The sequence below is a fragment of the Leptosomus discolor genome, chromosome 15 (assembly GCF_034619465.1).
Source record: "Leptosomus discolor isolate bLepDis1 chromosome 15, bLepDis1.hap2, whole genome shotgun sequence".
In the NCBI taxonomy this organism is placed as follows: domain Eukaryota; kingdom Metazoa; phylum Chordata; class Aves; order Leptosomiformes; family Leptosomidae; genus Leptosomus; species Leptosomus discolor.
The window spans coordinates 2,699,382-2,837,085 of NC_141405.1; the positions used below are offsets into that span (position 1 = coordinate 2,699,382).

Genomic DNA, 137,704 nt, shown 5'->3' on the forward strand with positions numbered 1-137,704 from the left:
GCAGCCCCGCGGGGGGGGCGGCAGGGGGCGCTCGCGGGCCGCGCAGCCGGAGCGGTGCTGCCGGGGGGGGGGGGGGGTGTCCCACGCGTGGGGCGGATCGCGGGGGGTCCCACGCGTGAGGGGGGGGTGGGGTCGGATCGCGGAGGGGTCCCACCGAGGCCCCATCCTCCCTGCGGGGGCAACGGGAGGTGCGGTTTGATGGCGGCGGCCTCCCAAGTCGGTGCTTGTCGGGTCCCCTCCAGGGGCAGCCCGGAGCCCACCCTGCAGTGGTCCCTGGAGGGTGGGGGGAGGTGAGGGGACGCCCGTGGGGACCGTTTGCCTAAATCAGACCCTGGCCCGTGACATGGGGCATGTTCGTGGTCTCGGTCCCGGGGTGTGATGGGGGTCCAGCCACCCGCAGGGGTCGGGCCGGCGGCCCCTGTCCCCCTGCCCGATCGGTGTGCGCTGCCACGGGCCCTGGCACGACAGAGAACACGGGGGACGGAGGGCGGGCAGCCCCGCAAGCCGCCACCCAACGTTTTCTTCCCCCCCCCCCGTTCCGTCGCTGTGCTGCTGGCACCCTCCGCAGAGCCCCCCGGCTGCTCCCTGCCCCACCGGCACAGCTGGTCCCGGTGGCACAGGAGAGCTGGAAGAGCTCGGCCCTACGGCACGTGGGGCGGCACCACCAGCTTCCCAGTAAGGTCACCCACTGCCCTGCGGAAACCAGTGCTCACGACTGTCGGTAGCACATCCTCAAAGCTCCGGCATCGCCCGCTCCCACGGCCTCCAGGAGACAAAGGTGTCCGGCAGCAGAGCGTTACCGTCGGGATGCTCTGGGCAGGTTTCTGGGCACCCTTCTCCCTGGGAGCCTTGTGCCTGGCTGGACGTGTGCCTGTCCCGTGGGGGGGGGCAGACCCGCGGGCCCTGGGAGCGGGTACCTGCCCCTCGCCGGCGTGAGCTCTGCCTGGGCACCATCGCCTCGCGCTTGCGACGGGGTTACGACACCGGTGATGTGCATCAGTCAGGCTCGGTTTTGAACTTCCTTGAAGGATGAATTTCACAAGCCCCTCGTTGGTCTGTGTTTCAGCCGTTGCTGTAGATACTGTAGCTTCTGTCTGTGCGTGTTTTCTTGTTTTTCTCATCTTTCTACCCTCTTAACAGACGTAAAAACTGAAGGAGCACAGAAGTTCAGCATTTCCAAAGGAAACTGTGGTCTGAGACATGCAAAGAAATGTCAGTGGTAGAGAGTTATACTTGTGGTTAGTAACTGTTTATTTGTTTTGCTAAGTAGAAGCAGGTGTTACAGAAGAGTCGGGGTGTTTGGGGAAAGAGGCAGAAGGGTTGCGTTGCTCACATGGGTTGGGGGTTGAAAAACCTTCTGGCCAGTATTAACCGTGTCGTTTTTAAATGCAAGAAGCAGGATGCAGTGGGGAGAGAGAAGGATTTTGCTTTAGTCTTTCCAACATTAAGGTTAAAATCTTTCAGCTTTCTTACTTCATTTTCACTTAATGTGTTACGTCTTGAAGACTTCACTATCAGGGCGTGCATGAAGACGATAGCGAAACAGTGGCAGGAACCCAAATGTGTTCACCAAAACCCCTACAAGTGTTCAAGGAGATCCACGAGTGGTTATTAAAAAGCCTTGATGTGCGGCAGGACTAAAGCATATAAGCAGGGTGTGCAGCATATGCAGAACAGCCCGTGCATTTAAAGGGTTACTCTCTGTCATTTACTATGGACTATTTTTACATTGACTGTCTGACAAGAAACTACCAGTGCACTAAAAATTCTTCACTGAAAAGCTAATGTTTGTATCATCTCTTGGCTGATGCTGGTTGCTAACGTGATGCTACAGTATTTGGTCTCTGCTGATGCTACGTGTATCCAGGAACGTTTGTCTTCATCACCCTTGAACACTTCTTTTCTGAATGGGGTCTGGGGTGTGCTGTAGCCCCCACAGCTGCACGCGACTTGTGCGGTTTAATTCTGTGTATTTTGTAAGACTAATAATAAAACTGCAGGAATGAGAGTCCCTGTGTTGAAGTAAAAGGATATTTGCAGGTGAAAGGGGCAACGATGAATAAACAGCGGGGTTTTGGGGTACCAGCACTACGTAGAGAGAGACAGTCTGTGAGCACGCGATGTGTGCTGTCCCGCAAGAGAGCCTCCAGGTTCCAGGATCTGTCCTGGTGGGTTGCAAGGAGAGGAGCAGGAGTCTGGTTGCACCTAAAAGTTTGCATGAAGATCAAGAGAAGATGCCTTGAACTTTAATCCAGGTTATTTACATAGTTTCTCTCTTTTTTTTTTTTTTATTTTTTTCTTTTCCCAGTCAGGTTCGCAGATTTAATTGGCACTTTGTGGGGGAGGTTTAATTTCCTGTGTCAGGATGTTATTTTTAATTACTGTGACCAGGATTTGGTTAGGCTTCTGTTTTTCTTTACATCACCCAGGTAGGATGCTTCCTCCTCTAGGCTGGACTCCCTCGTACCAGGGCCCCAAATCAGGCTGATGGGGGGGGAAGTTCCCACTGTGCACAATTTTCGGGATTAATTTTTGCTCCCTGCTTCACAAGTCTGCTTCTGTGCTCCCTTCCTGGGCTTACACACTGTGAGCAATTAAATTCTCTGAAGTGTGTGAATTATCTGCTATTAAAAGTACACACCAAAGTGCATCTGTATATATTTTAAAATTACTCTTTTGAAATAGACTTACTTCTATGTTTTGATATTTATTGCTGCTGTTTCCATGCTTATTAAAATTGCATTTGACATAAATATATCGTTTCTGTCCAGTTACCACTTTACACACTGTTAGCTGACCTGTTTGGTCCCCTCTGCTGCCTTAAAAGTGCTTATAAGCAAAGAGGAATCCAACACGTAGGTCAGGCTGCAAGGTCAGCATCTAGTCCTTGCAGACAAACACTGAGCTTGAAATTCTTGTCTTAAAGTTGTGCAAAAGAGATTGAATAAAAATCTTGGAGATGCGAAGATGCCAGTGTAGATCCGGGAAGGATCGGGGTTGTCTCAGTGAAAACATTTTGTGAACGAACGCTTGAATGTGGTTTTTTTTATTTAAATATTTGGGTGATCTGTTTGCGTCAGGATTTGCTGTAACTGCTGTTGAGGGAGTGGGTTTCCACCTTCTCTTCTCTGAGTGCTCTTGACTGTGATATTGGAAGAAGCTGTGAAGGGCTTTGACCCCCTCACCGGGGAGGGAGGAGGAGAACAGCCAGCAAAAGGGAGAAGAAACAGAAAAACTGCCTTTATGCCTGCAGACTCCTCTCCAGGTACAGTTTATTTATGTATTTTTCTTCTGGCAGCGCAGGGGGAATTGCATGAGTTGCCGAAGGAGGGAAAGTCTGGCCAGGCTGGTGGGTTTCTGTGCAGGCGAGGGTGGATGTGAGTGATGCTGAAGGTGCGGTTCGGGGTTTTCAAGCTGCGATGGTGCGAGGGCAGGGACGAAACCTCTCGCTGGGTTACGTGCAGCTGATGTTTGAGCCGAAAAGGACTGTGTTTTGCGAGCAGCAAGCGAACGACGGCGCGTCTGTCGTGCAAGGGCGCGCTGGAGGCCAGGGAGCAGATTCCTATGGTGGTACCGAGTGGATGGGGTGGGATGTGCCCACGGGGGGATCGCTGGGGGACCCTTTGCTGCGGGGCCACCTCGCCTGGTCTCCTCAGCCCGCGCTCCTCCCCTCGGCGTGGACGTGGACGGGGAGGAGCAGGGTTCCTGCGGTCACGCCGCGGCCGGGATGACTGAAACACGGTAGGCGGCTCTGTGCCGTGAGTGCACGGGCTTTTGCTTCACGTTTTTCTGACTGTATCGGGGATGGGGGGCACCCAGCTTCACCCTGGCTTTCCCCCGGGGGCGCCGAATCGCTGGCATCCTTGGCCTGGTGCGACCAGTTGGCAGGAGGCCACCTCAGTGGTGTGGGAGGCCTGCGGCACCCGATAGCGCCTGGGGGTGCCCTGCAGCGGGGCGCGGGGGCCAGGCTGCGGGTGGCCGGTGCTGATAAGCCGTCGTTGTTGCTGCAGCCCCGGGTGTGGGGGGGAGGAAGGTACAGGTGCACGGGATGTTTGGTGGCTGTTGTTTGGTACGGTGAGGGTGAACTCGGAGCTTGGCACCGGAGGCCTGGGGCTGCAGCAGGGGAAGGGAGTGATGCCACGGCAGGCAAGGAGCCCTGCGGTGTGTGGGAAGGAGCCGGCTGTTCTGGGGGGTTCAGCTGCAAGCAGGGCGCAGGCTGTTGCTCCACGTGTGTTTTCCAATTTCAAGTTTCCCGGTGTGTACGCTGCAATATTTGGCAAAGGCTGGCTTGTCCCCCAGCGCTGCTTTCGGAGGAGACCCAAGGCACACCCTGTCCTGCATCCCCAGGGATGCGCCTCATCCCGCGGTGAGGCTGGTCTCTCATGCCGGGAGGCGAAGGGTACTCTGTCCTGGTCTTCTTCCCCCCTCTGTGCAAAGCAGAACCTGCTTCCACATCTGGTACGAGTTCTCTGGGAAAATGCAATGTGGGAACGTCAACGTGTTGTAATTGCTGGGCCAGCTCCTAAAGACGCTTGAGTAGAGGTGGCCGTGCGTGTCGAGGTGTCCTCAAGTCACCGCTGTGCTCCGGCTGCCAGGGCCGGCTCCAGCCGGGACACACGCAGCTGCTGCGTGGTCAGAGAGAAGCAGGGATGCAAACCTCCAAGGGGGAGGGTTTGAGTAACTTTGGTCAAGTGCCGCACCCGGGAGCGGATAAAAGCCTTCGGCGGCAGCTTTGTCCAAGTGGCAGTGTCAGAATCAGACCTTGTCACGTACCTGCCTGTCCCTCAGGACATCTCTGCATCCGTCGCTGCGTTATTTAGTCGCTAATCTACAGTCGGTTTATACCCCCCGTAGGAAACCTTCCCTACCATCACAGACGGCGTGGAGGTGGAGCGGGGGCCACGTGTACGGGCTGCAGAGATGGGGGTTAGGGGACTGCGAGGGGCCCTGGCCCTGTTCGTTCAGTGCCCAGGGTGGGGGTTAGGAGGTTCCTTGGCTTAGGCAGGAGCGTCACCCTGTTACTGGGCAGCAGTGGGAATGGAAAGCCCCCCCTGGCAATGCTGGTGCTGGCTGCCCTCTGCCCCCCTGTGTCTGTCTCCCGCCATCCTCAAGCCCCATGTATAACTTCACAAATGGCCTTCGCTCTTCAGTGGCAATTTTGGGTCTTTGTCTTATTTCACAACATCTGAAAAAAAAACCCAAACAAACCCAAACAACCCAAAAACCAGCCACATCAACAGCAAAATGCAAAAGCCTCAATGTGTTTGAAGTGCTTAAAATGCCTAATTTTGGTAACTTCCCATAGCACAAGCGCAAGCTGGTGGAGATTGAAGCAAATTAAGGGAGCAGAGAGGCAGGACACAAGGTACCAGTGTCACTGGGGAGAGCAGGTCGCTGAAGCAGGAGCACGGGGTGATGCTCAGCAGCCCGGTTTGCCATCGCCCAACTCGGTCTCGCTGCTGCTCCGGCTGGTTTGGGCCGTTCCTCTGCCAGGCTGACTGCAGCAAGCAGCCGGCAGCGGGTGAAGTAGCAAAAGACGTTCACGATGTTAATGAAAGCTTTGACAAAAAGGAAGCGAGGGAAACTATTGTCTCCTCGGCCTTATTCTCATAATGTCTGTGTGTAATAAGTCTTTCGGTTATGCTTGTGGCTTCTGTGACAAAGCAGTGATTTAGGGGGCTGTCTTTACAGAGGCAGAGCTGCTCACACAGGCCAAAGTGCTGGTGAGTAATATTTTACCACAAATTGTTGTAACTGGAGCTTGACAACTGCAGTAGGAAGGAGGGTGGGGGATTGCATTTGATTTATTAGACGACTCGCCGCAATTTGCAAGAGCAAGCTTTATGCTAGCGCAGCCACGAGTTTGCAAATCCTGCAAGTAAAAGTCCGTGTGAGTGAAACCGGGGAGGGGAAAACGCCGGTTTTGGTGCCAGGATGCCCAGAGGTCCCCTGGATTGGCAGGAGGCACGCACACATCGCGGCTGCGAACCGGCTTCTCCAACCGATAGCGTCTTGGGACGCCCGGGAGCCTTTCCCACGCATTGCCGGTGCAGTATGCCGGTGGGAACTGTCTTTTGGTGAGGACATCAAGTATAAAATAATTCCTCTGGGCAGCAGTGCTTTCTCTCTCAGCCTTCAAACCAAGCTAGAAGTTACTGGGATGTTTTCCTAAACCCAACCTGTGAAGCATCTTAAAGATGAGCTTTAAAGAAGGAGGGATGAAGGGAGGAAGGCTGCTGCTGGGGCTGCCATCACTGTGAAAATTCAGGTCATGTTTACTACAGGCAGCTGGAAAATGATGATCTCAGATGCTAACAAGTAACATCTGAAGGGAAGCGTTAAAGCACTCCAGTTGTTTTGTAAGCACCTACTTTATTTTTTCCAAAACCAGTTTAGCTATTTTTAAAGATTCATTTGTCCCCTTAAGTACCTGATGTTGGCTTATCTAAAGTAAGTGAAAAAGAACAAGAGGTTGCCCTTCCTTTTAATTTCAAATGGAAAAATGGTTTTGTCGGGCTTTTTTTTTAAAAAAAAGACCCCAAAACAACAAACAAACCCACTGTACAGCTTCCTTTCTGCTTCAGAAAGGACAGATACCTATGGTCTGAGGGCTTTTTGTCCTTCTGCAAGCTGACCTTGTGCAATTTCCTTTATTTACATTTGGCTGGCACTGGCCTCATTGACTACAAGAGTTTATACAACCGCTTTTGAGAGGAATACCGAGGCTTACTGCCTCGAGTTCTGCCCCTCCTTGTCCTTTAGGTGCTTCTACACAATGCTACTGAACAAAAATAAGTGTTCTTATCCTATTTTGTTCTAGCCTTAATGCCTTTGTACCAGGATAACAGAGCAGGTCGTGGGCAATTAACTCAAACCAGGTGGGAAAAATTACCCAAAATTGTTTCTATGCAGGGAGACAACTGATAGCGTTAAGAGTTTTATGTGCCTTTATTCATGTGAACAGTGTGCAGCCTTTGTAATGCTTTTTTTGGAGGGGGGGGGGTGTTTTTGAGGAAGCTATTGCAAATAATGTTTGTTCACTGCTGTAATTGAGCCAGTCAAAATTTGGAGAAAGATTAGCTTCCCAGGACTTTGGTATTTGCGTTGAGTCTGCGCTGGTTCTATGCGCAATCAGCTCTGTTCTAGGACTTCTGCAACCGGAATGAAAACAAATTGCACTTAATATGTATCAGTGGCGTGATGATTCCTTCAACAAGTAGTTCATTTGCAAGTCTAATACATAACTGGTATTTGAAATGAAGCGGCGTGGCAGCATTACTCCTTGCAGGGTTTGGTGATGCTGGGAGCGATGGGCTAAGCAGGCAAGGGCCTGTCTCAGCTGGTGTAAAAAGAAATAAGGTTTGAGGGAGAGAAAATTGCTCTTTAGTGCGATTACCCTGCTATTTAGTAGCTTGATTTCTGATACATGAGCCGCCTTGCCTGGCATGCAGAAAGTATTCTGCAATTCAGAGATGATAAAATAATTACATGATTGCATGCTTCTTGAAGACACGAGGAGAATGTTCCCAAGTGCCACCAATTCAGTTACCAATCAGAAGAAAAGGCTCCTTCTAATCAGGCCTCCCCGGGTAAGGGTTTACAAGAGCACCCTTGAGGTCACCACTGATCTACCAGCTTCCAAGCAGCTCCGTTGAAAGAACGCAGGATTGCCCAATTTGCAGGGTAAACACGCTACTTCAGGCTGAGGAAGCGGCATGTGACAGCCACGCTGCCAGAGCCCTTCGGGGAGGGGAAGCAGCGGCCGGACCCTGCAACAACCTCACGGGGCGAAGGCTGACCCAGCCTCACCCCAGGGATGGAGAAGAGGGAGAGAAGGAAAGTTTCTTCATTTTATTTTTAAAAAAAAAAGGAAAAAAGTTATTGCAAAACAGTGTTTTAGAGTATTTCCAGAGTCCACTAGGTACGTTACAAACAAATCAGTAAATCCCGCTCTGAACGCATTAAAGCCTGCTTCTGGGTCTTCTGCGCCCGCACACACACATACTCACTCGCTCCCCTGCTCGTGCCGCTACACAGACAGGAACAGAAATGTACTGTGAGGTCAGTGACGAACATATTATTTGATCTGGAAATCATTGTAAAAAAAAAAAATTACAGTAGAACCTCGCAAATCTGCAGAACAGGGAGCTTCCACACACACGCAAAACCTGGAGGCCTTATTCCACTTCCAAGCAGAGTTGTAATAGCAAAGTGCTGTAGTGAGGTCTCGTATCACAAAGACTTCAATAATCTTACAATTACAGTCTACAGAACATTTACCAAAATGCTTGAAGTATCATAAATTAACAATAAATAAAAAGTACATCTTAATGCAACATCGTTAACTTGTTCATTTACTCACTGATTCACAAAACACTAGTTCTCTGTAAGGGGTCTTCCAGTCCTGGGTGCAACGCAGCGAGGTTCTGCTGGCCGTGATAAAGTGCTGAGGCAGAGGAAAGACGCGAGACCGCAGGTCTCGGGCAGTGAGGATGAATTGCTCGAGCCACTTGGTTACAAGAGTGCCTGTTTCTTTTCTTTTTTTTTTTTTTTCTTTTTTTTTTTTTTTTTGGACATCTAAGACAGAAAAAAAAAACAAATCAAGCACCTTCCCAAAAAGAGGGGTTTCTTTAACAGATTGTCCCACATTTCTATGGCTGGTAAAATACAGAGAGGTCAGCGTAGCTGTTAATGCATGCTGCCACTTAAAATACACAGAAATGTTGGTTTGGGGTTTTTTTTTCCAAACCAAAACAGACTTCTTTTATTTGTCCCCCTGAGTTGCCTAGAGGCGTTAAGATGCATATAGGTGGGGTAAGCAAGCTTGTGTCACCGTGAGTAGGAATCTCTCCCATTAAGACTAAATGAACAGCTCGTATGTTGTCTTTTATCATTCCCTTCACGCCTTCAGTGTGCACAGGCTCCAGTTCATTTCTCACTGAAGTCAGCAGCAAAAAAAAAAAAAAAAAAAAAAAAAGCCTCTTGCTGACTTTGGGGGAGCAGGGAGAGCCAGGGAAGGGGGTATAGCTCCAACCAGCTGCCCCGTGCCCCCCAGCGTTGGCAGATACAGGGAGCAGACTGCAAGGGGCTGGGGGGGCTTCCACATTCGTTCGGTGATGCGGCAAAGATTTCCTTGTGCACCTGTAAGCAAAGGTTTCGGGTACATTAAGACATACTGGGCCAAATCCTCCCTGCGGGGTGGGCTGGTTACAGCAGCAGAGCTAGGTCCATTGACACCAGCTGAGGCCTTATGGAAAGAGATGCTGGATCTGTAGTTTATTTTTTCTTTTTCCTTTCTAAGTAACAATTGGGTTACCTAAGACCTACCTATTAAAAACAGCTACACTCTATGCTGTAAGATTAAGTTTCCCAACAATTTCACAAGCTAGCAATACAAGATAGGTATTGAAGAGATTGATGTAAAGACAGCTTTCCATTATGCAAAAGATGATTTTTCTTCTCCAGTTATTTAAGCTAACCTCCTTTAACAATCTTAGAATAAATTAATAAATACTAGTTAAATTAGAAACAGTACATCAGATCTGACTATCAATAGAAAACAATTCTACAGATACCAATGGGGAGAAGAAAAATGATCTTATGAAAAATGTGCAATAATAACTGGCCATAAAGACATACGGAGCCACCAATTTCCCAGCATTTGTGACATTCAAGTTAATTAGAAGAACATTAGCAATGGTTTAAGTCAGCTATCTAGCCTAGCCTCCTCCTCAAATCTGAGTCCATGTTCTTCCAGAAGATCCCGTTGGCTACTGGAGACATATGAAATGCTCGTGCCCAGTTCATATCATCTGTTCCTTGGCTGTGTGGAATTTGCAGTAGGGGATGGGTGAGGACAGTTAGAGGCTGAGCTGCTTCTGCTGTTGCTGTTCTCAGTTCTTCTGGGACCAGTCGAACCTTTACCTATGCTTGTTATCAGGAAAGCAGGAGTGTGCATCACACCTTCATGCTAGACAGAAGTTATTCTTATGTGGCTATCCGTATTTTCTATGGAGCTTTCCATTGTTGGTTAAAAAAGTTCTTTCTAATAATAAAAAAAAAGTTGTTGGTAGCAACTGTTCACATTTAAAATTTCACATTCCCTTTAGAATGTAGTTTTAAAACGTGGAGCAGAGCTGACATTTTCCCCAGTCTTACGCCGCGTACACTGGATGGAGAAGGAACAGGGTTTTTTTATGGCACGCTGTCACAGCCTTTTCCTGAATTTTCTGCTTTTCCAATATCCATTTCAATAAAGTCATCTGGGAAGTCTACTACAACCTCCATCGCGCTCTCCTCTGTGCGCTGCTGCTGGCGGCGGCACAGCCCAGCCTTGCACGGCCTCACCAGGGACAGAAACACGGCACCCAGGACCATGCCAGCAGCACAGGAGTAAAAGGCTGAGCTGTAGTTCTGTGTCGTATCCACTAAGACACCTACAGAAAACACATTTACAGCAGTTAGCCACAACCGACTCTCTCCCTTGCCCATCCATCCCTCTTATAGGATTTTTAATCCGGGTACCACTGCATCATTTTATTTGCAATCAAAAAATATGCAATGACACACAGATGCTACCTTAAAAAGAGTGAAAACCAGTGTGTTCAGGGGTACGTAGTGTCATCTCCAGGCAAGTCAGAAGCCTCAGGGCACTGCAGGGATGCTAAGCCTGAGATGCATCAGGCGCCTTTGTCATGATAGAGACTTCACCTTTCTGCAGTGTACGGCAGAAACACACGCACGGCGAAAGCGATTCGTTTCTGCCGTTCGCTAGAGCCTGAAGTGGTGCCAGTTTTAGGTTTCTAACAGGATCAGGGCAGCACTGCAGTATTTTCCTTTACTCCAAGGTTCCTCAGTGGAGACTGCCTCATCTGTGGGACTCTGCAGAGCTGCATTGCAGCAGTCTTCTGCTCTAAGAGCCTCCTAACACTAGTTGCAGGGCTTTCAGGATAGTACTACGATTAGCGATGCCAGAACACCTCCTAGACAGAGATCAGCACCAATAACTGTCAAACATACCAAAACAACCAACCCCAAAGATGAAAGTTTTGGCGTTACCTGCGAGGGGTGGTCCGGCCAACCCAGCTAAGCTTTGAATGAAGACGTAGACTCCAGCCGCAGAAGACATCTTTGCGATGCCAACCACGTCATCTTCTGCCAGGAGGGGAATATGCGTGCCCGCTACCGTTCCGAGCATGAACCCAAAAAATATGCTACATGTCATCAAGCCCCAGAATTCAGAGGCAAAAGGGAAGGCAAACAGCGCTACAGACAGCAGAACGACACAGATGAGTTCGATGTAGATCTTGCGGATCGGCTCCTTGTTGAGAACCCAGCCAGCTGAAATCCTTCCAAAGACCTCTGCGATCGCCATGGCCGACAGTATGTATGCAGAGTGGTCTTTGCTGATGCCAAGGCTAAGACTCAGTGGAATGATGTAGAGGGAAGGAGCCAAGAAGCCCAGGGTAGCAAACAGGCCAAAGAATGCATAACAGATAAAGCTATAGTCTCTCATCACTGAAAAGTCCAGTAGTTTGGTTTTTGGTTGCAGAGGGGTGCTGTCATGTTCAGTAAGTATCTGTACGTGTTCCTTTGGTTCTTCACTTTTCGGCTCTGCTTTGGTGTTTCCAGGCACATTGCTGGGTGAGGTAGTTACTTCTACTCCTGAGTCTATGGACTCTATTGAGGTGCGTGTTTGCTCGTTTTCAAGCATGTACTTTGTCTCCGCGGGCTCTTCTGGAGGCTGCGCTTTCACTTCTTCTTGCTCTTTGATGATAATGGGTCGCAGCAGCAATCCGCAGGCGACGATGCTTAGCTGTAGTACCCCGACAGAAAGGAGACTGTATCTCCAGCCAATCTGCTCCTTCAAAGCAGTAATTGCTGAGGGAAGAGGGCAGAAGAAGAAGAAAGTATAACTAGAAAAGCCTGTAGCTACACCAAGGAGCTATTTGAAATCACAGCTTGGGAACTAACAGCAGCTTCATCACTGGAGGGTCCCAAGCACCTCAGCTCTCGCAGGGGCTAAGCAGGGGTCCCTCCTGCTCCATCCTGCCCAGGGCCACCCAGGGGTCTGGCACGCATATTCCTCCCATCACCTGCAGCAGCCAAGAGCCAGAAGTCGCATTTAACATCTGGCCAGCAGAAGCTATCCTCTAGGTAGCCACTTTTGAGGTCCCAGCCAGTTTGGGATGCGAGAGGACGAAGGTGTTGTTATTTTTAGTGAATGAGAGCAAACTCAACCTTCGAGTTTCCTCTCTCAGCTGACCCCACCCTGAAACCAGCTGCTAGAGGAAGTCTCCTTGCTCTACTCAAAGGTGCATGCCACTGCTGAATTACAAGCCTCCAGTTGCGATCAAAGCAGCTTTGCCACTGGTATTAGCTGAAAGCAAGTGTGCGCAGCAGAAGACCCCCTGAACTGCAGAGGACAGGCGGTGACAGGGCACTGACAGGAACATGCTGCCTGGGGACTGGTCCTCAAAAGGCTGGAGCAGTTCAGCAGCCCGTGCTAAGCACGAGCCCACTAACCTTTAGGAGCAGTTGTGTGTACTGCGTGTGTTTTAAATAGCTGAAGTTTCCCAGTCTTATTTTTAGCCCGCTAGATCTATATAGGGAACCCGGCGGGCTGCGTATCAGCGAGGCACGTCCTGCACTGGCAGGCGATGCTGGGGAGAGCTCAGGCATCGTTAGACCAGTCTCTAGGATTACTCGTAACCCTGCCTGCAGGGCACGAGTGCCGCGGACATGCGAGCAACCACCTGTGGGCTTCAGCAGCTCAAGGGAAGGTCCACGAGCACCAGCTCTGCCTTTGGCTCCCATTTCCTTGGGAAAAGGATCGGAGCAACGTTGTGCTTTAGGCATGCACGTATGAATTCAACAGCATTTGGGGACTGTACCTGGTGCAAAGGAGAAAACAGCAAAACATTCCCCTGTGGATGCCACTGCTGTGACCAGCGAACGTCTTTTGTCAAAATACTGTGATAAAATGGTGACAGTCGGGAGGAAACAGAGGCAGTATCCAAGGCCTGTGAATAAATGCCAAAAATTGCCATAACAACAAGTAAGGGAGAGGGAAACACCGATGCAAGAACACGTTAAGTCAGTTTCCCGGTGGTGAGATTACAGTATCATTTCGGCCAACTCAGCAAGTCACCCTCGAAGAAAATCATTGGGGAAACTAGAATGTTATTTTTTTTTTAAATTGGAGGGGGGGGAAAGAAAAAAATAAACAAAAAAACCCCACTAAAGAAACCCAAACCCAAAACAAGTGACCCAACCTCCCAAACCTGCTAGATAATGCCTTCTGTTCCCAAACAGCCAGCGGGGTCCACTTTGAGGACCTCATCTGCTTAACGAGTTTGAGCCTGTAGCAATTGCTCTCCTAAGCGAGGCAAGCTCCTGGCCATGGATGTGAGCACAACACCCAGGCCAGGTTGGGGGGGGGCAGTATCAGAAGGAAAAAAAAAGAAAAAAGGAGATAGAGGGACAGGTTAGAGGATTCGACCCCATGAAGAGCTTTCATCTCCCCAGCAGTCCCAGTCAACCAGAAGCAGTCAGTACAGCGGCACTAGCGCAGTGGTCTGTGGGACCAAGTCCTGAGGTGGTCCCCAGGGTGAGACAGGGCAGAAAGCCAAGCCCTGAGCCCAGGTCACCACCTCTACCAGGAGGGTGACATCAGCCAAGAAGGGGCAGCAGCGTTTCTCAAGCACTCCCTGACTCGGGGGGGAGTAAAACCCCCTGACCAGAGCCACGCTTGGAGGAAGCCGTAGGAGAGTGAAGCGTTTGGCAGGTATGGGAAGAGGACGACTCACCAGAGATGATGCCAATGGTGACATACATGTCCACAACAGTGCAGGCGAAGGAGGCAGTGACCATGCCCGTGCTGACCAGCACCCCTCCAACCATCACCACGAAGCGGTGACCAAAGCGATTGCTGAGGACTGTCGACAAAGGAGCTGGATGGGCGGGAGAGGAAGAGAGCTGTGGTCAACAGCCAAGTCAGCAACTTCACCAGCTACCATCTCCTTCAGAGGCTCTTGTACCCCTGCCCAGGTCCCCGTGACATGCCACCTCCCCTGCCAGTTGGCCTCAGGCAGCAGAGCATCACCCCAGAGCCATCCCTGGAGCACTGCACAGCTCACGGCATTTAGGATGTGCTAAAAAAAAAAAAAAAACCACCTGAAGAGACTAAGGCGGGTGCGTGGCAGCCTGGGACAATCCTGCAGCAGCATCCACGGACACCAGTGGATTTTGCTGAGGCTCAAGTTATTTCTGATCCTTTTCACTACAGAGTTAGGTTTCAAAACTCGTATTTTCACCCCTTGCTGATGGGAGCTGAACAGCCAGGCCAGGCTCAGCAATACGGACCATGTCCCTGTACCATGCAGAAGGACAGGAGCTGGGGCTCAAAGGGACTGTCAAGCCAAGACAGGCATTTCTTGTTATTTCAGGAGCACACAGCCTCAGGGCTTTACGGCTGTTCTTTATGATGGAGCCATCAGAGGCATGAATGGCAGACGAGGACCTGGTACCCGTGCCAAGTCACCAGTGCAACTGCCCCTTGCCTTCCCACCAAACGCACCCTACTCTTACCTGTGAAGGTCTGCACAAACACGCATATGGATATTATCCAGGAGATCCTGCTGTTTGTTTCATCAAAGCTTTCCATCAGGTCATTAAAGAAGAGTCCAAACGATTTTATTATGCCGTACGTTAGAGCTTCCACAAAGAAGAAAGCAAAAGCAATTGTCCAACCCCATCCTCCGTCAGGCACTTTAGTATAAACATTTGGAGCGGTGCACGGCATTTTTACAGCTTTGACAGTCATTTTTGATCTGGGAGAGAGGGGGAGAAAGAACCAGGCATCAGTTTAAGACGTTTTTTGCTGAAAGAGGCACGGCCTGGCAGCTGTAACCACCCCCACCCCCCCAAGCTAGCCGGTCCCTGTGCTGCCGAGGGATTTAACCCAGGAGTTGGGCTGAAGTTTCTGCCTTTGTCACCCCACGGGACGCTTGTTTCTCTGGTGCCCTTTGAGCCCAGGACCAGAAACTCTCTGCTCAGCACCCGGGCGAGCCGTTCCCATCAGCAAAACCCAGTGCCCGGGAGCTGTCTGTCATCCGTGTTTCGGTGCGGGGCGGGGGGGGGGTGTGTGTGGTGGTGGATGGATGCAGTTCGTGAAAGATCCACCGCGGGCCGGTGGAGCCGCAGGAACTCCCCAGGGACACCCACCCTCCCCACCGCACCCTCCTGCCGGGCTCGGGGTGCCCGGTGACACCTCGGGACGACCCCTTCGCCGTGGGGTCGGTCAACGGTAGAACCCACCACGGCAGCCCGCGGCGTCCTGAACCCACCGAGCGGCCGCTGGCACTCGGGGTGACACGGGAACTCCCCGGGGAGCCTGCCCGCTCCCCAAAATGGCTGCTCCAGGGCTGCCGAGCCCCTGCGGCCCACGACGCCGTAGCCTGACAACGGCGGGTGGGGACACGCCCGTTGCCACCGGCTCCCCTGTGATGTCCCCTCCCTCGGGGTCACCGCTACCCGCCGGGGCAGCGGGAGGCTGAAGGCCTGAGGGGGCTGGAGGGGATCCCCCCGTAAGGCACGGGGGTGTGGGTGTGTGTGTGTGGGGTGTCTCTTCAGCCCTGCTCCGTGTCACCCGGGGGGTCGCGGATGCGCAGGGGCGGTTTGGGGCCGGTACAGGGCTCCTCGGCACCGCCACACCTGCGGGGGGGACGACGACGACGACACACGGGGACACACACAGAGTCCCCGGGGTCAAGGCCCGGCGCTGGCTCCCAGAGGCCGCCCCCGGTGGGGACCGAGAGGTGGCCGTGGGCGGCTGCTGGCCCCCCGCCCCGTGGGCTGCCCCCGCCCCCCCCCTCCCCGGGCACGGCGTGAACCTGTGGCTCCCGCGGGCGGCGCGTCCCCAGCAGCCACCGGGCATTTCCCTCCTCCATTTTACCCTCCAGATCATCGGCACGACTTTCTCTGCAGAGGAAGCCGAAGAGGCTCCGGCAACGCTTCCCCCCCATCCCACTGGGGAACTTCTCACGGAGGACCAGGCGAGTGCGTGCGCGCTCCCGGGGATACCGGCACCCACCGGGGGACCCGTGAGCGGCCCCACGGGAGCCTGGCTGGGGTGGGTGATGCAGGGACTCACCCTCAGCGGGGCGGGGGGGGGGGGGGGTGTCTCAGCACCCCGCTGACCCCTCTGCGGTACCGCATGGTGGATCAGGGCTGGTGCCCGGCTCCCCTGGGGGGGGATGGAGCGCGGCGTGGGCTCCAGCATCCCTCCAGCGCTGCCCGAGCCCAGGCTCTGCTGCAGCCCGGGCCGGGCGAGGGGCACAGGCAGGACCACCGGCGTGTGCCCAGGCGGGAGTTGAGCCTGTGCCCAAAGTTTGTGGGAAGTGCCTGGGTACCCCCCGCCCGCCTCGAGAGAGGCAACGGGGCTGCCATGAATTCCTGTGTCACTGCTCAAGGAACGGGGGGAGATTAGGTTAGAAGGAAGCACGCTATTTAGAAGCGGAAAAAAAAAACCCAAAACCCACCCCAAACCAAAAAACACACAAACCATGGCGTACGTTATGTACATTTTAAAATGAAGAAAAAAAATGATGGGGAAAAGAAATTAAAAATTAAAATGCCAGAGCTCAGGGGCCCGGCGTGCCCCCCCCCCCCCCCCCCCCTTTCCCTGCATCACTTTCCCAACATTTCAGACCTGATTTCTGCATCGCCACCGCCGCACCGGCTCCTCGGCGGGCGCCGGGGCCGCCAGCTAAAAATAAAAGGGATGCGGAAAAAGGGAGAGGGTGGTGGTGGGAAAGCAAAAAGGCAGGGAAAAATAATAATAATAAAAAATAATTTAAAAAAAAGAAAGCCAAACAAAGCACACACATACCCCTCCCCCGGAGTCCCCGTGCGGGAGCCCACTCACCGGGCGGCGCTGGGTGCTGCGGCGGGGGCTTAGGGGCTGCCCATGGCCGGGGCAGGGCGGGCGGGCGACCCTCGGTGGCGAGAGGAGGGCGGCCCCGCTGCCCGCCGGCCTCCGGCCGCTGCTGCTCCCCCGCTGCCCGCGGCGGCGGCTGCTCTGCGCTCGCTCGCAGCCCTTATATACCGGCTGGAGCCGGTCTCCGCCGGCGGCTCCGCAGCGCCATGTGCGCGCCGGGCCCGGCTCGCCCCAGCGGCGGCGCCGGCACCGCGTGTGCGGCGGAGGGGGCGGTGCTGGCGGCGGGGGACCGCGGCCCCCCCCCTGCCCCGGCCCGGCCCCGTTCCCAGCCCCCTCCCCCCCCCCCCTCCGCCCCGCACCGGCACCTGCCGGAGCGGTCTGGGCTCCCCCTCCCCCCCTCCGCCGGCTCCGCTCGTAGCCCCGCGGGGGGCGGCCGGGGCTGGAGCGGCGCCGGGCTCGGCAGGTCTCCGCCGGTTCGACCGAGCCGGAGTTGAGGGGAGGGCGCTGCTGCCCGGGGGTCGCCGGGCGGAGGGGCGGGGGTGGAGCCGCAGGAGCAAAAACTCTGCGGGTGCAAAGGTGGGGCGGGGGGGGGGGCGCCCCGTGCTGCCGGCGCTGCTGTCGGGGTGTTTGGGTGTCCCCCCCCCCCCCCCCACCACGTCGCTCCCCATCCCCCACAACCACGGCGGGGTCTCCCGGAGCCCGCACCGGTTTGGTGTCAAAAGTTTTGAGCCGTTTCTCTGCAGAAAAGGCCTCGATTGTCTCATGGGAAAGGGATGAGATGGTGCAAGTTGGGGTGCGAGCGAAGGAGAACCCCGCACGCTCGATCATCTCATGGGAAAGGGATGAGATGGTGCAAGTTGGGGTGCAAACGATAGAGATCCCTGCACACTTTAGGCCCTTTGGGCAGTGCGGCCGGCATCCCGCGTCCTGCCTCCCTCCTCGCCCCGCAGCAGCCGGGTGCGATGCCCGGAGCATCCCGGCAGCCGCCGTCCCGTTTGCCGTGCGAGGTGCTGGGGACGGGACAGGAGCAGCTGGGATGGGGCTGAGCAGACGCCGAACCCCTGTGCGCCCTTTCTGTGGACGCCGGCGTGTGCTCGTCCCCTCCGTGCTCCAGCTTGCGGGCAGCCCATGTTGCGTTTTTAGGGGAAAATGTCCCCTTTAGGTAGGGAACTTAAAAAAGTAGCGATTAGTGAGTCAATCTGGAAGCGGACAAGACTGACTCACCATCTATATGGATGGTGGAGGAAGGGAGCTGGGGGGGGGGGTCAGACATCTGGCAGGGAGGCCATGGGGCAGGGGTCCTTCCCAGCAGTGCCTGGCAAAGGGGGATGGAGCTAAAGCAGCGGACGCTTTAGGGTTTCGCATAAATTTCCCTGAAGTCAATAAAAAAGGGGAAAAACCTGACAGTGCTGCGTTTCCTGGCTCGCTGTGCCGCAGCCACTGTTACCGTTGTATCCCAGTGCTGGCCTCCATGCGCTGGGCACGGAAGTTTTGGAGTCTTGCACCGTTCCTCGGGGCTCATGGGTGAGTGACTGTTGCCTGCAGGTAACAGCAGAGGGCTCAGAATGGGGCAGTGACCAGACCCCTCCTCTCCTGCCCTCCAGCGCTGGCCCAGGACCCCACCGTAGTTTGCAGGTTTAAAGTGGAACCTGGTGATTCTGGTTTGTACTCCTGGAGAAACTACCCAGGTTGAAATGTTCCTTCAGTGCCTCACCCGGCAGCCAGGGCTGCTGCGTTTGCTTTGGCAGGAGTCCCTTCCCCCGGTTTCTTTTGTTTTGTCAGAATGGGTTTCTTTTGTTTTGTCAGAATGGGCGTTGCTAAGCGGGGCGGCCCAGGTAAGGGTAGCAGGCAGCAGAGGCAAAATTCTGCAAACTTCTGACAAACGAGGCAAATTAACTATTGCTTTTGCTCGGTAACTTTGAGAAAGCTGCCGCTGAGTTTCTCATGGCAATGCTGGTCCAATGATGGCCAGCAGCCTCCAGTAAGCCACTGATGCTCTTGTCCTCACAGGGAGGTTTCAGCAGCTTCACCCCTCGCAGCCCCATCCTAAACCAGCTAAAATTCAGGCGCTGGGCCCTGGGGAGCGATGAGGACTGTGCCTTGTGTGTCCTTGGTGAGCCTGGTATCGCCATGCCCTGCAGGAAACCCCTTCCTCCCTGCGTTTATGCCTTTCAGGGGTACAGATAAAGGGTGACCACCTCATCTGGCCTTGCAGAGCTGATAGCCCCTTACACAAGCTTTTCCTTGGGAATGGGTCACCCTCCCCGAGCTGTAATTCTTCCTGGCAGCGACAGTGCAAGTGGTTATGGGACAACAAAAGAGGTTTGTGCCTCCAGGGGAGAAATAAGAATGCAAATATCTTTGGCATGAAAAAACAAAGGCGATTTACTCCTTGGTATTTCTTGTCAGTACTTTGCATCTGTCTCTGCTTCACCTTCTCATTCCTTCCCTTTGGGCTTTCCAAGTGCAATAAGGAGCGATGGGGGCTGGAGGGGCCCCGTGGGAGGGATGGGGCTGATCGCCAGGGGGCTGCAGCCTCTCTGTCCCAGGGCTTCCCAGCTCTGCTGTAAAACCTGTTTCCCCCCATGTTTGCCAACTTTAGGGGGATTTCCCCTGCTGCAGCCTCTCGGAGAGTGCTTGGCCATGTCTTGCCAGGACATCCAACGCTGGTTCATCCCATGCCTGGCAGGGGTTTGCCCCAGGATGTGCTTCTCCATCTGCCCAGGGCCTTCTGCAGCGCTCCCAGCCCGGGTGTGTGGCCGGTGTTGGAGGACTTCATAAACTATAGCGAAGGAGAGCGAGCGTCCCGCCAGTGGGCATAAATCAGCCGGGAGCTGGAAAACAGGGCGGGCTGCAAACAGAAAGGGAGCGCGGGCCCCTGCTTTCTGCCGCCGGATGGGTCAGGGACTTCCAGTTCATTTATTCTGCTGGGGTTCGCCCAGCCCTGCTCGGCATGTGTAATGTTTTCTCTGAAAGACCTAGCAGTTAGATGGGTGAAAAACATTCTCCTGTCTCAGGAGCTGGCAGAAATCCTAGTAAATCTGCAGAAGTATGTTTTTGTCGGTGCTGCTTATTCTGTTAGGGGAACTAGTATAAACTATTCCAGTAGAAAACCTTTTCCTGGAATAAAGTCTTGACTCTGTTCAGAGCATTGTCAGGACAGTTGTACCGGGAATGGAGCTTTGCTGGTAAACATGCCGGCACCGAGGAGGCCTAACGGGGCGGACACAGAACTCGTGCACCCTCTGCCCCACGGACAAACCCCTCACAAGGCACCTGCTGCCCTTTGCTGGGCTTGAATCAAAACCAAAATCAGTGCATGGTTAATTTGTAAAGAAAACACGTGTTTTTTTTTTCTCTTTCCCTGAAAGCCTGGCTGTCCCTGATGGGATGTGCCACCATCCATCCCCTCCACGGGGGCGGCTGGGGGTCCCCCGGTGGGGTCAGGGTCAGCGCCATGAGCCACGCCATGGGGGGCATGTCCCCATCCTGCGTCCCTTAGGGTCAGCACACAGCTTGAGCAGTCTCTCTGCTTGCCTGCCTCAGTTTCCCTGACCCCGGCTGGCACAAGGGGCGATGCTGGAAGCCCCCGGGATGGTCCTGGGATAACAGTGGGTGCTCGCTCTGATTTGGATTTCTCATCCCCTGCTGTGTCCTTATCTCCCTGCTCCTTGCAGCTGGGCTGGGGATACCTGCTGGGGCTTTCGGTGGCAGAACAGGGCCTCCAGCGTGGGTTTGGGCTGGAGATCAGAGCTGTGACACCCCGGGTGGGGTGCCAGCCCCGGGTGCTGGTGGGGGACAGCTCAGCGCAGCTGGCCCAACCAGGCGTGCTTCAAAGGGCGGCAGGTTTTTCTGGGCTCTGGCCACTGCTTTGCTCTCTAGGCAGGTGTGAAAATGTGAAAGAATCTGAAAAATGTGAAAATGATCGTGCTGACCCCAAGATTTGTAAACTTCTGGTTAATGTGTAATAAATACATGACAGATACTCCCAGCGCTGGGCGGGTGACCGCGGCCGCTCCGTGGTGGTGGTACAGCCGGTGGTGGCATCCCTGAGCTGAGGAGGCGTCTCCCCTCCCCTGCCCTGGGGCCAGCCCCAGGGTGTCCTGAGCAGAGCTGGCTGGAGAGGCTTTGGGGCTTTTTCTACACTGGTTTGTCTGGTTTTGCCTTATCCCATGTCTTTCTGTGAACCGCCTCGCGTGGACTGCAAAAATGCACTTCATTTTATGTGTTTCGTTCTTCCCTGGTACAAGGTACGTGCTGTGAAGCCCAGAGCGTCCAGTCCAAGCGATGCTGGCGCTCGCAGCCCGGCTCCGCACGGCGAGGAGTGCGGTGCCGGTGCCGGTTGTCTGGAGGCCTTGGTTCCACCCAGGCAGCTCATCGAGCTGTAACCACCATTGCAGTGTTTCCTGCTTGGCACGAAGTGAAGTGCTGGAACAACCCTGTTCCCACCGTATTCAGCCTGGGGGAATCTCTTCTGAGTCACTTGTTTTTTGGAAAAATAGGTAAAAGATGATCCTTCAGCTCTGGCGGTAGCAACGCGATAGGGGAGCAGGGATGCTGCTGAACCACAGGTCCTGGTGTGGCAGCCAGCGAGGATCAGGGCTTGTCCCAGGGAGGCTCCCTGTGACTGCCCTGGCACTGCTGGAGGGTGTGCGCAGCGTGCCGCGGGGGCAGAGCCGGCACAGCCCGGGCTCACCCAGGAACTGGAGATGAAAAGGGTCAGAGAGACGCCTCTGCCAAGCAGCCTGGAGGAGAGCGTGCTGGAGTCGATGCCAAAGGACGGCCTCGTGCTCCGCTGGGGTTTGGACCTGCTGTGGGCGAGGACGGTTCTGCAGGAGCCTGGCAAGAGCCGTGCCGGCGTGTCCCACCTTCCCCAGGCTGTGTTCCACCTCTCCTTCAAACGCCCTCTGAGCATCAGAGATGAAGAAGTTTTGTCTGACTCTAATGCATACATTTCATTTCAGCCCTGGATGACTTTTCCCCTGTAATTTACAGAGAAGAAAGTGTCCTTTGAAAATGGTTTGATTGTTTTTGTTAGCCGTGTCATCCTGGCGTCCCTCCCCAAAGCAAATGGAAAGGACGGAGCTTTGTGGGCCAACGGGGGTTCGGCTCCCTTGGGATTTGCTTGTTTTTTCTGGGTGGCTGGACGTGCCGACGGGGGGGTCCCCAGTGCACGTTGTGTGTTGCCGGGCCACCCCCCGGGGATGGGATGGGGTCTGGCACGGTGCTGCATGGAGGATGCTTGGAGAGACTGGGGCTCAGCACTGGGACCGTGCTCAGCCTGGCGAAGGGGCCTGGGAACGGCTGAATGCTGGTGAAGGTGCCGGAGGGCAGGATTGTGCGGTGTGGCTTCCTGGAAAGGGTGAGCACCGCCCGCCTTAGGCACGGCTCAGCTGGGACGGTTACATGGGGCTAAGCTGAACCTTGTGCCTTTATTTTTGTCCCCCAAACCAACTCCAGTGCTGGGTGATCTGCTCCATCCCCCTGTGGAGAGCCCTGGCCAGAGAGCTGCGGTGGGGCTGAGGTCACCCTTGGCCATGCCTGGGTTAATCCATGCTGTGCCTGTGAGCTAGTGGCTCCAGTCTGTGCTTTCCTTGGTCCAACTGGGCTCAGCCCCTGCACAGGGATGTTGGACTGAAGCATGGCTGGTCCTTTCAAGCACCCATCCCCGAAGAAACCCCAAGGGCTTTCCAAAGAAATCACAAAGAGGATTTTTTTTATGGGAAAATAAAGGTGATTTAGCTGCCATCAAACATGTCCAGATACCTGATCTTGATTCTTCTTGCTGTTCAGCAGTTCAGGGCAGGAGGGGCGAGCTGTGGGTTGCAGTTAGGCTGCAGAATGGGAGCTGGGCTCATGTGCTTTGTTTGGGCAGGGCTGTGCAGCCTCTCCCACAGCTCAGCCCCCTCCTGCAGCTCAGCCCACTGACCCACCGCATCCCGCCCCCATTAATTAATGTACCGAGAGCTTCGAGTCCCTCGGATGGAAGTTTATAAATTGGCACTCTGGGCTATGAATTATGAATGGAGTCACATCCCCGATCGCTGCAGTGCTACGGCGACGGTTCTGAAGCTGCTGATCTGAGCAACAGCCCAAAGCTTTTAGGAATGTGAACAGCGAAACCTCGGAATAATTTGCTTTGCCAGCGACAAACCTCTTGGCCTACAGATGGGCTCATCCTATTCCCTCTCCTGCCTCCTCCTGTTGCCTTCTCCTCTTCTGTTTTCCAGTATTCCCTTCTCTCGGCACCCTCCCTGTTTGTCTTCATGGATGTTGTCCTTCTCGGCTGCGTTGTGTGCATGGGAGCTGCATCCTCCACAGCGTGCTCCTCCCCCAAGGTTGCTGGTGCCGGCTGGGGACATCTGCCACAGCACTGGTCCCAGCTGGGTCCCGCTGGTCCCCTGGCCGTCCCCACCTGGGCACAGGTCCCCACACCACCCCCACGGCCGGCGCAGAGCTCCTCATGCAGGGCTCGGCGGGGTTTTGGCAAATCTCTGCAGCTTCATCTCCCGTTGGCCGTAACTTTGTGCTCAAGTTGTTGCATTTCACGGCTCCGTCTCTGCTGTCAGTCTTTGGGGGGTTTGTCCTTGAACCTTTCCACCGCTGGAGGCCAAATCCTGCCCTAAGCAGCTGGATGTGCTTAATCCTGTAAACCCAGGTGTTTCTGGGGTTTATTGCCTTCTGAGTTTGCCTGAATTCCTGCATTCTTGCCTCCAGGAGCAGCTCCCTCCCAGTGCCCGATGGCCAGGAGCCGGGTTGCTGCCCCCACGGAGAGCAGAGTGGGGCAGCGTGAGATATTTTAAAAAATGAGCTTCAGAAACTCGTCAGTTGTTACAAAATGAAGGCAAGGCCCCGCACGTTCCCCTCCTTCCAAGTGCACCGTGCAGCACTCGGGCGGGAGGGCGAGAGCCCTTGGCTGCTCCCTGGGGATGGCAGCACTGCGAGAAACCATCCCAGCCCGAGCGATGGGTGCGGGAAAGGGGCGCTCGTTTCCAGTCCTTTCCAGTTGAGCCATCGTGAGCCAGGCAGCAAAAAAACCAACTTCAAAGGCAAAGTCTCGGGGTCTGGATAAGCCATTCTGCCCCGGGCTGGGGTGCAGGAGGGCTCCGGCAGGTCCTGATGGCATCTTGTGTCTCTTCCGCAGGGGATGCTGTAGCTGTGCAAGGTGAAGGATGGACCGACAGTCGCTGGCAGAGCCTCAGCAGTTGTTTGTCCGCCCAGAGGCTGGTGCTTCGGCGAGCTGAGGAGTGCGGTCTGCAGGGCGAGAGCCGTTTGTCGGGTGCGAACATCCCCCGGGCCGCAGTCAGGGGAGAGGAGCCGCTGCTGCAGATCGAGCCGCACTTCTGGAGGGAAAAATACCACTTTGGTTTGGTGTCTAATTAGATATTTACCAGGAAGGAAGGAGAGTTAAAAATAGGGTGACAGTGACTTCAAAGGGTGTTTTTGACTTCTAAGAATAACACCTTTGCTGGCGCCGATTTCAGGAATATCAGCTGTGCCTGGGTGTGAAAGACAGAGGAGACGTTGCAGCTCGGTCGGTAGCCAAGGGAGCAAACCCAGACCTCCCGACCCCCAGCCTGGCCCCTTGGGAGCAGCTAAGGAGGGGACATTTGCATCGCCGCGAGGGCCCGTAGAAGAGCTCAACTGCACCCACAGGGACGCAGCGGAGGGAGTTTGGGGACGATGAAGCCGCCAGTGCCCCGGCGTGGGTGGGAGGGGACGTGTGGCAGCATGGGGACCCCTTCCCCGCGGGTGGTGCTGGTGCTTGCTGCGGTGCTGGCGAGGCTCTCGGCTACCGGTGCAGCGTACGGGCAGCCCAACTTCATCGTCATCCTGGCAGATGATGTGGGCTGGGGGGATCTGGGGGCCAACTGGGCAGAGACGAAGGAGACCCCACATTTGGATGAGCTGGCGGCCGAAGGGACGAGGTAATAATGTCTGTTCCCCCCTCCCCAGCCCTGTCCAAGCATCCCTGGTTACCCTGTCACACAGCGAAGGCTGGTTCCCTCCCACCAGGACCAGCAGGTGAAGGGGGTTTCACTGATGTGGTTTTGGGTGCGTGGGGAGGGTGGCCAGAGCCCAGTACCTGGGGTGCAGGTCCGTCCATCCCCGCTGGGACCTGCGAGCTTCATCCCCTTCTCCAGACCTTCATCCCTGGGGCAGAAGGGGACGCGTGCGGGGGAGCAGGGAGGGATGGGACAGTGTAAGACCACGCAGGGGCTTGCGAGCGAAGGGCCCTTTCATTTTCTAGGTTCGTGGATTTCCACTCGGCTGCGTCCACTTGCTCCCCATCCCGCGCCTCTCTGCTCACGGGGCGTCTCGGGGCGCGCAACGGGGTGACCCACAATTTCGCCATCACGTCGGTCGGTGGCCTCCCCCTGAATGAGACCACCCTGGCCGAGGTCCTGCGGGAGGCTGGGTACAGCACGGGGGCTATAGGTAACACCCGCCGTGCCGAGGGGGGGGCCGGGGTGGGGAGATGGGGGGGTGGGGGGATGAAGATGCCCATGCCCATCCCCTGTGGAGGAGGTACTACAGGTAGTGGGGTGAAATGTTGTCGATTAAAGGAAAGTCTAAAGGATCACGTAGGAGAGGTTTTGCACATCCCCCTTGGATTTCGCAAACCCAGCCTTAAAAATCTGCCTTTTCAAACATACAATATGGCCTGAAATTCAGGCCCGCCCCAGTTCTGCATTAATTGCTTCACCTCACGAGGAATGTGCCAGGTTTTCCTTAGCAAACATGACTGTGCACAGCAGCTCTGCCCTCCTGCATCCCACGCCAGCACCAGCACTGGTCAGGATGGTGACTGCTGCTGGCCCCGTGGCTTTGGGCACTCTCCTGTCACCGTGGGTCCCCCCCAGCCCGTGCAAGCCCCAGCTGGTAGCGAACCCTTTGCACCTGCAGCTCCTGTTGCTTGCACACGTTGTGCTGGTCAGAAAAGCCCCCGGGTTCTCCTTTCCCCCCCGCCCCGTTTTTGCAGTTTTCCCACACGGATCGGCACGTTCAGTGGGAGCAAGCACGTGCCAGAGGTCAGAGGATGAAGCTGGTTGTTCGGGAGGGGTTAGAAGGTCATCTCCTCTGAACACAAATGCATGAAAGAGCCTTTTAAGGCTGGAAGCAGTCGATTTGCACAGACATGAGATATCTTATGCATTTTTTCTGTGTTGCTGAAAAAAAAAAAAAAAAAAGGCACTCTGGAAATGTGGCCAGCCCAAACAAGTAGCCTTTTTTGTTGCTAGATTAAAGCCCCCAGCGCTGCGGGCACCTCGTGGGCGACGGCTGGTGGTGGCTGTAGCCGTGTTAACCTCTGAAATGATGTTCTGTGGCTTCCACACAGGCAAGTGGCACCTGGGACACCACGGCCGCCATCACCCCAGCTTCCGCGGTAAGGGCTGCGTCAGCGGGGACGAGCTGAGCATCCCGTGGTCGCCTCACCCCCACCGACACCCTCGCTTGCCCCTCAGGCTTCGACTACTACTTCGGGATCCCTTACAGCCACGACATGGGCTGCACGGACACCCCCGGCTACAACCTGCCGCCCTGCCCGCCCTGCCCGCGGCACGGCACGGCTGCCAGGTACAGGGCCGGGCGGGGGGTTCGAGGGCCGGCACTGGGAGGTGGGTGTTTGCACCAGCGTCCCCAGCCCCGAGAGGTGCCCTTTGCTGCTGTCACCTCCCCTTATGCTCTGCGCACCTGCTTTTTGCCCCCTGTGCACCCTGTGCCGTGGGGACATTGGCATCATCCCCTTTCTTCTCCCTCCGTGGCTTTCTGTGAAGCCAGGAGAACAGCCAGGCTCCGTGCCTGCTCCCGCACCGGTCCCCGCTCCAGTGACGAGCGTGGCCTCTTCCCAGCAGGGTGGCAAGGCAGGACTGTTACACGGAGGTGGCCCTTCCTCTCTTCAAGGACGTCGCCATCATCCAACAGCCCGTCAACCTCAGCAGCCTGGCAGCGCGCTACGCAGAGGAAGCGGCGTGGTTCATCGGGCAGGCAAGGTGAGGTGCCACCCGCCGTCCCCCGTCCCCTTCTCCGGGAGAGCTCGTGGGTCACTGCCGGCGTCTTCTACGTCGCATTGGTTTGAATATCTCCTTCCCTGGGGGTATTCAAAACCTGCCTGGACGCAGTCCTGAGCAACCTGCTGTAGGTGAACCTGCTTTAGATGATCTCCAGGGGACCCTTCAACCCCCACCAGTCTGATTCTCTGAGTCTGTGATGCCAAGGGAGAAGGGTGTTGCCCCTCAGTTCTTGGGGAGCAGATCGGGGGTCTCCGTGGCTTGGCTTCCCAGCCTGTTGGAGGAGGGGGAAGCCACCAAGGCTGTCACTGGTGTCCTGCAGGGCTCGCCCTGGAAGCCTTTTGGTGCGTCTCCTCTAAAGGGACCGTGTGTATTTAAAACCACCATTCACAAGGAAGGTCAAAACCTTTGAGCTGGGCCGTGCCCGCTTCCTGGGGGTAACGTGCAGCAGGATCCCCGCTCGTGGGGATGGGAGGGAAGGAAGGAAACGCTGCCATCCCTCTGTCCTCTGTCCCTCCGTCTTTGCAGTGGCACGGGGCAAGGTGGCAGCAGGGCAGCTCTGCCGAGCGGTGGAGGTGCCTCTGTGGGTGGGGGGGTACTGGTGGGCAGTGGGAGCGCGCCCAGAGCTGCTTAAACTCGCTCCGTACGTGGGGTTTGCTCCATTTTGAGGATAAAACACTCCAGGATCCCTGGGCTTCAGGTTCTGCCTTCCCCTGCCACGCAGGGAAACGAGGAGCCTGGGCATGCTCTTCCCCGAGGAAGATAACAACCCCGAAGCCCTGCTGACGGGTTGTGTAATTTTAATCCCTATTATTGGCGGATTATGAGCTGTGACTTTGCAAAACACCTCCCTGCAGTGCCAGGAGGGGAAGTGCTGCCTGACAGCCATGTTAGAGCCTGTCCCATGCTTCATCCCGGGATAACACAGGCCCAGGGAAGGGCCACGGTAGGGGGGTCCCCTGGGCGTGCTTGGGGAAAGGTTTGTGTAACAGGGGCGAATGAGGGGCTGGGGGAAAGGCTCATTATAAGCCTGGGTGCTGTTTTGTGCGCACAATACCTATAGTTTATCCGCTTTGGGTACCAAGAATCGGCCACAGTGTGGCCCAGCCACACGTGCCTGTGACAGGGCTGGAGGGTACTGGGCACTGCGGGGCAGCAGCCCTCCCTCCTCCTGCTCAAACCCCCATCCCTCCAGGCTGCGAGGATGCTGTTAGGCTGTGAAACAAAGTGTGTGAGCTCCGGGCTAATAGGAAAACTTTTAAACTCCCAATAGAATTTTGGGGTTATTTGCATTCATGGAGAACAGGATTAAGCAGGTGCCTGCCTTTTCTCTCCTTCTCTTTGATGGCTTATTCCAATTTTTCTCTGCCTGACTCATTCGTTATGGGGCAACAGAATAACACCGAATTTGTCATCTCAGTGCTTTTTTAACCAGTCGTGTCATGGTTGAGCAATCCGTGGCGGTGAGACTTGGCTCTGCCTGGGACACTTAGAGCGTGGTGAACATGGGAGCAAAAGTCAGGGACATTTGTCTTAAGTTATGGATTAAATATTTGCTCGGTTTTCGAGAGAGTTCTGAAATGACGATGCGAAAAACAAGCAGGGTGTTCGACTGAACACCGTGGTCATGAGTCTGTCTGGATGCTGAAGTCCACCCAGTGCTGCCGGGTGGGATGCGAGCCGGGGAAAGCAGCTTTCCCTGCTCCATTTTCTCTGGCATCCCAAGGGGAAAGGTGCTTCATAGCCTTTTGCAGCAGTGATTTGCAGGGGATGCATCAGCGCCCCCTGACCTCTAGCGTTTTGCAGGGGCTGGTCAGGGTGCTGGGGGGGGACGCAGCCCTTCGTGGGGCTCCAGCGCCGCTGGGGAAGGATGCGGCAGCTCTCAGCAGGATAGGATTTACTCATTTTCCATCCCCAGGTGGGTGACGGGGAAAGGAAGGAAGTGCCGAAACGCACGTCGGTGGGGCCCCAAAAGCTTTCTGGAGGCAGCGATGGGGTGACTGGAGCTGGGCGCGTGCGCGGGCTGGGGCACGTCCCTGGGATCCGGCCCCTCCTCGCCGCTCGCCATCCCACCCTTCCCCTTGGAGGTCCCTGAGGAAGAGCAGGCCTCGTTGGAGGAGATAAATATAGCCGTAAACAAGAAAACAGGACGTGTCCTCTGATGATTTAAAAGCAAAGAGGCGGCGGGGCAGCGTGCGGCGAGTGAACGTGCTGCGCTCCCTGTCCGGGGCTGCTCGGCAGCACCGAGGCCGCGCTGGGGGTCAGTGTGGGCGTCCTGCTGCTGCTCATCCTCTGCTAAAATCACCGGCGGGGGACAAGCGCTTGCTGGGGAGGGGGACGAAGGGCCAAAATGGGCCCCATGACAGAGAGGAGGGCGGTGAGTGGGTGCCAGGGGCGCACTGATGCAGGGTGTTTGGCTGGCGGCTGGCACGCCGCTGGCCGTGGGACACTGGGAGATGGAGGAAGGGGCAAGCCTCTCCCAAATGGAAGGACAGTGGACAACGGGGAGAGGTTTAAGCAGGAGCAGTGGAGAAGTGGCTCACGCTGCACCCAGCATCCCCCCTGCAAGGGGAGCGGGTGCCCGGAGGGTTTGCAGCCCGCTGATGCACACGGGGCGGTTTTTTCCCCCTCCTCGGGAGCTGCGGCAGAGGCAGGAGTGGCTGCAGGGCTCCGGGGAGGAAAGGCCACCGGTCTGTGTCACCAGGCTTGGCAGTGCCACTGCCCAGGTGACCTCCTGCCGCCACCTTCCCTGACCAGGCTGAACGTGCTCCCCCTCTTCCCTGCGCAGCACCAGCGGCCGCCCCTTCTTCCTCTACCTGGCACTGGCCCATATGCACGTCCCGTTGGGGGTCCCCCCGCCGCCACCCCCTGCCTCGGGCAGGGGCATCTACGGAGCCTCCCTGAGCGAGATGGATGCCCTGGTGGGACGGATAAAGCGGGTCGCCGACAGCCACGGGAAGGGCAACACGCTCCTGTGGTTTGCAGGTACAGCAGGAAAACTGGCTGCGGTGGCCGGGGGTGACGCCGATGGCTGCACCGGCACCAGCCCCGGCGATGTGCAGGGGTGGCGGGGGGCAGGACCCGTGTTTGTCCCCTGCCCTCGGTGCTCCCGGCTGCTCTGCAGGTGGGGAGTGATCGGCACCCATGGCTGAGCTGCCCGGGGCCATCACATCGTGGGGACGGGGGTCCCGGGCTGCTGGGGCTGCTGAGCTGGGTGCCCACCCCACCACCCCCCTTTCGGCCACGGGGCTCAACCGGCAGGGCCGTGCCTAATTAAACCGCAAATCCTCATTCATTAAGAAGCCCAAATCCGCTCTCGCTGAGCAGCCTCCCTAATGAGGATGTCTTGCTCCTGACGACAGGAACCGCTCCGCTGCTCATTAACGCCCGAAGCTGGTGGCAGCCGCCCCCTCCCAACACGCCCCAGCTCCACTCCAGCCCCTCACCAGGGACTCGGGCAGCCCCAGCCCTTGAAAATAAACTTTTAGGAATGAAAACGAAGAAACCCACTGCTCTTGCTGATGGGGGGACGCATCACGGGGACGGGAAGGAGGGATGGAGGGGTCACTTGTCCTTGCCCACCCTCCATTGCGGAGGTGTCCCCTGGTCCTGGCATCGCTCATGGGGATGTTTCTGTCTCTTGCAGGTGACAACGGCCCCTGGGCACAGAAGTGTGAGCTGGCGGGACGCCTGGGGCCATTCGTGGGGGCCTGGCAGAGGCAGCGAGGTAACCTGGCAGCGTGGCGGGGTCCCCCTGTCCTCAAGGGTGCAGGGGAGCTGCTCCACAAAGCCCGTCATTGCCCGTCAAGGGGGACACGGGGCGTATTTCACCCCCCAGCCTTTCTGCTGGCTGCTGCCCTGGGCTCTGTCACCCTGAAGATACCCCAGAATGATTTTTTTTTTTCTTTCAAGCAGTCAGATTTTCCCCTAAAACTGCTGCTGGGGGGGGGGGGGGGGGTGGGGCGCTGGTCCCCCCCCACCCCCGCTCCCTGCCACCGTGGGGTTTTAGGCGAGTGGCTGCTGATTTCGGAGAGGGGATGCTCTCACAGCCCAAGTCCCAGCACCATCGACTCCGGCAGGCTCTCACAGCCCCCAGTCCCATCCCACCCGGAGGACAGTGCCCAGCCGCCCTCCCAGCGCTGTGGGACTTTGCTTTTCTTTCTCTCCACCGTTTGGGGAATTTTTTGCCTTTTTTTTTTTTTTTTTCCCCCTGCCTTTCCTCCTTTTCCGGCCAAACCATCTGCTTGGTGGGTTTATTTCGGCCGGAGCGGCCAGAAGCATGCATGAGTCAGGCGTTTCCCACTTCTGCTTGTCTTACGCAGTGTAAACGCGCGCCGGGCTCGGTTCCCCTCTTCGCTCGGGGTCAGCGGGGAGGGAGCAGTGGAGGAGGGGCCACGGGCAGCAGCACCCCTTTCCTCCTCCGCTTCCTGACACCCAGGCGATGCCACCGTGGCCGCTTCCCTGGGCAGACACTGCTGCCGGGCTGGCTCGCTTTCCCGTTCCCAGAGCCCTTCCTTCAGCTGGCCCCGGGTTAAAATCGTAACCTTAATTTATAGTTTTTTTTTTTTTTTGTAAACAAACCCTGCTGACGACCTGGGTTGCTCTTGAGCAACCAACGGTCACAAGCAGGAGCAGATGGTACAGGCAGTCCGGCGTTCAGGAACAAAGCTAGGAAAACACGGCCCCTTTCCAGCCTCTCGCTGCCCTACGGAAACACCCCGAGCCCTCGCTGTCGTGGGAGGCTGAGGAGGAGGTCGGGCTGGCGGGGCTCTAGGAGCTGGCTGTAAATACCGACCGGGAAGGATGACTTCTGAAATCCCTTGGCTGGATATTTTGAAAGCCAGCCCGGTGTCACTGTCTGCTGCTGGCTGGTCTGATGCTGCGAACACCCGCTGGCGTGGGTGCTGGGTGCGGGGATGCTCAGCCGTGTCCTGGGGGTGTCATCTCCCCTCCTGGCCGGGAGAAGCCCTTTGAGGAGCAGGAGGGCAGGGGAGGATGGGCTGCTCCCCACGCTATACATTTTGCATAGCTTGGCGTTTCCTTTTGGGCTCCAACCCAAATTCCAGGGATGTTTTCCATTGATTTTGGGTGGTCACTGGGGTCGGTCCTCACTTGGAGAGGGCGACACATCTGTGTGTGCCACCCCCGCTTCTCCTTCTGGGGAGCTTCCAGCAACCCCCAGCCCACCCCAAAAAGCCATCTGCCACCTCGAGGCCAAAATCCCAGCAAGGGGGGGTGCTGGGGTGGAGATGCGCGTTTTGGGGATGTGATGCTGGGTGAGTTTTGAGGCGGGTTTGGGAGGCTCCGGACCTGGTGTCCCTGTCCTGAGGACCTCCTGTGCGTGGCAGGAGGGTGATCAGGGTTTCATCCCGGCGCAGGAATGCGCAGTTCAACTTTCCTGGAAAGCCGTGGCCTCCGTGGTCTCCACAGCAGCAGGGCTGCATCATCCCTGCTCCGGAGGAAAATCCCTGCTTGGCTTTGGGGTGTTCCAGAGATACTTGGGTGGCTGGAGGGAAATACCCACCCGATGTCCCTCTGGAGACCCCCCGACCATGCATGGAAAAGCCTTTGAAACGCAGCTGCCTTACCAGGAAGATGAGTTATTTAGTATACGTGCAGAGAGGGGGACTGATATTAATTGCTATAATTGCTGTAATTTCCCAGGGCGTCTGAAGGCAGGGGAGGCACCTTCCTCACGTGTGACGCGTGTTGGAAGCGCTGTTACGTTTCCAACAGCCACAAGAGACCCCGGTGTCATCTGTGTCCCACCGCCAGGCCCCAAAGAGATGTTCATCACAGGGGAAACCACCAAAAGTTTGGATGGGGTGTGGGAGAGATTGGGAATGTGCCTGGCCCACGCCGGCAGGACAGGCAGCGGGGTCAGAAACCTTTTCCCTGGAATATTTATTCCTTGTGCCGCCAGCGCCGTGGCATCCGCACCGTACGTGTCCTCCTCCGCTCTGGCTGCGTGGGTCTGGCAGCATCACTTGGGAGCGCAGGATCAGCCCAGATGCCCGTGGGATCAGGTGGTGACTCCTGGAGGGGCCGGGCTGGGATGGGGAGCGGCGCAGGGACACGGAGGAGCGCGGGGTGGCTGTGCCACCGCGGGGACGTCGCCTCTCTCTTGGCTCTGCCCGGAGGAAATGGCTTTGGGCGAGCGGCGTTGCCATGTGCACGCTGAAAGGCGGGTGGACAAAGGCTGCTCCTGGGAAGTTTGCTCGGTGAATCGGGTTGGGATTTTCTGTTTGCCCCATTCCCAGCCCCTTCCCTGCCCCCCCCCCCCCAGCTGCCTGGAGGCCTTTGGGCTACAGCCAAAGCAGAGGTTCTCTAACACCCTACCACCCGTTTCGATGCTCAATACTCCCATTTCAGTGCCCAGCACCCCGGTTTCATTGCTCAGCACCCCCATTTCAGCGCTCAGCAGCCCAGGTGGAGGAAGGGACCTGTGCTGTGCATCTCAAACCCAAGGGCAGAGCAGGGGCGTTTTGGGTGGTGTCGGGGAAACAACTGAGCAGGTTAATTAGCCGACAGCAGGCTTATCAGCAGGATGGTATTTCTAATTTCCAGCAGGCTGGGGGGGGCTGTCAGTGCTCTAGCACAGGCAGGGCAGCAGCCCACCTGCACTGGGCTGTCTGCAGACTCTGGTGTAAATTCCCACGTTTCCCACCTGCTCCGTATTCTCACCTGATATCAAAAGCGGGTGGAAATGCAGCGGCTCTGGCGGCTGGCTGCATTTCTCATCACTCGCAGGAGCAGAGGAGAAAAACAAAGCCATGCCAAACTGAGCCCCTTTTCTTTCCCTTTCCCTCTTTCTTTCAAAAACTCCTGTAACTCTTCTCACTCCCCTGACCCAGATCCCTCTCCTCCTTTGGGGTCATTTATTCCATCTCTGCCTCTAAGTAGTTCCTTTGCCAGAGAAACTCCAGGGTCAGGAGGTTTTCCCATCGATGCAGAGCTCCTGGGCAGTGGGATGCTGAGCGCTGCCCTTTTTTTCTCTTGCAGGTGGGAGCTCGGCAAAGCAAACGACCTGGGAAGGAGGGCACCGGGTGCCGGCGCTGGCGTACTGGCCCGGCCGCATCCCTGCCAAGCGGACGAGCCGCGCTCTGCTCAGGTAGGAATTGCATCGGGGAGCGGGGCAGCCCCTTTGCCCCCCTTTGGAAGGACCCACCGTCCTTGCGCTGGGACCCAGGGGGTGAGCTGGATTTTGGCAGCGGCAGCTGCCCGTGCTGGTTATTGCCTGCCCTGTGCCAGACTCTGTATTTTTGTCCTCTCCCAAGCCCGTAAGACTTAATGCTTCAGCAACGAGGAGCTGAAAGGGCTTTTTGTGAGGCCGGTGGATTGGCGTTGGCAGCCGCCGGGCTCCGTGTGCCTCCTGGCCGCGGTGGCTGAGTGCGTCCCGATAATTAAAAGATGACGATGTTCTCTCTCCCCACCAAGAAGTGAGCTTGAGCTTTGTGGCTTGTGAATGGCTTTATGTGGAGGAGGGTGCGGTTGTGGGAAGGGCTGGCCGGAGAGATGGCCCTTGTCATCGGCGCAGGATGCGGCCGACCGACTTTTGCAACTTCTGGTGACGGCGGAGAGGAAGGGCTGCTGTGCTGCGGCGGGTGGCATGGAGGGCTCCTTACTGCAGCAATGTTGCACCTTTGCCTGCAGGAATTGCACCTCTCCTTGCAGGGCTGCAGCTCTGCGTGCAGCAATTGCACCTCTCCATGCCACACGTGCAGCTCTCCCTTGCAGCAATCGCACCCCTCTTTACAGCTCTCCTTTGCAGCAAATGCTGGGGGGGGGGGGCACAGCCTGGGCTGGGGGCAGCATGGTGGGATGCCCCGTCCCTTTTTGCCCCTTGAAGCACACGATGGTGGGGTGGTGAGGCCGGGCGGGGGGTTTCTGGGCACTGGGGAAGAGCGTCCCAGCTGCTGTAAGCGTGTCCTGACTGGTGGGCCCCAGGGAGGTTGGCTGTTCCTAAGGCCCACGAGATAAACTGGAGCCATTTACTCCTTACGTGGCCTGAGGGCAGCGCTGGGAGCTGGATTTTTGCAAACTGGGGAAGGTTCAAGGCATGAGCTGCGCCACTGACGGCTGGTGGAGGGGATGGGGCGCCCGCAGCACCCCTTGGGTTTGACCTCCAGACTCTTCCCCTCCCCAGCTGGGTGATGGACCGGCCACTGGGACATGGGACAGAGCTGCCAACCTGTGCCTGCTCAGGCAGCTGGCGCAGCGCGGTGCAGGATCAGTGCCCGTCCCCATCCCCCCTGTCCCACCAGGCTCCTCGCCTCCAGCCCTGCCGCCAAGCCAAGCCCAGGCATTCCGTTTATCTCCTTGAAGACCTTATCTCCTGCATTTCCCAGCTCCAGTCCAGCAGGTTGGACAGCTGGAAATCTAGAAAGCCGGTGGCAGCAGGGGCTGCGCTGCACGCTGGGTGCTTGGAGAGCAGCTCTGCACCTCCTCAGGAGTCGCAGCACGCCCGGTGTCCTCCACAGCACAGCCCAGCATTGTCCCGGGGCCGTGCCAGGCTGGTGCAGGGTGATGCCCAGCTAGCCCAGGGTGATGCCCTGGCATCGGAAAGACACAACCCCGTCTGGGAGGCAGCACAGAGCCAGCCTGGGGGGACACGAGCGATGGCTCACGCTCAGGAAGGTGTCACCGCAGTGGTCCCAGCCACAGCCTGAGCCTTTGGGCAAGGGATGGGGAGGGATGCAGCGGGATGCAGCGGGATGCAGAAGGCATGGGCTGCTCACTGCTTGCAGTGCCTCGGGGCAGGTGGCTTCTCTCTGCACCCAGAGTCACCGCTTGGGACATCCCTCGAAGGACAAGCATGTGCTGCATTGGCTCCTTGCTGCCCTCATGAAATAGAGGGGTTGAAGACGTCCCCCCAGTTGCTGGGGAAGACCAGGAAGCTGGGGAGGGGATGAAATCTGTGTGCAGATGTGGCTGGGAAACCTCTGCACACGAGTAGGGACCTCTGCCTGGTGGGATCCCTGGGGAAGGGCAGGGGCTGAGCGAGAGCAGGCGTTAACTGCCTGTGTGAGCCTCCTTCTGCCCCTGAGGTTATAAAAGTGCTGCCAGCCTTTGCCATCCCGCTGGGGAGAAGAGCCTGCACCTTTCCTCCCCCTGGGTCCCTCGGCTTCCCGTCCTCACAGGGAGCGGAGGGGTGAGCGAGGGTGAGCGTGCCCGGGGGTCAGGGAAGCTGAAGCCAGCAGAGAAATGCTGATACATCGCCGCAGACCTGCACCTGCACGCTGGTTTCTGCAGAAAACTGCCTCGATGGCTTTTCTTAATCATATTTAATTGTCGGAACCACCCACTGGGCTTCTGCCCTTCCCTGTCCCAATCCAAAGTAGGGCACTGGAAGACGTAGATCAGTGGGGCGGTGAAGAAGCAAATTGCACCGCGTTGGCTGTGCTGGCGGCGTGGGGCTGGACAGGTTGGGCAAGCCGGCTGGGGTGTGGGGAGAGCTGGTTCGGCTGCCTGCAGCTGCCTGCAGCTGCCTGCACTGCGTCATCGCGCCCTGCCGCCGTCGTGCCCGGGATGCCCATTGCCAGCGCGGTGCCCTGGGGCAGCTCTGCCCCTCGGGCAGCAGGCAGGGAGCTGCCCGTCCCTGGGCGCTGCCAGGCCCTTTTCCCTCGGTGGTCGGGGCCGCAGCAGGACGCTGGAGTGACTTTTATTTATTAAATCTCTCTCGGCCAGGGCGGGGGGGTTGGCAGGGTGGCTTCCCCTTTCCCTGCGAGCGCGGCTTCCAGGATGCGCCTGCTGGCGGGGCCTTGCTTTAATGCCAGCTTTGACCAAAATCCTATTTTCCCATGCCTTTTTCTACGCGTTACAACTGCCCACGGCCGGGGGGATCTTCGACCACCCCTGCCCTCAATCTTGTCATCCTCCCACCGCGGTGGCTGTTTCCAGTGGTCCCGTCTGCTGAGTCGGGGCTGCTTGGTGCGACCGTCTGCCTGCACCGCACTGGGGGCTGGACCCTGAGGGTGCGGAGCACCCGTGGGACCAGGAGCGTGCTGACCGACGCCTGCCCCACGCTGCTATTTTGGGTGGACCTGGGCTGACCTCAGCGAGGTGCCTGCAGGGATGTGCCTTGCCATGGGTGCAGCCGGGAGCCAGAAATTTTTTCGGCACCTCCCGGCTCGCCTGGCCGCTGGGGCCGTCTCCACGAGCGTGCCGTACCGGGGCTGCCTCTGAGCAGTGTTTGTTCTTATTTGTTCTCTCCGTCTCTTAGCAGCTAAATTAAAACTCGTTGAATGGGAGAACCGGGGGCCTTGAAGCCCGGGGCTCTTTTCTCTCTCTGCTCACGCAGCCGCCGTCGCACGCCAGGCGGGAGCAGCATGGTGGCAGAGCCGGGGTGGCAGGATGGTGGCAGCGCCCTGGGTACCCCCCTGGTTGGAGGACCTGGTGTTTTCACCTCCCCCAGCAATTTCCTTGCCCCAACTCAGCCCTCGGGGTTTCTCCCCCCACCCTGAGCTGCCGTCGGGAGGGTTTTGCAGCCGAAGGGATGGGGGCTGAGTCCCCATCGGCCACTCCGCACCGGCCGCTCTGCCGGCTCGTCAGCTCCCGTGCCACGGCCTCGGCCCCGAGGACAGCAGCGCTGCGATGTGTCACTTGGCCACACTGACATCCCGCTGTCCCCCGGGGCCGTGAGACACCCCCAGTACGGGTGGCTCCTTGTCGAGGTGCGGGGTCACCCCACATCCCTGTCTGCGAGAGGGAGGGATCCGCTCGGGGGTGGGGGGGGGATGGGGGGGGACACACTTGTGCCTCGCAGGAGTGCGGTGTTGGGGGTGAGGGTCAGATGTGGGGGCTGCGAGTGGGCTGTCCCCGTCCCACTGGAGCCAAGCCTGGATGCCGCTGGGCAACGTGGCCGGTGGAGGGGGAAGCCCGTGCCCGGGCTGTACGAGGGCTGGTGGCAGGGTCGGGTGATCCCTGTCCCACCCCAGCACTGGCTTTGCTTGACCCACAGCCCCTCCACACCACGGGGATGCACCGACGGGTGGGGAATCGCTGTGGCCGAGCTCTGGGGCCACAGGTAGCAGGCGGGAAAGCAGAGACTCTCCCTCTCTGCATCCCCATAGCCGGAGGGACACCGGGTCACCCGCTCCTTCCCTGCATCCCTCCGCCCCGGGAAGTGACCAAGGATGAGCCCTGAGTGCTCTTTTGTGGCTGAGGCCCCTGAAAAACCCAAGAGGCTTACGGTGGAAATGCTGACGGGCGTTTTGGTGGGAGTGCACAAAATAGCACCGCTCTCATTTTCCATTCTGGCTGCGGCGGCTCGTGCTGCGCCATGCAAAAGCGAGACCACATTTTCCTGGGGCGACGGGATCTGCTGTCATTGGCGTAAAAAGTCCCTGTGCTAGCACTTTCTCCGGCGGGGTGACCTGCTGCCCTCCCCGTGTGTCCCTGGGGGGGTGGTGGTGGTGGTGGGGAATGGGGCAGGAGGCTGGGAGGGGGCTGCCCTGCTCCTCGCCGTGCCCCTGCCCTGCGGGTGCGGGATTTGCCGGGCGCGGGACCGACAGATCCTGGCTGAACCCGCAGCTCCTGGCGAGCAGCCGGCGTGGGAGTTGGGCGAAGCGAGGGCTTGCCGGGGCCGAGTCGCTGCTTGAAGCCGGTTTTAACCTTTTCTGCAGAGCTCAGCTGTTGGGATGGGCGCTGGGAAGTGGCTGCCCCCCCCCTCCAAGGCACTCCCCTGCCACCAGGGCACCGAGTGCCCTCCCCCAGGTGAGGGGCTGCGGAGTGCAGGTGGGGTTGGGGAGGACCCTCCGGGGTGCTTCGCTCCTTGCTCTGATGAAACCCACTTCTTTCCCCAGCACCCTGGACATCTTCCCTACGCTGGTGGCCCTGGCTGGGGCGGCGCTTCCCCCGAACAGGCGCTTCGACGGCTTGGACGTGTCCCCAGTTCTCTTTGGGTGGTCGGATGTGGGGCACAAGGTAAGGCAGGGCCACCCCCCCTCCCGGTGACATCCCCCTCCTGGCAGCAGGTCCCACCGCCTCTGGGCTAAAACAGGTAAATGGGGGGTGGAAAGGCTCAGAGCGGGTGATGTGCAGACCCATGGGAGCATCATCCCGCTGGCCCAGAGGAGGAGGAGAGCTGGAGACGGCCGGGTCTGTACCAAGGCTGGCCTCAGGGTACGGGGGTAAAAAGGGCTTTTGGATCAATGGAGAGTTGTTTTACTCTTTGTTCATAAATCTGGGATTATAGGTGGAAATGCTTATGCAGGCAGCTCGGCGTGCCTTCCTGCGTGCCGGCGGGGCTGTGCCTGCTGGGCTGGGGGACACTGTCCGGGGGGATGCTTGGGCTTGCCTGCCCGCACGGCAGCCCCGCGGTGCCCAGCACGGCGTGGCTCTTTCCCATTGCAAAAGGTACATCCGTGTGGGAAGGAAAAGACCCCAGGGGCTCAGACCTAGTGGCATCTGCTGTGTTGCCTGATCGAGACCTCTGGACGAAGCCCTCCTTCTCCTTGGCTGGAGAACGTGCCCGCTACTGATGTTCAAGTGGGGCAGCCCGCCCTGTGCCCTGCAGCTCTCTGCCCATACAATAGGAGCTGCTGACAGCTCCTTTAAGCCTGAAGAACGCAGTTAGCAGAACAAGCAGTATGGCGATGCGTTTTTCTCAGAGTTGCACAAGATTTGTGCAGAACCAAAAGAAAAAAAAAGAAAAGAAAAAAAGTGGCTTTAATGGCAGTCCCGCAGATAAAGCCTGATTTTGCTTTTAAAGTCCCCCCTCCTGCGAGCACCACGAGCCAGCTCCCAGCGGGGATCTTGGATTTGCTTTCTGCGTCCATCAGGGTTTTGGTATTTGCTTCGTATTTATGGAACCCGCTGCTGAACCGTGAGATAAAGCGGGGAAGCGGATGGGATGCAGCCAGCGCGCTCCGCTGTGCTCCTCGCGATTAACCCTCTGCTCCTGCGCGCGTGGCGCCGGGAGCGGGGGGACCAGTGGTTTGCTGGGACCGGTGGTTTGCTGGGAGCGATGGTTTGCTGGGAGCGATGGTTTGCTGGGAGCAATGGTTTGCTGGGTGTCAGGGCACAGTGGAGCAGCACCAGCCGCTCCTGCATGTTTCAGCCCAAGGAATAAAGTCCTGAGCTGCGGGGCACCATCAGCCCCCCGGCCTTCCCCAGCATCACCCCAGCCCAGAGGTTTTTTTTTTTTGGGGGGGGGGTTGTGCTGCAATCCGGGGTGAATTAACCCCTGCGGCGCTGGGAGCCAGGGCACACAGCCAGGTGGTCCCTGCCCATCCCAGCAGCAGGAGCAAGGTGGGCATCCCCGGGGGGATGCGACCCCGCTGCCCACGCTGCCGCGGGTCGGGGTGACCTTGGTGGGGGGGACACACAGCACCCAGCTGCTCCAGCCCCGCGGGGTGGTGGGGAGCAAGCGCGTGTCCCCGGTCCCTCCCCTCTTGGCGCTCTGCCTTTCATCTCCCGCTGGCGAGTAGCCACCTCCCCTCCATGTCGCAGGGTTTTCCTTGACACAAATCCTCCCGAAAGCGGTTCCTTTGCTCGCCCAGCCGCCAGCCGCTCTCCTAACTGGGGTCCCTCGGGCGACCCTGGCTCCCAGCACGGGCTGCCCGGGGTAACCTCGCTGGGCGTCCCGGCCCGCGCTCGGCACCGGCACAACCTGTGACAGGGCTGGGGCGACGCCAAGGTCCTGTTTTGAGCGAAGGCTGTTTGCAGTAAAAATAAACACATCCCACACGATGCATCAAGGGTACGAGTGTCAGCCAAAGGAGCTCTTTCCCTTCGCTGAATGGCAGAGGGGGGGGTGTGACTGCTTCCCGCGGGCTTGCTCGCTTGTGCAAACATCCCCGAGCGCCCTGTTCAGACAACGGGTTTTCTGGGGAGAAAAGGCTTTTTCCCCCCCCTTTTCTTTCTTTTATTTTTTATTTTTAAATTAAAATAACAAAGTCAAAGGTCAGTAGAAGGGTTGCAGACCTGTGAATGTTTCTTGAAAGGGCTCAATCAAAACAAACTCCTTAATTATGCAGTAAATTATAACAAATCTCCTTAGCACGGGGTTTTATAAGGCAGATTTAGGAACTCGCTGGCTGGTAGCAAGGGAGGTCTGAGTGCCTTTTCACCGAGATGGCAGCACCCCAACTCTGCTGCTAAAGGTGCAGGCGAAGCTTTAGGGCTGGAAGCGGATGAATTGGTTCAGTGCCTGGTACCTTGGCTTCACGGGGCCTTGAATATTTGCTGATTTCTGCTTTGGAGCTGTTTTATTCTGACCGAGGAGGGTCAGCATAAGGGCACTCTGCAGCAGGGATTTCCTCCTTGCAGCAGGCTTACACCGCACCACCTCTTCCACTGTACGCCCTTAATTTTTTCCCCAAAACCACAATTTTTAAACCAAATGCCAGAAGGCATATGATTTTTGTTAGATTTACCTTGCAATGGAGGGCAATAAAGGAAACTGAGACCATTTGGAAATCACCCCCCACCTGGAATCTGGGCATTTCTTGGATGAGTTACCAACTGGCCCCCCGAGGCGGCGGCCGCATCCGGACCAGGCAGCACAGGATCGACCTCTCCATCGACCGGGCAGGGTGCTGTGTGCCGGGGCAGGGCCCCGCGCCGGGCACCTGCTAAGGCATCACCACTGCTCAGCTGCGAACGCTGTTACTAAACTTGGCACCGCAGCTGCCTACAACTTCAGCAGATGTTTCTAATTTTTAGCACAGTGGAAATTTCTTGAATCACTTTTAAACTCAATTCCCAGGGAGGAAACCTCGGGTGACTCATCCCTCGATGAAGCCATTGGCTCCGCAGCAGATATTATCTGACAGAGGAGCCCGCCGAACCGTCCAGCTCACTTGTCTCCTCGCTCCCGTGTGCCAAAGCAGTCGTCCTGTGCGGATCAAGTGTCCTAAATACCGAAAGGGAGAGATTTGACCCACCCTTCCCCTCCTTCTCACCCCCATTCCCGGTGCCGGGAGGGCTGTTGTTAGGGAAGGGAGCACTCGCACAGCGGGGTGAGTCAGCGGCGGAGATGGACCAGGAGTGATGTTCCAGCACCTCACCTACCCTTGCAGCTCTGCGTCGCATGAGCTCACCCTCAGCTTGTGGCTTGCTGCTGGCCCCAGGCAACGATTCGGCTCCCTTAGAAGTCCCTGCCACGAGCTGAGCTGTGAGCACCGAGGGCGATGGGTGTCTGATGGGTGTCTTGTCGGCATGGGGCAGCGGTGGGTGACACAGAGCACCTGGGACCGTCCCAGCTCTGAAATAGTCTGCCTTGCTCTGCTGGAAGCCCCCCACACCTCCATGATCTCTTTCTTGCAGTAGCATTGGTCTGGTGAGGTAAATTTCGGGGGGGGTCCTGCGTTCAGGGCCAGGAAGACACAAGAGAGATGCTGGAGTTTCCCGGTGCCCTGTTGCTGTCACCCCACCCTTCAGCAAGGAAGACTCAGAGTCCAGGGGCTAAATGGTGTCTCTAAATGTCTGCACGGGTGGGACATGGTCTCTTCTGGGGAGGGAGCGGGTCTCACAGAGCAGGTTTTGGGCACTTTTCTGTTCTTCTTTCAGGTTCTGCTCCACCCCAACAGCGGGGCAGCTGGGAAGGACGGCGAGATAGAGGCACTACGGCTGGCTCAGTACAAGGCGTTTTACACTACAGGTATTGGGTCCCTTTCACAGATCGTAAAGTCTGGGGAAAAAACCTGCTGGAATTCTTGGTTCCCTGCAGATAGAGGTAAAAACCAACCCAGGTTAATTGAAGCAAGAGCAAACCCAGTGAGGAGTAAGCATGTGCCGCCTTGTGTCTGTGCAACGGGCTTGGTTGTTGGCTTCAGAAGCGCTTGTGGCCAAGCAGTGGGACCCGGGCTCCCAAAGCTGGGACGTGGTGGGACTGGGCCGTCACAGGCGGGTGAGGAATACAGAGGTGATCCCTGGGCAGCCTGGGACTCCAGTGTTTTTCTCTCATTTCCTCCCTAGGAGGGGCAATGGCTTGCGATGGGAGCACTGGCCCAGCTGAGCATCACCAGCCACCCCTCGTTTTCAATCTGGCTCGCGATATCCAGGAGCAGGAGCCTGTGGACGTGGCATCCAGCGAGTATCAGGCGGTGCTCCCTGCCATCAGCAAGGCTTACGCCCAAGCTCTGGAGGACATCGCAACGGACAACACCTCGGTTGCGGATTACTCCAAGGACCCGGCCGCGACCCCCTGCTGCAACGCGCAGCACGTGGCCTGCCGGTGCCGAGCGCCCGGGTCTCACGCGGCCGTGCCGGGCCACCGCACGGGAAGAAGAGCAACGTGGCTTTGTCTGTGAGCAAATAATTCCTCAGGCTGCTCCTTCCCCGAGTCTGGTTTCTGGGAGCGGGACTGTGGTGTTGGCTCCAGGCTGGAGGTTGGCCACGGAGGAGGGGGATGGAGGCTGCCATCCCCTTTGCTCCGTGGGGTGAAGCAGGGAGGTGAGTTGTGGGTCTGCGTGAGGGTCCCCTTTTGTCCCCCCCTGCAGAGCAGGGCACTGCAGTACCCAGTGGCTCTGGGCACATGGAAGGAAACAGGATTTTTGTAGGGCTCTAGCCAAGTCTTGGATTAAAACGACCTTCTGTGAGAACTGGCTTTGGGAAAGAATTCCTCTGGGAAATTCGCTTGGCTTTCCTCTAAGATGGACCTTACAGGAGCATCTGGTGGGAGCAGAAGGGAGGGGACGATGGGACCCATAGCCCCTGAGTGAATGTCCCTTCTGGTGCCGAGACCCTGGAAGTCCGTGGCTGCAGAGGGAAGATTCCCGGCCGGCCTGAGGGGAGCGCTGAGGGCAACGGAGCACCGGCCCCGCCGGCTGCCCGCGGAGGTTTATTATCGGGGTGATGTTAAAGACCCACCTGGCTGGAAGAGGGTCCTGGGCTCTCCCCGAGCGCTGCCCTCCTCGTGGACAGGACGCTGGGCTCGGCCTGCGGCTGCTTTGCACGGCCACGGCGGAGCTCAGGGCTTGCGCCAAGACGTGGACCCAGGTCCCGGGGTTTGGAAAAGGTATTTTTGGGGAAGGGGGCGGGGGGAAGAGGTTTGCAGTGCAGGACTGGGGTGGCTGCTCCCCATCAACACTGCATGGAAAGACCGATGCTGTAACTGCATTTTATTTTTTGAGGGAGGTCAGGGAGGGGTCCCTGCCCTGAGGTTTCCCAGCAGATCAGGGCTCTGGGCAGAGAAGCTGCTCCTGCCGATCCCCATGTGGTGCCCAGGGGCGCAGATGGGGTGAAGCAGCTCTTCTAGGGCCGTTTCTGGGCAGATGCAAAGGCAAGTCGAAGGTGCAACTGAAACTTAAGAAACCACCGGGATTTCTCAGCAGCTGGAGTGGGTTTTCTGAAACTATTTTGGCCTCCGACTGACGCACCCGGATCTTTCTTTGGACAAGCCGTAAGGGGACTTGCGGGGACGCGGCCAGGTGGGGCGTGTGGAGCAGCCGTCCTCGCCCCAGCCCCCCCAAACGCACTCTCCCACTCATAAAACTTAATCAAGACTGACATCTTTAGGGCCCCACAAAGAACAGCAGGAGCACGGGCAGCGAGCTGCCAGGGCCAGACCGTGACTTTATTCTGTCTTTAAACGTAGCAAATGGCATCTTCTCTAGTATCACTGCAAAAATACTTTGCCTGGGTAAAATAGTATGTATATACTGTACAAAGACATCAGTTTAATATATCTTCCTATAAGTACATTTATACACATAAACCAGCATAAATTAGAAAAGGGACAAATGGGTATATAAAATTCTGGTTACATAAAAATCTGATTAAATTAGCATTTACATTGTGGTTCTAACATACAGTTTGTTAAATATAGCAATGTGCATACAGTACATTGACACCCCACCCAGACACAAATTAAAACAAGGGGCTAGGGGGGCCAGGTATTCACTTAAACATACTGTGGGAAAAAAAAAAGCAGTGGCCCACCTTGGAATTTTTTTATTTTTTTTTTTCTCTCCTCATCTTGGGGACTCACAAATCCGTTCTTCGAAATTCCTGGCTTTTCCAAAGCGCTTCCCAGCAGCTGTCCTAAGCGCGGATGTTTGCTTCTCATCATGACCTCTTCGCTTTGCCCGGCTGACCTCCACGGCACAAGATTATCTACCAAAATCAAAACAGAACGGCCTTACTTTTCCCAGCAACAGGGTGTGTTTCAAGTTGGTTTTACGCACATGGGAGAAGAAGGGGGCGGGATGTCCTGCAGTGTTTTACTTTCCATTCAACAGCAGATTTGTGAGCGGTTTATTTATTTACTCTCCCCCTCCCCAAATTTACAGCCCTGGGAACAGGAACCAGCTGGCTCAGTGGTAAGCGCGTCTTGCCTCTAGCTGAGGGCCGAGCACAGCCGTGCTCGGCCGGGGGTCACGCGCTGGGGGTGAAGGCTCTTCGCCTCGCTAAGTCCCCCCCAAAAAGTTCAGCTCCTGGCATGGTGGGAGGGGAAAGGCGGTGCCCTGCATCACGGCGTCTCTCCGGGGGTCTCCAGAGGGAGCCCAGAGTGGAACACCGACACGTTAGGCGAGATTCGGCGAGGGGAAGCCGAGCCTAAGCATCAGCAAACCCTTTAGGCGCGTGGAAGACCTGGCGGCAGTGAGGACCCTGAACCGCTTCACGGTGGCCCCGGGATGAGGCTGGAGACCCCGGGGTAAGATGTGCCCCTACTTCTGGAGGAGGCTTGGGCAGAGCTGCGGGGCTGCTGCGGCACCCGAGGCGGGTGCCTCTGCGGACACCACGGCACGGATCCCCCTTTCATCAGCTCCAGCCTTGCCAGAGGTCACCCGCGTCTCCCAGCAGTGCAGCTGGGCCCCCGCTGCAGGAGGGTCTGTGCCAGCTCCTCCTCCTGGGATCCGGCTCCCCATGGGCTTCAGGACCATCACTTGCCCGGTTCTGAGGCACAAGCATTGGCACTGCACGGCAGGGGACCTCAGGTCATGTACTGGTGAGCTGGGCTCCATCCTGCAAGCCCCAGCTGCCCGAAACGCCTGTCTGAGCTACTGGGGTGGGAGCTGCTGTGAAGAAGAAGAGGCCGGTCAGGTTCTGCCAAACTTGCCCCATGAAACACAATTACTAGTAGAGCTCCACTGCAAAAACTACAGCTTTTCCTCTGCCAACAGCCAGCTGTTAAAAAAAAAAACTAAAAAAAAAACCAACCCACTTAAAATCCTTAGTGTCACATATCCACACAACAGAAGGAGTGAAACACCATCCAGCAAACAGCGAGGAGGGCAAATCCCGGTCCCACGGAGCCGAAGATGCCTCTGCAGCCGAGCGGCTCGTGTGAAGGTCCGTGGTTTGGAGCAGCGGGGATGTGTGCAGCGCTGCCAGGGCGGGCACGTCGTGCTGCCAGGGGTGGCCGCGGCGCACGGGGCTGCTGGGACTCGTGCTCCTGCCCGTCCTTCCAGGGGGTGCAGCGAGGAGCTGGTGAGGGCTGGTGCTCTCTGCTGGGGGGGGGAGATTTCGTTCCAGCCTGAGCACCCCACGCCGTGGGCAGGAGCCAGCGGCAGCAGCATCCTTTGGCAGCACAGGCAGGCTGCCCAAGCAGTTTCGGAGGTAGCCAAAAATCGATGTGGAAGAGATGCTTTTAAAGACTACCTGTATGTCAGTGAGGGGAAGCTGTCTCGGAAGAGCTGACCGCTGTATGCAATCTAGCGTGACTCAATGAAACGGCTCCTCGACAGAGCCTTCACATCCACCCTGGTCCCGACACGGCCAAAGGCAGGAGGGACCACGTATGCCTGGAAAAGCACTGAGCAATCAGCTGGAAGAAACCCCCTTTCCTGCTGAATCCCACAAGTTTTAAGAAGATGCCCTGGTTGCACTCCCCTCGGGTCCACACAGGCCATCTTGCTCACTGAATCCTGTAGGATTTTTGTCAAACCCCTCACCGCGCTACCCAAACCCTGCTCTGACCGTGCCTCAGTGGGGAGAGCCGCGACGGTGGCTCCCCGAAGCGGAGCTGGCCAAGCGGCGCCCTGCCTGGCCCGAAGCACACCCCAACAGCTCCCGACGCCGCAGGGAGCCTCCCCGACACCGATAAACCCACGGCAAAGCGGCAGCTGCTTGGGCAGGGAACCAGAAAACAGCCGGAATCGCCACAACCGCTTGCAGCCAGAGCTGGGTTGGCTCTTCCCACCCCGCAGAGCCTCCTGAGCAGGCAGGGCGAGGGCGGCGCAGCCTCCTCCCAGCACGTCTCCAGCACGGCCCCTTCTCCTCACCTGAGCCTTCCGCCTGCTGCCCACCCCGGCAACGCCCGAGTCCCCTCGGCATGAGGGAACAGAGACCTGAGAGCGCTTAATCCCGCCGTCAACGCCAGCAAGAGACGCAACTGAACCCGTTTAACCTCTTGCCGCGGGATCCTTCCGCAGTCCTGGCACAACCGGGAGCAACATCCACATTCGCTCTCGTCGAGGCCATTGTTTTATGAGGCCTCCTCGGGCTTCTCGTCTCGTCTCTGGTCTGTCCCTCCTTCTGTTGAACGAAGAGGCAGGTTTCAACAACTGGCAGCAGATTTTACGTTAGGCTGGAGCTGCTTTTCCTCACTCTGAACAGCTGAGCCTCTGAAGTCTTGCTTGAGGTCAGGGGAAGGCAAGATGTTTCAAAATGGAGAGGAACTGCTGGGTCTGAGCACTGCTGTTTCTCCAGAAATATGTCTAAGTTCAAAGCCATACTCATGGCGTGGGCTGCGGGCGAATATTCCATTTTGTCACCAGTTTTGAGGTTTTTTAATGTCTTTTTGTTGCACGCTGGAAAACAAACAAAACCCTTCCCATCTTTCCACAAAGCAGAATGCTGTCAAAACATTTTTCTTGGATAAGGTCAGGTTTTCTCTCCTTCCTTCTCCGCACAGAAGCGACCGATGCCCGAAACCCCCCTTGAATGCGTCACCGAGACCGAACATCTCAGCGCTGAGAAAACAGCGAAGTTCAGTGAAATTCAGAGCATCAAAACATCCCGACCAACGCTCCGTGTGCGCTAACGCGGCGGGAGCCAGCACCGCCCTCGCTGGCAGACCAGATGCAAACCCCGTTACCGTCAGCAGCCGAGGGGCAAACGCGAAGCCCTGGCCGCACGGCAGCTCCAGGCGCTCAGCCACCGCATCAGGGAGTGTTTTTGGGAAGCGCCTTCCCTCCCACACCAACCTCCTCCCTGACATGACACACGTTAAGTCGCTCGCTCGGGTTAATGACAGGAGTTTGACAGCTCCGAGTTCACTGAATAAAGCTCCTGCTGTTCTGCAGCAGGGGTTTGGGGCTGCTTTTACACAGCACAGTCCCGGCAGGAAGGCGCGTTCAGGAGCAGCGTGATTCCTGCTTGCTGGCGTTTGCTTGTCCCCAAACCACGTGCTCAGGCGCAGGTTCATCAGAAGGAAGCAAAGGATTTCTCTCTGGTCCTGCTGCTCCTTCCAGGGGCCTGGGCCACACCAGCTTCTCTGCGGCCCCGCGACTTTGGCCAGAGGAGGGATATTTTAAATATCCTTCGTGGGTAACGGAGTAGAACTAGAAAGCTCTTGTTGGGAGTTTGCAGCAGGTTATGTTACAGGTAACAAAGGAGAATTGGCCTAAGGTTTGTGCAACTTGAGTTGGATTTAGGCAGTGTTGTTCCAAAGGGAGTCAGGAGCGAGTCACCTCTGATCTGAGTGACACCTTGCACAAGTTAATAGGGAAGTGCCTCACAGAGGTGAGCCTCAGCATAGGGAACAAATCCTGGGATCCTGATAAAAGCTTTTACTTCCTCCTTTTCGGGCAAAACTCCAACAGCAGGATATGTAAAAACAGAGGAAGGGATTCAAAAGTCTGCCAAGCCTACAACTTGAGATCCATTACAATATTCGGTTGTATTAATGCATTACTATTATGAAGACACCGCTGATTACAACCAGATCATAGCACAGTACCAACATCTGCCCATTCAGGGACCAGACACTGAACACAACAAACGCACGTGTGAAAGAGGAGCAGGAGAGACACTGCCAGGCTTCAGTTAGGTTTTAGAAAGCCAGTATCTTCTTCCAACAGTAACTGAGAAAGTGCCATATGAAAATCATAAAACATTTAAAACTCTGTTATGCCTTTCATCTCTGCACTTGGAAAAGGAGTTTCCTTTCCAGTTAGCTTGGAAATGAAGAGGCTGCTGAGGTTCAGGTATGTCCCAGTTGCGTTCCATAAACTAATACAACTGGCTGTAAGTGCAACAGGGAATATTAAGTTTTTACTTCTAAACGATGGTATTTTTCACATTAAAGCTATTCTTGGCAACACTAGAAACCTGCACAAGGCACAAAGGTCAGACCTGAACATCATTCTGCATCTGCACTTCATTCATGGTTTGTTCAGATCCAGCCATTAGGTGTGAGCATCTTTGCCCCATCCCTAGCTGCCATTCGTGGGGGTGAACTTTTCCTGGCACTGTCCCTATAACTTAAAGCTTCACAGTGAGCTGGGACAAGGGGGGAGGGGGGGGCGGGGGGGGGGGGGCAACAGTATCTCTTCCATAAGAGGTTAATACTTTCTTCTTAGCATGAGGGCTGAATTGCAGTTTTAGGGGTTCCGAATGCTCACAGGAGGAAACTCATTCTCGTCATCAAGACACACTGGTCCAGTTGCAAACTCATGCTCTGGGATAACCTCTCCTCGCAGGGCACCGCCGTCCTCTGAATAACCTGTCCAAGTGAAAATATAAAAGGTTATGGAGAAATGGATGGAAGGAGGCTGGAAACAAACAGCGGAGCCGTTACGTTATCACCTTTTGAGCACAGAGCTGCTTTTTTTGGCTTTTTGGCAGAGCTCTGGGGGACTGTGGAAAAGAAAGGTATCTCCCCCCACACTGCGGAGGAGGGAATGGGCTACATGGCTGGCTCCTGTGGCAGAAGCTTTCCTCCTCCCGCCGGGAATGTAAGCACCAACCTCAGGAGAAGATCCACATCTGTATGTGGACCTTAAGTCTTGGGAATAGAGTGTGACAGTCACCCAGTCCTCCCTTTAGTGCTAGCTTCGTCAGGCTACGGAGCAACAGTTTTAGGAGAATCTGTAGCGATTTTGCCACAAAATCAGTGAGATCTGACTTCCACACCCTCGGTCTCAACTCCTGGAAACCAGCCTGGCAGCAGCTGCTGTCTGACAAACTGCAGAGCCTGGATGTGGTTACTGCTCTGCCCAAGGAGGAGAAGCACCAGCAAGGGGTCCTGGGAAGCAGAGCAGAAAATGCCTGGCCTGTTTTTGGGGGCAGGGAATGAACCAGGTGAGCTCCAGAGAGAGTCCTGCTGCCCCAGTCCGCATTGCACAGGTGGTGTTGCTGGTTGAACCCCTGGGAGCTGGGAGACTTTCCAGTTTGCCCCAGGTGGCCTCCTTGCTTCTGCCTGAGGAAGGGCAGCCGTGATGCTTACCTGGCATGGTTGAAGCTGAAGGCACTGTACTTTGTCTGGCTACAGTTGCTGCGTAAGATTGAGGTAATGGAGGCCGAAGGTCGTTTTCTTTGTTCTCCTCCATCTTTCCTGAGCCCAGCAGACTAATTGTACGGCCGCAAGAGAGGAGAGAAGAGTCAGTCCTGATCCCAACGGTTCCCCCCCCCAGCACCAGCTAAGACAAGCACATGCATCCCCGTCTCCTGGAGGCACATCACCCATCCGCATCGCCGCATCGAGGCACTGCCGGCAGCCCCGACCGCGCTGCGGAGGAGGAAAGCATTGTGCTCTGCCAGCAGAGCAGGGGGGGAAGCTGAAGATAGGGAAAGCACTACTTCGGCTAGAGGACAATGCTGGCACGAGAATAGAAGAGGAGAGACTGACCACAAAAGCTTTAGGTTACAAAGGCAAACAGTGTTTCTAATCACAGAGGGGGCTCCAAAGGGCTTCCAACAGGAGCGGGCTAGATGGGAAAAGCAGCCCTGGCTAGTTTAGGACGGAGTTTGAGCAGAGATATAGTGTGATGTAACGTAACTCATGACCCAAGGGCCCTTTTCAGTCCTCTGATGCTAATAGGAACCCACAGACAAAGCTGGCCTGCCAGCTCCGGACGGCTGCTCGGGGAGGGGAGCGGTGTCCGAAGGCGCGGGGCGGCCGGACGCTGGACAGCGCAGCTTTGAAGCGCTTTTGGTTTGTGGCTTTGCAAAAAGCTGCTGGCATTTTCCTGGCTGCCAGCCACCTCCCGGCTCGGAGCACATGTTCCATCGCACCCCACCCCACAGGCTTCACATCTGGAGCCAAGTAGCCCAGATGTGCGTGTGTGTGTGTGTTTGTGTGTGTTTGTGTGTGGTGTTACGTGCTTAATCAAATTTGCATACAAACGGAACAGCAGCACGGGAGGCTCTGCTCTGGCACTGCATGTGCCTGCCTGCAGGCCTGCATCTGCCAGGGGGGTTGTTTACGGAAGCTCCCAGCAGTGCTCCACACCATCCTACCCCCCAAAGTCACCTCCCAGCAGTGCTCCACACCATCCTACCCCGCAAAGTCACCTCCCAGCAGCGCTCCACACCATCCTACCCCCCAAAGTCAGCTCCCAGTGGTGCTCCACACCATCCTACCCCCCAAAGTCAGCTCTCCAGCACCCGCTCACGTCTGGAGAAGGTGCTCTGCTCTCCTGCCACCATGGTGGCCAGCGCTCTGCTGCTGGAGGCGTCTCCTAAGGCACAGCCTACACACCTCTGCTGTCTAAGCTGAGATGTCCCACAGCCGCCTAGGGATCTGAGATGTCTCTGGTTGTGTCTGCAAGAAGCCCCACGTCCCTGCTTGCTGACGTGGCTCCCACCCATGTCTGTTGGATCAGGCAGCTGAAATTATGTCAGTTCTAACATTCTTGCTCCTACAGCTCCATTTGGTCTTTCAGGGGAAATTTCCCGTATTTTTTTAAAAGATCAGCCTCTGTATCAGCTGTGGCTGGAGGTACAGTTACCTGTGGTTCTTAATTAAGACGCACTCCCCTCCATCTTGCGGGTCCAAGTTATAGATATAGAGATGTCCATCTGACGTAGTCACCAACAGTCGAGGCAGCTTCTGAATCCTAGTGAGAAAAGCATCATGAGCCCAAACACATCTGCACTCGCACACAGAGACACCACGCACCCAGGCTGCGTGCTCTGCAGGCACGGGTGCGAGATAAGGGGCCACGGTGTTGGTGTTCTCCCGAGATAGTTGTGTCTGCTCACAGGCTGGCAAGGCAGAGGGGCTGCAGAGGTCGGTACGTACGTGGAGAGGGCACAGATGTTCCTTTGTCCGGAGATGTTCAGGCGGACAGTGGCAAAGGCTCGATCCTGGTTCATCATGCCCGATACCTGAGCAGGGAGGTAGTTGGTAGCAGCCTGGAACATCTTCCCCATGTAACCGCTCCAGGTTGGAGGCTCTTCTGGCCGACTGAGGGGGGGTCACAAAGCAGCAGCATCAGTGGGGCTACCGCAATCAGCGTGACAAAACAGACCAGGAACGGACAAAATGACCCTGATCCCAGAGGCGTGAAGGCTTTCCTGGAGCACCCACAGGCACTGTGCACCAGCCTAGCTGGATACACGGGAAGGAAGCAGGGGACAGTGGCAGCTAATATACCCAGAGCAGGCTGACAGCAGGGATGGAACGTGCAGCTTTTCCAAGCAGCGAGTGCCTCAGGACACAAAGCCAAAGAGTCTGCAGCTAGTATGGCTCACGGAGAGTATGTGGTGAGGAAAGGGAGGCCAGCTGGGTAAAGGCAGACCTTGGGAGCACAGACACTCCTGGGGCAGGCAGGTTAACCCAGGTTAACCCCCTCACCTGTCAGTGAGGTGTTCCAGTTTAAAGATGTGCACGGTCTCCGTGTTGCTGGAAGCACAGAGGAACTGGGAATCCATGCTGAACACCAGCGAGCTGATGTTCACATACCTAGGGCCAAGCAAAGACAGGACTGGTCGCTTCGTGGCACATCGTTCAAGGGGAGCTTTTTGCTCACAGAGACAAGGACGGGGAGGAAGGAGACCCACCCACGGTGAGAAGCGCCCTGCCTGGCTGCCGCTGAGCCTGTGGGCTGTCCGACTAGCATTTCCCTCATCCCTTTGCTCAGCAGAGCCTCAAGCTAGTGACAAGCAGCCAAAGAGGTGGAAATGTTCTTGCTCACAGAGCTGCGTGTGGAGCGAACATCTGTGCCAGCCCTGCTAGAGCAGCTAAAGCTTCTGGTACTGCAAAGGCCGGGGAGGACATCCCAAGGGCTGGATGGTGGGATATACGGCATCTCCTCCTGCGCAGGCTCGGCAGGGCCAGGGTGTCTCGGTCATGGCAGCTTTTGTACTTGCAGAAGTGGGTGTAAAATCACAGGCAGGTCAGGGATGGGGAAGAGGGAGAAGTCAGGAACAGCCCTACCGAAAAGATCTGAGGGACCCTGCAGAAGGGCACCCACAGCCCCTTCCCGCCACCGAGACTTGGGCTCTGCACAAATGACTCAGTACTTTCAAAGGTTAGTTGTTTCAAACCTCCTTTGGGCCTCAGTTGGGCTGATAACTTTGGGGACTTCATCATTTCAAGTGAGAAACAAGAAAGGACAGAGTAAATGGACTGAATCTACCTCTGTTCCCTGCAGTCACCCTGTTCTGCGACACACTGAATCGAACCACTAAACTGGCCGGAGGCAGCTGGGCGCAGCGTGGCTGTCTGGCACAATGACATTTCTATCTGATACGCTCGCCCTTGTTTTCTTTTTGCAAAAGATGCCAAAGCCACCAGGATCTGACGTTGCCCTGTCCCTCTGTTTACATTTCTGCTCCGGGAGCCCTCTGTGTACTTGTCACTGACATAAGAATGAACTGACCTTTTCATCCCTCGCCGGAATTCATACAGCTTTTGCCCCCCAGGAATGGAAAATACACGAATGACTGTGCCCTGCAAAAAATGCAAATGGAAAGATCACGCAGGAGCAGGGCAAAGAGCGCCAGCCCTTTCTCTGACACACCCAAGAAGCTCAGGACGTGCAAAGGCCCCTCCTGTTTGCCACCCGGGGTCAATCCAAACCGGAGACACTGGCCTCTTACAAGTCAGAGTCCTTTTAGTGCCCCTCCTGTGTTGGCTGTGCTTAAGAACGAGCAGCTCAGAGGTCCTGCTCTCCACGCTCCAGGCAGCTGATGCACCTGAGCTGGCTGGGACCCCGCTGCGGGCAGAAGCATGGGCAGCAGGGAGGGGGCTCGCAGCGGCGCTCACTCACTTTTTCAGAAGCACTTGCCAGCTTTGACCCGGTGGAGTTGAAGGCAAGAGCAGCCAGCGGCCCGTCATGGGCAGGAATCGTGCAGGCTGTTTTCTGTAGGGCAGAAGGTGACACGTTGCTCCTGGGGCTGCGTAAGGGCAGGGCGTTCCCCGCCTCGCACCCTATCGAGGCCTGCTGATATGGATCCCTGGGATCGTGTGGCACGTAGGGTATCCCTCCAACATCCTCAACGTTTCTTATCTCTGCCCTGCCTCGAGCTCACTCCCCACGTACTATGGTCACTGAGATTACAGAAAGCTCATTTCAGGGGCAGAGGTCCTCGGCTCCCCACCTCTCCAGGCTGCGGGATCACGACCGTGCCCTCTCCGAAGCCTGGCGTTCCTTTGTGCCGAGACAGAGCCAGCCCCCCTGCAATCTGCTCGGCTGTACAGCAAATCCCGCTGCGGCGACAGCACCGATGCCTGCAGGGAGCCCAGGCCCTCGCTAGTACCTCTCGCAGCAGCAGCAGCAGGTTTTCCCCTTGCGCTCTGCTCCTCCCCTGCTGCAGATCCTCAGCTCCTGCTGCACGTACAGAGCGACAGCCTTATGTAATCCAAAGCCCTGGCATAAACAGCAGATAATCGTGACCCTGCTTCCAGCCAGGGACAGATTTCCTGAGGGGACTTTGGACACCTCGTCCTCTCCATGACTTTGGGTCCAGCAACTCTTCCAGCCCCCTGTGCCTGGAGCAGCTCCAACCCTCCCTGAACCACCCCGGTCACATCACTCCCGTGGGATAAGCTGCTGAAGCTCCTACAGAAACCCTCTGTAGGAACCCGTGTCAGCCTGGCAGCAGCCCTTGGGCTGCAGGGTCATGGGTCACGTTTCCCTGAATATCCCGCCCGGGGAGATGGATGTCCTGATCTCAGAGAGGCTGGCTGCTTCGCGTGGCGTCCCGGCAAGGGGGATGGGGAATGTGCCTCCCTGGGCAATTCCCTCACCGTCTCGCTCGGCGGAACGTACTTATTCATCCTCCCCCAAGGCCCTTGTTGGCTTTGCTGCGGTTCTGTTTGTTTTCAGCCCCTGCCGGTATCCAAACGGGCGAGCTTCGCACTTACCAAAGTATTTCCGTCGTAAAGCGCGATCTCTCCGCTGGTCGCGCTGCCGGGATAAGCCAAGTAGGAGTTGGCGTGGTTGATGGAGAGAGCACACAGACCTGGCAAGGCGAGAAGGACGCAGCCGAGGTTGTTTGTCGGTGGGGAACGAAAAGCAGAAACGCGGCCACGGACACCGCAGGGGGTTCAGGCTCTTGTCTCATTTCGGGGCAGTGTCCGGCACAGGGCACAAGCCAGCGGTGAGGTGGCAATGCCTCGGCCGTGGGGACACCTGCTGGTACGGGACAGTATGGCTCCCTTCTGCCAGCCACCGTCCTCCCCAAACCCCGCTTGGAATCATAGAATGGTTTGGGTTGGAAGGGACCTTAAAGATCATCTAGTTTCTGGAGCCCAGGTCCTGCTTTTGGGCACGCTCTTGGCTTCTCCCCCTTAAATCATCTCCTCCGAGAAGGCAAGAATAGGTGCATGAAATGCAGCAAGGGACATCTTGGTCTCAGGGTTAACAGGACGCATGTCCAGCCACATCTGGGCACCTCCAGGTGTGTGTGGGGTGGAGGTGCCAGGGGTCAGAAGCTCAGCTGAGCAGCGCAGCATGGGCACAGCCCCGGTCTGAAGGCTGGCACGTGAAGGCTGGCACAGCACGGCAGCGGCTGTGGGGCTGGGCGGCACCGTTTCCCTTTTCTCTGCACGGAAAAGGGAAGCAGGGAAAGACAAAGCAAATGCCACAGTTGTGCAGGGAGTTTCCGGCTGACAAGGAACTTGAACCTAGCTAAATTTTAACCACAGAGGGAATTCTTCCCCATAATGGCCATCTGTTTGAATGCCAACGTGAGCATAAAGGTTCCCAAGCACCCCTTTCAAAGCAAGCCGGAGTTACAGGATGAGACAGGGATGGATGGATGGATGTGTGCGTGGGTACGTCCATCCGCCTGTCCCCCAGGTGACCTTGGAAAGGAGCATCTCTTCCTGCCTCTCATTTCTGCCGCTGGCGGAGGACCCATCCCAGTGAATCCTGTCACATACAGAAACGGGTCTCGCTAGCTTCCTGCACCACGTCCGCGTGCTCACAGTCCTCCCAAATCCGACTCAAGGCTTCAGCATGACCTGGGCTTCCTGGCCCCCACCGGGGGTCCCACCTAGTCCCACGTGTGGAGGAAGCTGCGGGGTTAAAGGGTGCCAGGGATGCTGCCCTGCTCCCCAAACAGGATGCCCCGGGAGTGCAGTACATGCAGGGACACGCACACACATGCCGTGCAACCCCTCGTGTCAGGACACCGCCCTGGCCCGGGCCCAGCCGTGGGGAAGGATCGGCCGAAGCTCTCGTTTTAGGTCATTGTTTATAACCAAACAAAGAGACCGCGGCGGAGCCAGGAGCTGCAGGATCGGCCAAGGGCCCCAGGGATCCACTCCCTATCAATCAGAGGCATTTACATCATGCCAGGGACGGCGCTCACCGGGAAGAAGAAGCGAAGCAGCAGCAAAGTGCAGGCACCCGAAGAGGGAGGGATAGGAGGAAGGCAAAGATAGCCCAGAGGCTTTGCTAGTGATGAGCACCCCATCATTTCAGGATGGTCTTCCCCTGGCCCAGGCAGCACGGGGGGATCAGCACGGGGGGGATCAGCACGGCCCTTTCTCTGAGCGGAGGATCTAGAGAAGGCTCGAGCTAAACAAAGCAAGCTCTGAGAGAGGTTGGTGTGAGTCACCCGCTCCCTCTGCTCCACGCCTGGCTGGGAGAGGCGGACGGGAAACCAGGCCAGGGGAGAACACAGCTGTGAGTGTACTCGGCTGACCTCAGGGACACTCAAAGAACAAGGATCACAAGGGACATGGGCAGCCTTTGAAGATGCTCCTGTGCTCCCGGCAGCCCCAAGGCCCTGAAAAGGGGCAGCGACAGGCTCAGGAGGGAGGAGGCAGGCTGGTGCTGCTCAGGATGGCAGCTCTGGGAATGCCACATCACAGGTGGCTTCTACGGAAAAAAGCTACCGTGTCCAAGAAGCCTGGCCTTGACCCCAAGCCAGCAGGTCCAGCCGCATCTGGGGCTTGGGGGGAGCCACATAAGGTGCTTTCCAAAGCTGCAGTCATCCCCAAGATGCGCCCCTGTGGCATGCGTGTCACCACGAGCACTGTGACCTCCTCAGTGCAAACCCTGCCCCTGACATGAGCCACATGAAAAAAACAGGCTTGAGCACCCATGAAAAACACCAGGCTCACCCACCGTGGGCACTTTCCTCTCCTGCGTGGAGGAGGCTGGACTGGGAGCCAGGTCCTGGCCAGAGATCTCACTGTGACTGAGTGTGCTGGGTGTGCAGCAAATCCCAGTCCTCACCACACTGGTGTTACCGTGCCCGGGACGCACACTTTGGGGCAGCATGGCACGCTTGCTGTGTGCTCCTACACCCCCCCCGGCACAGATCCCTGCTCCGAAAAGGGTTGTCCAGAGAGCGGTGAGGCTGGACTGCCTCGGCCTCCTGGACACACCGTCCTTGGGGTCAGGCTTGGGACCAAAGCAGATGGTCCAGGGACAAAGGGAACACGCGTGGCATGGCACTTGGCACTCAGCTCATTTCAATGACAGCTGCTGCAGTAAAAGGGTTTTAAAGAATCAAGCCCGTACGAAGCCCTGTGATCCGCAGCAGCCTAGTCCTGGCCCGGCGAGCACTGATTGCTGTTGCTCTTAAACCATGACCTGATCATTCAGCCCCACTGCAGAACAGCTTCAGGCCTGGCTATCCCTGCCCTTCCTGCCGCTGCTGGGCTTTCTCGGGAAGGTTTTAAACTTTAATTATATTTGCGGTATTTAGTATGTTTAATCCACACGGAGAGGCCATCTGTTGAGACCTGAAGTAGGTCAGGGGAGCCACCAGAAGAGCGTCCCTTGAAGGCCCAGAAGCCGTGCGTGAGCACATCAGCCACTTCCCGAGCAACCACCCGTGAAACGATGCTGCAGCCTGCGGCCAACCGGGCTATCGCGGCCACGCATGGCAGCGCTGCCGCCGGCGCCCGGCCAAGCTTCCCTCTCCACGGCTAAAAATAGCTCCTCTCTCAGGAGCAGGAAAGCCGGATTCGCCCTACGCCGCACAGAGAGGATCTGTTCTGCAGCCACCTGCCCCAGCCCTTCGGTTTGCAGCGTGTGTGGAATAACATCAGGTTGAAACCCGGGCTCCTGGGAAGTCGCTGGCAGGGAATTAGTGCCGTCCCGGGCTGTGTTTTCTGCCCGGGGTCATCCTCACAGCGCTAATCACTTCAGGAGCTGACCCCAGGGCTGTGAGCAGTCACAGGAGCTTTCTACCTTAGCAGACTAGAGCATGTCCACGGGCCAAAAGAGAACCTGGGCTAGCCACAGGTCTGCAGGGAGCACCGAGCTCGGCGGCACGGCGTGACGCTGCAGAGCTGACTCCCGCCGGCAGCGCGGGGAAGTGGGGCTCCTTTGTCCAGCGAGCGAAAACACCGTGGGACTCTGTGACTCAGGGCACAGCGAAGGAAGGGCAGGGAGCCCCGGAGGGAGAGTTTCACATTGTCCTGTATGTGGAGGGAAACTTGCGGTCCTGGCCTGCCTTACGGCTTTCCGCGTGCGAAAGGGAATACAGGCGTGCTGCGGGAAGCTGTGAGCAGCAAGGGCAGGAAGGGACCAAACCTGGGAGGTGAAGTGAAGCCACGCTGACCATTTCTGCTCTCCTTTGAGTCATTTGCTCAGGACAGAGCAGGGGTTTTGCTCAGGACAGAGCAGGGGTTTTTGCTCAGGACAGAGCAGGGGTTTTTGCTCCGGACAGAGCAGGGGTTTTTGCTCCGGACAGAGCAGGGGTTTTTGCTCCGGACAGAGCAGGGGTTTTTGCTCAGGACAGAGCAGGGGTTTTGCTCAGGACAGAGCAGGGGTTTTTGCTCCGGACAGAGCAGGGGTTTTGCTCAGGACAGAGCAGGGGTTTTGCTCAGGACAGAGCAGGGGTTTTTGCTCCGGACAGAGCAGGGGTTTTGCTCAGGACAGAGCAGGGGTTTTGCTCAGGACAGAGCAGGGGTTTTTGCTCAGGACAGAGCAGGGGTTTTGCTCAGGACAGAGCAGGGGTTTTTGCTCAGGACAGAGCAGGGGTTTTGCTCAGGACAGAGCAGGGTTTCCGCTCTCCCAAGCCCGACTGCCTGCCTCCACGCATTTCTGGCTCCCCAGTGCTGAATTAGGATACACAAGCCACAGACTGGTTTGAATTCTAACACGAGCGTGGTGGCTCTCCAAAGCTCCTTGCAGAGCTGATCTCTCCCTTTTGCAGTTCCCCCACGCTTACCTGTTGCATTTGGAGGTGTATCCAGAATAGTCTTCAAAAGCTTCATGTCCTTAATGTTATGGATGTAAATTGACTCCTCCAGGCAAACCACCAGCCTCTGCAAGGACACGAGGGACATGCACAGAACCTCACCAGCAGGGGCACGGTGCCTCTGCCTGCTGCTCCCACAGTTCACACACCCAAGTCTTCACTGTTGGAAAAACTCAACAGGAATTTCTCACGCACGGAAATGTAACAGAAACATGTCCCCTCCTGCCTCTCCATCCCCTCTCACTGGACAACCTTTGATTTTGTGTGACTCTGCTTTTGAGAGCTGCCTGCATCTGGTCTTGCTTTAGAAGGCAGCTATAACATGACTTCTCTGCTGCTGTAAGAGCTGATCTTCCACATCCCCAGACCCCAGGAACAGGAGGACACATCAGGGTTATACCTTACCACGGGCCTGGACTGCCATCTATTCCTACCCCAACTTTTCTTTCCAGTTCTCTTCACAGCAAATTACTTTTTGATCATAAAGACCTGGCAGCAGAGAGGCTGCCAATCCTGCCTGTCAGTATGCTACAGATGGGACCACACGCCCCTTGCCCTGACTTTTTCCCGATTTGGGAGCAAACATTTAGGTGATGGGCCCCCCACTGCTGCTAAACCTAATGCATCTGTTCAGCAAATGAATATTTCTTTTCCCATTCAGCATCGGCAGGCAAGACTCTGCTTTATGTGCCCTGCAGAACTGCATAACAACTGGGCGGGGAAACGTTTGTTCGGGGACAGTCACATTTACACCGTCTTGGCAGATGGGCAGGGTTTTTCCAAGTCCATGTGCTTGTCCCTCTTCCACTGACCTTGTCAGGAACATCCACTCGCCCAGCCAAGAGGCAGCCGCTAAGAGAGGAGCTGCCAAGCGATGGGGAGGAAGGGCAGAAAGGAAAAAGGAAGCCTATACCGTAACCTTAGCACCGGGCCACCACCTCCACGACGGCTCAGTTTTGTGTCTCAGCTTGGTCCAGATCTCTGCATGTCACCACGGAGGCATTTTGCACAGAGGCTTTTTTTGGGACCAGGCTTTGGATCTGGCTGAAGGGTTGTGCTTTCTACATCCAGCGAGCGCACAGCTCCACCTACGTTAGTGCCAAGCGTCCAGAAGCGCTGAAAACGTCCCAATAAAAATGTAAGGCCAGACTCCATCCAGGCTCCTGAAGCTGGAGCACCCGAATCCATGCCCAGGAAGCCTCCACCTCTTTAGAAATGAGGCCACTTATTTTGTATCTAAATGTGGAGCTTAGTCACTAACTCGAAACACCCACATTAGAAAAATCTTTGCCTTGCTCCACCATGACTCTCGGATCAAACTCTTTCCCACTTCTATTCCTGCTAACCACAGCATCTGGGGCTGTGTCAGAGCCATTTTGCATTTCCAGGAAGACTTTGCCTTTTCTACAATAACAGCCATCAACTTGCTAGCAGAGACCGTCAGAGTAATATTTATACAGCTGATTTCGGCAAAGCCACCGTGTGCTTTCCCAGAACTGCCAAGCGCTGCGACGGAGGTACAGGTGAAGGGAGGTTTCCAGAGGACGGCAACGCAGCAGCCAGAGCTGCAGCAAGAGATACTGGCACTGACAGGGGCAAAATCCAGGGAAGTGATGGGGGTGGGAGGTAAACAGGCGAAGGAGGCCTGGACAAGCTCACCACGAGCTGGAGAGGGCTGGTTCTCTGCCTCCTGCCCTCCGTGCAGCCCGGTAGCCCACGCTAACGTCACTGCAGACCCTGTGGAAAGGTTTTATTCCCACTGCGCACACAGACAGAGCCTCAGAGAAGGTGCCTGGTGCTGCGATTGCTACACAGGGTTCAAGGCACTGCATCCTGTCCAAAATGCTACTGCTCCCCAGTATTTTTCGTTAGTACTTCAGTTTGACAGGAATCGGGTTAGATAACGGAGTTTGCGTTGAGGACTCAACGTGCTGGCTATGGACACAGTCAGGGAAACATTATCAAACCTCTCTAAAGAGCTCAGCGGGGTTTCAGCAGTGAACAAAAACCCAGGGAGGTTATGGGAGAGCTTCTCACCAGTCCCACAGCACAGCCTTACTCCCTACTTTGAGACAAATCACGAGCTACCTCAACATGCTTGCTTAAGTTACAAGGGAGCTTGGAACAAAAAATTCCCATGGATCAACAACCACCGAGGGACTTGCTTGTTTGCACGAGGACATTTTCACAGAGGGATCAAATTGAAACATGCACCATTTCTCCAAGACCTGTTCCTGTTTTATTTGCCACCATTTTTCCTGTGTTAACGCCTTGTAAGGGATTTGGCCTTCTATGGGCTTTTAATACAGAAGCCCAGGCAAGGGGTTCAAATGTCCCAGCGCACGCAGAACCTGACTGCCACCAGTTTAAATCTTGAACGTAGATGGATACAGTGATTTTCCTTCCATCTACCCAAGTATCTGTAACATCTTCAAATCTCTCCACGTGTGTCTGTGTCACGGTTAGAGGATGAGCTCAGGATTTGAACCCAAGCTCATAAAGCAGCCAAGGAACGCGGCTGCAAGGCTGGGCCTATGCATCATCTTCAGGCAATCTCCAGAGCAGCACATGGGGAAAAGCCTGAACTTATTTTGTTCTCACACTAATCTCCTAGAGCTGCTCAGCAGAACCTCCTGCTTTATTTTTATATGTACACATCTATCTGCAATTCAAAGCAGCCCTTATTTTGCCAGCTCCATTGTAAGTTGAAGTGAAAAAAAATCAATTTAGGACAGATTTAACTGTAGTACAGGAACTTCTGGTCAAACACAGCTTTACTGGAAACTCAACCCAGAGTTTCCTTATGGGAGAGCCTTACTGCAGGACTCACAGTTGCTAACTGAGGAGAGGCTGATTATATACAATTACACAGACTGCTTATTTCTTCATTGTAAAATGTTCTCTGCTTCTTACGGCACATACTTTGAAAATAATTACGGACAAAAAGAAAAAATGACTTAAAATCCTCCAAAAGGGCTCAGGGCTGCCTGAGGCTGTGTCGGTTCAGAGAATAACACTCTAAAAGTCTTCTTCTAAGTGGCTCGAATGTTTTCTGTACCTTTAAAAAGAAAATAAGCTGCTAGCAGTACTTGAGAAGCAGCCTTTTGCCTCATCCACGGAGCTCAAGTTACTCCTGGGTTTTGTTACCAACTTTGAAGGTCTCATTTGCAACCAAGATGGCAGAGGTGGCCCTGAAGTCAGGATGTGGCATCAAGGGAGGGAGGAAGATGAAAAGGTGGGTTTTTGGCAGAGCTGTGTGCTGAATAGGCAAGAAGGCAGACAACAAAAAGCCTTTGTGTAACTGCTACAAAAACAAGGACTTTGCTTCATTTTACTGAGGCAAACAGTGTGGCAGATGATATCCACAGCCATCCTGCTGCTCCGTCAGAGGTCACCGAGCCTGAAGCGGAGCTGGTAGGAGAGGACAGGCACCTACCCCTCCAGTCCCAATTCACAATCTCCATGCAAACCTACCCAGGCTGCCGCTGCTCTGCTAGGCAGTGGTGTCCCAGCTGGCAAGTCAACACCAGCAAAGAGCCAGAGAGGGACAACTGGCTAACCCCCTTCCCCAGCCTCTTACCTGACGATTCAGCCGGATGGAGAGGATGTTACTGGAATAGCTGTAGTTGCAGATCTCTGTCCCTTTCTTGAAGTGGTAGACATTCATTTGCTGTGGCTTGGCATGACTGACCACAACCACAAGGCTGCTGGAGAACAGACGCTCCACGATGTAAACATCTGGGATTTCATCTGGGCACAGAAGGAAAGCAAGACAGAGCCTTCAGCTTGGCTTATGGTTGGTTTGGTTGCAGCAACAAGTAAGACTCGATTCAAGAGGGAATCGGGTTGGAATGCTCGGTGCTAAGGTGTTCCACATCTGCTTTTGTTAAAAATTTCTCATACCTGGCACAAAGCATTTAGATCAGAGCAGGAAGGGGTTAATGAACCTTCCCCTGAAGGCAGAATTTAAGCCGGCCCCCTTTGATAGTGCTGTTGTGCCTCTCCTGGGCAGGGCCCTCCAGCTGCAGTTAATCCTTGGGAAGGGGATAGAAAAAGGAGGAGCTCATCCAACTTGGTCAGGGACTTTCCTGGGGGGGGAGTAAACAAGTTAGGGCTTACTGAGGTAAGGAACAAGCTGTGTGTAACTCGCTGTTTATTCTGTATGGTGTCTGATTTCTGCCAGTCTCCTTAGGGAAGGCTGACACGTTTAAGCCCTCCCTGGGGTCATGTCACTGAGGCTGTGGTCTCTAGAGAGCTCCAGCATGGCTGAGGTGAGCAGTGGCATGGTAGGTCTTCCAGAGACTGTGTTTGGGATGACTTCTCTTGTGTTGAGAAGGCACCACTACAATGGCCATGGTGGACCTGTGTGTAAACCATCAGGGACTGTGAATTCTGGTGTAGGTAGCCCTGAATGGTGCTCAGTGCTTGGGCTGTGCTGTGTTGGAGGGACAAGGGCTGTTCTGGAGCTGTGATGTGGGCTCTCAGCCCTTCACCTTGTGTGTGTCACCAGCAGGGATCTCTCTCTCTCTCTCTCTTTGTCCTGACTCTGGAGGCAATCCAAACGGCTAAACACTCATTAAATCAAGGCTATGGCTTGCTGCTCTATAGCAGCTCAGTTATGCTGGGAGACAAAGGAGCCTGGACTTTGCTCCAGATGATGCAGCTCTGTCTGGTTGCTGAGGCTCCTTCTGCAGTCAGTGGAGAGAGACTAGCATACCCCAGCTGCGAGGTGTATCTTTAGTGCATCTCAGCTGAAACACGTCTGGCCATGGCCTGAACCAGACTAGAGTACATGCTCCATGAGGCCTGACTTGTTCTGGGCTGTGAAGTGCATTGCCTGCTGCCCTGAGCATAGCTGATAGCTGGAAGCCTGCTGTGAATGAACTTCTTCCATGGGAAACCTGTTAAAAACATCTTGCTTGTAAATACCACATTGGACTAAAAGCCTGCAAGTTATCCAGCATCTGTGCTGGGAGTCCGTGTTCTCCTGTCCATGTATCTGAACCCTGCTAGGGGTAAACTGCCCCTCAGTGCTGGCTTGCAGGACAAAGTGCTGCTGTCAGGCTGAAAGCAGTGAAAAAGCAGCTGGCCTCTACACTTGTGGGAGTCTTCCAACTTTCTTAAAGCACTGCTGACTGCTCAGGAGCTTCTCCAAGGCTGTAGCTCGCTCTAAAAGCTGCTGTGCACAGGGCAATAAATAACCAGCGCCGTTCCTCTCCTGATATGGCTACAGCAGAAACAAGATGCCATCCCTGCAACAGCAGGGAGCACAATCAGCCCCTCGAGGCAGACCAAGTGCAGTAAGACAGGTAAAGTCTGTTGGCCGATATTCCACTGCAGTGGAACAGGAGACTTACTGCTTTCATGGACCTGGTCCAGTTGCTCCACAGAACTTAAGGAGAAAAGCCTGTATCCAGTTGTGGTTCCAATTGCCAGGGAGCTGCAAACATAAGACAAAAACCTGCTAGTTCAGAACTTAAGGCCTCCAGGTGACAACAAGAGTCCCTGCAGTCAGGGCAAATGGGTATTTCCTGGTACAGAAATCTGTGAAGGCACAGCTTTGGTTTCTACTTTCAACCTAAAGCATATAAAGTAACAAACCCAAGAATCTGGCTTTCCATCTGAGGCTACTGCAGCCTACAGAAGACAAGTAGCCCTGTGAGATGGAAAACCATCATCCATTCACATGGTTCTGTAGCTGCTGGAGGAACAAACAGGTCTCTCTCTACCTGGGAGGCTGCAGATAGGACCTTTGGGACATAAAAGGGGTCTGTTTCCTAAGCCAGGAGCTGATCCATCCACATTGACACACTAATGGCTGTGGAAGCTTTGCTCTCCCTAATGGCAGCGGGCACAGGCACAGTCATGCCAAGTGCTGGCTCTGATCAGTTCCAGATATAGTAAGCAGCAACATCCAGGTCTTAAATCAGCAGCCAGCCCAGAATACCAACAGACAGCGCTTGTGCTGGAGGCGGTGGCCAGCAGGCTCACGTCAGCAGCACATCACCACCCATCAAAGCACTCTTTGTTTAGACACAGCAAATGCAAAGCACTGCTGCAAAGATAATGATAATTCCAGGTGTGAGACTTGTATCTGGGATTCTTATCTTGTAACCCATGACCTGGGCTGATCCTGGCTCTGGGCTAGGGCTGCCAGACATCGTGTGCGGCTCGCTGCTTCAGGATATTTGTTGTTCCACTTGGAAATGGTACTTAAATGACTGGGTTTGAAGCAGGTAAACCACAGGTTACAATGGTGCAAGGGTAAGGAGCTCCAAGGAAACCCTCTGTTGTCTTGAGGCGGTGGTGGGGCCATGCTTTGGCCGAGGCTGCTCAGCAAGAGCCTGCGGGGGGGCTCTCGGCACAGAGCCCTGGGCAACTCCCCCACCTACAAAGAGGCCACGGCACAGGTCAGCAAAGCCCTCAAAGAAAGTCACTTCTTTGGCCATACAAAAAATACTTCCCGAACTGCGGGGGAGGTAAAAAAACAGGGATTCCTCTGAATTTGGTGCCTCCCTTGGACTCACAGAGATCTAACCTGGGGGCATTTGAGGACCTCTGTGGAGAGCCAGGTGCCCCCAAAGAGGGCGGCAGGGCCTTGTGGGGCCGGGGGAACACCCCAGCCCCAGCCCCATTTGGGCTGCGGGTACAAGAGCCTCGCCCAGGGCTCTACGGACCCAGACCCGGGGGGTGGCGGGGGCGGGGGGGGTGTCCCAGCGGAGCCGTCCCTGTAAGGGCCAGTCCTACCGGGTGTCCCGTAGGACCAGCCCCGCTCCGAGCTGTCCTGCCCGGGGGGGGGGGGGCTGTGGGACCAGCCCCGCTCCGAGCTGTCGTGCCCTGGGGGGGGGGGGGGGGGCTGTGGGCCCAGCCCCGCTCCGGGCCGCAGGGGTGCGCCAGCCCCGCCCGCGGCCGCCGCGCTGCCGTCGCCCCCCGCCCCGCGGCGCCCGCCCCGCTTACGTGCAGTCCTGGTTGTAGGAGAAGCAGCTGAGGGCCGCGGGCCCCCCCGGGGCCTCGGCCGCGGCCTCCATGGAGCGGGCGCGGCGGCTCGGCCCGCTCCGGCCCCCGCGGCGGCGGCGCCTCCCCCGCGCCGGCCCCGGCCCGCTCCGCGGCGCTGGCGGCGACCAGGGGCGGTGCCGCTTCCCATTGGCCAGCGCCTCGCCGGAGGAACCGCCCCACCCGCCAATGGAGTCGCCGTTCGACCTATCCGCGAGGAGCAGACGGGCCGGTCCCACCTCTGGGTTTAGCGGAACGGGTTGCTATTGGTTGGCGGCGGGGAACAGCTGTGCGTGGCCACGTGGTGATGTTGTGGTTGCATCAGACGAGCCCGGGCAGCTGTTACGGGGGGGGGGGGGGGGGGGAGCACATCTGGGGGGGCTCATCGCTGCCTACGGCGTTACAAGGGGGTGGGAGGCGTCGTGCCCCGGCGGTGCGGTGCAAGGGGGGGGGGGGCGAGGGGGGGCTCCGTGGTGCGGGTCAGGCCGGCGATGGTCTGCGCCTGCGCCTCCGAGGGTCTAGTTTTTCCTCCGCCACAAAAATTTAAGCTCTAAACTTCCCGCGTTTGTGGACGAAACAGCTTCGTTCGTGCGGTCGATGCTGCTGCTGCCTTGGGGGTGTGTGGGTGTGTGGGTGTCAAATCTACCGGGGAAAACATAAGGAAAAACAAACCCGAGAGCCAGTCGCTTAAATGACCGATGTTCCAGAAGTCAGCACAACGTCATTAACGGAGGGGCAGAGCCTGCAAACCCCCTAATTAGATGAGTAATCCTCATGTGAGTGCTGAAGTCATTGGCCCTAAATCACTTGACGTGCACCACAGGACTTTTGGAAAAAGAGGCACATGCAATACCATCTACATGAGGCAGATTCCACGTGGAGACATATATCTGCCCAGATTAATCCCCTTTTGCAGCATGCGGGCCTTCGAGTGTCCATAATATTCCCCTGCTGCAGAGTTTAAAACCTGCAACTGTGACGATGATTGATTTTGGGGAGGAAGTATGAAAACACACGGCTTCAAAACACCATTAGCTTGGAGTGAGGCTGATGGCAGATTATTGTCCCTGGGACACAGAGCACATGAGCGACACTGCAAAGGCAGGGGAATAATTTTAAATTCATCGTGTTTTTTGGGGAAAAAACATCTATTCACAGGGACCTCGCAGGAAGCTCCAATAAAACTCCCAAATGAAACAGAAAAGCTGTTTTTGAATGTTCTGAGACTGTCCCTGTGGATCAGCATAGTCTCATTTTGAAACAGAGATGTCAGACGGAAAATGGGGCTATGGAGCAGGAAAAAGTTTAAAAACAAAACAAAACCCCAACAAACAGAACCAGGGAGACAGTGCCTTGTATTTCAAAAACCAGTTTCTGAGCAACTGCTACAGTTGGATGTTTGCTGCTTGGGTAATCTCCACGAGATGGTTTTAAAATGAACTTTTGATAAAGCTGAGCCACAGAAGCATCTGAGACTTGAGCAACACCATTATTTTTGTAGCTTGACTGATGCAACCATGTTGGTCAATCTCCCTTTCAGCTAGTGCCTACAGTGGCTGTTTAATTAGCAGAGGTGGGAGAAACAAACAGTTCTCCTCTGCTACAGTGTGAAAACCTTTGGTGACCTTTGGAGCAGGTGTTGCTGTTGAGTACAGCCATGCCGCAGTGTAAGACCAGGGCCAGCGTCAGGGAAAGCAGCTCCTCTGGCTGGAATAGCTTCTGTGTGTTGCCTCACAAGAGCCCTTGGAGATCTCAGGATCTGCGCTGTGACAGTTTGGGGCACTTGGGCTTTGGGCCCAAGAAGCAGGTGCTGCGTGTGGAAATTGTGGGTCTTTTTGGTAAAGAAATGAGGTGTGTCTGATGCCTCAAAGAAACAGCTGAACTGATTTTTCAGGAACACAGCTATGGAAGGAGGTAGTAGTAGGAGCTGAATTCCTTCTTGGGATCTGGGTATATGTCACACCTGGGGAAAATGGTCTGGCAGAGAGAGCACAGAGCCATGCCAGACACCAGAAGGGCAGTTTTTACTCTGATGCGGGAAGAATACATCAGGAGTTGGCTTCCCATTCCTGACAATCCTGTAACTCAGCTTTGTGTGCAGCAACTGTTGACAGTAACAACCTCAACTCAGTCATTAACTGTAAAACCAGTCCCGAGCGTGGCCATCGGATTGTGAATATTTTTTCATGCAAAAAAACTTTGTGTGACAGCTGTTGGTTTGCGTTCTCCACCCTGGGTGTATGAATTCAAGCCTTAAAGAGGAAACAGAGGTGGTGAAGCTGGGAAACCAGCCGCTGTGCCTAGAAGGGCCTCTCCCAGCCACAGCATCCTGCGTGTTGCCATACAACATGAGAAGGGTTAGGTACAGTTTGATAGCTCCTAGGCTTTGCCCTGGCTGGGTGTTTAAGTTCCAGCCAAGCTCTTCCCTTTCAGATAAAAGCCTGCTCCTACTGATACATCTGGTATTTGAACAAAATCTGCTACAGGAAAAAAAAAAAAAGCTCTCGCCAGGGGCTAAATCTGCTAAATATCCTTCACTGGTATTTACGATAACCTGTTGAGGGACTAGAGCCTTCCAGGGGAAAAACAGGCAGGAGGGGAACAGGCAAAAGGTGGAGGTCTAATAAGGAAAGGAAGCGTTTCTCATAGCAAGGAAACCTTTTGCATGTGAAAGGACTGGGGAGAGGTGGCACGTACACAGTCACTTCACTCTTCTCTGTTACCCTTACGAAGTGGTATCGTGATCATCGAGGCAGAGGAGGAAGAAGGGGCTGCAGGCCAACCTTTAGGGGCTTTCATAGCATGAACTGGAGAGCACTAAGTGCCAGTCCCGGCTGCTCCAGGCTCGCCAGAAAATCGATGCTGCCTCAGGATCTCCAGACAATAGATGCTGCCACCTGGTGCCCCGAGTCGGGCTGCACACACCGTTCGTGCCTGTCCAGAATCAGCACACAGTGCTTGTTAAACGGAGAGAGCAGGCTTTGTTTGCTCTGTGGCTTACCCAACGGATTACCTGCTCCTCCACTAGCTTCAGGACTGATGTAGGAAAAAACACGGACTTCAGAGCATCAAGTAGTCCCGCTAATAAAATGCTATAGAAAGGCACGTGGAACTTATACCTTGTGTTCTCCTTTTGCTTTGATGAGATACTTCTTGTTTATGTTAGGACAGATAAAGTAGGGTTTTTTCCTCTTATACAGTAGAAAAGTGAGAAGAAAGTGGAGGGCTGGACTGTATATGATAGAGGCCAATCTGAGTTTGGAAGAACCCTGATCACAAGATCTAGACACCAGAGAAGTCATCAGATCAAAGCCTTTTTTTTTGGATGTCATGATTCCTGCATCAAACATAAAAATGTGGGAAAAAAAAAAAACAGTGGATAGACCATATTTGTGACAGTCCCCAGCAGACTGGCTTGTCCTGCTAAATTGACTGGACAGCTACTAACCTAGTGTGGGGAGGGGAAGGGGCACCCAGGGGAAGCATACGAGAAGTCTCATTGCGTGCTGTTTAAGGTACAGGCATCAGGAAAGATGCATCAAGACCTTGGGAGCCATCTGCTGGCACTTGTGTCAGTCAGGGTGACAAAAGGACAAGAGCTGTCATGCCTGACTCCACAGCCAGCCTGAAAGTCACCAAAGTTTTGAGAGCTTTGTTTCTAGTAGTTTTTCCTTTTCGGTTTTCCGTGCCAGATGCTGCCCATTTAACGAGCTGTTGTTTGCGAGCAGCCCTTTCAGAAGTGCTTGCCAAGGTCAGGGAAGAGCTTGCAACCTAATGCTGCGTTTCCTTGTAAGTTGGATTAATGCTCCTTATCTCCTCCTCACTCTGGCAAATATCCCATTTCCCTAACGAGGATTAGGACATCACACTTACCCTGGTAATGGATTATCTCACTGGAGGCTTTCAGGAATTGGTTTGATAATGCTGCTTACAGGAGTGGTACTGGCTGAGGGTGGCTGATCTTCATGGCTCTTTGGGGTGCGCACTAGGACTCTTTGAAATCTTTGAGTCTCTTCAGCTGAGAACCGTAAGACCTGTACCAGAGAGAGCAAAGGGGTTAAAACTGGAAGGGGGGAAGAGAAACTTTTGCCTTTCCCATAACTCTTGGGTACAGCCCTAACTGTGATTCCTCTGTAATTATCTAAAGATGAAAGAATGTTCTGACCTGAGAGATCAGAACAAGTAACTTTGCAAGAGAAGACTGGGAGGACACAGAGGCCCTGACAGACGGGAATGTCGGGCTCCAGCACAGCCTGGTGTGACCTGACCAGAGGAGCGGCTCTGCTTAGTGAGGCTGTGGAGGGATAACACCGGGAGAGACCAACTCACTGCCCAAGCTCTTAGCACGTGCATCTCGTGACCGGGGTGACTTTCTCCCCTTTCATGCTAGAGGAGACAAGGAGGGGCTTTGAGGAGAAACAGCACAAAATATTGGTATAACAAATACATTCATAGCAGAACAACTAGGTTCTTGTTCGAACAAAGGACGCAGGGAGGCACCTGCACTGCCCACGGGACTGTGGTGTGCGCAGAGCCGAGTAACCGGAGCCACTGCCAGCCACAGCCTCCACGTCCATGTGGGTGCAGCTTCATGACTTCTTTTGCATCGGTTCTCGTGTGACTGGCTTAACACTTGTTCAAGTAATTCAGCTACTGATCCTCAGTACTGGAGCATGCAAACATCTCATGAGCTTGGCTTCAACTTCAGCCCAGAAAGCGCTTTTATCCTCGTCCTGCTGAGGGAAGCGGAGCTGGATCGAGGCTAAGTGACTTCCACAGGAGGGGCTGGAAATCAGTGGCAGAGCAGGAAACTAGTCCGACATCTCTTCATCATGTTGCTGCTTCAGATTTAAGGGTTACAGCTGGAGAAAGAAAAAGGCTATATCGTATTCCTGCGGCACACAGCACATGCCAAGCAAGCCTTAGCTGACATTTCAAAGACCTATTGTTTTTAAAGTGGGTTCCTTCCATCTGGGAAAATGTTCTATTATCTTGGGGGGAGGGAAGCAGAAACTTGCATCAGAAATCGCTTGATTCCGTAGCCAGTTTGTTAGATGTCGGTCCAGACATTGTTTGGATGTCAGTCCAGGCCAAGTGTAGTGGATCTGACCGACTGCATGTTTACTTTGCCACCTGCTTTCTGAGACAAGCACATAAGCAAATGCCTGTTTTGAATGCTTTTATGTGTGCATTTATCTTGGGAGAGAACTGTGTCACGGATGATGCTCAGAAAGGGAGCCCCCCCCCCCCCCCCCCCCCCCCCCCCGACTGCTTCTGCGTTAAAAGCAGGGGAACTGAGGGATCTTTTCAATGGGGGTATTTACATTCTGTTACAAAACAAACACTGGTAGTATTTCACATGCGTTCCCGGAAAAGAAGTCAACAGTAGCTGCACACTATCTCATTGCTCTTTAATTCAGTTTGCGTCAGAGAGATTTTACAGGCAAAAATCGCATTTACAGATGCTTGGGCAGTTCACAAACCGCTGAAGCTGCCCAGAGGTTGTATAAAGTTAATGATGCAAAGCGAAGACGGTTCACATCCAAGTTTCACGAGGCAAAGACCTGCTGCTCTCCCATCTCCCTCCCTCCCTCTGGGGGCCTGAGCCTCACAGGGTCTTTTTTGCCATGCTTTGGATGCTGTTTTCTACCTCCCAGGTCTTAGGAGGCAGCCTAGCACCCTGACCTGCATCTGTTTCCCACTGTGCTAATCCCTGTCCTCACTCAGAGTTGAGGAGAGGGAGAGTCCTTGAAGTCCTTCGGATTTGTGCATAGACACCTAATCAAGGAGTTTCCAATAAATATTGTCAGGAGGGTGCTTAGAAACTTCTTGCCCCGCTGTTGAGGTGCAGGTTAATCGCTGGTCTAGACACAACTCCTTAGGTCAGAAGAGGAAACATTGAGTTCAAGTCAAGCAGGGCTGGATGGCAGGCAGAACACAATTATCTGTGTTAGAATGTAATCAGGGTATCATGGCTTTTTCAAAGTGTCATTGAGCCTGTCCTTAAGCAAACGCAGGACAGCGATGTGGCATACCTCTGATAACGCACCCCGGCTGGCTGCACTGCTTCCCTCACACTGCTGAGCTGTTTGGCATTTACTCGGGAGGTAAAATGTTCCCAGCGTTGCCCCTGGGGTGTTGGAAGGCTTCCAGCTGGGAACCACAGCGAGTGTGTGACGGCTGTGTTGCAGCAGGCACGTCTTGCAGATGTAAATGGATTCCCCGACTGGCCTATCTTTAAGATCTGGGCACTTCAGGGCATTTTTTTTCTTGGCTCTTGGTGACTCTGTTTTGAGTCTTACCAGTCATTTTCTTCTTCAAAGTAACATATGGAAATGATTTGACATCTGCTGCTCAAAGCAAACTCGTTCTGCACTGGGGACCATTTTGCACAACTGTCTGCCCAGCTGACGTGCAGCAAGACCAAAGCCAGCTTCCACGGACCATCTTTCAAGGTCCAGCGTGGTTTTTAGCCCACAGCACAGGTCATGATGGGGTTAGAGCAGGAAGCTCAAGTGCTATCTTTCAGACTGTATGGTTTTTGATCACACCAGTTCCTTACTTTGTTCCTTTATCGCCTTTCACGTGGCAAAATTACAAACATTGATACCAGATTTATTTATGCTGCAACTTATCCAGAGTCTCAGATGACTTGGCAAACATTGTGCATTGCTGGGCGCTGTGTGGCAGGTACCTTTTTTCTCTCCTTGCGTGCAGGTATCACACTGAAAGCTGTCAAGTTCGTGCAGTCAACTCCAGAGTTTGGCCTGGAACCCAGAAGCCCTCAAATAGTCTATTGTTAAACAGGAATACATTTTTTTTCCCTGTCTTTTGGCTCCTAATCTATGGATCTTCCTATGAATCACACTGTATAGCCCCAGTGAGACACGGTCTGCAGCAGCAATAGGCAGCTATTTTCTACGCTAGTTAAAGCTTCATCAAAATACGAGAAGACGTGCCCAAAGGACACAGGATGAACTCCACCTCTGACATTGTCACGCCCTGCAGTGAGCTTACAGGGTTTAGTTCCACTGACGTCCTGATGGCTGGTTGAGGTGAATTTTAGGGCTGTTGGGGTTGACGGTAATTTCTGTTGGTAAAAGAAACCTTTCCGTACCACTGAAGCGTCTTCATTCCCCATTCACCCCCCGCCAGTGCACATGCAGCAGTCACCTCGATCAGGAGTGTGGCACGTTGGGCTGTGCCTCTTTGGACCCTGCTTGTACATCAGGGGTGACAGATTTGTGTGATTTAAGGTGTAAAACTGCGCGGGGGACACAAACACTGGCTGCCTCAATTGGACACTCGTTCGATTCATTTCCTTGCAATCCCAGCGGCTGGTCTGTGGTGGCGGTACCTCAGGGGCAGAACAGGACACTGAGTTGGGATGGTGTCTTCAGTCACAACTCCTGTGCAGCACTCCCGCTGTCAGTCTTGCTGCCACTAAAGGACCTGTCAAGAAGCTTTGTTCTAGGCACACAGCAGGGGTAGACGACTTCTATGCTCTTATTTTTCATCTTGGCTCATACAACGTTTTTTCCCCAATCGCTGCCCCACTGGTATTCCTGGCAGACGGCGATTGCTCAGGGAGGTATTTTTCCTCTGGACTAGTGATCTATGATTTTTTTTTTTTCTTTTCAGCTGGATCCAGCGACTCTTCAGCCGCTCTAGCTTCAAGCTGCTCTTCACACCCCTCTAACACTGCTTCTCGTGCCCTCTCCCCACGTCATCCTCGCTGCTCCGTGCACAGCCGCCTCACCCGGCTGCCTTGCCCTGGATCTCCTTCCCCTCAGCTAACCCGCTGGGCCAGCGTGCTCTCATTTACTTCCTCGGTGAATGCTGCAACGCTTTGTGCTTGCAGGATCATACTGAGTCAGTATCTCTGTGGGGTTTATATGATTGCGTGGTGGTAAGCAGGAGAGAAAGCCTTGACTTCTTTCCTTCCCAGTGACCATTCTTAGCTTCTATTACTGTTGATCACCATGTTGATAAATAGCACCATAAAAATTAGGGTAATAAATTCAGTCTTTGTAAGGACTTCTGGGAAGCTTTGTTAAAAAGCAAACAAATTATCTTCCCACTTGGGATATTTCAGATGCTTTTTACAGACAAATTTATTGGCCTTTTAGGAGACCAGGAATATGTATCCTACATGACTCAATGCAGAATGAAGATGAGCCAAATGCTGAAGAATGATGAGGTGGCATTATCACTCAGCTGATGAAGGAGTTGTGATGATCTTGAAGAGAGCTGCTGTTTTTAATCATTAAAATAGTGCTTTTGACTCCTCCTTAGGTGGCTGAAGCAGAAGTGGCTAGATACATAAACCTAACAGCAGAGTACTTTACAAAAATGAGTGGACATACTGGTCCAGCTTCTCCAAAGTAGTGAGGCAGCCAACTTCCTCTTCACTCACACGGACCGAAATATCTCTGGACACCTTCATCCAGAGCCTGCCTAGAAATACACTTCAGGCAGTGTTTAAAAATGGGCGCAATCGGGCTGCTACATTCCAGGAAGTCCTATCTGCAGCTTTCTGCAAGTCCTTGCTGTGACACATGATGCTTCACAGCCCCTGCCTGGGCAGTCATCTCCGCTCATCCGTGCTCAGACTCTGCCAGTATTTACCAGTCTGAAAAACTGAACGTCCCACCACCAAGGACATGTGATGGCTGCTGTCACTGAGATCACTATTGTGCCAACCCACAGTGCTTGCCACTGGGGTTTGAACCAGGACTGACTACTAGATTTGTCTAAAAAAATAAATATAAGGGTGCTTTAGGACAGCCTCTGCTACAGGACAGGAGATTAAACCAAATTAGAACAATGGTTCTATGGAATTTTTATTACATGTAACCAGAACCAGCCGGTACAGTTCTCCACCTTACCCCTCTTCGTGGTGACTCGCTGGCTGTGTCACCCTCTGTCCCTTACGCTTGTGTTGGTGTATTCTGCTGTCAGACTGGGCAGCTCTCTGCTCCTCGGCAGCCGCAGCCTCAGGCAACAGATTGCTTCCTGAGAAACTCTTAATGCATAAAATAGTTCAAAATGAAAGTTGTGGGAATAGTGCTGATGGCAATGCAAGTTATTTTCTCAAGAACGTTTATTATTTAATTAGACAGTTAAGAGCAGGTCTGGCTGTAATTCAGACCAGACCAAATGGAACAGGGCTTTGTTTGTTTTTAATTTCTCTTACGTCTTTAGCAGCGTAAGAATTAACACATGAATATGTACGAGCATATGCTTATGGCAGCGTGATTTAACTTTCAAAGACAAATCAGTGCTGACTCACAGTGAAGGAGCTGCACAGCGTGAGCAGGAGGGACCTCAGGTTGGCATCACAAGGCTCCTTTTAAAAGCCTGTTCTGTTCCCTTTATTACACTCCTGCCTCGCCGTGTGAACTCCCTGGCTCCAGAGCTCAGAAAAGGATTGCATCAAGAGCGCGCTGTGCAACAGCCCGCTTGTTTTCTTCAGAAAGAGAATGTTGCTGAGCAGGTTTTACATACGGGTCTGATCTTTGTTCCAGATGGGATCTATCCCAAAACAGCACCAGGACTTGTCCAAACAAGGAGTGAGATGCGACAACAGCAGATAAACTTGCAAAAAGGGAAGATAAAAGGCAAAAAAAAAAAAAAAGGTGTGCAGGGGGGAATGCACACAACTTTCTTGTACTGTTCAGAAACTTCTACTAGTTTTCAGTTACAGAAAGAAATATTCTGTACCAAGTCAGCAAATAGATTTGGTATTTTCTAATACCGCAGTCTGACAGTCTTTCACAAATATTAATGATTCCTTACAATTCGTATTTTTGGTAAAAGTTCCAGCTTTTGGCTTAGCGTCAGAAAATCCTGGGCCCTGGCTTCTAATCAACCCGTAACAGACAGAAGCTATCAAACACTGAAGAAATGTGAGCTCAGGGGTAGCTTTGGTCTGTTGTGAATGCAGATCCAACACCTACACCTCAGTTGCTTTTATTTCTGTAATACGAGAACACGAAACGCAGCGGCAGATAGTTCCTGATGGCTTGTCATGTTTTTGCAAAAGCACCAATTTCTTCTACTCTCAAAATATACGTTAAACTCTAGTTATTGGACTTGGTTTGGTTGTACGTTATACGGTTCTCCCGAATGAGTGAAGCACTGGTGAATTCTGGCCGAGGTGCTCTCACAGCAGTTGCAACGCCGAGTTGTAGAACCAGGTTACGCTCTGGGTTACGCGGAGATCGGCAGACGCCCGATTCGGGGTTCACTTCGCGCTCTCCCAGCTCCTCGCACGGGGTCTGCCTGCCCCTGTCACCACGGCCGGGCTCCTCGGTGACTGCTGACAGGCTTGAAGGACACCGAGGGAAGGGATTCAAAGGGCTCGGCCATAAAGACGTATGAAATAATTCCGCACGCGGATTTTAACTGGATTATCCCGAAATCTTTGCCAAACTTGAACAGGAGTTATTCCCCCCACACCCCGAACAGTCTCCAAACTCTTCGCCCGGCAGCTTCGAGGCCCCGGTTCACCCGCAGCTCTGCCGTTGTTTCACGAACGCCTCGCACGGCACCCGGGCCATCCCCGGTCAGTGCCGTTCAGCAGCGTTCCGGTAAGCCTCGCGCTGTCAATCACCCCGGGCAAGGCCTACCCAGGGCACAGGCCTGACCCCGGGCGCCCCGCGGCGGCCTCCGTTACCGGCCCCGGCGGGTTCGCTCCCTCATCCGCTTCCCCGGCCCGCGGTGACCCCCGTCCCCGCCCCGTCCCACCGCGGGGTCCCGCTCCCCTCCGCGCCCCGGCCGTTCCCTCCCCGCCAACCCCGCGCGCCTTAAAGGCGCAGGCGGCGCTGAGCGCTGCGCCCCTCGTTGTCAGAGCAGCGTCGCGCCGCGCTGCCCCTTTAAGGTTACCGCGGCGACGGGTCTGGGTGAGAGCGAGGCGCATTGACGTCACGGCGGGCGGTGATTGGCCGGACCAGTCGGTTTCCGGTGGGAGCCGCTGCCGCCGCTGCTGCTGTCGCCGAGGCCGCGGCCGGGCCGGGACGGGCGGGGGGCGGTGAGGGCCCGGCGGAGCCGCCCGCGCCAGGTGAGCGGCGGGGCCCGGCCCGGCCCGGCGGGGCGGCCCCTGAGGGGGGCGGGAAGGCGAGGCCGGGCGGGAAGGGCGCGGAGCGGGAGGCCTGCGGCCTTGGGGGCGGGGGCCGGGGCCGGCCCCGCTGAGGGGAGCGGCCTCGGTGCTGGAGCCGGCAGCTCCCGGGCCTGCTGGTTGTGGCGGGAGGAGTGTATGTGTGTGTGTGTGTGTGTGTGTGTGTGTGTGTGTGTGTGTGTGTGTCCGTCCCTTTTCCTGCCTTCCTGGAGGCCCCGTGTCCGCGGGGTGGGGGAGAGAGAGGCCGCGCTGCGTGGGGCCCCCGCGGGCTCGCCGGGCTGTGCCGGGCTTCGGCTCCGGGCGCGGAGGCGTTCGGCCGCTGAAACACCACCCCGGCCCGACCCAGGGCTGGGGGGGTGGTGGTGGTGGTGGGGTCGTTCCCCACCCCCGGAACGTGCTGTCTTTCTTTTTGCCTTCGTGCTGCCCCGCCCGTACCGCTGAGCCGTGGCGGCGGCGCCTCCGGGGAGCGGCGAGCAGCCCAGGCGCTGCGGTGAGGGGCGGGCTTGGCTTGGCACGGCAGCCCCGGGGCGGGCAGGCCGGGCCGTGGCGGTTCGAGGAGTGCAGTGGGGGCTCTGGGGTTTGCAATGTGCAGAGAAATATCTTGTAAAAACGCTGAACTTTTCATTATTTCGTTGGTATTTCCTGCCCCGGTTTTGCTCTTCTCACAAGCAGCCCGTGTCCGCTGTCTATCAGCAGCGCGATGATTTTCCGTAGATTGTAATTTGTAGGCTGTCATGGAGCCACCGAGTTTCTCCGGGGCTGTTAATTAGCACTGACCTTCACTGTGTGAGTTGTCAAAACAAAAGGAAGTAACTGGAGAACTTTTAAGGCACCTTTTCAGCCCATGTGGAGTCCATTACTTGGTGTTTATGCAACACATAATACATCTGTCTGAGCATATTTATGCAGGGATTAACTGTGACAAGAATGAAACCTGTTTGAAGTGTTAGCAATTTCGTATTAACTCTAGTCCTCCTCTAATCTCCAGTAGCATAATTCGAAGGGGCACGGTGTTATATTGCCTGTGTTTCTCAGTCTGCTGCCTCAGTAGGATAAAACACATAATATAACTGCACTGCTTGGCTTTTCAGTGACTTGTCATTTCTCAAAATTATTTTGTCTGAGTCCATTTTTTCCCCTTTCAAAAGCTGATCCTGGGATCATCATATCTCACTGCATATTCATAAGCTGTTGCCACTGTCCCTGTACCAGGTAACTCTCTTTATATTTCATCAAAAATGCCCTGAGAAAGTCTTTCCTGTTTCTTTAGCTGTCTCAGTGTTAATGGCTTTATGAAAAAAACCCACATGAAATGTTTTTATAGATATATACATAAAAATATGCTTTAAAATAACCTGAAAGGGGGGGAAAAAAACCTACTTCATGCTTTTGTAAGTGTTACAGCTGACGCTCTAGTTTTAGTCTCTTGAAAACCTGCCATCGTAACAGATGTGTTTAAAGATGCACTCTTGATTATTTCCAGTTGCAGAAATTTCTTTGGGATTGCAGTGTATCCACAGAGATAGGTATGAAGCATGGACCAGTTTGAACTGGGGAGTGGCTTCTTTGGAACAGTGCCCCTAAGTCCATAACTTCTGTTAGCGAGCTCTGCCTTGGCATTCAGTGAACTGGCTTTGGCTTCAACCTCAACGTGTTTCACTTCCTAATGCTTTTCATACCGGCCTCTCGGATTCCCAGCTCCCACCCACCTATCTTCTGGTTGTCATCCCCATGACCTCCTACAGGCCACACAGCTCTCTGAAGTGAGCCTCCAATCCCGTGAAACACTGGGTTTAATCAGCAGAAAGCTGGGGGGGAAGCTTCCCTGACATTGAGTGCTCGCAGGGCTGGAGTTGTTAAAGCTTTCCCAGCGCAATCAAATACTTTTCCTTTTGTGCCTGTGGCTGTAGAGCACCCAGATTTTTTTCTTTCCGGGTGCTAAGTAAGTTCATAGCTTTTTCCTTCACGGTTTAGCTTGGTTACTAGTCTTACAGATAAAGGTGGGTTTATGCTGTGACATCAGTAAGAGGATACAGCAGCATCGCTTTGGTTTAGGCAGCGTAACGCGCCTGACTATCGGCAGCAGCGTCTTCGTTCCCCTGCCTGCTTAACCTTCTCCTTCTCTTGTCCTCAGCAATGGCAGCCTCTAGCAGCAGCAGCAGCGAGGAGGAGCGTAGCCTTCGGGAATGTGAACTTTACGTCCAAAAACACAACATCCAGCAACTTCTGAAGGATTGCATCGTACAGTTATGCACAGTGAGACCTGAAAGACCCATGGGATTCCTCAGAGAATACTTTGAAAGACTGGAGAAGGTAAAAATACACAATGGGAGGGAAGGAGAGTGCAGCAACCTAAATTTTCATCACATCTTTGTGATTTAGAGGCTGAACTTCAGATCTGATGAGTGTTCGTGTTGGCTGTTTGAAATTGGAACTGGTGCTTTGGGAAAACAAATCCTGTTTTCCGGTGGTTTGTGCCGGTTGATGAGGGTGTAAAAGCACCTCTGTCATAGCAAAGCACGTAGGGCAGAAGGTGAGCTGGCAAGGAGACTTACCCGGCTGGGGTGCAGGTGTGATCCCCAGCTGGTGTCACTCGCAGAAGCGAACAGGTAGCAAACACCGTTGTGTCTGTAGTTAGGTGACGACTGTGGTGTTTCTCCTGGCGACAGGCCTTCGGTTTCTTATGTGGAGACAAAGGGTTTGCAGGGATTCGGGTCCAGCCCAGCAGCAGTCGGCCCGTGGTCGTTATCCAGGGCCAGCTGGAGTCAAACGGAAGTGTTTGCATTCCATTCTCTAGGAGAGCGAGCCTATTCCTGCCTCCTCTTGGGAGCTGGGTGTTGGTGCTTTGCTTTGTTGTTGCTCTTGCTTTTGTCCTCAAGGCCTCTTTGCTAGTTTTGGGGTTACTGTTGTTGAAACGTCCTGGGCTCTTGGGAATGGAAAGCGTTTTGTCATCTTGGTCCTCGTGTTCGAAACGGTGATTTTGTGTTCTTTTGAACTGTTCATTTTGTGTATTGATATTAAGGAGTGGGGAAGAGAAGCTGCTGTGAACAGGGGAGGTTATAAAGGCTGATGCAGAGGACAGGGTGGCTACAACGGCTGTTCAGAGTACACAACTAGTGAATAACGTAGCTGTGATGTTGTGCGGCAGTCGGTTGCAGGTGCTGCTTTCAGCACTTGTATATGGGAGTTAGCTTTATTTTTTATTGTTCTAGCTAGTTGCTGATCTAAAGAAGAAAGAAATTAACACTGGAAATCATAAGACAATTTCCATTACATATATTTTTCATGAGAGCATTCAAGGTAGATACTAGTAAATGACCAGATGGTAAAAACTAACTCCTGTAGCTCACAATGTATTTGAGGAGTGTTTTTCTTAGTAAACGAGCAAGAACTCTAATAAGTCTGATGTTTTTTTTTGTGTGTGTGTAGTTGCATCTTGAGTACATTCTCTTTCAGAGACAATACCAGCAGCGAACCAGGTTCTTAAAAATCCATTGTCCCTCCCTGTTACTGTGCCTCCATCCCCACCTTGGACTCTTGAGTTTCTCAGTACTGCTAGATTGGTAATTTTTAAAACATCACCGCAAGTGCTGATCTACAAAACTTTACAAAGTGAACTGCATTACTGCCCTTGGAATAAATTGTAAAGCAGTCCCACGTAGGGATGTAAAATAGAAACATTTGGATGCTTTTGTGTAGTGGACTTACGGTCAACATGCAGTATTTCAGAGTAAATGAAAGTTAATTTGTTTTTAGCAAGATGTCTAGCTCTGAACTTGATCACACGTCTTCTGGAGTTGAATAATTCTTGATGGTTTTATCCTGCTGCAAATAAGCTGGCTGTGTACTCGGTCAGCCCACAATGAAGCTGAAAATAAAGCTGTTTAGGTAATGTTTCTTCCCCCTTTAAATTACTCTTAAAATTTTACCATAGCATTTTTCGACTTGCCTTCTTGAATCTAAAAATTGCTACAGCTTTCTCCAAGAAATTTCACCATTCAGTCTAATGGATTGGTCTTAGTTTAAGCAGGTAACGTGGTAGCTGTCGAGTAACAGAACTGCTCTGACATCCGTGTCTGGAAAGCCCAATTGCTGAGTACTATTATTAACCAGCTCTGACTTGGTGCTTAGCTCTGGTAGAGCAAAAATGTTTGAAACAGAATCCACTTCACCTTCTGGAAGTGATGTCTGTTACATCTTTAATAAAGCAGAGCAGCTTTTCGATATACTTCCTAATTCTGTTCATCTGTTAGACTGGATGAAATTGAGGTTGAGAGACAGTAATTTATTTTTTTTTTAAGACTGAATTTTGAAGGAACACCATTTGAAACTGAAGCGAGGTTGGTATTTCTCTCCAGTTATCCTGACAAGTCATCTCTTCCACAGCGTGCAAACACTGAGCTGATTCACTGTCATGTTATTGAAATAAGTTGAAGACATTTACACATGCGTTTGAATTTGTGTTCAGAAACATGAAATTACTGCCTCGGAGATGGTGGTAGCTGCTCTAGGCTTTCAGATGTCCTCTGCAGAGTTATGAAAACTAATAATATATAGAATAATATAAATATTAATATATTATTGTGTATAAATAGTAACATAAATATTAATATATTATATATACTATAAATAATAATAAAACCGAATTAAAAACATGGCATAAATGTTTTTATTTTATCTGTTTGTGGTGTTCTAAGGCCTCTGTTCTTTTTGCTGTACAAACATGTCTGGTAACACCAAGGCATGCTAAAAGCTAATGGCTCTCCAGTGCTGAGTGTGGCTGTGCAGTGTAGTTTGAGCTGTGGAAATTTAACTAGAGATCATTATTACAGCCTGCAGATGAATCTTGGGTATTGGATGTATGCAGAGAGCTGATATAAATTAAATACTAATTAGCCAGAAGAAGCTGAGAGTGTTTCTGGTGTAATGACAATGACCAGGTGCCAGACTATACAGTGTAAAACATAACTGTGAAGTCTTCTTCAGTAGCTGATAGACTTAAATATGAGTATGTGAAGACTCATCATTTAATGTTTCTTACTTGTAATAATTTAAATGGACTTCAGAACTACTTCTTACTTGTCAGGAAAAACAGAATTTATGGTTAGCAGTCACTGACACTGAAAACTTTGAACTGCTTCATCAACTGAAAGACCAGGATCAACACTTGGATGTAGTAAATAGGTTAACTTTATTACTAAACCTTTTTAAAATCCTGGTGTTGGTTGTGCTGATCAGTACAGAGTGAAATGAATGCCTCTGTCCGTTATGAGTTTAATTTGAGGATCTTCTAAACCTGAACAAATACATTTTCTCACTCATAAGCACTGGCTAAATTCGACGGTAACTGAGAATAACAACTGCCGCTGTTTCTTCAGGTTGTAGTGCAATTTATCTCTAATCTATTGGTCTAATATATGTGGTTTAGTATCAGGAATTAGAAAAGGTGTATTTTAAAATGATGAATACATGAAAAGCTGCTGCTGTGAAAACAATGAGATTTTAGCGGGTCGCTTGCTCCATGGCACAGTGTTGTCTTACAGTGCGTAATGTGAATATGTGGAGATTTGTCTCATCCAGGGATAATCTCCCTCTTAATGAGTGTGTACATAGCCTATTTAGAATAGCTGGTATATTTTAAGTGAGTGTATTGTCTTACCCACTTGTAACTTGTTTCTGTGTCCACACTCTACCTTAACATACTGCTTTTTGATATAGCAATGTTACATCTCGGGTCAGGCAGAAGTTAGCCCTTGTATTTTTTCTGTTAGTGCAGTTTCCTTCTTCCTTGAGTGGGCCGTTACCTTGGTGAGTCTCTTGTGGAACAGTGTGTTGGTACCAAGCTCTCTTGCTAAGTGCTGCTGAAGAGCATCTGTCTCTGAAAGCTACAGGATCTCAATTTTTTGTGATACTGGCAAAAATACAGCGGCTGGTGTTTGCTTATTTAAAATGTGTCAAGTTTTATGGGTTAAATATTCTGTGCATGAATGAACAGTAAGTTTCTGTGGTTGGTGCTGTTGCCCACTTTGTAGAGAGGCAGTTCAAACCGAACACTTACTACTGCTTGAGCTATTTTTAACTTCATCTCAGCTGAGCCTTGTTTCTTTAACATCAGAAGACAGAAGCAAGGTTTTAAATACATCTTGCTCCCACCCTTTTGGAATGTAGCACTATTTTATCAATGGGCAAACAGCAGGAAGTGAAACGTAATTCAAGGGATCAGCGCTTGCTCTCTGGCTGTGTGAGGGGTGTGAAGGGTGAGCTCCCTGTAACGGTTATCCGGTGGCCCTTGCCTCAGAGTGCTCGTGTTCTGCCTGGCCTCTGCGCACCTCCGGAGCGGAGCGTGGCAGCCAAGCAGCAAGCTGCCCAGCCGGGCAGGGGATGGTTTCATCAAGGACACTGGGACAAACCCAACTTTTAAAAGTGCTGGGAGCTCCCAGGGAACAGATGACTCCTTGTTCTTTTAAGGCACGTCCCGAATTTCCTTAATGCTGGGGGAGTCATTTGAGCTGTTAGGATGCAAAATGCTCTAGCTCCAAGGTTTTTTTGGGCTTAATCTGATTTTAATTGATTAAGGTGAATTTTCTGGTATGTAGAAGAATCAAATTTCTGTGTTAGGCTTCATTTTATTGTAAGTACACTGGTCTTGTACAATATCACCACAGCACAACAGGGACTGAGGGAAATGAGGAAAATGTGTAGCATCGTGCAAAGTTGCCAAATCCATGGTTTGTGGAAAAAACCAAACTGTGTGGCCTCTAGCATCCTTCCTCCAGCCCTTTTGTAAGCGGTGTTCATATTTCTTTCTCCTAAAATAACTGTTGGTTATTGAGTATCACGTTGGTCCATGACTTGACCTTGTTTCAAAAGCTTCTCATGTAACATGGATTTCTGAGGAATTGCTCTTCTGTCTTCCAAATCAAAAAAAAAGGGCTTAACACCTCGCAGCTGAGGAAAGAAGTGCTGGGCTTACAGCTGGGAAAGTGTCTTTAGCATTTGCAGGGTGTCTTCATCACCTTTTGAATACATCCGTGGAAAGTAGAATCACCTTGTTTATCCTTCTTAATTTATTAAACTGTTAGTGAACTTATTAAAATAACCGCCATTGTGATGTGAATGTCATGAAGGAAAGGCAACTCTGCCATCTATTCTGAAAGGCCTTTGATTTCGGTTGCTGTAGTCTCCTGTTTGCCTTAATGTGGGAGTAATAGTACACAGGAAGCTCCCTTGCATTGGCAGCTAGACTGGAATATAATATGTAATGGCTTTTTTGCTTTACTGGATTATGTGACACAAACATGTCTTCCTTCCTGTTTAGGAGGAAACAAAACAGTTGTTGAATCAACAGAAGTCTGGTTCACGCTCAGACTCCCGGGAGGATGAAATCTCTCCTCCTCCTCCTATGAACCCTGTGGTTAAGGGTCGAAGAAGGCGTGGGGCCATCAGTGCAGAAGTCTATACAGAAGAGGATGCTGCATCTTACGTTAGAAAGGTGCTCTGACTTTGACATGTGGCCAAAAATTGCGTCTGCAATCCCAGAGTTTATCTGAGACCACCTTCTATCCAGTGTACTAACCACCACAGCTCCTGTAGCCCCTCGGGTCTCTAAAAGCAGACCTGTGTGTATGGGTGTTTGACTAGAGGTTAGAATAAACCCTCATGCAATTAAACCATTTGTGCATAACATAGACCCGTTCCGTTTGAAGTAGTGTATATTTAGGTGCACATGTATTTGTGTATTATATATATATAAAAACAAAGTGCTTCCAGTTATTCGACAGCTGCACCAACAGTACGTTTAGCCCAATGGCAGAGCAGACTTGCTGCTATTCATAGGAAAACACAGGTGGAACAGATGCCTGTACTCTTGCAAAGAGACTTACAAACTTGATATGGGTGATGCTCTTACAGTTGCATAAAATAAGACAAGATTTCATTTACCTTCTGCATAAACTGGCTGTAAACATTGACTGTATTTGGTTTTAGATCTATAGTGCTTGGAAGAAACTGGAAAAACTCAGCCAGTGTTTTGTAGCAATTGAATAATTTAATTACCCAGGGGAATGCAGACGTTTTTCTTCAAAAAATCAGTTACTTTTTCTGATTATATCCTAGGTTATTCCAAAAGATTATAAGACTATGGCTGCTTTGGCAAAAGCTATTGAGAAGAATGTGCTGTTTGCCCATCTTGATGATAATGAAAGAAGGTAGGAATAAATCTTTGTGGTCTCAAAGAAAATTTCTCAAGTGCAGACTTCAGAAGAGCTAAATGTGTCATAATGTACAAAGCTGCACGGCTTCTTTACGACAGTCAGTGTAACCATACAGAGGCTACGGGAAAACTATTGGCAGGTTGGGCTTTGTATGAGTGCGTGCAGGCAAGGCGTGGTCCAGGCGTTTGTCTAATTTTGGTGTCCTTTTCTTCAGTGACATCTTTGATGCGATGTTCCCCGTCACTTACATTGCGGGAGAGACTGTCATACAGCAAGGCAAGTGACAATGTTTACATTGATGAATAAGTTGGAGATGGTGAGCAGGCTCTGGCCTACTGTTTTTGTTAGTTTTTGGGTTTTTTTTTAAAGTTAAAAACATTGTCTGGATGCAGTGACCCTTTCTTGCTGGGTTATCTGAAGCACAGCTCGTGCTGAAGTGAGGAGTGGAGCAATTGAAGGAGGATGTGGCTTTGGACGAGTTATCTATGGGAAAGGTTGTCGTTTGGTGGCTCTGTAGAACACGTTATGGCAGTTTATGGGTCTGGTATGTCTTTCCAGTAATCCTGGAAATGCTGCTGATCTCCGGCATACCAGTAGATGTCCCCTTTCACAGGGCTGAAAGGAGTGTGAAATCAGCAAAATGTGGAATTTCACCCTGCAAGCTGTGCAAAAACTTGTCTCTGCCAGCCTTATTAGATTGGAAACGAAGTTGGCAGAGCTGCCAGTTCTGTGAAGCATGAATGTTTGCATAGCTTTACTCTTTTTAGTGTGTATTCAATTTTTTTTTTTCCTTCTTTAGGTGACGAAGGTGATAACTTCTATGTTGTTGATCAAGGAGAAATGGATGTAAGCATTATTGGTAGTTTATTAATATGTTCATTCCTAACAGAAGAATAATTTGATATTTGTAGGCCTCTTCTACAGCTCCTTCCTTTAGCAGCTTTTCTCGTAATAAGTTCTTATTTGTAGAAGCTTATTTTGCTTCGGAGCCTCTTTGCTCCTTAACAGCTCAGCCTGGCTGCACAGACGAGGAGTTGTGTTGAGCATCAGAACGAATGATTCGGACACCAACACACCGCTAATGCTTTACGAGTGCAGGGTGGAGTCTAGCTGAGGTGAGGGACAGGCGTTAAGAATGACCAGGCTTTTTATCTTCCAGTCCAACTAATCCATAGCTTTCTCCGACAGAGACTTTGCTGAGATTTTATTTGCTATCAGAGGGTCTCAGGAGCCCATGTGTGTAGTTCCTGTGTGTGAGTCCCTTTGTGGATGACAGTAAAAATTAAGATTGGGACTGGGCTTGGCTGTGAAGTGTTGATGAAACCCTGAAATGGTCCCTCTGACTGTACAGACGTGAGAATTTCCCTTTGCCCTGAGGGAGGTGCGGAGTGACGGGAGCTTCACGTTGTCTCTGAGCAGCTCCCAAGACACCGTGGGCTCATCGCCCTGTCTGCCTTTCAGGTTTATGTGAACAACGAGTGGGCCACCAGCGTTGGCGAGGGTGGGAGCTTTGGAGAACTTGCCCTCATATACGGAACTCCCCGCGCTGCAACTGTCAAAGCGAAGATGAACGTGAAGCTGTGGGGCATTGACAGAGACAGCTATAGAAGGATCCTGATGGCAAGTATTTTTCTCACTGCTCTGTGGCTTCTGCTGTTGATTCAAGTAGCTCTGTGTGTGACCTGGAATTACGCTTTCAGTTTTACTATTCACTCGACTTTAACTGGTCATTTGACCTTCTGTCTGTGCTTGTCATTTGCTGGAGTTATTCATTCCAAAACCTGCCTTCTCTTCAGTAATCACAAAGCTGATCGCTCAGCGTATGTTTATCAGGCATGGGGCCATGGGGAACCTTGCATTAGTGAACAAAACAATACCAATGCAGTATTAAACTGGATTAAAAATGCAATACCTACTGGTTAACTTGTCAGATACTTTGATTCTGCTCTGCATTTAGCTTGCTGTTTGTACGTAGTGTGTGTGTGAACAGCAGTTGTAACTAACTCGAGCAGGTGTTGTGAATTTTGGTGAGGTTGGACAGTTGGAATGTGTTTAAGAAACATTAAGACTGCAATCTGTGCTAAGTACTTTATGAAGGTTCCTGAACTCTGAAATATTACTGAAATAACTAAATTTGAAAATCTAATGCCTTTTTTTTTTTTTGTAGGGGAGTACTTTGAGAAAGAGAAAGATGTATGAGGAATTCCTTAGTAAAGTATCTATATTGGGTAAGTGAGAAGACATTTGTTCTGAAGTGGAATAAATTGCCGTATTGTAATAAAGCTGTTACCCAGTATTATTGTGATTACAGGCTATTGTGGCAATCCGTTAACTGACTCCAAAGCCTGTACTGCATTTCTGCATCATTCCAAAGTAATTCTAATTCAAGTCTTGGTATCTAATACACAAATGTAGCCAGAAATAAGTTGACCTCTGTATAAACACAGAGTAAAAGGTATAATTTGTGCCTTGAAAAGGTGCTCTGTTAATGAACCATTAACTCTACAGAATCTCTGGACAAGTGGGAGCGTCTCACTGTAGCTGATGCATTGGAACCGGTACAGTTTGAGGATGGGCAAAAGATTGTGGTCCAGGGAGAGCCAGGAGATGAGTTCTTCATTATCTTGGAGGTAAGTAAGGTCAAAATTAAAAGCTTAGAACTTTCCTTTTTTTTTTTTTTTTTAACCTGGCTTATTCTGTTCCTAAAATAGACACTTGGAGAAAAAAAGAAATAGAAGAATGTACTTGTAGAGAATTCCTACAGAAGTACGATTTTGCTGGACATGCAGAAGCTTTTATTTAGTTTTGCTATTTTTACAAATGGTGCTTCCAGGAAAAAAGTAACAAGTTTCTGGCTGAAACCAGTTTATCTTTTTTGGAGGAGTAGAGACCCATGCTAGATAGCTAGTAATGTCTTGCTAGTGGTATCATTGTCTTCTGTCTGGGTTGGGTGGTTTTGTTTTTTTTTTGTTAGTCATACCATAGTATTCTTAGTGTTATGAAGAAAACCAGGAAGAAATCTGTGCTGTGCATGTGTAAATACCTGAGGCATTTTATGCTTAGAGAGGAGGGGGGACCAGCTGCTGTTGTAGAGCTGTTGTAGAGTCTGGTGAACTATGCAAGGACTGTGAAGTGGGTTTTTTTAAGACTGAGACTTCATAACAGTTCTTCCTGCAACAGAGCTGATGTCTTGTGGATTTCAGCGTTTTGAGTGATGCTGGAAATCCCAGTTGTTTAATTGCTGTGATTTATTAAAGGGCACAGCTGCAGTGTTACAACGTCGATCAGAAAACGAAGAATTTGTTGAAGTGGGCAGACTGGGACCTTCTGATTATTTTGGTGAGTTACGTAGTGACAAGTGTGATTACACACACCACTGTCACCATTTTACCTGTGCTGTGTTGATGAGTTTGCTTAATTACTGTTTTGGCAAGCTCCTGTGGTTTCAGTCAGTGTTAGGTGAGTATCAGGGTCACTTGGCATTCAGGTGTGCGTGCATGTCACAGAAATGTGATCGTTCTGGAGTATTTTAATTTAGAAGGGGCCTGATGGTGATTTGGTCTGACCTCCCTACTCCGAGCAGACCGAACTCGGAAGTTGCATCATGTTGCTCAGGGTTGTGTCCAGTTGGGTCTCTTGTGTCTCCAGGGATGGAGATCCCACAACCTCTCTGGGCAGTTGCTTTCACTGTTTAACCAGCCTTGTGAAGAATTTTTTTTTCTTTATGCCTGACAAGAATTTCCCGTTCTGCAACTTGTTGCTTTCTCTCTGCCTTCTGCTGTGCAGAGAGCAGTCTGGTTTTGTCTTTGCAATTGCTTATTATGTCGCTGAAGACAGCAATAAGATTCCCTCCTTAGCAGCCTTTTCTCCAGGGCAGACTAACCCAGCTTTTTCAGCATCATTCCTGTAAGTTCTGTGCTGCAGTCTGTACCCACCTGGGTGGCGCTGCTGGGCTTGCTCTGCTTTGTCAGCATCTTGTACTGGGGACCCTGAGACTCTGGTGCTCTGGACATAGTGCCAATCAGGATCTTGTCCCCTATTTGAGGGGTTCTTACTCGGCTAAAAATTATGTGGTATAGAAGTTGCTTTGGCTTGAAAAAGCTTACGTGTGCTGGCAAAGAAAAAGGCTGAGGTTCTATTATAAATACTTATGAAGACTTTTGAAATAACCTTCACATGGAACTAATCACTTGGCTAGCGCTTGGCTAGCACATGTGGATTTATTTTGGATCGCAGATAAGGACTGGATGTGTATGCTCACAGAGCGTTCTTGAAGTATAATGTAACAGCATATAACAAGATATTCCTGGTGGCCTTATTTTGGGTTCAGAAGTGGCTTGCAGTTCTGAAACAAAGCAAGCAACTTGTTCAGAACCTGCTATTTAATGTTTAAATACTTCCCTCTGTCAAAAAAAAAAAAAGCCTACCTTTTTTTCTCATGTTGGAGGTAGGTCCTCTCTCCTTACTGCTCTTTCTAAGCAATCCTCTTGCAGAAGCCTTCTGGTTGTCTGTTCAGGTTTTCAGCTTTGTAGATGATGTGATCAACAAGTACTCTGTGGCGAGGCCTGAAGTGGGTTGTACTCCAGAGTGCACTAATAGTACTAAACCTGACCAAAGGTCTGCTTCGCTCGGTGTTTAGTACTAGATTCTTGTTCTGTCTGTGTCGTTTCAGTCTTTTTCTGGTATTTCTTTTGATGTCTGCTCTTGAGTTTCACACTCCTAAACACGATGTTACTGCTACCATTCTGTTCAGGTGCTGCAGACCTGTCCCCCAGGGGTTTAACTCTCCCTCAGAACCTACTTACTCTTTCACACGCCTGTGGTTTGGAGGCTAGCGAGTTCAAGAGTTTTAATTGGGCACAGAGGAAAAGTTTTTCTCATTTCTTTTGAATGTGCCTTCTGATAATACAGGCAAATGTATTCTCTGAGGAGCACAGAGTTCTTTCCCCAGTCCTGTTCAGGAGAATTAACCAGCCCAACTGCTTAAAAACAAACAACCCCAGAAGCTGATGCTGTGGTTTCTTTCACGCTTGTTACTAGGCGGGTTAGGGGTAGCTGTGGTCACCAGTGGAAGCAAGGGCTTGTGGAAAACTTCATTCCCAGATACGCTGTTTAGCAGTTGTAAAGGGTATTGGAAAGAAAGGGTTTTTTTGGCATCTTTGTGCGTGAGGTAGGAAATGGGAATCCAGTGGGACTTCAAGATACTTCCACAGCCCCGTGGCAAAGTCAGAGTCTTGATCCTGGCTCGCTGTGGGTCAGAGGCTTCTGTCTTGTGCATTGATGTTATTTACTTCAATACCATGGTTGTCTTGTCCAGAGTTTCCGAGAAGCAGCAGAACTGAACAGTAGCATACCTTACATGTTAGAAAAATGACTACTTGTTGACTAGAGGAAAATTCCGTGGTTAATTGAAACTTGACCTCTTCTGAAATAGAGCCAATGCTGGAAATTCTTCAGGCCTTCTTCAGAGGGGCTTGAATGCGGACAGACTTTTTAATTAAAAAAACAAGTAGTTTTTTTTAAGCTGCCTTCACAGTTGCTTCTAATGTGACTATATAGGTACTTGTTCAGATCAGTATCAAAGCCTGAATTACCTTCAATTCCTGCAGCAGCTTGAAATAGAGCAGGGTAATTTCTACGACTCTTTTGCACGTTGATTTTTTTTTTAACCCTGTTCCTGCTTTCCTGTTGCCCTAGGTGAAATAGCGCTGTTGATGAACCGTCCCCGTGCTGCCACAGTTGTTGCTCGTGGCCTGTTGAAATGTGTAAAGCTTGATCGACCCCGGTTTGAACGTGTCCTGGGTCCGTGCTCGGATATTCTCAAGCGAAACATCCAGCAGTACAACAGTTTTGTATCGCTGTCTGTCTGAAACCTTCCTCCCTATCCAAAACATGCTTCACGAATGCAGACTGCTTTATTACCCTTGTGCAGAGCCACATTGCCACTGGCATTTGCAGCTTCCTGTCTGTTTTAAAAACAAAAATAAAAAAATTTGCTTCTCACGGCACTATTTTTAATTTAGAGCATATTAGTTCTGTGCTCTCTGTCCCATTAAATGAATAGAAAAATTTTTATGGAGATGTTTGCTCTTACGGCTTCTCTCTGTGCAACAGTGTCCAACTCAGGCAAAAGCAGCCTTGCTTCAGTGAGGGAGAGATCTGGCACCATTGTCATGGAGTGAGGGAGGTGGCAGTAGAGAGAGGGGAAGAAAATTTTTTAAAGGTGTTTCTCAAATTGTTGGGAAGATTTTTAAGGCTGCAGTCATAGTCTGCTGTATTTCCTTTCAAATGAGAGCTGCCCTTGTAATTGAGCTTCTTGGAGCTTGGGGTTTTCTTTTTTTTTTTTTTTTTTAAATTTTCTGGGTACTGTAATCCTGGGTTCAATCATGAGGCATCAGCTGCTAAGAAAGCCACAGTTGGAATTTAACAGTATAATTGTTCCTGTGTCTACTGGTTTAAGGTTGCTTAGTTATGTTTTTGTCAAGTGTAAATTAAAGCTTTCAAGGTTAATAGTTCTGGTGAACTACTGCAGTTGTTACTTCATTTGCTGACTTGCTGCAACAGATTTTTTTTCTTGCTCTTCCTTCAGCGATAGGTATGACATGTAAAACTCTTCCTGTTCAAAGTGGCAAGAGCCATATGTTACGTTAAATGCCTAACGTTGGTCTCTAGTACATAGATTGGTGTCAGAATGGTGCAGCTGTCCAGCTGTTAGTAACGTTCAAGTGCTTAGATTGGTGTAGAAATCGGAAGCAAACATTTTATTTTCCCTGTGACTCTTGCTTGCTTTGTATTCCTCAGTTGACTTGTTAAAAAGTGATCATCGGTTCAGGTGATCCTTCGTTACCAGGGAGTATTTATGGCCAGCACCAGTTGCAGGTGGCAAGATTGCTGGTCTATATAGATGCCATTATTCTTGGTAGAGAACGTGGGGCAGAAAAAGCGAATGTTTTCACTTGCCTGCAACACTCGGTTATTTTAAGCTTTTAAATCAGTCGATTCATAATTTTTAAAATGGTTAATTATAAATCTAGTTTAAACACAAAAGGTGCATTCTCTTTCCTTGCTTATGGAATTTACATGACACATCTTTCATACTCTTTATTTTCCAAGTTCACTATGTTGCGGAGTCTTAAGTGTATTTCAGTATTTACCAGCTTTGTGTTCCATTACTCTGTGCGCACCAATACTTCCCAAAAGTTTTTACGGAATTCCACAGTTCGATAATGGTAGGCAATTTTCAAGGTTTCCTTTAAACTGTAATTTGTATAAAGTAGCGTAGGTTTGTATTTGGGAGTGACAGCAAGCGGTTTTGCATTTGTTGTGCAACTACTTCTAACGATGGGGCCCTCATTTGGTTTCTTGCCTGAGGTGGTATGGATTCAAATTCAACAGGCTTTCTCCCCGGCATGTAGATAATCAGAGTCTGCTAATTGATGCAAAATCATCGGGAGGGTATCAAGCCTTTACAAAAGGTTTCAGGGTTTTTCTGAACCTGAAATCCCAATCATGGGATTTAAATGCTTGTGGTTTGAGTTCTCTATTCAGAAGATGTTGAGTAGAGGATTTCTGCCAGAGTCCTTAAGGAGTAAGCAAATGCTACCTTTTTGGTTCGGGTTTTTTTCTTTTTTTGGTAAAACTGTTTTCTTAAGTTTTGAGTCTATCCAGGTTTTTTCTTCATATGTGTTCTTTGTGTTACTTTAAAGCACCAAAAACTGTGTAAAGTAGTTAGAGCTCCACAAAAAAAATGCACATTTTTTTTATATAAGGCTTTCTAATCAAGTTTCACTACTGCATCTTTTTAGCTTGCTGTTTACTCCCTTTTGTAGTTTTACCTATAAGATTTTAAGATGAATCAGCTAAGTCTGAGTTAAATATTAATCACAGTTATAGCTTTACCTTTGTGTGCAATTTAAATATGTTCAACACCACAATTGGCATAGTTTTGCCTTAGCTAACATTCAGGGCTTTAGAAGTAAGTTTTTGCTAGTCCACCTTTAGCAAATTTATGAAGTCTATTGCCCTAGAAAGCTATAGTCAACCAGAGGACCATTTTTGTATTGTTACCTGACTATATAAGTCTGATTTACTGTATGTGCTAATATATTATATTATATTCCTTTTGTTATAGATTGTCCTAATGGCAGGTAAAGCAATAAAATGATTTAAATTCTTAAATGCAATCGGTCTCTCTTTTTTTTTCCCCCCCCATCCCCATATTGTGTTTTCCTTTGGCCTTGGAGGATACATTATTAATGAGACAGTAGAAACCCAGAAGCTCAATGGATTAAGCTTTGTGTAACTGGAGGCTTGAGTTCAAGTCCGAGCTTCCAGCATAGCTGAACCTTCCCCTCCGGAGCTGGCCGGGGAGCTTGGTCTCCACGAGCCTGCCTGGGACCTGGGAACTTCTCTGGAGTTCTGCTTCGGAAGTGGGGAGGTACCTGCATCTTGCTTGGGTGTCTCTTCACAACTGCTCCTGCTTTGCTCTCTTGCTCAGGTGGTTCGTTCCTGGCCCAGCCGCTGTTATCAGAGCTCCTGAGCTTCTGGTCTGCTCCCATCTGTGTGTGCCCTTCAGGGGAGTCTTGATTAGGCACCTCGTGTTTATGAATTGAGTTCTGGTGGACAGACAGAAGTGGAAGAGGGGGATTTTCACACTATGGTGAACTAGGAGAAGCTTGAGAAGTGATAACCTGAAGCAGCTCAGACTGGATGTGTTTCACATCGGCTCTGAGAAAGCTACGGCACACTTTGAAGAGGCGTTAAAAAGCTCCCATGTAAGGGAGAATAAGAATAAGAAGAAAGCAAACTTGCAGCCCCTGTTAGTGTACTAGCCAGTTAAATAGCTGTCGCTTTGTTTCCTTCCTCTGGCCCTCCCTTTCCCCCATCCCCTTGGCCAAAAAAACCCAGGCTGAAAACAGAACTCTTACTACTTACAAGGCTGGGAGTTTTAAAGTTTCATTTTTAACTTTACTGTTAAACTTATCTTCTGTTGCCATGTTCTTCCTGTTCAAGCAGCCAACAGTAACCATTCCATGACACTGACCAAATTAATTTTGGGCTTGTCACACGTGGTAAGCACACAGAAAGTCACCGGTAGAGGGAGATGCAGCTTTGGGAACGCCGTACTGAAATAACCGCCACACCGTGCGTGCCGAGTGAGTTAAATCCTTTTATTTTCGTCTGTTCTCTGTCCACAGGAGTCAAAAGATCTGTAAGCCCACCAAGGCAGAGAATTCGGTTTGTTTTATTGGGACCGTGTAAAACCTTGCTTTTGTGAAAGCTGGAAATGGCAGGACATGGCTGAATCACAAGTTGGGAGAGACTAAAGGAGCATGGTGTGGGGTTTTTTGTGTTGGTTGTGTTTGTGCTGGATTTTTTTGCTAACCTTTGTGGCTTCAGAATATTGGAGGAACCTCTTTGCCAAGTAGAAACACTCCAAACTTCCTCAAACATACAAATGAATAGAATGGGCACCTGTGGGGACATACTCAAATTACAACTACAGTTTCTGCTGTAGTCTTAGACAGGTAGCCAATTGTAGAATTATTGTGACATTGAATTAAATGTCAGCTCCAGCCCCTATGACAAATGATAGCTGTAGCCAAACAAGCTTTGTTCCTTCCTTGTGTGATCCAGGCACTTAGTGCCAGCGTCACTGAGTTCCATTTATGTTGGGCAAAGCTCCAGCCCGTGAGAAAAGGAGGCAGTGGAAGGTGCAGCAGCTTGCTGAGAGCCTGTTAACAGCCGCTGCCCGATTCTGTTTGTGCCATGGTTTTAGCACTCTCCTCTGAAAGGTCTGCACTGCTGTAGATGGCTTTTGTTTCACTTAAAAGTTACTTCAGAATGAGCTGCTAGTAGATTGGTTGTGGCGGGGTGTGTGTCTTTCTTTTTTTCTTAAGAATGATAAATTATCAGCAAAGTTCTCACCTACTTTCCCTAGGCTGCCAAAAGGCTCCGTGTTCTTGAACAGTTAAAAGGAAAAAGCTATTAAAGAGTGTTTCAGTAACCAAGTTATTCTTAAGCCTTGTCTTTGGGAGGCAAGGGGAAAACTACACATTTAAAGATCTACCATAGCTCACTCCCCACGCTTTTTTTTGGTCTCTGGTTCCTATTCCTTAAAATGCACAGAGCTGGGGGGGGGGGCGTGGAGCAGGGTACCGCTTCTGTTTTCCAGGGAGTTCTGACAACTTCAGTGATTTTAAAGCTAGTAAAGCGTGTGTGTGTGTGTGTCCCCGACTTTGGCAAAATGTTTTCACCATGAATTGTAAATACAATCATATGCTTCACAGCAGTTTGGGTTTTTGCCTTTTTTGGTGGTTTTTTCCCCTTGGAGGTCAAAGGCAGCACATACCTGCCTTTCTCCTGTAACCCAAACTGGCTCTTCCACCCGTGAGGCGGGTAAAAGTAGAAGTGGCTTTGCTGCCCTGTGGTGCAGTGGGCTTTTGAGTGACATGCGCAGATCGAAGTGGTGTGGGTTGGTCACTGTGGAAGAAGAGACCAAGAGGCCGTGTACGGGCTCGGTGGTGAGTTCTGTGCAGATGCTCTTCAGTCTGACCATGCTCTCTTGTCTCGGGGGCAGGTACTGCCCTCGACAAGTAAGATTGCTCTTTTCTCAAATACACGGTCTTGGTTACAGAACACAGACTTAGTAAGAGGAAAATGCTCTTGGCATCTCTTTATTCAAGCCTCATCCTTGGATCTAGCTTGTGTCCTTCACTAGCAAGACCGAGGTCCCGTGCAGGTTGAGCAAACCAGTGGCCATGTGTTCCCCCACCCTCCCAAGGGCACGACCGACTACGGAACAGGAGAGCGCTGCTTTCCCACTGGAGAGTTGGTGTTCAGGGTGTAAAGGTCTGCTGCAGGCAGACCCCAACTTACCATCACGCTGGCCAAGCACAGAAGGTTTGGTCGAGTACCCAGCTTAGAAGCCCAGTGTGATTCTTGAAGACCTTCTGAAAAGTTTCCCCTCTGTCTCCGCAAGTGTTTGTAGATGGAAACTACCAGCTCTTAAAACTTGCCTCTTGCCTTGCAGGGGTTTTCCCAACCCCTGAACATGAGTTAAGGATGGTTTAAGTGGTCGGCTTCACTCTCTCAGATGCAGGAACCTCGGGCTGCATGGTGTCGTTGGCCACCACCTTGGCTTCTCCATACGTGTCTATGCATTTCCTCACAGCTTTCAGGATAAGCTGTAACCGTCTGTCTAAAGCCAAGAGATGGGGTTCGGTGAGGACCGGCGCCAGGCGGTCCTGCAGGAGAGATTCCCTCATCACGTCGCTGAGCCGATATTCGGGCTTGGCCAAGAGCTGGAGTCTTAATAATGTTGTCCTCTTTATTCTGGAAAAAAAGAAACCAGATATCTTAATGCAAATTTTGTGCAGCATCCTAGCAAGAACCAGCTGTCTGAGCCCCTTGGTAGTAGGGGAAGGAGGGAGGGCAGAGATGGGTGAAGATACTTGAGAAGGGACTTTGGAACAAAAGCTTTCCCTTTCGGAAGGAAATGAGAACTTTTGCAGAAACCTCTGCTTCTGCCTTTGTTTTCCCAGACTGCGGAGTATTTGTACTGCAAATTTCTGTCATCAGAGAGAAAAACATGATAGGAGTTCTCAGGAATGAGTGTTTTTCCTCTGAGTCAGAGATAACCCAGTTCCCCGGGTTACTGCAGGGTGGTGCCATGTTCCCAAGGGTGACATTTATGGGGTGGGGGCAGAGGGGGAGGTAGAATGAAGAGACATGAATGAGAAAAGATCTGTCAAAACGCTGAGCAAAAAGAGGGAATATTTCCTGGAACTGATTTAACTGTGACTTTTCACCTTAAGAGGTGCTGAGATTTGAATATTATTTCCCTTTGACAGAAAGTGGGATGAAAAGCTGTAATCTTGGAACGCTCCTGGGCACGAAACTAAGTATTCCAAAATCTTTTGTTTAATCCTCAGCAGAAGTGTTTTGACTTCAGCGTCTCTAATAGTGAAATTAATCAATGGTTTTAATTATTGCCCTTTAAATTTTGGAAACAAAGTAATCCGTGTTCATGGAGCTGTTCCTACTTAGCTGAGCCAGAATTTTCAGATGGAAAAAGGTGCAGTCAGAAACATTTTAACCACCTTCAAAATTTGCCTTTGTATGCCCGTTGTTTACCCAGGGCATCGACTGGGAGCTGTGATCTGGCTCTCTGTGACTCTAACAGGACACACACCGCTCTGATGTCGAGCGAAAGGCTTGTTGCTGCTGCTGTGCCTGGCCCAGCGTGTCTTTGATCCCTGGTGCCCCTTGCGTTGCACACGGGAGGGAGGAAGGTGCTGCAACCGGCTGCCTCCCGCGCAGCACGGGCATGGGGGCAGGCAGCTGTGCTCCTGGCTGCCCCCTGCCAGGCTTGCATTAATATTCCTGAAAAAAATAATCAAAAAAAAAATCAACTGGCCAAGCGCTAAGCCTGGCACTGAGACTTGAAATCGCTGCTGGGGCACGGCCGTGAGGTGCTGCTGCTGCCAGAGGCAGCCTTGCCCAGAGCAGACGGGAGCTGCAGCCAACTCCTTCGAGGCAAAGGGTGACTCTGAGGGGCTGCTGCGGGTGAACACCAGCTGTGTTTGCTCTGGTCTGAACAGCAGCAGGGCTCGGAGGTGGGGAATTGGGATCGTCTGACCCCCCTGGGGAGCGGCTCGTTGAACGCTGTAGCAGTTCCACGAGAAACGGGCAGGAAGACGGGAAGGAGCGCGAGATGGAAATCCTGCTGCTGGCCCCGCTCCTCTCCCACGGGGCAGTTGTAACCCTGCGGGTGTGCTGAAGGGTTGGAGATTGCACCCAGAGCCACCTAGGGACTTCATCAGCCAAGAAGACACGTGTGCCAGGTTAGCGGGGGCTGTCCAGGCCCGTCTGTGCCTTGCTGAGGGTTTTGACCCTTTCAGGAAAAGGACCGTGTCTTCCTGCGGGGCTGTAGTTGTGCCATTTACTGTGCTTGGTGCAATGCTGGGAGAGGAGAGCGCAGCAGCCTTCGGCGTGTGGGACAAGGACTGGTGTGGGAGCTGTGAAAGGCAGCTAAAAATACCAGACTTAAATCTGCTGGAAGCCAAACGTAGAGGAGAACTGATCTGCGAATGAGCTGAACGTGTCTAACAGGGAAGCGAGCAGCCTGCTGTTCAGCGTCCCTCTGGTTTGGGTGGTCCCTCTTGTCTGGGGGGGCTGGAGGAGTTTGTTCCTGCTGAGGTGTAGACGGCTCGACTTCGTGTAGGAACGAGGAGGTGACTCGAGGGGCTGAGTCCAGCTCGTTGGTCAGGGCAGGCTGAAATCTGCAGCCTCTGTGCTTACTCAAATAAACCTTTTTACTTCCTTTCCCAATGTTTTTGGATGCTCCCGCACTCCAAATGGATGGGCTGTTATGGGAAATGAGGTTTTGTCCCTCTCCCTCGGGCAGCATGAGTTGCTTTTATGCTGTTCTTGGCCCTAGTTGGCTTATTACAAGGTGGGACTTGCAGGTCTTCTCACCGCTGCCTTTTACAAGGAGAACTAAGTTAAGAGGAGCTTCTGGGAGGTGGATCTGGAAGAACAGGAAGGATCTGGCCTGTGGAGTTAATTTAAACTGCACAAAACAGGAGTTCAAGGGAAGGATTCACCACGGGCCTGCAATTATAAATTAAAAGACTCACGGAGTGCAAATAACAGTTCTTTAAATTAGATCCAGTAATACAAGTGTATGGGGAGAGAGTGCAGTTAACACCCCGAGGCTGAGATGGAGCAGGTACAGTGAGGAAATAGGTTAGGCATCTCCTAAAGAGAAACCACGGGAAGAGCAGCTTTTTCAGTCTCTTAAATTTAACTTTCATCGGGTGATTTATGTGAATTAATAAAGGGGGAAGATAGGATTCAAATAGTAAAATTTATGAGCTGCTCCTTAATGCCATGGGAAGAAGAAACCTGATTAACTGTATCAAAGTTTGACCAGGCTTTTGGAGGGAGATTTCTGAGCTTCATATCAGACAAATGGGGCTGATGGCACTTCGTGTTGAGGGCTAGTAGACACTTCTGGAAGGGTTTGAACCAATGGACAGCGTCTCCTGGTCTGTCCGTAAAAGCTTTTACACTTGCAAGGCCCTTTAGCTTCAACGGGCGTTCAAGCAGGTCCTTACACTCGCCCAGTGCTGAGTGAGGCAACCAACTGGGATCCATCTGGGAGCTGGTGTTGTGCTGGGGAGGAGGGCAGGGCTTGGAGGTCCCTCATCCCAGGAGGACAGTGCAGTTGGAGGAGGGTGGTTCAAAAAAGGGCAATGTGAAATGTTACTGCCATGGAGAGTTTGATTTGTTCCTCACAGTCCGTGGGAACTGTGTCTGGGAAGGAGGATGGAGGTGGCACTTACATGCAGCACTGGGAGAGCGGGGCCAGGATGGAGGTTTCGTCATGGGAATGCCGCCCGAACCTGGGGGGGTAAAGCAGAGAGCGCAGCGCTTCAGTGCCTGCCCACCACCTTCCCCCCCTTCCCCATGTCCTCCCCCAGCCTCACCCTCTGGCGTTGTCCAGATGTAAGAGGAAGCCGTCGTCCCCAAACTTGGTGAACATTTCGTAGTGGTGACGGTCCATGTTCCCTGGTAAACGGCAGAGGAACAGAATTTCCCTTGTGTGTGACCAAGTCATTTTCTAAACGATCCTGCCTTTTCCTTCAGATCTACATGAAACACGTGTTGCTGTGCTGGAAGTGTCCAAGATGCTCAGAGCTGCTGCTTTCATCTTGCTGGACCTCCCCCCAGGGAGTGGGCTGGGGTGGGTTTGGGGGCTCCCCCTTGCCTGCACGTCAGGAGGGGTTGTGCTGGCTGGCTGTGGGGAGACAGCAGGCTCCCAAAGCTGTCTCTGGAGCAGAAGGGATGGCTTTAAGAAACACTGTGGCATGGGGAGGGCAGAGGGACTGATGCTGAAGGCCCACAGGGAAGGAAGGAAGGAAGGAACGTTATTTCCCCCTTCATCATACCTATTAGGAAGTCAAATATGGCCATGTCAACGATGTTAAGCAGCCGGTTGCCATTGCTGTAGGGGTAGATCTCCCTCACCGTGTTGCAGTAGAGCGGATTCACTTCCCACCTGCAGGAGATGGAGGAGAGAGAGGGGGATGCACTCAGTGGTTGCTGCTGCTGTGCCCCAGCAGCACCCCAAAGCTGCTCTTCTGTGCGGAGATGGAGAGGAGGAGGACTTAAATCTTCCTCCTTGTGCAAGCACGAGGCTGGAAGTCAAACCCAGTCAGGGCCCAGGCATTAAGAGTTTTTAGACTCATTACATGCAGTCTCTGAACCTTGGCCTTCCTCTGCTGGGACGTACCATTTCTGTACGTCCGTCTGGGTGTCTGTACCCGCTCCTTCTCCCTCCCGCGTGCTCCCTGCGATGCAGATATGGGAAGCAGCATCATTTACCCACTTACTCCTCTTTTCCATCAAACGAGTAGGACCGGATCCATGGGTTTGGGATGGAGAGTCGTGGCGCCAGGTTGAGGGACGGCAGGAAGGCGGAGAGGGACCCTTCCAGGAGGTGAGGGTTCCCACACACCGCGTACTCGGTCTTGCACATGTACGGGCACTTGGCAAAGAAGCACACGTTGCTGGCTGGGAGGAGAAGAGAGAGGAGGGTGAGGAAAGGAGAGACTGCAGGGTAGCCTGGACTGCCCTCTTCCCCACTGCGTGATGGTGGCTGCATGTATTGTGGCGTATGCCACCACATCACGGATGTGAAACTGCCAAATCGAGGACAAATACATGGATTTTGGTCCGATGGACAGACCTGGTCCCACGCTAGGGGGAAGGTTAGGGAGAGAGGGCAGGTGAATAGATGTGGCAGATGATTGCAGCTGGAGGCTGTGGGACGGTCCCCTCTGCTGTAACCGTGTCTTTGTGCACCAGTTTCACCCAGGAATTTCGTTCCTGCACAACAGCACCAGTCCTGCCAGCCCCTTTCGCCTGCAGACCCTGCCCTGCCACCCGCCACCGACCAACGTGTCTAATCCCCGCTGGCGGTGGCCAAGCGCTCGCCTACCTGGGGAGACGAAGAAGACGCTCTGCAGGATCTCGTTCTTGGTGACCTCCAGGATCTCCTTAGTGACGTTGATCAACCTCCCAACCGTGGGTGGCACCCTCCGGAAATCCAGGATCCTGCACAGAACAGCCAGCGGCTCAGAGCCCGCCCTGCGAAGGGACGGTACTGCGCAGGGCGGCAACGTGGGACCCCAGATGCTGCCCTCATCCCTTCCGTTGGTAAACCAGGGGCCTTTTGATGGCTGCACCCACGTGGATTTTTTTTTTTTCTCCTCACAGCTTCTTTCTAGCAAAGGGCCAGGGTGGCTGTTCACCCTCTGGACCAAAATGCAGCTGAGTTTGGATTTTGGTAATTTAATAGCTGCTGCCTGAAACAACCTGGATGTTCTCCAGAACGAATGTCTTTTCCCTGTTTCTCCCATCCCCTCGCACACAAGCTGGGTCCTTCGAGAGCCAGAAGAGCCCTTGGGGCCCTTCCACGGTGGTGGGTTTGACATAGAGCAAAGATGTGTTGAACCTGGTCCAAGGTGGCTGAGACAGTGGGAGGTGAGGAGGCATCACCCGGCTCAGAGGCACTTGTGCCCAGCTGATTCATCTCAAATATTCCTAAAAACATCAGGGCCTGGGGCAGAAAGGCATTCATGTCGATGAGCTGGCTGTTGATTCTGAGTCAGTAACACGGGGTGAAGCAGCTAATGCTGTGCTTTGCTCCTTGGGTAATGCCCTCTGCTTCTGAGAACCGGGCCCGGAGCAGGATTTAGCCTGTTACTTATTGAGCAATGTTTAAAGCAAAAAAAAAAAAAAAATAGTAATTTGCTTTCATCTAGCATCTTTCGGCTCTAAAAACCACAAAGCACTTCAGAAAAGCGGTCCGGCCTTGTTTTTTCTGGCGGAGGAGCTGGGATGAAGAGAGGCAAACTGATGGTAGCTGAGCCAAGCAGAGCCACTGCGGTGATGTAGGGGCAGAGCTGGAAAGGGGATTCAGCTCTCTTCATTCCCTCGTTCAGAGTTTGAGCTACAGCGCTTACAGTTTAGTCCTGCTTATCCTATAAGTTGGGCGTGGGAACTGGAGACCCCCAGCCACCATCATCCTCAGGGATCACCTTCTCTTGGTGCTCAGTAGGCATCGCACCAAGGGGAAGGCGGCTGCTGCCCTCCTCTTCTAATTAAGGGTATTTTTGATTTTATTAAATACAAAGCCTGCTGGGAAGAGGTGCCAGGTTAATTGCTCATTAGCTGAGGGCTTAAAACTGCATCGCTGCAGTTCATCTCAATCCAAAACATGCCCTGATTGCTGATTGAGCGTGTGACTCCCGCACCGGGAGGGGATCCAAGCTGTGCCCAGAGCTCATCTTTGCACTTCGGTGCGTGGGAGGGACCCCGTGCGTGTGGCTGTGTGAGGGCTGGGTGAATCCCTGACCCCTTCCCAACCCGGACTTCCCCTGCCAGCCTGTTCTTGGGCAGCAGCCGGGGCAAAGCTGAGAGCCAGAGCTACCCCATCCCCAAATAACGCCCCAGCTGCCACAAGGGCGCTGGCAAAGCAATCGCTTATCGAAGGCTGAGCGTCTCTGCAGGGCTCTGCCCGGCTTTTCTCGTGCCAAGGCTCTCCATGGGCAGAGGACCGGGCGCTGGCAGCTGGCGCCGCGGCAGCCCCTACCTGTCCAGGTGGAAGGCGGCGATCTCCGCGTTGTGCCGCTGGAAGTCAACGAAGTAGAAAAAGTCCTCGGGAGTCTCTTCCTCGCGTTTCTGCCTGGGAGAGAGCAGGAGGGTTAACCTCACCGGGCACAGCACAAAGGACGGTTCACCCAGGGACAGCTGCTGTGCTTGGAGGCAGCCGCTGTGCGGCCACGCTGGTGGTGCCAGCGCCACCGGGCAGAGCCGCGGCGCCTGGTGCCCAGGCTGGGACACAAAGCGCGCGGTGCTGAGCCGGAGGCATCGCCCGGGGAGCAGCACTTGCACCCTGTCTCGGGGCCGGGTGGGCGAGGGAGGCAGAAGGGCTGATTGTGGGCTTTAAAACCAAAAACCAGTTTACACTCGCTTACTTAGGGCAGCGTTTCGAGTGGGTGTAACATCGGGGGATGCTAGAGGCCGTGCTGCACCTCTCACATCCCTGTGGGAGGCAAAGAGCTCCGGTGTGATCCTCTCATAACCCCTGAGGTGGGAACACCAGCTCATTTAATTCCATTTTCTGGCTGTCACACAGCACAGTATTTGCACCGTGGGGATTTGCACGCTCAGCCTCCCAGGCAGCCGTGTATCACGGGAAAGCCCACAGGCATTGCTGAGCCCTCCTGGCTCAGCAGAGTGCTCGGATGCTTTCCTTCCCCTCCGGGACCTGCCGGCCGCTGGGCAGAGGTGGATGGAAACCAATGGGAGAGAAGCTGGCTGCTTTCTGGATGAAGAAACCATCGCAGTCGGCGTGCTGCCAGCTGCCCTGCCTGTGCACAGAAAGTAAAGTGACTGGGAAGAAATGTGAAGAGTCCCAAGGGGCTACGAATAAGTGCAGAAGCAATTTAAAACTCCTGGTTGAGGTGACCAGGACTGATGGCTATTTCTTGGACATACTCTGGAGAATCCAAGGAGAAACAGGGTAAGACACAAAGTCAGCTGGGGAAGAGGAAGAAACGGGCAGTCCCTAACGGCAAAGCTCTTGGGAGAACAAGTGTCCTGAGGTCCTTGCATCTACGAACCGAGAAATTTCCGATGTCAATAAGCAGTGTGGGAACACCGGTATTTATGGCTGGGGTGGTGTGAGCAGCCAATAACCATCAAACCTCCCCAGCTGTCAGGGGAGCTGAGCACAGGAGAGGACGAGCAGCGTGGCTGTCCTTGCCAAGGATGCTCGCACCCCTTGCTGCGGGGCTCCTCGGTTCAGGGCTACGTGGGGCGGTGGGTGGCGGGGGGGGGCTCTGCCAGCGTGTGCCTTACCTCATGGGCTTGAACATGGCTTTCCCAAAATCCTGGAACCTGAGGACCAGCTTCAGGTGCACGCCGCTGGGCTTCACGACTTGGGGAGGAAACGAGAGGTTAGCCCCCTGGAAAGCCTGCCCGGCACGCGGCAAAGCACCGGTTACGTGCTCCGGCGTGGTTCGGCTTTCCACCCCGGTGAGCGCATCCCACTGCTTCTTCCAGCTGCTCCCCTCTGCTTTCGTGCTTCTCCCCTCTGCTTCTGCAGGTGTTTTTCCTCTCCCTTGTGCCATAGAGGAGATTTCCCTCCAGCACTTCTCCCCCACAGCCATTTGTTACATCCTCTTGGGGACTTTTGCCTTCCTCCAGTAGAAACCAGTGGCATATTGGTGTCCTGGCACCCGCATCCGAGCCCCTGCTGGGGCCGTGGGTTTTAACAGGAGGGAGAAGGGCCTGGCATTGCCTGGCTTTACGTTTCCCTTGCTGAGGTTAGGATGGAGGAGTTGGGGATTGGGGTCAGCTGAAGCGATGGCGTGCGAGGGGACAGCAGGGACCCGAAGCGTCGCACTCACTCTGGCTGCAGTCGCAGGCTCCCAGCAGCGCTTTCTCGTCCTGGCTGTAGTCTGCAAGGGCAGGAGGAGTGGTGAGACCCCAATGGGCTCAGTCTTTTGCTGCTGATCCCCCTCCCAGCACGGGGCGTGCAGCAGGGGAGCACTGCCTGCCCACGCTGCCCCAGCCTGGCAGCCCCAGTGCCATCGGTGCACGACAAGGGGTGCTGTCCCCTCGGTGGGGGGGCTGAGGCAGCCTTTTGGAGTTGAAATGCCGTGCAACGGGTCCCCAGCATGGTTGGCACCAAAAAGTGCTGCATTAAGGGCCACAGCCTGGTCCTTCCTCCCACCTCAAGGTAAGGGCACAGCAACTGTAGAGCACAAAACCTTCTGGGAAGCTGGCGCGGGGCTTGGGGCTTCCTCCAGCAAGCAACAGCCCCTGCTTTGTTTGCAAAAGTGACTGGAGGGGCTGGAGCCCCCCAGCCCCGTGCAGCTCCCACCCCATCCCCATGGCAGGAGGGTCCTTACCAGCACTGATAGTGGTGAAGTCTTGCATGTCCCGGAGGAGCCTGTTGACGGTGGGGCTGGAGCGTGGGTAGAGCCCGTCCCGGCTGATGCCCAGGTGGAACTGGAGCCAGCTGGCCTCCGGTCGGAGCGGCAGCGGTGCCGCCGGGGAGGTTAGGTTCAGCTCCTCCCTGTAAAGCTTGTGTCGTCTGGAAGAGAGCGGTTGCGGGGTGATGAGGATGAGCCACGGGATGGAAACCCTTACTGCTCTGAGCCCAGAGACTGGTGGGGAGCGGGGAGGGTGCTGGAGGGGTATAGCTGGGGGGCGCAGGGTGAATAAGGACTCTGGGTGCTGCCCGAGGAGAAACTGAGGCAGGGAGTGATGACTGAGATGGTCAAAGATCTGACAAGCGGTGCTGCCTTCTTGCCTCCGCAAAGCCCTGGGAAAGCAGCCTCAAGCTGGAACACCAGGGATTCTGTTGTCTTCTCCTCACCCCATCAGGACCAGGAGGGGTGTCAGGGTACGGCACGAGCTAAACTGCGTCTCGTGCAACACAAGAGCTGGCCTATGTGATGGATGAAGTGCTTTCCAGAGGGGCTGCAGGCTCCAAGCCAGACTTGGGGAGGGGATGGGGTGTGACAGCAGATAACTTGAGTCTTGACTGCTCAGTGAGGTCTCTGGAAAGCCCAAGAGAATGACAGGGTCTTGTCTGAGCGAGCCTCTACAGAGGACTGTCTTTATGGTCATTACATCTCTGACAGATTTTTTTCCTGAAACCAGAGGTCCCAGGCAGGGAAAAAAATAAATCATTAAGTTAGAGCCACATATTTCCTCCCTGACCAGCCCCCTGTCTGGTGAGCAGGGATGCGACGAGGCCATCTGGCAGTGTCCTGCCCACCATCTCTTAAAATCAAGGTTGAACCCAGCCCTTTCTTGGCAGGTGGAGCCGAAGGGGCCCCCCCAGCTCAATAATAACCCCAAAACATCTCCCCACTTGATCAGCATTTTCCTCAACCTTGAGACCTCCAGGGCCGGGAGCCACACTCTGCTAAACAGCGATCGAAAGGTCACCCATTCCGCCCGGCGGAGGACAGAGCATTAGTTTCTCATTAACGCCGGCTGAGCCACGGACGGAGTAGCCGGTCCTGATAAAGGGAAAACGAGGTTCAGTTTGCCCTGAAGGTGCCAAGATACATCGGTGAAAGAAAACAGGAGCTGGGGGCTGATAACGAGTGGGGCATTAACCAAGGCTGGGATGGAGCGGCTGGGGAGGGGGAAGTGCCACGTGCCTTCCTAGACCCGACCCAGACCCTCAGCAAAACACTCCGGAAAACACAAAAGATGAAAAGAGACTTTTCCCTGCCCGAATTTTTCCTTATTTTTTAGTTTTCGCCCAACGCAAACAAAACTAAGGGCAGGGAGGAGAGGGGGGCTTTCCAAGCATGGTGGGAGAGGGGAGCATGTGCGGGCACCCGCAGGCAAGGCATCCTCCGGGGTGGTGATGTGCCTCCGCCGGGGTTTGCCGCGCTGCGTGGCTTGCAGCAGGGGCTGCAGCAGGCGGGTGCTGACCATGCACCGAGGCATTTATCAGCCAAGGAGCTGGCGCTGGTGGCTGGAAAGGGCTCATGGGCATTGCTGGGTTTTTTTTTTTTTGCTTTCCTGCTCAGCCCAGCGTTGGGTTTCTGTTTGGGTTTTTTTTCCATCGTCTTTCTCCATCCAAGCAGGTTAAACAGTGTGGTTGGTTCGGTCTAACCATGAGCGAGGGATGAATCCTCCTGGCAGTGAGGGATGCATTTTGGTAATGTCTTGGGGGAAATCTAGGAAATGGAGAGACGTGGTGTATCTGCAGGTCAGAGCAGCCCGTTCCCTCTCCCAGTTTGTTTGCCTTGCAGGGGGATCGGGTCACCTACAGTGCGAAGTCCATGCGTGTGTGGTCAGGCAGAAAGGAGTCGGAGCTTTCCCCTCAGAGCCCGGCTCTTTGCTCAGGCTGTCTGCAAAGGAGGCAGAAACTCCCCTGGAGTCGGGAAGAGGCGGACACGGGAGCATGCAACGACTCGCGGCAGGTTTGCCCGGCAGGCTGCGCATGGGGATGTGGCCCCGGGATGCTGTCGGCTCCGGTGGACGTGCCTCGACCTTCCAGCACGCTGCCGTGCACCAGGTCTCGTGTGGGCAAATCTTTGAGGCTCAACCTTAACCTCCCACTGCAGTCAGGGACAATAAAGACCCCAGTGTCATTTAGAGAATGACTCAGGATTTTTCCCCAGGGAAGCTGCCCAAATATTTTACCATATTTGCTCTCCTGCCTCCCGTACGTACAGGCTGTTCCCCCCCGGGGTGGCAGTGAGCAATAGATTACTGATGGGGAAAAAAATGCAGCAGTTATGCAAGGGGAGGCAGTTCCCAGCCGGCAGCTGCTTCCCAGCCCAGCGCTCGCACGGTCCCTGCCCCGGCTGAGCTGCTGCTGGGCCGGCGAGCCCCTTTCCAGCCTTTCAACCCAAAATACAGCTCCCTCTGCCTCCCCGATTCCTTCAGGATGTCTGAAATATTTCCCGGTAAGAGCAGATCTCTGCAAAAGGCACAACGATATAAACCCCAGGTTCATTTCTACCTTGCTATAAATAGCCCTGGGGTTGCCCTAGCTCAGTCCGCTTGCCCCATGGCTCCCCCGGCACTGAGCCAGTTACAGAGTTTGCGGTTTTGAAGCTGTTCCTTCAAGGATAAAAATAAGCACTGGAGTTTTTAAGGGGTTGGTTTTTCAGGTTTTTTTTTGGTTTTGAAGAGGTGAGGATGATTTTTTTTGCTGTTTCCTTCCTGCATCCCCATCAGTCTCTCCAGCTGGTTCTGCATCCTGCAATCAAACTCCTGGTCCTAACTGAAGTGCCGGGGAAAAGCACGGTGATGGGCAGCAGCCAGCAGGCAGCGAGGGCCGCGGAGGCAGGACACGTGCTGGTGTTCTCCCCTGGCCCTGGGTATCCGAAACGGGCCGTATCTGGGGCCACTCCACGAGCTGGCAGAGAGTCCCAGCGCAGCTGATGTCCATCTGGCCGCAGAAACGGAGACAGGCACGCGGTGCTATAGGTACAGGGTTAAGCGACAGCTTGTTCCACTCAAGAGGAGCACGCTGCTGCTCTGGAAGCTGCTTTGCCAACAGTCAGACCGACGTGGGATGCAGAAACGGGCCGTCACCCAGGCAAGCTGAGGCGAGGGTGACCCATGGACACTCAGCTGCGAATCTCTTCTGCCTGGTAGAGGATGTGGTCGCACCTTGGTGACAACCGGTGTGGACCTCGCTCCTGCAGCACTGGGACTGAAGAGTCCTCGAAAACAGCAGCAGCTTCGCTAAACCTACGGATTGGGAGAGAAAGCCATGGGTTCCTGGGTCCCACAGAGGACGCTGCCCTTCGCTCTCAGCAGTTAGAGGGACGGCTCTTTCATTGACCACGTCAGAGCAGCCACGGGCTCTGCAGCGCTTCTGGTGCGGCAGAACTTCCTCCGTCCCCACAGCAAATTAACGGTTGGCATCAGCCCTGGCAAGCGCCATCTTATTATATATTGAATTTGCAGTGCCAGCGGCAGGAGAGGTTGTCTGTCACCTCGGCCTGTGCGTGGTCTCTAAAGGCTTTACCTGATTATGAGCATCCTATATTTTATTTCAAAATGTCTGAGGAATAATCAATACTCTGCCTCCCTTGTCCTTCCCGGAGGTGCAAAGTGAAGTCAACCAAGGGCAAACGACGTCACAGCTTTCCTCCTGGCCGAATCATAACCAACGTGCAGCCACGGCTCCGCTGCAAGTAGCACGTTTCAACAAAGCAGGGAATAGAGTCGGGAAATGCAGACTTCTTACCGGAGAGCCGGGACCATCCCGCAGGTGAGGCCGGTGCGGATGTAATGCCAGCGCTGCTGCAAGCGCTCGGCGTGGGGTGCTCAGGGCTTCTAGTGGTGCTTAACGAGCCATCAAGTACGTGCCGTGAGCTGCTTCGGTTCAAATCCCCCATCCCCAGCGGGCTTTTGCTTGGGAAACATCCATCTTGCTGCCCAAATCCTGATGGCTTCGGGAGGCGTGGCTCAGCTCCAAGAAGATGCACCTGAGGATGGTCCATGGCCCGAGGATACTCAAACCCGCTGCCCACGGGCTTCAAGCGATGTGAAGAAGGATTTGACCTGCTCCAGACTGACTCGGGCAAGGGGTGAGCCTCGCAGGGGTGCCCCCCGGCCGAGCACACGGGGCGGCTCCAGGCGCCAGGCGCTGCTCAGGCCGTGAAGGTCATTTCTTGGTTCCTTCCATTATTGCTTGCCATCGTCCCCTCCTGCGAGTCACGCCCGGAACTGGGACTGGGTGAGTCCCAGACAAATACGCATTGAAGTGGAGAAAGCGGGAGCTTGGAAATCCTGTCCGTGCAGCTCAGCAAACAGCACCTGGGTGGCGGGAGGAGCAGGGGCTGGCTCCTGGAAACCAGACCTGGGCAGTGCCGGGACAGGGACCTCTGAGGTGGTCCCCAGGAGATGCTGCCGTCCCCTTGCAGGTGAGCATCGGCCCTGTCCCCTGAAGGGAGCAGCGAGGCGATGCTGGGAGCCTCCATGCAGGGGCACCACCGTGACCGGCTCCGGCACCGTGTCACCATGGCTGTCCCTGTTGGATCCGAGTTTGTGCCTGAGGGAAGAAGCTGTGGTGCAAGGGAGGAGCGGGGATGCTGGCTGTTTCCAGCTTGGCCACAGCCCTCCTGGAAGAGGGGCTGGATCAAGGGCCCTGGGATATGGAGCCTTGGCTTGAAGTCGGGTCATGCGCAGGCAGCTGATGCTCAGAGCTGGTGCTGAGGGTCACTGTCCCCTCCAGGGTTAGTGACAGTCCCACCCCAGCAGCAGGAGATGGAGGAGTTATCCTGCAACCATTGCTGGAGCTGGGAGAGGCCGCAGGAAGAGGGCTCTGATCTGGGAGTCCCTTTCTGCCCCAAAGTAAAAAGCTTCTGCACCTTTTCTTGCAGAGAAGTCAGCAGTGGGAACAGGAGAGCGGCTGAATGGGGAGCCAGCACCCTGGCACTGCTCTTGTGGGTCATGGGAAACCTGTGCATCCGTGTGGAGGTGGACATGGAGACATGCACTGGCCGGGGGGACTGTAGTGGCGGGAGCCTGGGGGCTCTGGTCATCACCCAGCCTAAAGGAACCAGCTTTGGGGTCCAGTGACTGGGGGCCGAATCCCCTTTTGCCCCAAGCTGAAAAGGTGACACAGAGCAAAGGAGGTGCTTACCCCTGGGAGGACGTGGCTCATGGGGTCTCACCCCATGCCCCAGCAGCCACCCTTCCCCTCCCCTGGGGCTCTAATGGCAGAGCAGGAGGCACCCCAAGAAGCCCCCTCCCAGCAGAGCATCCATCTACCCAGCCCTGCCTGTCCATGGGGTGCTGGTTGTTGCGGAAGGGGGGCAATGGGGGGGATGGTGGGGAGAGACCCAGGCTGGGGGTGCTGGAGGGAGGGTACCCAGGGCAGGCATGCCAAGGCAGGGGGTGCTTAAGTTGGAAGAGTTGCCTAGAAGGGGGGTGCCTGTGGGCTACCTGTGTGGGGGGTACTCGAGAGGGGTGCCCAGGGGGGGTGCCCATGCAGGGGGTGCCCGGGAAAGGAGTGCCAGGAGATGGGTACCTGTGCAGGGGGTACCCGGGAAAGGGGTGCCCAGGAGATGGGTACCTGTGCAGGGTTCACCCGAGAGGGGTGCCCAGGGCATGCCCAAGCAGGGGGTATCCAGGAGATGGGTGTCTGTGCAGGGGGCACCCAAGAGGGGTGCCCATGCAGAGGGTGTCCGGGAAAGGGATGCCCAGGAGATGCCCATGCAGGGGGTGCCTGGGGAGGGGGTCCCCGGGGGGATACCTGTGCTTGGAATGCTCATTCAGGGGGTGCCCAGGAGATGGGTACCTGTGCAGGGGGTGCCCATGCAGGGGGTGCCCGGGAAAGGGATGCCCAGGAGATGCCCATGCAGGGGGTGCCTGGGGAGGGGGCACCCCGGGGGGGGATACCTGCGCTTGGGATGCTCATGCAGGGGGTGCCCTGGAGACGCCCGGACAGGGGGTGCCCGGGCAGGGGGTGCCCGTGTCGGGACGCACCTGTTCCAACGAGCCGCTTTCCGCCGGTAGTAGCGCAGGGCTTCGCGGGCGCCCAGCAGCGGCTCGGCGGGGCCCCGCGGGGCGGCGGGGCGGTAGAGCGGGTGGGCGAAGAGGCGCCGCAAGGCGGAGGCGGTGCGGGAGCGGGGCGGCGGGGCGGCGGGAGCGGAGCGGCGGCGGCAGGGGCAGCCCGGGGCTCCCGCCGCCAGCTCCCGCCGCGCCCGCGGCCAGAGGTGGAAGTAAAGATCCGCCGCCAGCAGCGCCCCGAGGAGCAGCAGCACGGCCGGGCGGTCCCGGCGAGGCCCCGGCATGGCCGGCTGAGGAGAACCGGGAGCGGCGGGCAGGGACAGCTCCGGGAGCGGCGAACCGCCGCCGCCGCCGCCGCCGCCGCCGCCTCCCGGGGCAGGGCGCGGGGGGGAGCTCGAGCGGCGGAGCCGGGGGGTGCGGGCACCTCGGGGCGGGGAGCGGGGCAGGGCGCTGGGGGCCCGGGGCGGGGGATCGGGGACCGGCGATGGGGGCGGCGGGAAGGGGGAGGAGGGGGGGGGGGGTGTGTGTGAAGGGAACGCGGGGGGGGCCGGGGCCGGGCGGACGCTGCCCCGGAGGAGGCGCGGGGATGGAGCAGAGCCCCCCCCCCCCCCCCCGGGCTCCACCGCCCGCTGCCCCCGGAGCACCTGGAGCCGCCCGGCTTCGCCTTCCCGCCGCCGCCCCGGGCAGGGTGAGGGTTCCCCCCGGCCGCCCTCGGCTCCTTCAGGGGGCTTTGCCCCCTTCTCCCGAACGTGGAAAGTGCCACCCGGCCAAAACCCCTTGCGCGGGAGGTGGAAGGTGGCGAGGGGACTCGGGGTGGTTTTGGAGTCGGGGTACGGGGGTGAGGTGCCTCCGCGCCTCGGGGTGTCTGCGGGTAGAGCCCTGGCGGGTTCTGGCCCCGGAGCTGAGCTGGCAGCCCTTCTGCGGTGCTCCTCGGCACACGGTTTGGACTCTGCTTCTATTTTCTTAATTCCTAAACAAAAAAAAATTATATATATATATATAAAAATAGTGAAGGAAACTCCTCCCTGCAGTTTGCTCGGAGAGGAGGCTTGGCGGTGGGGCTGGGCTTGGGCTGGGACCCATCGAGCTCATCACGGAAGGAGAGTCCTGCTGCGAGCGGCACGGAGAGCCCAGCAAGGAACAGGTTGAGGAGCACCAGGCCAAGGGAGGGAAATGGAGGAGAAACTGGCTGTAAACAAAGGGAGCGTGACTAGACTAGCCTGGCTCCAGCGCTCTGCTGAAGGGAGAACAAAAAATAAACTGCAGAAAGAGGGAAAAGTCAATTATGTTTTCAGCTGGCTGGAACGGAGTTCAGTTTTGCATGCAGCGCTGCAAAGGGGGGCTCTGAGAAGCGCGCTCGGACGCTGGGTTTTGGGCTCTGCAAACAGGCATCAGTGGAGATGCTGGCCGAGCATCCATCCTGGAGCCTGGGATGCTCCTTTTGCTGAGGAGAGGCAAAGAGATTGTCCCCTGGGCTGGCCTGGCTTGTGGCTGGAGGGACCTGGAGCACATCTGTCCCCTTGGTCTCTTGATCTTTGGAGGGCGGGAGCATGTTGTCACTGAAATACAGTTTTGAAATTGCTCCGTCTTTTGATATTTGAAGAGTTTGGGTTTCAGGCTGGGGGGGCTTGCTCTAAGGCCTTTTTTTCTATAATATCGAGTGTTATGTGTTTTCCACAGCATGTCAGAAAAATTGTAAGCACAAACTGCAGCTGGTACTTCTACGGGCTGGCGAGGACCGGTGGGAGCAGATGATGTGCTCCCCACGCCACCCTGCTTCTGCCCGGGGACACCGGCTGTGCCTGCACGTCTATGCCCCATGGGGACAAAACTGGTATAAGTCATTACACTTGGATCCCTTTATGCTCTAAACCAGACATGAGGTATCAAGACGGAAAATTTTAGGGTCCTGCCTGTATTGGAAAGGCTTGGGGGGCACTGGGCGGGCAGGGGCTCTGCTCAGAGGTGCTGGGTTAGGGTCTGCAGGACAGGATGAGCTCCCACCAGCCTTAGAGCTAATTCTCATCATACCGAAGGAAATGTTTAGGAAATAAAATGGGGTGTAAAGAGAGGAAAAGTGATCACTGGCTCTTTGGCCATGCTGCTTAGGAGAGAGCAAAGGAGTGTTGTGCTGCAGCAGCACGCTCTGCGCAGGGACACTGTGGTCTTCAGCCCCTGCACGGGCCAGGTGGCTTGGCAGCTTCCCCGAGCCAGTGTCATCATAAGCCCGATAATAAGCAACGGCCTGGGACTAACAATAGGATTCCTCTTTTATTTATTTATTTCTTTTTTTAATGTTTTGAAACAGATGAGATGAACCAGCTGAAGTTAACAAACTCCGGAATTCAACAAACCCAAATGAATCACCGGGAGCAAACCCTGCTCTGTGGCAGCCAGGGCACTCACTGACTCACTTTAAACTTAAAGAGCAACTTTTGACAAACACTCCATCAAAAAACTGGCTAATACTTGCTTCGCTCTTAATCCTCCCTGAGCTGTTTCCCCATTGCTAATCTCTCCCAGAAACCATTATTAAATCTTTCCTGGTTCGCGACGCTAGTTCTGAACAAATGCATCAGGAACAAAACATGAGCTGGGCCCGTGTCTTTGTGTTATTTGCATGCTCCACGGGAAGATCGTTCCGTTTTTAATGAGGCTAATTAAAAAGAAACAAAAAAAATAATAAATCAATCCCATTAATCTGTAACAAATTGAAGCACTATGGTCCTTCCCAGAGCATTAGTGACTGCCAGCTCCTAACAGGCTGGAGTGCAAAATCACTTTTCCCATTATTACCGAAAACACCCCAGCGATGCTGCCGCAATGCTGGCGCTACCTGGGCTTTGCTGCCACGGCCCCAATCCCCTGGGAGCCAGGGGGGATGCTGCTGGGGCCCTTCCCCATCCCACCCGCATCCCTCAGCATCTCACCATAGTCTGGTTTCTCGATTCGTTGCTCTTGCTGCCGGGCGGTCCCTGGACTGTGGGTGGCCGCTGCGGTCCCTGGGCTGGGAGGGGAGCGTCGCTTCCCACCCTGAGTCTCGGTAGGGCTCAGTGGGATGGACTGCAATGGGTGGCCGTGTTCCTAAAATGAACCTGCAAAAGCTGCATGGGTAGGACATAGAGAGCTAAAGCAGAACCAAATTATCGTTTGGAATTACCATGAGAAAATTGGCCTCATTTACTATTTTAAGATGAAGAGAAAAAAGAAAAAAAGACTCTCTCCTCCAGACAACTGCAATGGAGAAATATTCAGGAGTAGATGATGTCCCAAAACATATCATTAAAGCTTTAAATAAATGTATGATGACATCTCATGTTAAGAAAGACTTCCTTTGTAACTCAGATAGGAACCAGCTAGGTCATTTTCAAAGTCATTTTTTTAATAAACAAAAAATATTCCTCTTGTTTTTCCAGACATGCAACTTGAAATACTTGGAGATGTAAGTATGTAATTTGAATTCTTTCGCACATTATTGATTTAAAAATCGTCTTCCTTAGAGACGCCTCTTACTTGCCAAAAGTTAAATGCCTCTGTCTGCTGCTTTTTGTCTTTTTTACTCTGCTTGAAATGCTGCAGAACTGACCCAGTCCCACCCTGCAGATTATCATGTTTGTAAAAGGGAGAAAGCGATGAGAACTATCCCTTTCTCGCTCTCTCATTAATTACAAGGATTAAATGCCAAGGCAGCTACACAGCATTATAAAGAAAATAAAAATATGAAGTAGAGGAGCCAAGTTCTGCGTTTGCTGCTTCACTGTCACGATGTGTGTGAGCACATCATGGCATGGACGCACCAGAAGCACATCCCATGGCGCTGGTCCCGTTTCTGGTTCAGCAGGTCTGGTTGGGGCTCAGAGCACCAGGTCCAGCTTCTCTCTTTGCGCCCTGGAGCTGCTCCGTGCCGGCAGCAGCCATGGTTTGGGGGGACAAGGATGTGATGGGGGATGAGGAGACCATGATGCAGCAGGGAAAGGGGTTTTCTCCGCACATGGAGCTGCTGAAAAAAGGTGATTCCAGTTTGTATTCTTGGAGAGGATGGAGAAAAATCCACAAGGAGCAAGGGAGCCCGGGGCTGTGTTATCACAGGGCTGGAAATGGAGGCAAAGCCGCAGCTTGGAGCCTCCCAGGGAAAAATCAGGCAGATTCGCAGCTCTTCTGGAACATGAGTTCATGTCAGAGGCCGTTTGCTGTTTCCCTGACCCCATGACGGGAAGGTTTTGGCTGTCCCCATGTCTCTGCGGCCAGGGCTCGCTGGGCTGTCCCCCGCGTGTCTGGCTGCTCCCTCCTGTCCTCCGTGGAGCTTCGGCTGTGAATCCTGGCCGGAGCCAGGTGGGACCCCCTCTGGAACCGGTCACCTCCACTGCCCTCCTCTCACACGCCCTTTCCACCTGTGACATGATTCTGGAGCTGCGGCTGCTGGCTCAGGCTCCTGCCCTACATCGGATGCTCAGCGGTTGCATCCGACCTGGATTTTTGGCAAGGAAGGGCCCCAGGTAGAGCCTAGATGTGCCAGCCGCTGTGCTCAGGGCTCACCGAGGTGTCCGAGACCCTCGTGGGGTTTTATCCCCCCCTTTTCCCTTTGCTCTCAGGGCTGAGCGCCCACTCCCAGCCCAGCTGCCGGACCCGAAGCCCCCTGGCTGGCAGCACGCAGCCAGATACCCGCTCCTGCCTTCGGAGCAGCAGATCCCCCCTTTGCCAGCTGCAAAGCACCCAGCAGCGCCGGCAGGGTCTGCAGGCAGGGGTGGTGGGCAGAGGTCACCGCCAACCCCTGGGGGGGGGGGAGTGGTGGTGGTCCCAAAGTGCATCTTCCATCCTGGGCGCACCCTTGTGCCCTTCCAGGGGCCGGGGTTTATTTCCCAGGGAAGAGGGAAGGGGATGCCTCTGGCAGGGTGTTTGGTGGGGTCCCCTCTGCCTCACCCCCCACCACACAGGGCTGGGGGTTTTTCATCCCCGGGGTTGTGTGTGTGAAATCCCTCCCCGGCCTCTGCCACGCTGGTTTGGTGAGGGAAGTGCTCGCCCTTGCTCTCAGCTGTCTCACGCTCTGCCTCGGCTTGTAATTAAAAATGAAGTATTTGGGCTAAGTGCTTAAATTAAGAACACGTTATTGTTAGCTAACAATACAGGGAAAAGCCCTGGAGACCCTGATAGGGCAATTAGTGCCTCTCTACTTGCATTGGAGATGAATCTTTTGAGAGAGGACGCCTGTTCACTCCTGAGGAGTTTTTGGTACAGAAATGCAATTATAGGGTACAAAAGGAGGTGTTTAGTAACACACAAAGTGGGAACAAGGTCTGAAGCCTCCTTTGTGGCAGGACAGGGAAGGCAGAAAGTAAAAGATGCCCTAGGCATGACACCCCCTGACACTTCCCCGTCCAACCTGCTGCTCCCTGGCAGCAGCTCCCACCAGCTCGTGGTTTCATTTTCCTCCTCCCATCTCCCTCTCCTGGCTGCTCTTCAAGGCTCGTCCCCTTGGCCTCGGGAAGCTCTCAGTTGCTCTGGGCTCGTAAGGCTGGGTGGTTCCTATCCTACTTGGCAATTAGCTTTCGCACTGCTAAGCACAAACAAGATGAAACCACCTTCACGGTCCAAGAGAGTGGCTGGGGATGGTTCTGGGCTGTCTCCTCCAGTGCAGCTTTGCTCTGCCCCCCGCACCTCTCTCCCTCTAAGTGTCTCTGAAGCTGGTGTGCATATTTAGAGCAAAGCCTGGGGTGCCTGTGGCAGGTTCCCACAGATGGTCCCAACACCAGGCCATCCTGTCCCAGGATGGTGAGCAAGTCATGACACCCCGGCCCAGTGCCTGGGGGCTGAGAAGGCTCGGGCTGCGCTCCCTGCGCTCTCCCCTGAAGCCCAGCTGATGGACACCAACCCTCAGAGCCTCAAAAAGGTCTGTAACAAGCAGAGCTGGTGGAGGAAGGTGGCGGTGACCTGCACACAGCCCAGCACGTGGGCAGGGCTGCCCATTCTCACCGCTGCCTGTACGTCCCCTGCAGAGCGGGTGGCATGGGGCTGTTTGTCTTGGACGTGCTGGGGTGGACTGGAAAACAGCATTGACCTCTTAAGCAATGCTGGGGGGTTTTTGGCCAGCCGGCCAGTGGCTCAGCTTGCATCGAGTTCATGAGATCTGATTTCCAAGATAGCAAAACCAAAACAATCCTCTCCTACAGCCGCGCTCGCTGGCTGGCGTCGCCTTTGCCAAGGAGGAAGGGAACAGCGAGTCTGTGTCGTTAAAGGTTAAATAACAGCAAATCACATTCCTTGTCTGCAAATGATGCTGGGCTGTGTGCGCGCACTCTTTAATCAGTATTTAGTTTGTTGAATTACTTTTATTGGTAGTTAACTGTGTAATGGTCTCAGTGGAACATCTGGCCCATGATTTGAAAAGAATATTCTCCAACCCTTGCTGAGTGCAATTATTTTTGGATACAAGTGGAGGCTTTGGAGCCATTAAGAAGATAAAATGCAGATTGTTTGCAGAGGGTTTTTTTAATGGCTTTCAAAGAGAGGAACTTTTATTATTTTTGTCTATTGTTAGCAGACAGTGCAGTGGAAACCAAGCAGAAAGGCTGGGAAGAGGCACAGATGTTCCCTTTGCCGTTGGCTGGGCCAGGCACCCAAACCCAGGGCAGAAGGTTTGAACCTCCCTCCGAAGCTGCTGTAACATTTTCCAAATTTTGCAATGGCTCATCTGCCAACCAGTTCCTTTGTAAAACCACTGAGGGCTGGTGTGGGACTCCCTATATAATAATTTAAAAGCACGTCTGGGCATCCACTGCGTTTGTAAACAAAGAAGGGCTCTGTGCTTTCTTCCACCGGTGGGAAAATCTCAGATGGATCCCAAACCTCTTACTCCCATCCTAGTACCAGTTCATCCAGCCCACAAAAGAAAACAGCCAATCTCCATTTTTTGGGCATGGTAGGCTGTGATAGCAACTGGGACATCTTTATCCTCAAGAGTATATATTCTCAAAAAAAGAAAAAAAAAAAAGCAGCTTTAATTTAGCAGTAGATAATAAGTTTTCTCGTGAGTTAAATGTAGTTTGTACATTACGTCCCTGCATGGAGGAGGCCGGCTGTCTCCTCTTTGTCTGCAAGAACAGTGCTTTAAATTATTTAGAGGAAACTATACAATCTTGGCTGCTGTTTGCTATTACGATTACCCATCTTGTCCCAGGGAAAACCACAGGCAGACAGGCTGTAAAATTATGGCTGTTTTTTAGTAGGAAAATAAAGCGAAACTGTGAAACCAGGTAAGGACGGATGCGTTTAGTTTACCCTGGGGTCATGTTGTTGTAGGCGAGATCATGGATTGGAGAAGGATGCTGGATGGCATTGGAAGTGCCACGGGGTCAGCCATGGGATGAAGGAGACATCTGGGTTTTGTGCGTTTTCAGATGAAAAGGGCACTGCAGAAGGAGAAAGAGGAAAATGATGCAGGAGGTGGCAGCTCCCCAACCCTTCCAAAAAAGCTTAAGAAGAAAAATGGTGAAAACCAACCACGACCTCAGGGTTGTGCAGGCGCTTTGCTGGTGGCTGGTTCATCGGTGCGGGCATCTCTGCCAAGGCGATGGTTGGGGCAGGGCAGGGTGGGAGTAAGGGCAAGAGATCCCAGAGCTCTGAACCTCCAAACTGCTTCAGGCCTCGTCTGCGGTTGCACGCAGAGGCAGGCTAGGGAGCAGAGCCGAGTCCCCCAAACTTTGGTCTGAAGTGAACCGTGCACTCATTTGGGCTGGGGCTCAGTAACAAATTTCAAAAGGAAAACCTACGCCTAATAATAGTAATAATAATAATACTAATAAATCAGTGTTTCATTCCAGCACCTCTGTATATTTTGATTTTTTGGAAAGGCCCTCATGTTTCCAAACTGCAAGGGAAAGAAAAGGAAAGGGAGTGAACTTCTCAATCGCAAACTGTTTTTCAGTACGGTTTGTTATACTGGGAGGAGGGAGGGGGAAGCCCTTTTGACTTCCATCCACCATTCAAATCGTTAATTAAAAAGCACCAGGAAATTGGGATGGTCGAAAGTGAACTGCAGAGCAGCAATCTGCTCTTCCCCCTAGGTAAGGATGCTGTAGGTGTGTGTATAAGCACAATGTCAGCTGGTGGGGAAGATCCTTCCTCTTCCCAGGCAGCCTTTGTGGCACCACATCGCTGCTCAGCATTTCCTGAGTTTTGGTTTTTGTTTTTTTTTTTTTTCTCCTTACTTTTGTGCTTGTATTTGTTTTTCCCTTTCCTGACCTCTGCCTCTCACTGGGGTCATCTTAACCTTGGCTCTGTGGCAGGCCGCTGGGAATGGGCTGTTTGGCAATAACTCTTCTGGGGGAGCTCTTTTTGTGGGCATAGTGTTCAGTAATAAAAGTAACGATTTTGGAACAGAGCGCTCGTGTCGGGAGCGACGCCACAAGAATTTATTAAATAGCTTATTCTGCAATAAATGCAGCGTAAATTTAAAAAAAAAAAAATCAGAACAAATGGAGGAGCTGGGAAGGACCTCAGGAGGACAACTGCTCCCGTTCCTAACCATGCCAGAATAGATGTGTTTGCTGGAGCCGGGCGATCGACGTCCAGATTGATTGCCTGCCGGCTCCTCTGGCTTTCTTGCCATCAGAACAGCTTGAACTGTTTGGGCCTTCACTGCTCGTCAGCTTTGCTTCCTGTTTTCTCACTTTGTTGGAAGCCAAAAGTGATGTTGACTTGAGTTTTATTTGTTTGGTTTTGTATTTGTTTTTACCAGTAGGATGCAAAATAAGGAGAATCGATGACTCTCTTGCACTAACAAAAAATCAGCGCCCTGCCGAAGAGCCGTTGAGCCTGCATGTGTTCACTGGGGAGGAGCCCATGTCTGTTTTCAGCACAAGGGTGTGTTCAGGTCAAATTAAGATGTAATTATGGCACTGGGACTTCTTGTAGGTTCAAATGTGCCTCTATAAAATGCCTCTGGCATTTTACACGTGGGTTCTTGAGCCAGAACAATGAAGTTTGACTTAATCTGCCCTCTAGAATAGCTGTAGGGGTTGCAGGGGTTGGTTCATCCCAATGCAGATGCAGGAAACTCACTGACTTGCTGCAGAACTGGAGATAAGATATTTTTTGAAGCAAGAAAATAATAATAAAGTTTTAATGAGGCTCAGAAGGAGGAGTCTCTTATCAGCAGAAAATTCAGCTGTTAGTCAACTCAGTCCTTCCCCGACTTCCTTATTAACCCTTAGTCACCACCGATGGGTGAGCACCAGGTCAGGGAATACCGTGTAGAGCAGAAAGTAGGTTGGCTTCTGAAGGGAAAAGGGGACATGGGGACAAGCTGGTAACCTCAGCCAGGTGAGCAGGGGTGAGTTGCCATCTCTGCACCTGGGCTGGAGGTTCTGGTGGTTAATCCTTGGTTCCAACATGGCATATTTTTCTGGGATTTAGGGCAATATCAATCACTTACAACTATGCCTGTTTCTGCTTCTGCTTCTGGACTGTGCCCCAGCCGTGTGAAGTTTCAGGTGCTGTGATGAAAGCCTGGATAACGGGGTGCAACCAGAGTCTCTGTACAGGGCCTGAGAAGGTCACTTTTCTCCTCTCCTAGGACCTCCAAGAGTGGAAAACATCTTCGACCTTGTTTCTCTCCGTATTTTCAAGACACTGCGGTCCACGGGAAAGGGCACAGGTAGACTTCTCCACCCCAGCACAGTGTGCTGATGGATGAAGCCTTGGAGAGAGGGGATGCCAATTTTAATACAAGTTCCTGTAACAGAAATAGATCTCCCTTAGCGCACACTTAAATCTTAGTAAATTATATCTTGAGTTAAACTATTTATTAAAGTGCCACAGGAGAATTTCAGGCTAGTTACGTACATCATCACAGGAGACAGCCTGAAAATTACTGTCGTTTGGAAAGAACATGGATTTGAATCTTTGGGCCCGTGGTGAAAGTCAGTGCACAATAAATCGTTCCACTGAACAATTCATGTTCACACATGGATTCAGCTGGAACCAAAGTATTTCTATAGCATCACATTTCTCCAATGAGCTACCGGGTGTAACACAAGAACTCTTGTGGGAGGTTTTGTGCTTGTTCTTGGGGTTTTTGTTTCTGCCTTTTTTGCTCATCCAGGGGTAAGTGCCAATGAAACTGGCTTGTCCATCTGCAGTGGGCAATAACCACAGAGAGGGAGTGTTACATTCTGCCCTTGGTAGTTAGTCTTCTGTGACAGTGGGAAGAAAAAGGCTGTAAGGTCCTTGTCATTTGTGTCCTGGCTGGTGGAACTGCAGAGCCATGTTGATGGGCAGGGGTGTCTAAACTTCATACGAAAAATGGCCAGGGAAACTGTTTAATTGGCAGTGAGAGAAGCCCCAGCTGTTCCTGAAAACTGCTGAATTTGTCTCTTTGCTTGCTCCAGGTGTTCCTCTGGGTCTGTCTGTCACTGTAGAGCAATCTCTGAAGGCCACAGAGAGATGGGCAGATCACCACTGCTGGGAGAGGAACAATCTGGGCTCAGAGCGGTGAGGGACCTCTCCTCTACATGGCTGCTGGTCTCACAAAAAGGTTACCTCCCCATGCTCTTTCCTGTGCTCTGAATTTGCTCAAGAAAGTGGGATCCTTTGGCTCCTCTTTCCCTCACACCGTCTCTCTGCTCCCATGAGCGGTGTTCTAGGTCACGTATGAAAATTCCCGACAAATTTTGATGCTTGCTTGGTGGAGCTGTCTGGAGTTTAGCAAGGTTTCTGTAGCACATGGTGGTGTAGAGGTCAGCGAAACAGCAGCTCAATGCATGATCTTGCTGGTTTGAGTATGAAAGTATTTCTTATTGCATTTCTTATCACAGTCCTCCGGTGCGCAAGGCTGAGGTCCTTGGCTCAGCTGATTTTCTGTCTTCCACTACGAAGAGCCACAGTTCTGGAGGGAGATTTAGCAAGCCATAAAGAAGTCTGCCACACTCAGATTTTTCTCCTCTCCCCTGTCTTGCATGTAATGTAAAATAACATTATTAATGCCAGGGTATCTTCAATCTGTGAACAAATGAGATACTGAGAAAGAAGGAGCTATAAGGTCACTGAATGACCGTTTTGTCCAGCTCTGCCACTAATACACACACAGAGGCATTTGTAAGCACTAAGAGTTTTAGAGAAAGATTTGACCTGTATGTAATTTAATAAACATCCATTATAACCAACAGAATCATGTGGCTTTAGCAGTGGAAAATCTTGAATTTGGCCTTGTCCTTTCTGTTTTGCATTCAGTCATTGTGTTTAAGTCATGTGCTGGGGCTGCCGTCCCACGTGGGATGTATTAGCACAGTCAGGAGGTTTCTGTTGATGTGATATTTTTCTGGTGGGAGTAGCAGTTGTGCAACAGCTTCAGCTTTGCTGGACTTGATCTCTGACGATTGGGAAAGGTTTCTTTTGGGGTAGGTTCAGAGGTTGATCTGTACCTGCCTCACAGGCATTGCAGCTCGGGACATCCTGCCATACAGGTGTGAGTCAATGTCGTTGACATGAGCGAGTCGTGGCTCCTGGGCTGGTGTCGTCCTCAGCATCACTTGTGGCCAGGGTTGGTGTCCGTCTGGTCTCTCCATGGACCCACTGCTGCAAGCACTCCCATCTCAGTCCAGTGAAGGTACCAGCTGGCTATAAACATTTTAAAGGGCTGAGCTTGGCTGCAGAGCTAACCTGGCTTGTTTTGTCAAAAGTAAGTTATAGAGGAAACCAGGTGATGTGCAAGGATGAATATCTGGAAGTAATAACCTTGTCTAGCAGATCTGGGAGGTACAAGAGGTGTTCGTTCTCCCCCTCCACACTGGCACTGCATTGCGTTTGTTGGACGGGGCCTCTCACAGCTTCCAAGTCAAAATTTCCAGTACTTTTTCACTGCACAAAACACGAACTTTTAGTCCATATGCCCAAAGCAAGATCAAAATAGCAAGTTTTCCCAGTGGCCGTGGTGTGGGTGCCCTGTTGGCTCCAACTCTCACTCTCTGAAAGCTGTTAAAAACATCTGTGAACCAAATGGCTCAAAGAACAACAAGAGAAAAAACTCAATTTCGGTTGTGGTTACAGTCTTTTTTGCCTTCTCCAAATTACCCATCTTTTTCCCCAGCCCTCAGCTCGCACTGGGGCTGATGGGTGGTTTTGGGGTTGTGCAGAAGATAGCTTGGAGAAGAAGCCTGTGCCCTCCTTTCCTTTATTTGTAGCATGGGGCCTCCACAGGAAAAATGTTGAGGGTCTGTTGGTAGAAGAAGGTTGAAAATTACTGAATATTTACACAGCAGTCGATTGCTGTCCATCTTCCCCACCATTTCATTTCAGCGCAAAGAGCAAATAACTGTGTGCAGTGATTGCAGCTGGGGCTGAATTATGTAGTTATTCATGACATGCAGATTACAGGGCAATAATTACAGCTGAGGTTGCTGTCATTTTACTAGATCCCTAAGCACCAAGATCTCATAAGCACTGGGGTTTTTTGCTCATATGGCAATGTTTATCTGGAGACACAGTTAAGTAAGGAGCTTTCAAAATGCATTTTAACTGCCAGGAAATTGCAAGTGCAAAATCTCCTTGAAAATAAGGTGACAACTGAATATTTCTTTGGACTGAGCTTCTCCTATTAAATTCTGGACATTTTTTTTCTGAGAGCTGCCAGAGGGGCATTAACGATGCAAAAAGTAGCACTGGCTTTTGCCATGCCCAAGTTGTTGGTTAGGAGGCTGTTCGCGTTTGGGTGATGGTGGAGGGCAAGGGCTGAAGATGACTGGGGTGGGACGCTGGGGAATGAATTCATTTTTGTTCACTGGGGGATCTCACACCAGCAGGTTATCTTTTCTTATTAAAACCAGGAAAGCTACACTGCAGAAAAGCACATTAGAAAATAACTCTCTGTCCTTATCCAAGGGGAATTTGGGCCTGAGATTTGTCATGGCTGGCCAGGGGATGGCTACTTGGGCAGCAGAGAAGGGAGCTGGCTGGTTGCTCGTACCAACCTGAGGTCTGACTCTGTGGTACAAACCATTTCCTCGTTTATCATCCTGGAGGTCATGGGTAAGTCCTGGTGTAAGGTTGGCTCCTGCACCCCCTGGAAGAGGTGGTCACCATGCATTTCCCTACCAGCAACGTTTTAGCACCCGAGTGCGTGCGGGTGTGTGTGGATTCTGCCTGGGGGAGCGCTGCTGAAGTGGATTTCTAATTATAGCTAATTGCAGGGTTGATACTCTCTGGATTTGGTCTGATACAAGTCAAATGATTTCCTGTTGTTCAGCACTTTACAGACACGTAGCCAGAGGCACCGAGATGGATGTGTTTTCTGAAGGCATCCAGCTGGGCAAACACACACTCTTCCCTTTCCTTCCTGTGCACAGACCTCGGTGGAGCAAAACACCCCACCACAGCCTCACTCTGTGGTCTTGGGTGATGTTAATGCTGTATTTTGTTAGTGTAGAGGTCCCTAAACCGGGTGAAATGGTCAGATTTAGCTAAGCTCCTGGGAGCAGCAGGGTACCCTGGCCACGCTGAGCCCTGGGCTTCTGCAGTCGGACTTTTTTGGTCCCCAAAAGCACAACACCTTTCTCTGCACAGCCTTGCAGCTGGCGTTGCTGGCAGCACTTTGCATCAAACCCTTAGGAAAGCTCTATCACGGATATACTTTCTGAAAAACGGGAGCCAAAATATCTTAACTATGTTCCCTGCAATGGGACGTGGTACATTAATGGATTAAATATTTACACAATGTTTTTAAAGTCAAATATTGCGTACGTTCTACATTTTATCCTAGAGTAAGTCCTAATGGGGAAATTAAAAGTGCATTTCATGTAGTTAATATAGTCGTAACACTGTGCTGTCAAAGATCCCAAGCAATGGAAGAGGAACTCGTTAGGCCAGGTGCTGGGTACACAGAGACACACAGATCTCAGACACAGAAAGGATCAAAGTTAAAAGAAGGTTTAAGGAGAAAAGCAGCAGCTTCTTGAAAGGAATAAGGTGATTTTGACACCAAATGTGATTTCGTTTTTTTTTAAACTTTGTCTTTCACACGAGCCAGGACCCAGAATGACAGGTTCATAGCCTTTAAGACATTTCAAACAAGCAGCATTATTCTCTGGGCAAAACGGTCCCCCTCTCTCCTAGGCACCCTCTGCAAATTGAATCCACAGTCCTGAAACTGATGCCAAGCATTTAAATCTTGCCAAAAGTAAACAATGAGCACAAATTTACATAAAAATTGACTTTTAAAATTATGTCAGTGTTAACATCGTAAGTGACACTGTCAGTATATTATGTGACTTTGGGTCCACTCGATGCTTTTTAAATGGATGCTGCTGTTACAACAGATGCTGGTCACGTTTCTTTTCAGATATTTGTAGGAAATTACGTGGAGAAAAAGCTCTGCTTTAGGAAAAGACCAAAGGAAAGTGGAATGAAAAGAAGGAGCAGATTCTCCAAAGACCACTGATGCGTCCCAGCGGGGTGGGGGTGTTGGGAGCCTGGGAGGCTGCTCACCGTGATTGCTGGGGCCTCCAGAGGTGAGCACACGGTCCCAGATGGGTGGCGTTTGCTGGCACTGATGCTCCCCAACGTTTCCTCACCGACTTTTCTTCGTGTGGTTCTCTTCCTCAGCTCATTTTCCACATGTCTGAGAAAGGTCTGGGAAGGAAAATGGATGTAAAATTTGTTTGTGAGGGCAGGGACTGAATTAAAGAGCAGCCTCCACAGGAGAAGGGCCCTGGTGGTGAGAATGGCTGGCCCTTGCCTGTCAGTGAAGGCTGGTGTGTCACTCACTGCAAATAGCTCTAAATTATCAAACCTCTCATCCTGTTCAGTTATCGGATGAAACATTTCAGCTTGTGGTGGAGAGCAGCTCATACGAGAGGTTTTAATGGCTGCTTCTGATCTTAAAACCAGTGAGTCCCTGAATTGCTCTCCAAACCGAGAAAAACATCCTTGTAGCTCCGCTGACGCTTACTGCATAAAGATGTACTGAAGTATATCTAAGCACAGTGTCTGCGTTATCAGACCTTTGGAGATTACTTTTATCTTCTTTCCTCTATTAAACATAGCTCAGCTGTACTGCCTTTCACAGGAATAAAATTTGCTGGCTATTACTTCTAGGAATCATCCATTAAGTATTTTTTACATGCTGTTCAGCTGCGTGTTTGCCCCTGTGTTTGCGCTAGACGGGATCGCTGTTGCGTAATCCCCAGAGTGTTCCCTGTGCGTGATGATTGGTTTTTTGGCTGATTTATGTAGGAAGTGACCTCCACTGCTTCACCACTTTGTACGTCTTTTAACAAGTCGGAACACACGGTGGATTCTCTTATCTTGAGCTGCGGAGTTTCGCCCTTGGCTGGAAGCGTGGAGTGGACAAGGTCAGAGAGAGGGCAATGGTCTCACCTGGTGGTTCCCCTGGCTCGAGGTGCTGTTTGATGGCTGTTGAGGGTTGCTTTGCACGGTTCCCTCTGAAGAACTGTGGCCAGGTGATGCTGATGGGGTTGGGGGATCAGCACGTGGTAGCTGGATTTCAGCAAAGGGCAGGCTGAGGGGAGCACAGCCCAGCATCCCACTAGAGGAAGGATGCTCTGCTCATCTCCTCCCAAGGAGAACCCCCAAAGGGAGGAGGAATTGCACAAACCCAGTGCTAAATGGCATATGACTCAGGCAAAAAAAAAAAAAAAAAATCACACCTCTTTATTACATAGATTTATCTCGCTGTGTCAGGGCCTGACAACCACCACCAGATGCTCATCTTCTCAGTTGCTTTATTGGATTCTGGGACATCCTCATAATTGCCATAAGTGGGAGATGATTCCCCAGCATCTGGCATGTGTTAATACTGATTCAGAGCGCTTATCAATCCACTTAAGGCAAGAGCATACGTGCTCGGTGTGCAGTCAGAGGCAGCCTGGCAAATTCTAAAGCATCATCGTTTGTTCCTATTTTTTTTTCCCTTCAAATTGCTGCTGAATGATTGGGTCTTTGCCACTGGACCCTGCTACGGTTTGAACAGTTACAGGTGGGGAGGCACTGCCCAGATGTCATCCCTGTTTCTGGTGAAGGGTAGGAAAGTGCCGCCCCGTTTCCCCCAGCTTTGCCCCCAGGTTGTATTTCAGGAGCTGCTGAAATGCTGTCTAAGCACAAGTTGCCCCTCAGCTCACGAGGAGAGCATTTAGCAATTAAGGCCCAGCAGAAATCTTCCAATAAATTAAAACTAGTTCTGTTTTATTTTTTGGGGTTAGGTTCAAGCAGTCGCCTGCTCCCTTTGAGGCTGGCTGCAAGTATCAATGAGCACAGCTGCTCGGACACTTTTCAGCCGGGTGTCTTTTAACAAAGGAGGGAACACTGCTTGGAGGTCTACGGAGGCAGTGAAGTTTCGGGGAGGTGGGTTTCCCTGCTCAGCTCAGAGTGAAGAAAAGGGAGGAATAAAACTAACCGAAAGCAGATATTTCAAGAATTGCTCCAAAGGTGCTGTTTTCATTCCAGGTGGGAATAAAGACATAGGCTTTAGGCAGTTTTATAAATTTTTGTTCCCTACTTCCTTCCTCTGAGAAGCCTGGCAATGTTCGGTCAAAGGAGAGTTCATGCTGGCGCGTGTGCAGCAACACTGGCAACCTCCCATCAGCTTCCAGGCAGAGCTTTGGAGGTGGAGGTTTCCGAGGGAACAATGGTGCAAAAGGGTCTGTTTGAACAAGGGAATTAAATGTTCCCCCGCATCACGCCTGGCTGAGGAATGCTGCTGCGTTTTGAACAGTACAGAGGGCAGGGAAAAGGCGTTCTTCAGGCTCACAGGGCTCCGGCGCTGTCTAGACTCATAATGCAACGGTGCACGCTGCCCTGCCTTGAACTCCTGCCACGGCGTCTCTCAGCGCGTCCTATAAATGGAAGCTGAGAAGCCTCCCCTCTGCCAAAGCCTCAGTCATGCTAATGAGACCCTAGTTCCTGTCGAATTTGGCAATTTGTCCCACTAAACCGGTGAACTTGCAGCAGGTGGTAACAAAGCTCATTTCCAAAAACTGCATCCCGTTGGAAACAAAAAGCCACACCTGACTTCCCATGGCGGGGTGACCGCATCTCCCTCCAGGCTAATGGAGATTCCTGGGCATGGGGATGGATGCTCCTGCACGGGGAACCTGCAGATCACCGCTCTGCAGAGGTCCTCTTTGGACCAGCACGTCGCTCTTGGGTCCAATCGCTGTCTAGAAAAGTGACGCTCGCTGCTCAAAGGCCACCCCATCGAACATGGCACTGTCTACGTGAGGCTGCGGCCACCAAAAGCAAGTTCTTTAGGGGTTTCTGTCCTATCTGGCTCCATGAGGCTGTTGGCAGACCTTAGCTGCACAGAGTTGGTTTGGGTCACCCCTGGTGTTAGGATGTGTTTCCTTCTCCACCCTCCTTTCTCCTTTTTTCTGGGATCAAGTTTCTTGCGACTAAGCGTAGTCCTGTCTCTCCTTATTTCCCACTGAAGGCTGAGGCAGAGCTTGGTCACCTCTGTTTTTCTAAACCCAGCCCAGGCAATAAGCATCTGCCAGGTGGTAGAGGTTTCCCCTCAGCCCCTAGTTTGAATAACTCATTCTTTACAGCCTTGATCCTCTCCCAGGCGCACGTTGCCCATGAGGAGCGGGAAGGACATCTCTAACTGCTGGATGCTGCCTCCTGCGGAGCCCACAGCAGCGTGTGGCCATCAGCACACAGCATCCTCGCTGGCTCGAGCAGCCCAGGCTGATGGGAGCGCAGCGCTGGCCAGGCTCTCTGCCTTCGCTCCAGCAACAAGTCAAAACCTCCTCATTTTACTCTTATTGAAGTTTTGATACGTCCTTCCCCATGGCATGTGGAGAGAAGAAATGTCCTCCCTGCTTTTACCACCAGAGCAGGTGATGAAGTTATAGTTCTGAACAAAGCTGGAGATGTGTGGTTGAGGCAGAAAATGAACCAGCATCTTCCAAATGCCAATGCCTTCCACCCTTGACCTGGCACAGCACTTCACTAAACTCACCTGACACGCTGTCTTACTGCAAGCCCAGAGAAGCGTTGCTGCTCCTATTAGCAGGAAATTAGGATCTCAGTTGTATTTTAAAAGAGCCTGAAGTCTCCTGGAGTGCTTTGTGATTTGTGTGCTGGCTAGTTTTGGGTGCCAATGGGAAGACTCTCCTCGGAGAGCAGAGGTTAAGTCCCAAGCAATGCGGATCAGTGCTCTGCTGCTTTGTGTGAAAACAGAGGCAGCTCAGCTCTTTTGCCATTTTGGTGCACGCTCCTGCACGCCACCAAAGGACAGCACATTCCTGTGCAAACCTGTGGGCTGTGACTGAACAGGCAGAAGTGAAACTGGTGAAATGCTGCCTAGATGCCAGCAGGAGGTTCATCCCGATGTGAATTAGAGTTTTGGATTAACCAGCTTTTCAGACCTGCTGAAGCTTCTGCTTTGCGCTGTTTTTGCCACTTGGACTGACAGGTCATACGTGGGTTATACATCAGGGACTGACATGCCAGGACCCATAAAGAAATTTTGTGGCCATAGGAGAGGGCTAGTCCAGCATATTATGGTGTTAGGTCTGTCTGCTTTAGGAAGGACAGAGGAGGTGCTTAGACTGAACAGGATGATGGTCAGTTAGGACCTTACATCTCGGATGAGCACTTCTAAATTTACATGCAGGGAAACGGGCAAAGAGCTTCTGTGCTAAACTCTGTAACAAATGCTGAGAAAACCTGCAAAGTCCTGCTCCTGTTTCCTGCTCTAAATCCTGCACAACAGACCCTGATATCCAGGGCCAGGAGCCAAACACTCTCAAGTCAATGGAAAGATTCCCCTTGACTTTAATGGTCTTTGCATGAATGCCTAATTCCTTCCTGTTCACAGGCTCCCTTGGACTTGGCTATGGAAACAACTGCAGATACAAAGTGCTGCAGTGAACTGTAAACCCTTCAAAGCAGTGCGATGGCAGGATTTGCTGTCCTCCCAGACAGTTGGAATGGGTTTTATTTGACAAAAAGCCTGATGTATGTCCTTCCAGCCAGCGCCGTGGCTACAGTGTGAATGAATGTTTTAACAAATATATTCCTGCAGACAGGGTTTGTGGTCAGCTCGCTGGGTTTGGAGCCAAGCTCTTCCCAGCAGGATGGGAAAGGCAGGGAGCCTGTCCATGCTAGGCGAAGCTGAACCTCCGCAGCTTTGACATGCCAGCATCTCTCAGAGCTGCGGTCTTGTGTCTTGCAGCTTCTAGGAACCGTTTCAATTCCCCGCCTGCAGAGACCACATCACTGGCAGAGACTAGATGTTGCCCAGTTTTGTCAGCTCTTTGGGAAATGTAAGTTTTTTGCAGACTGTGCCACCACTGGCCACTGCCCCACCTTGGGCAGGGCTGACGTCTAAAACTGCTGAGAGAAGGACATGGGACCCCAGCTCGGTAATGCACTTGCTTAACCATAAAGATGTTGTGATGGGCCAGTCCATTGCTGCGCTGAACGCTCTCCTGCCTGGACCAGGCATCACACGTGTGCCGTCAGCCCACCCCAAGTGGTGAAAGAAGCTGAAGGCACTGCCTTGGCCGCCTTTCTGGCTTGCTCCACAAAATGCTGTTTAGCAAAACACTTAAAGAGGTGCTGCTTTAAGGACATAGTTACGTCTCATTGACTTCCATGGGGATTAAAACACGTGAAAGTGTTTGGCTGGGGAGAGATCTTGGAGCCTCGGGCTACGCAGTGCCATTGAGCAGCATAAGGGTTTTCCTCCCTGACACCTGGGACTATCGATTAGCACCTCCAAGCGTGAGAGCTACCTGCTCTGGTCTAATCATGCGAGGAGCAATAATAGCAAACAGATTATTTGGTCTTTATAAAGCCCACAGACACCGAATCTGACTCTGTGAGAGTAATAGTGACTTCCATAGGGGATCTGTCTGAGTGTTTGAGAAGAGCAGAAAGCGTTTTCCGACGTGGAAGGTTGCTCAGCTGAGTCTTGGGGGAGAGGAGGCTGATGATGATTGCCGTGTCTTTCTTTACGCCCTAGAAACTTTCTAGATCTAGTTAAGGGTTTACGTTGTTTTACTTTACTGTTCAAACTCCGAATGGGTTTTGCTGTCTCTTTTTTCCATGCACTTAAAGGCAACTGGTTGTCTGCACCCCCACCTGCCCATCCCTCGTGCAGCGCCAGTACGAATGTGACCCCATTCACGGCTTGGCCTTGATGGCTTGGGCACAAATCTGCGCTCCTGGAGCCACGTTCTGCAAGAGGAACCGAGACCTCACTTTTGCAGCTGTGCATTCCTGAGGCGAAAAGGGTAGCTCAGGCTCAGGCTGTTTAGTAGTGGATAATCGGACCTGCGCAATCTATGGAAAAGTCTGGCAGCTGCAGGAGCCGTCTAGCTGCTGGAAAAATCTGCAGCGAGCTCTGTCGGGGTCCCCTCCTGAAGCCCTGATTTGGGGAGCGCTCTCCCTCACATTTCTAAGATTTTGAATGCATTCCCATCAGTCTCACTAGAAACGTGGCTGTGTGAAGACTCCCAGTTCAGAGGTGCTGGAATTATAAAGTGCTGGCCTGGCTCTTTCGGAAGGATTATTTGCTTTTTAAAGTCACTGTCTGCAGCCTCGGCTGATCATTCTGTTGCAGAGGGAAATAAGCAGCAGACTGAGACGTGGATGAAGTAATGAGTTCATCTCTCTGCAGTCTAGCCAGGTACACGTTTTTCTTTCTCCCAGAACTTAATTAAAATGCATACATCTTTCCTCACATTTTTATGAAGCTCAATGGCAAATAACGGTCACTTTCTAATGACACCAACATTAACTTGTTTTCATGGCTGAAAAGGACAGATCCAAGGGCAGTATCATTCCCCTGCATTTGGTTACCCTGGATGTGCTATCTCCAGTGAGCAGCTAGAAACCCAGGCTTTATAATCTGGGCCAGCACTCCCATGGGCTGGACTGTGCTGGTGAGAGGAGGATAGACTTATGCAATGGAAAATATATGCATTAGTCTGGGCTGGCTGATAAATCCTTACCCGGCTGATGCTCTTCCTGCTCCAGTTCGCTGGTATTGGCACTGACCCCGTAGACCTCGTCTTCTCTGGGGTTTGGAGCTCCCCTGTCCGGAGAAGCAGCCCACAGCTTGCTGCCTGCCCAGAGCCCTCTCCTGCCCGGACTCCTCCTGGTGTCCCCAGAGGAAAAAAGGAAAATAAAAATCCAAGCAAGTTTGATTGGATTGAATGGAAACTCATTGAATAATGAGTTAAGCTTCTTTACCCAGCCACAAAACTGGTCATGTTTAGCCAGAGCAAAATTAAACGGGGGCCCTCCTGGTGCAACAGGATAGTCTGTCCTACAAAGGAAACCACCAGCTCCATTGTGGGAGGGATGTAAAGTTGTTGATGGAAATAAGCACACCGTGATCCTATGGCCTTCCCCTCCGCTGTGATTTCAGTTACTCCAGACTATGATCAGCACAGACCAGACCAGTCCTCCTCCCTGGCATCAATAGTTGCTGGTGAGCGTGGCCGGCTGATGTGCTTCATAGCAGGCTTCATGGAGGGTTGGTGGAGTCCCAGAAATGTCTTTGTGCTCCTCTGTGACATCTGTCCAGTTTGGTTGCACCCTGAAGGGTTATTGGTTATGAAACTGCTGGTTTTATAGCGACATTTTAAAATTGGGCTTTTCTTAATACAGAATTGGTTTTTGCTAGTATGAATTTTGCAGCGTTGTATTCTGCTTGAAATTACTGCTGCTCTAAGATGCCAAAGCTTAGGATGTTTTGTTCTATTTTCTTGTCTGAACCTGACCAGTCCCATGAAATCAAAATCTAACCTGAAATGCTCAAATTTCTCAAATTGCACTGCGTACGTGGGAAATGAACACATCTACATGTGTTGCCAGGACGGCTGCACTATGAGAGAAGGTTATGCACTATGAGAGAGCATGCAAGTCCAACATGACTCCACCGGTGGGTGGTTTGGGTCTTAGCCAAGGCAAGGAGGATGGAAGGAAGCGTGCGGCTTTGCTTGGGTGCTTTGTGGCTTGACCATCTGCGAGGAGAATGAATAAGCACCATCTCTTGCATACACCCCCTCCAATTCAGTGCATGCCTGGAAAAAGGCAGTGGTAGGTGCTGTCTTTATAATAAATGGCATCTGTAGGACAAGCGGTGCATCTCTAGGTCTTTCCTTCGCAGAGGCAGGAAGTTGTGGCTGGAGTGATGGGAACAACAGAAGAGGTGACTGCAAGACCAGTGGGTTCAAAGAGCTTAGCTTGGCTGCCTATTCTGGGAACGAGTTAATCAGCTATAATATGTGAGGTCTGCAAGGCGTGGTGATGAGCGGGAGCATATGGAGAGGGAAGGCCATATAGTCAAAAGAGCATTGGTGATAGCAGAGAAGTCCTTCTGGCACCGTGATTCATTAGGCTGTGATGGTGTCTTTCGCATGAAGTGGCAGATGCCTCATGATACAGGACATTTACTGCAGGATGAGAGCGGTTGCACTGTAGGAAACCATTCTCTGTCTGCAAGGGAGGCACTGGGCAGGCTGGAATGAGCTGGCAGCGCTGGTTCTGTGACTGCCGTGGCTCGCATCACGCTCACAGTCGGAAAAGGAATTTTTAAAATCAGATTTTTATTAGGTGCCTAATTGAGTCATCATCCCTGCCCCACCATGAACACACACATTTGCCTTGTCCTGAAACGTGTGCTAAACAAGGCTGGCGAGAAATGTTTTCTGAGCATAGCTGGGGAGAGAGAGGACTGAGGAAGGAGCGAATTCATGCCATTTTTTAGAACAGAAGATTGTAAAAGACTGTAAAAAAACCCCTACAAAAAATAACAACAACAAAAAATAAAACAACACCACCACCAAACAGAAGTTGTGGTTCCTTAAGTCAGTTTGCATTTGTGGAAGCTGATGACGCCCTGGATTACTGTTGGTTTTTTAGACCTCTTTTAGGTTTTTTTTTTAGGACAGTTTGTCTGTAGTGTGGGTATGTGTGGGTAGAGAACTGGGGAATATGCAGAGGGAAAAAAAAAAGCTAAAAATGGGCAAGAACAGGCTGACTGCATATGTTTTTTGTTTTTTTTTTTTTAAATAAAAAAGAAAAAAGGCTTGAAGTTGTTAAAGATTTGAGCATGTAGGGGTAAAGTACAGGCATGGCAAAGGAAGTTGACCATGAAGACCACATCTAATACAGGATCTTTTGTGCTTTGTTAAACTTCGTGCCTCCTCGGCTATGGGAGAGCTGTGTCTCAGTTTGCAAAATAATCCACCCAAACTTCTGATTTATGTCACTTGGAAGCTGCCTTGCTCTGCAGAGAGGAGGAGGGACGCAGCCAAGCCATCCCAGGCCGATGTGCTGGGAGCACGATGACATGGTGATCTTGCAGGTCTTGTATCGGTGCCACCAGGAAATATGTTTCTTGTGGCTGTCCAGTTTTGGTGTCGCATCTTGTTTTGGCATTTTGGCTTAGAAAACAGGCCTCTTCTTTGGGAAGTATTTCTCTTTTCTCTGTGTTACTCAAGCTCACACCAAGCTAAGCTCCACTGGTCTCCATGGGATGCTGCTGCTTTGTGCGTAGTCCAAAAAATGGAGAGTTAGCTCAGCCAGTCCCCGAGCGGGATGGAGGGAAGGTGGGGAGTCAAAGGGCCAAGATCTCCTCCCATCTACGTGAGCGTGTAATAGCCAGAGCATGTTCTGGCTATTATGCTAATTTCCTGATGATTGCTCTGGATTTTTATTGCTTGCACTAAAAGAAAGGCCCGGTCTGTACTCTGAACATCTAGAGGGAACTTAGAAGGAAAAAACAATCGCTGTGTCGGCGTCTGAAGGAGAAATAACTTCACCCACTCTGCCAGGGGTGGGATTCCTGGGGAGAACAGCTCTGTGCTGGCAGGGGCTTTGGCTCCAGCACCCGGTGTCTCTGCCCTGCCCGGAGGTAGCAGCTATAAGAGGTGTGGGTGCTCTCACTGCCAGATGACAAACACCCATTAAATTTTCACTGCAAGCTCTTCTCCACCCTGAAGATCTACAGACATGCCAAGTTCACAGGTTTGAGTTTCTTTTTTTTTTTCCCCTGTTACCAAAGCAGAGACGAGAGTTCCCAGTAAGTGCATCCAAGGAGTTTGTTCTGTGCTTGTTGCTCCTTTCCAATACAATAAGGCCTTACTGGAAAATTTCAGGTTAGCTCTCTTCCTTTTTTTTTTTTTCAGCTGGAAGCTTCCTTTTAAAATATTAATATGCATATAATTTTTTTTTCCCCCAACAGGTTAATTAATACTTGATTCATCACCTTGAAAGCTAATGGATATTTATCCAGATCATGAAGGAAATTAATGCCTTCTATAAATACCCGCAGCAACACTCGCTAGCGCTCGCTGACAACCCATCTTTATTTATGCTCCTTCTTCTTCGGGAAACGGACTCTGCTCAGCTCTGGGGGAGTTAGTCCTAACCTTTTCCCAGGGTTGGTTTTGCACTGGCCTGGCTCCATGTTTTCCCACTTAAGCTTTACTTTGTAAACATGGTGCCTTCTTCTGAGGGAGAAGGGCAGCGTTTGTGGAGAGAGACCCAGACACCATGGCGTAATCGCTCCAGCCTGGGCCAGCAAAGGCCATTTGAGACCTTGGGTGTTTTTGTGGGCTGGGAGGCCTCTGGCACTCTCTGAAGCGTTGTTTAGTTTTGGCTATTGAAAAAAAATATTGGAGCGCCCTTTCTGAGTTCCCATCTTCTTCAAATAAATGGTGTTTATTGTATTTGTCTCCAGCTATTGTCACTGGTGACCTTAATTAACAGCATATTGAAAATCATGTCTGGTTTGTTTACTTTTACTGCTAACTTGCACGTTCTTCCTGGGTGCTGCTCTGCATCCATCTGGCTGCTCACCAGAGAGGAAGGTCCTTGTTGTCCACATAGACTTCGAGGGCAGAAACAACTGGATGGGCACCGGGAAGCTGGACAAGGGGACCGAGGGGCACAAAGATGGCCTGAGGGTTGCAGTGGATGCTGGAGGCCATCTGAAGCATGACCTGTTGTAATGTGGAGCCTTGGCTTTTCCCACAGCCCTGCCCGTAGCGTGTTGCTGCCCACGGCTGGGACTACATCAGGTCCTGCATCTCTGTTATGGGTCTAATGCTGCTCTTGTGTCTCCAGAGGGGCTGGGGGCTTGTCAAGAGCTCTAGGTGCTTGTCAAGACCAAGGCTGGAAAAATATTGCTGGTGTCATTTCTAGGCTCCTGACCTGACTGCAGTAAACCCCCTGGACAGCTTGCCCTGTGGTCTGCAGGGTGGTCTTTTTGTCGCTTTAGCAGTGACACTTGTTTTGAGGCAGGATTCGGGGAATGAAGGGAGTTGGCTCCTCCCATGTTGCTCAGTCTCTTGGTTTTCATCATAAGTGATGAAATTTGTGAGGCTGCCTGTAGGACGCACCAGCATCTGGAGTTGCACAACTGTGTAAAAATCACAGCTTTTGTTCATTTTCCTGTCCCTCAGGAAAATGCGACCTGAAAGCTTCAAGCACAAAGGACCAGCTAGATATTTTCTATGATTGTTTTAAAAATCTATGCTGCTTAAGATGAACTTATGTTGTTTTCTTTTTTTTTTTTTTTTTCAGGGACATTGGCTCATGAATTTTTAATTCTTGAGCTTGGCAGCAATGAGTAAATTAGAAACAGAACAACTGATTTTAATGAGTGTAAGATTAATGCAGATGAGCTTGGCTGAAACTGTGATCCAGCTGAAGAGAGAGGATTTTCTCACTTCACCTACCAACTCCCTCCTCGGTGGACTGTTACGTTGCAAGCATTACTGTAGCAGAGCATATTCTCGTCATTACCTGGGGGAGAGATGCTCGTTAAACAGTCTGGTTCGTGCAGAAAATTTTCCATGTTAACCCTTGGTGGCTG

General features: G+C 52.8%; 5 protein-coding genes across 7 annotated transcripts; 2 read left to right on the forward strand and 3 right to left on the reverse strand.

Annotated features, from left to right (window-relative positions):
• Positions 1 to 9,261: 9,261 nt before the first annotated feature.
• Positions 9,262 to 14,846, reverse strand: SLC16A6 (solute carrier family 16 member 6). 2 transcript variants are annotated; one of them, XM_009956861.2, is made up of 5 exons: positions 14,590 to 14,831; positions 13,809 to 13,952; positions 12,894 to 13,022; positions 11,059 to 11,880; positions 9,262 to 10,436 (listed from the first exon to the last, which is right to left on the reverse strand). In XM_009956861.2, the coding sequence occupies exons 1-5, from the start codon at positions 14,822 to 14,824 to the stop codon at positions 10,195 to 10,197; spliced, it is 1,572 nt and encodes a 523-aa protein (XP_009955163.2). In that variant the 5' UTR covers positions 14,825 to 14,831; the 3' UTR covers positions 9,262 to 10,194. The 2 variants fall into 2 exon arrangements, with proteins under 2 accessions (XP_009955163.2, XP_086329683.1); XM_086473557.1 differs by lacking the exon at positions 12,894 to 13,022 and having other exon boundaries at positions 14,590 to 14,846.
• A 9,824-nt stretch (positions 14,847 to 24,670) lies between these two features.
• Positions 24,671 to 43,208, forward strand: ARSG (arylsulfatase G). The gene is made up of 11 exons (XM_086473645.1): positions 24,671 to 24,867; positions 25,191 to 25,378; positions 26,280 to 26,327; positions 26,407 to 26,518; positions 26,797 to 26,934; positions 29,741 to 29,937; positions 30,599 to 30,679; positions 33,955 to 34,063; positions 38,757 to 38,877; positions 42,466 to 42,556; positions 42,874 to 43,208. The coding sequence occupies exons 1-11, from the start codon at positions 24,671 to 24,673 to the stop codon at positions 43,206 to 43,208; spliced, it is 1,617 nt and encodes a 538-aa protein (XP_086329771.1).
• Positions 43,209 to 44,466: 1,258 nt separating this feature from the next.
• Positions 44,467 to 66,485, reverse strand: WIPI1 (WD repeat domain, phosphoinositide interacting 1). The gene is made up of 13 exons (XM_086473585.1): positions 66,415 to 66,485; positions 64,815 to 64,897; positions 63,038 to 63,207; positions 59,428 to 59,524; positions 55,157 to 55,254; positions 54,060 to 54,152; positions 53,670 to 53,740; positions 52,643 to 52,750; positions 52,088 to 52,252; positions 51,795 to 51,902; positions 50,291 to 50,412; positions 49,467 to 49,567; positions 44,467 to 45,012 (listed from the first exon to the last, which is right to left on the reverse strand). The coding sequence occupies exons 1-13, from the start codon at positions 66,483 to 66,485 to the stop codon at positions 44,965 to 44,967; spliced, it is 1,335 nt and encodes a 444-aa protein (XP_086329711.1). The 3' UTR covers positions 44,467 to 44,964.
• Positions 66,486 to 77,494: 11,009 nt separating this feature from the next.
• On the forward strand, positions 77,495 to 92,309 carry PRKAR1A (protein kinase cAMP-dependent type I regulatory subunit alpha). Of its 2 annotated transcripts, none has more exons than XM_086473405.1 (11): positions 77,495 to 77,512; positions 79,704 to 79,882; positions 84,888 to 85,061; positions 85,685 to 85,776; positions 85,997 to 86,058; positions 86,582 to 86,628; positions 87,244 to 87,402; positions 87,950 to 88,010; positions 88,291 to 88,412; positions 89,040 to 89,121; positions 91,480 to 92,309. In XM_086473405.1, exons 2-11 carry the CDS (start codon positions 79,706 to 79,708, stop codon positions 91,650 to 91,652), a joined length of 1,149 nt encoding a protein of 382 aa, XP_086329531.1. In that variant the 5' UTR covers positions 77,495 to 77,512; positions 79,704 to 79,705; the 3' UTR covers positions 91,653 to 92,309. The 2 variants fall into 2 exon arrangements, with proteins under 2 accessions (XP_086329531.1, XP_086329532.1); XM_086473406.1 differs by lacking the exon at positions 77,495 to 77,512 and adding an exon at positions 78,770 to 78,781.
• Positions 92,310 to 96,851: 4,542 nt separating this feature from the next.
• On the reverse strand, positions 96,852 to 112,148 carry FAM20A (FAM20A golgi associated secretory pathway pseudokinase). The gene is made up of 11 exons (XM_086473658.1): positions 111,841 to 112,148; positions 105,771 to 105,955; positions 105,267 to 105,317; positions 104,716 to 104,794; positions 103,445 to 103,537; positions 101,789 to 101,904; positions 101,181 to 101,361; positions 100,737 to 100,846; positions 100,275 to 100,356; positions 100,131 to 100,190; positions 96,852 to 97,116 (listed from the first exon to the last, which is right to left on the reverse strand). Exons 1-11 carry the CDS (start codon positions 112,146 to 112,148, stop codon positions 96,852 to 96,854), a joined length of 1,530 nt encoding a protein of 509 aa, XP_086329784.1.
• Between the last annotated feature and the right edge of the window lie 25,556 nt (positions 112,149 to 137,704).

What these genes read in the sequence shown, in the direction of transcription:
- SLC16A6 (XM_009956861.2), bottom strand. Translation starts at nt 14,824, where the DNA reads ATGACTGTCAAAGCTGTAAAAATGCCGTGCACCGCTCCAAATGTTTAT. An exon ending in TGTTTTCTCCTTTGCACCAG is followed by an intron (nt 11,881 to 12,893) that starts GTACAGTCCCCA and finishes CTCTTCCCTCAG; the next exon opens with CAATTACTGCTTTGAAGGAG. An exon ending in GGCCGGACCACCCCTCGCAG is followed by an intron (nt 10,437 to 11,058) that starts GTAACGCCAAAA and finishes TGTTTTCTGTAG; the next exon opens with GTGTCTTAGTGGATACGACA.
- ARSG (XM_086473645.1), top strand. Translation starts at nt 24,671, where the DNA reads ATGGGGACCCCTTCCCCGCGGGTGGTGCTGGTGCTTGCTGCGGTGCTG. An exon ending in CACGCTCCTGTGGTTTGCAG is followed by an intron (nt 29,938 to 30,598) that starts GTACAGCAGGAA and finishes TGTCTCTTGCAG; the next exon opens with GTGACAACGGCCCCTGGGCA. An exon ending in ACGAGCCGCGCTCTGCTCAG is followed by an intron (nt 34,064 to 38,756) that starts GTAGGAATTGCA and finishes TTCTTTCCCCAG; the next exon opens with CACCCTGGACATCTTCCCTA.
- WIPI1 (XM_086473585.1), bottom strand. Translation starts at nt 66,485, where the DNA reads ATGGAGGCCGCGGCCGAGGCCCCGGGGGGGCCCGCGGCCCTCAGCTGC. An exon ending in TTCAGCTTCAACCATGCCAG is followed by an intron (nt 49,568 to 50,290) that starts GTAAGCATCACG and finishes TCACTTGGACAG; the next exon opens with GTTATTCAGAGGACGGCGGT. An exon ending in ACGAGAATGAGTTTCCTCCT is followed by an intron (nt 45,013 to 49,466) that starts GTGAGCATTCGG and finishes TGATTTTGGTAG; the next exon opens with ATAATCTTGTGCCGTGGAGG.
- PRKAR1A (XM_086473405.1), top strand. Translation starts at nt 79,706, where the DNA reads ATGGCAGCCTCTAGCAGCAGCAGCAGCGAGGAGGAGCGTAGCCTTCGG. An exon ending in ACTTTGAAAGACTGGAGAAG is followed by an intron (nt 79,883 to 84,887) that starts GTAAAAATACAC and finishes CTTCCTGTTTAG; the next exon opens with GAGGAAACAAAACAGTTGTT. An exon ending in GGGACCTTCTGATTATTTTG is followed by an intron (nt 89,122 to 91,479) that starts GTGAGTTACGTA and finishes CTGTTGCCCTAG; the next exon opens with GTGAAATAGCGCTGTTGATG.
- FAM20A (XM_086473658.1), bottom strand. Translation starts at nt 112,148, where the DNA reads ATGCCGGGGCCTCGCCGGGACCGCCCGGCCGTGCTGCTGCTCCTCGGG. An exon ending in GCCGCCTTCCACCTGGACAG is followed by an intron (nt 101,905 to 103,444) that starts GTAGGGGCTGCC and finishes TGTTCTGTGCAG; the next exon opens with GATCCTGGATTTCCGGAGGG. An exon ending in CGTCTTCTTCGTCTCCCCAG is followed by an intron (nt 101,362 to 101,788) that starts GTAGGCGAGCGC and finishes TTCTCCTCCCAG; the next exon opens with CCAGCAACGTGTGCTTCTTT.